The sequence below is a fragment of the Chionomys nivalis genome, chromosome 1 (assembly GCF_950005125.1).
Source record: "Chionomys nivalis chromosome 1, mChiNiv1.1, whole genome shotgun sequence".
NCBI lineage: Eukaryota > Metazoa > Chordata > Mammalia > Rodentia > Cricetidae > Chionomys > Chionomys nivalis.
Genome location: NC_080086.1, coordinates 64058657 through 64202835, shown reverse-complemented (window position 1 = coordinate 64202835; position 144179 = coordinate 64058657). Strand labels below are relative to the sequence as shown.

Sequence of the window (144179 nt, the reverse complement as noted above, 5' to 3'; positions counted from 1 at the left end):
GTCCTCCTGTGATGTGTCACACACAGACATGGACTGGCAGTGCACAGACCTGTCACTGTGCCCCGGGTCATCTTACTGTCCCATTAGATGGCCTTCTGTTACCAAGAGTGGCCTTTAGCTCCTGTCCTGGCAGGGGAAGGTGGTGCCTTCCCATGGCTCCTCCTGTCCCTTCAGCCAGTTGCTAGAAGAGCTAGGCTGTCTTGCACCTAGGTAACGAGCTTGGGCAGCCTTGTGCTGGTTCTCCAGGAGGAGGGCTGTAACTGGCACGTGCAGACAAGGGTTTGGATCTACAGCAGCAGGTGACACCATGCTTTCAGCTGCACTGCAATCGCGGTTCTAACAGTCAGGCGTGGCCCGTAACCAGCAGTCCACACGAACCACGGGTCAACCACAGTCCTCTCGGTTGGCAAGTACCCCATGCCCTATTTTTATTACTTTTACCATTCTGCATTAGTCAATTGCGACACAAGCCAACATTAGTTAGTGGCGCGGAGCAGAGGTTGCTTTGCCACTTACTCCCCATGTGACTTTGAACTTCCCAATTCCGAGGTCTCTATTTCCTCATCTGCAGAATGGGTGACAGAGGCTACCCTAGAGAGCCTCTGTGGCTCTCTAGAGGGCATAGGGTCTGAAATGTGTACCCTGCCTCGGTTGGCATTGCTCTTCCAAGCCTAGCTCTTGAACACAAGGGTAACTGCCCTGAGCAAATGTGGACAAGCCGGGAGCTGCAATCTCAGGGCTGACTGATAAAACACTCAAAGAATATGGACATCTGTCCTTGAAACAGCTAGTAAGCTAGCTGACCCTTCTGTGGAAATACAGGCATTGCTTATGCAGAAGGATCAACAAAGTTTTCATAAGCTAGTAAGTGTAGCAGGAGGTCCCTCTGCGGTCCTGTGTGTCATGGGGCAGCAGGATCCAGCTCAGGAGGGAGGCATGTGCTCACTTTCCAGGCTGCAGGCTCTGGCGTTCTGAAGTACCCAGCCTCCCTCCAAACCTTACTGCAAAGATCTTCCAAATGCAAAAGGCGAGGACTCAAAGACCTTGCTGGAGAGCCATGTACACCTGGAGAGCTTAAAACTCCCCCTCAGCAAGAGGAAAGTACCACAGTCAGGAGAGAAGTTAAAACAGTCTGTGAAGAATTAATGGGAAGAAAACTATCAAATGTTGCTGAAGGACCGGAAAATCTGAGGGAATGGAAAAATCCACACATTCCTGGCGATGACCCCTCAAAGAGAAAATGCCAGCGCTCCTCACATTTAATTCAAGTTTACAAAACAAAATCCCGACAGTTTTCTTTTCATGTTGGAAACTCAGCCTGAACTTTGCCTAGAAAACTAGGTGTGTGAGATTGCCAGCACTTTGGAAAAAGCCGAGGAGGAAGGCGGCACGGGCGTTAAATCGCTGGAAGGCAGTGAGGACTAAAGGCAGAAGCATTGCGGACCCACATCAAACAAGCAGAACAAACTCACAAGCAAAAAGAGCTGAATTAACAGATGAAGGACACAGTGCTGCAGAGCCTGGGATGAGTGTGTAGGATCTGGCCTGGGAGTGAGCAGGTTACCACCAAAATAGCCCCAGCAGACTCCAGGTCTAAATGTAAAACACACTCACACGCCATACAGTGTTGATAGGTGTGCTCAACTTTCCTTAGTCATGAAAGATGGAAAACCAAATAGCTAAGCGAAAGAGAAATGCCCCCGGGACTGGTGGTGTCTCCCATGCCAGTGCCTCGGGGTGGAGACTGACTGTGCAGGCGGGAGCTCCAGCCTCCAGGGCCTGCCCCAGCTTCTAACAGAGAAGTGTCTGTGTTGAGCGCATCTCTGTTGCAGGGCCCGATTTTAAATATGGACCCGACAGCATGCTGAGCAGTTGCTGGTCAAGGGGCGGACACCCAACCAGGTTCAAGGTGGCTGCCATGTGGCAAATGCTTGGTTCTTCCACCCTTAATTCCCTGAAGAGTTTCTCAGGGGACTACAGCGTGTGCTCCTTCCCTCCCGGGTACTGCTGCAGTGCTGGAGAAAGCAAGCCCCTGCCTCAGAGCCATTTAAACTCAGCTCTCATCTGAAGCATCTGAAGGGCTCCTTTGGCCCTCGTCCTCACCTACAGCCCCCCAGAGACCCTGTGTGCGGTCTATGATAACCTGCTCCCCTCTCTAACTGGGTCACATCTACTCGCTGTCCCACTCACTCACTCACTCACACTGAGCTTCCTAGGTGGCCACCTCACTACCAAGGGCAAAAAGATGCCAACTTCTCTGTTCCTTATCAAGCACTGGACCCCAGAGATCACACTGTGCCTGCCCACGCTGACAGGAGTCCCCAGGAGCACGATGCACTTGACAGTACTCAGGGCTGCTGTTTTCACTAGAAGGTGCCCGTGGCTGCCATCCAGAAAGCAGAGGTGGGCCTTTGGGCTTGGTCTCCCACCAGGGCGTATGCACAGACCCCTTCAGGAGCACTGGATGTACACAAGCTGCACTGTGCCGAGTCACAAGAACTAAGTCTTACTAAGGAATCAAAGCCTTCATGAAAGTGAGCAGGGGTCTCAGCTGGCCTTGTATTGAGAACAAAGTCTTGCTAAGCTAAACAGGTGAAGATTATAAATCACACTTTAAGGGAAAGTGAAGGTCTATTTTCCTCTTTTTCTTCTGCAGTGATGTCTCATCAACTGCGTAGTGGAGATCACTAATCTGATTGATGCCCTGGAAGAATCCTCATCTCCATGCTGACAAGTCTCCATAGAGACACAAGGAGAAACACACCCAGTGATGTGCAGCAACAACTGGGCAGCATCTCCATGCGGAAGACACGGACTGTCTAACCTGGGGCCTACGCGGTTGTGCCTCCGTAGTACTTCCTGCCCCAGGGTTTGATTTTCATATAAAATAGATTCTAATGAGGACCTGCTACCTCTATCACACCCTGGGACTGTTAATTCTGGCAGTGAAGTCAGAGCGCCCTCAGAGCCCAGGTCGGGGAGGGGGCTGGAAGTTAGAGAAGCAGACCACACAAGTCTCTCTCTTCTCCCAGCCTCCAAAGGTTGATGATACCAGAGGTAAGCACCAGAAAGAAAGTTCTAGTGATACACCGTCAGCACAGCCTGCATCTGTACACCGATCCCTGCAGAGGATCGACAGCCTCTGCCTTCACTCCATGTGCCGACAGCCAAGAATTGATTATGATATCTTACAATGAAATCCGAATGTGGTCAAGGGTGTGCAGAAGCCAAGAGTGGCTTGAGACACAGCACACCCTGGCCCTATGCACAGCACACTTTGGCCAGTGCCCACCACACCCAGGACCTGTGCCCACCACACCCAGGCCCAGTGCACACCACACCCTGACCCAGTACACACCACGCCCAGGTCCTGCACACACCATGCCTGACCCTTCTGATATAAAGAATACGGCCATCTGGAAAGTCAGAAACCTAAGGAAACAGTTCTATGGACCTATGATTACCAGAACATACTCCAGAAAAACTACTGGCATGCTCTCTCATGCCAGGCTAGGCACCACTAAAATCAAATGAAAATCATAGCCCAGACCAAGGCTGCGAATCTGCACAGAGCACACACACAAATCTTTAGTCACAAGGTCAGAAGACCCTGACCCTGGCAAAGCCCACACCTGAACCATCCCAGAGAACATGGTCTGCTACTGAAGGAGAAGCCAGAGTTTTCTTCTGGGCAGGCCCTTGCTGTGCCACTGGCTCCCGATCCCATCACCATGGCTGGTGTGTTGGCAGCCCCATCACTACAGGGTTTCCTGAGACACTTACACCAGAGCAGTTCCTAAACAAGAGACAGAGCAGAACCCACACCCAGCATGCAGTGAGAGACAGGAAGGATTCCTGTGTTCTGAAGATAACCAACCTGTTAATCACAAGAACCTACAGCACCCAAAACTATGCAAATCCTACACACTTTTTGCAAAAAAAAAAAAATGTGTAATGTTTATGGGGAAATGTTACAAAGCTTTGCTTAGAGACAGAGAAGAGATCTGAGCAAACTAAGAAACACCGAGTCCTGGATGGAAAGATCTAGTAGCTTAGCATATACTCTTGCTTGCTTGTTTTGTCATTTTGTTTTTTTGAGATAGGGTTTCTCTGTGTAGCCCTAGCTGTTCTGGAACTGACCTCAAACTCAGAGATCCACCTGTCTCTGCCTCCTGAGTGCAGGGACTAAAGGCTGTGCTGCCGGCACCTGGCTCACATCTACCCTTAAAGGCTAATTTTACTGGATTTCTACAGTTTCAACCTTTGAAATCCTAAGAATTTGGGAGAGGAGGAACAAGAGGACTGATTTAAAAACTTGGAATTGGGCTTTGTGGCAGGTTATCACAATCCCAATACAGGCAGGCTGAGGTAGGAAGACCTCCAAGTTCAAGGTCATCCTGGGCTACCAGCAAAACTGAGGCTGCCTGTACTACAGTAGTGAAGTTGTTTCAAAAAAGCAAAGAAAAATTTTCATAAGAAACCATGGCTATAGAGGCTGGATAAAAGCTCTGCGGCTAAGAGTATCAGTTGCTCTTCTAAGAGGACCCCAGTTCCGTTCCCAGCACCCACACAACAACCCAGCATAACTGTCCATAACTCCAGTTCCAGGAGGATCTAACACATGTGATACCCATACACAGAAGCAGGTAAAATATCCATACACATAAACTAAAATCAATAAGTTTATAAAACAAAGCAACAAAAACCCATGGATGGAAGCTGGAGTTGGTTACACAGACGGCAAGAGCCGTCAGGGCAGACTGATTTCCTGAGGATGAACGGTACACCGGACAGTTATACGACAGACGCACCTTCCATGCACACGCTCCACCTATGGAGCAAACACTGCCACCGTCTCCACATCTTTCTTGCTTCTTACGAATGCCAGGTATTTAACTGTTGAGCCCCTACCTGGGGTAAGGCTTGCTCTGAATGCCACAGAAACCCAAGTGTACCCAACTCTACCACACCAAAGGGGGGAAAATCCCATCTTAGATTTATTTTCTGGGTTGTTTTTATTTTGAGAGTCCGCACAGTCTTTTTATGAGCTATATATTTTTAGGATTAAAAAATAATGTGTGAGCCAGGTGTTGGTGGCACACGCCTTTAATCCCAGCACTCAGGAGGCAGAGGCAGGTGGATCTCTGTGAGTTCAAGGCCAGCCTGGTTTACAAGAGCTAGTTCCAGGACAGGCTCCAAAGCTACAGGAAACCCTGTCTCGAAAAAACAAAATAATAATAATAGTAATAATAATAATGTGTGTGTGTTCGTGTACTACATGTGTGCTTGGTACCCACAGATGTCAGATTCCCTGGAACTGCAGTTACAAACAATTGTGAGCAGCTTGTATGTGCTAGGAATAGAATCCCAGTACTCTCCAAGAACAGTCAGTGCTCACAACCACACACACACACACACACACACACACACACACACACACACACACACGACTACGTGGACCGGAGAATGTAACTCAGTAAGTGACTGCTGGGTTCGAGCCCAGCACAGCACAAACTGGGTGTGGCAGTGCACGCAGAGGGAGAGGGAGAAGGGTCAGAAAAACGTTAACCTCTTCCCCTGGGTTGCAGTAACCAAGGTGTGACTAAATTAAGCGATGGAGGCCTCACTTCCTTCCCGTTCAGACCACACACTCTAAACCAGGCAAAGACTTGTTAGGACCAAATTCCAAAAGGGACAGGAAGCAGGGGAGTAGCAATGACTCCTGAGACAAGCACAAGTTGAAGGACACACGGGAGCAACCTGAGGTCTGTGCAGCCAGTGCTGACTTCAAATCATAGACAGACACACAGACACCCCCAACACACACACACACGCTCACTGACGTTGTGAAATGCTCTCACAGAGGAAAAAGGCATGCAATCCTGGAAGGCTTGGGATGCAGTCTGTTTTCCCTTTGCAGTGCTGGGATGGGACCCACGGCTGTGCACGCCAGACAGCCCTCCACTACGGAGCCCGGGCCCAAAGGGCTGAAACCGGATAATGCAAACAGATGACCATGCGAGGGTCTGCAAGAAGGGTGGCCTGAGGAGGACATAAGAGAGTCTCTAAGGATGGGAAAGGGAGGCCGCAGCTGCCATCTTCTTCCCGAAGACAGTTCCGAGTTTCTAGCCCCTGACGCCTGAACCCTGAAAGCATAAAGGCGGCTCTGGCTTAGAGCAATAAGCAGGGCACAGGTGCGCACCATCACACTCACCTCAAACCTGTGGGGACCAGGACTGACCATTTGGTTTCCTTCCCAATCCCTGCCTGCTAAGGGTCTGGCCTGTCTTTTCCTGGGTGAAACTTAAACACAATTCTGACCTGACATTCAGAGTCAGGGTCGCTTATGGGGGTTTGACAGAAACAGGGCCATTATCACAGCAGACCTGCCTGTGCACACGGGCAGGGAGAAGAAACCTTTCTGCCTGGGTGGGCAGCCTGCATGTCAGGGGAAGGGATGCTCAGGCCACAGAATGAGGCTGTTCCATGAGAAAGTCACCTGGGGAGCTTCTGAAGAATTCTAGTGCAGATCCTCAGCCCAAAGCAATTAAGTCTGAATCACTACATGAAGGCTGGCATTATTTGTTTGTTTTAAAACTCCTCAAAGAATTATTATTAATTGTTTCTCAGTATGGTAGAGGCCCATGGTCATGCTTACTTTTTTTTTTTTTAAAGAAGTTTTTACTGCTAGACAGTGGTACAGTGGTGCACGCCTTTAATCCCAGCACCCAGGAGGCAGAGGCAGGTGTATTTTTATGAGGTCGGAGGCCAGCCTGGTCTACAGAGCAAGTTCCAGGATAGCCAGGGCTACACAGAGAAACCTTGTCTCGAAAAACAAAACAAAACAACAAATGTCCTGGTGATGTGACATTTGGCGAGTGTGGGAAACTGGAGGCTGGGTGGACACACAGAAGGACCGCAGTTCGCTTTACTTTTGTGTGCAAAGCTTTTCCCACTAACATTCTATTCTACAGAGTCAGGAGAGATAAACAGCTGCTTTCTGCCCAGAAGTCACGTGTGTGCATGTATAACACACTTAACACACATTTTAAAAATTAATTAGGCCGAGCGGTAGTGGTGCACGCCTTTAATCCCAGCACTCGGGAGGCAGAGGCAGGCGGATCTCTGTGAGTTCGAGGCCAGCCTGGTCTACAAGAGCTAGTTCCAGGACAGGAACCAAAAGCTACGGAGAAACCTTGTCTCAAAAAAAAAAAAAAAAAAAAAATTAATTAGAAGCTTTTCCAGTGAGTCTGAAATGCAACAGAGCTGAGAACTTCTAGGCAACCCCACTGAAGGAAGGGCAACCAGGAGTCAGGGAGGGTTTGGGGCAAGGCGAGGCGCAGAGGGTGGCAGGTCCCCTCCAGAAACAAACAGCACCCAGACCTCCAGGCATTACCTTCCTTATTTTCCATATGCACAGTTGCCTAAATCGAGACTTCTTATTCACAAGTTAACTGTAGGCGTGCATGCGTGTGCACACGCACTGCGCATTTCACGCCCATGTGGTTAAGAGCACACCTCTGCGCAGGCACCTCTCACTATCTGTGGGAGTCATCTGAAGGCATTCCCTGGGTCTGAGTGGAGCGGGATGGGAGGATTAAGAGTGGGGGAGTAATGACTGCGTCAAACCCCAGATCCCACTCACCGGTTCTTCTCCATCTCATTGTGAGTTGATCTGGAAGAGGAATGAGAAAATAAGATTACTTTTGTCTTTCAAAAAAACAATTATTCTTGTCTTTTTCCCCCTTGCAATCATTCTTGTATTAAAGACTAACTTCAGTCTGGGCATGGTGGCCCTCGCCTTTAATCCCAACACTTGGGAGGCAGGGGTAGGTGGATCTCTGTGGGTTCTGTGGTCTACAGAGTAAGTTCCAGGACAGCCAGACTTAGATGATGAGACCCCGTATTAAACAAAACAAAACAAAACACAAACAAAGTACCTTAAACACCAACATACCTGAATTTGTGTGTGTGTGTGTGTGTGTGAGAGAGAGAGAGAGAGAGAGAGAGAGAGAGAGAGAGAGAGAGAGAGAGAGAGAGAGCGCTACAGGTCAGTGTTAGTATCTTTTCAGTACTGTTCTCCATCTTACTTTCTGAGACAAGGCCTCTCAATGACCGGGGAGCTCTCTGGCTAGACGGGTGTTTGGAGAGCCCAGGGCTCTGTCTCCATACCCACGGAGATGCCTGCTCCCAAGCCCAACTTGTACATGAATGTCAGGCGTCCTATGGTTGTAGAGCAAGCACATTACCTCTACAGCTATCTCCCTAGCCTCCATTTTAACTTTTTTCTACAAAGTTGGTAGAGAAAAGGTAGATGTGGGTGATTCCCCAGCTTCTTCTAAAGGAGTCAACTGGGGCGTCAGATAATTAAAAATCTTTAAAGCAGTTCAAGTGGCTGGAAAGATGGCTCAGTTATTAAGAGCACTTGGAGATCTTGCAGAGGACCTGGGTTCAATTCCTACCACCTACATGGCAGCTCAACTGTCTGTAACTCCAGTTCTCCAGGGGATCTGATTCCCTCTTCTGACCTCTGTGGGTACCAGCTACAAACATGATGCACATGACATACATGCACACAAAACACTCATAAACACAAAAATATAAATCTAAAGAAATACAGCACAAGGAATTCCAGTGACTTATTAGGAGGCACGCAGCCCTTCCTAAGGAGGAAGAGGGTCACTTACAAAACACAGTTGTACAGTGTGGTGTGCCCTGTAGTTGCGTAACATTACAAAGCCTTCTTTATGCTATCTGTAAAGTCACGGGGGTGGCGTCATCTCCCGCCTTACCTCCTAAGGGTCGCATATACTAAAACATGATGCTGTTTGGTTACAAAATCCAATTTTAACTGGTAAAATAATTCCTCCCCAATTCAGCTCCTAAATTAAATGTCTTGTGCAGAATCTCCAGAAGCCGCTGCTGCCCCATAACAGTGAGGTCAAAAGCAGGGCTTTGCAAATTCAACACGAAGACAATGTCTGGTAAAAGCAGGAGTTGGGATGAAAAAAAGACCAGCTTTGCTCTCTGTAGTGCTGTAGATGAAAAAATTTTGCTATCCCGTCCTTGGTTAACCCCTCTCTTAAATGGGAATAAAGATAATTGCCGATAATCTACTAAACAAGCGTGGATCAATGAGGAAGCAACTATAAAAGTGACTGGCAAGGGTTGGATAAAAGGCATGCTGGGTGAGAACCCCACGATTAGTGTTTATAGCTGTCCTTGAGGACTAGGCCTTGCCTTGGACTTCACAGACAGGGTTTCACCGTCATGAGAGTCAACACGACTCATCTACATGCTCACGCAGCTTCTCTCTGACCAGACAGAAATGTGAGGAAGAAGACTGAATCTGAACCTATCATGTGGAATTCTCTGGAATCGAACTGACTCTGGTTGTGAATTCTGTGAGCCCGGGAGGTAAAGCGTCATGGCAGGATGGCAAATGCCAGCCATGTATAGTATCATATATAATACCATTAGCACCGCAGCCCAGTTCACTCACAGGGCCATGTGTGTGTCTGTGCGGGGGCAGAGGGCTGACTTCAAGCAGGAAATTTCTAGCCCAGCATTAAAATTTCTCTTCTAGGCATTGGTAAGAAGGCTCAGCAGATAAAGGTGCTTGCGGCACCACCTGGTGACCTGAGTCCCTCCACCTGAAAGTTATCCTCTGACCTCCACAGGCCGACCGAGGTACATGTGCACCTACCTACACATACACACACACATGAATAAAAAGGCGATTAAAGCAAACTTGTCTTCTATAAGGCCCCAGAAGATTAATTTCTGCTCATGACAAGAAACAAATGAGAAAATAATGATGGCATTTAAAGTTTTGTTTCTAGGATCCCCAAACCAGTTAGTTTTCAGTTAGTTCCCTGGCTTCTCCATCAGTCTGGTCTTATGTCTTTCAGGGGTTGGCAGGGACCCTCTGTTAACAAGAATCTGACCTGAACCGCAAACACGTGGCTTCAAACACGTGAGGTTTTACCTTTAACTGGGAATTCTAAGTTCAAAGTCTGGCAGTTTTTTTTTTTTTTTTTTTTTATGGATACGAGTGGATGCCTAGTGCTGGTCGAGACTTCCCTGTTTAACTACAGAGAAGGAGCGCCCCCACCCTGTCCCTGAAGACTGGGAAGAGAAAGAGCACCTGAGGTACTTTTCACCAAGAACTTTAGGATTCTTTGAAGAGCTACCAACAGACAAATGATTTGTATCTACATAAAAAAAAAATTCTGAATCCCCAGGACACACTTTATCTACAAATTCTGCAGGAAGTCTAACTCTGCAATTTTTGACTCAAGTTTTTTAGAAAGGACAGGTTTTCCTTGATTACTACAGAGTGTTGCACACATGGTGCCTTTTAAAGGGGCAGCCATCTAAAAGGTGGAAGTGAAGTGTGCTCGGCTTGCTGAACCTGAGTTAGTCATTAATCAGCAGCAGCCACCCCCACCGACTGGTGAGCACCCCGATTTTAATTACGGTATGGGACGATGCAGGGAAACGTTCTGTGTCAAGCCATTTTCCATGCAGGCATCGAGGACGGGAGGACTCTGGAACGGCCATAAGGTCAATCCTTCCCTATACAGCACACCCTAATAAAAAGATAACTCAGCCCAGGGCAGTGTGTCAGAAAGGCTCCTCGTGTTAGGTCGGCCTCATGGCCGCTCCTTATAAAATAGTTCAGTGACCAAAGCCCAGACTTCCTCTTTCACGTCAGTGGCAGAGCCTGTTTTCCTCACGTTAACGACATACACTTCTGAAAACTCTACCACAGGCAGAGGCACGTGTATGACGTTCCAGCTATTTAAGAAGCCGAGGCAGAAAGAACATCAGACCCAGGAGTTTGGGCTAGCCTGGGCAACAGGACTGTCTTTACCTTTTTTTTCTTCCAGTGCTAGAGACTGAACTCGGCGCCTCACACATACGAGACGAGCACTCTACCACTGAGATACACCTTATGCCACAAGGTGTTTTTCTTTAGAAACAACAGCAAACAAGAACAAGAAAAACAAAGCTCGCAGTTTCAATTCTAAATAACTAAATGATTTTAAAAACCAGTAGGAAAGAAAAATCCTGTTTTTCTAATCCAGTATTTCTCTGGATGATTCCAAAGCAACTGGCATTCACTATGCTTGTTACTATTGTTACTACTATTATTATTATTTTGACAAAAGCAGTTTTAAAACAAACTGCATTTTCAGTTCCCAAGAAGTTTGAAATAATGACTGAACCTCATTTTTTATTGTTCAAAGTATTTCCTTAGACTCCACAAGCAAAGAACATAACATTTCAACCTGAACATGAACATTCACTGTCAAAGGGTTCTGTGAACCAGCAGTACCTCCCTGGCCTTCTCAGTTTGGATTTAGGTGACAGGGTCCCGGGCAGAAGGCTGACTCTGACTGGTGTCCAGCTCCTCTCTGATGGCGCTCTTGCTCCTCAGGTGAGGGACGTGCCAACACCCACGGAAGAGACCATGTCCACAAAACCCACCTGCTCAGATTTCAACCCTTCCCACATCGGCTGCATCACACACATTCACTGGCAGTGAGGTACACGGACAGCGGGGACAGCCCTGACTCTAAGAACAGAAAGCAAGCCTCTTAACAGAAGTGTTTTCAGCTTTTGCAGAGCCCAGGAACGGCAGCCACCTTCCAGCAGGGCTGTAGGCTCACAACAAGAGGTCTCTGGTGCTTCGCTTAGCATTTTAAGCTCTTTTTATGCTTTTTGAATCATCCTTCTGGGACCAAGTCACTACACAATGCCTCTCTAGTCCTCACTCCTCAACACCCCCAGCAACCTTTCTATAAAGGGGGAAAATAGTGTTAAGGCATCAAAGTCTAAGACTAGCAAGGTGGACAATTCCTCCCAACTCGGGTGGTAATAACAAAGGCAAAAGTGAAACACACTAGTACAGAAACGACAACAAACAACGCCCAAGCCTTCGAGTTCTATGTGAAACTATTACAGAATGCCATGGAGCCCTTTCGGATGCCACTGCTGGACTCAGATCAGCACAGGCCTCCTCGAAGGCTGCGGTGCCCACGTGCAGTGCTACTGACTACCGCCGCCAGGCTGTGCTGGATGAGAGGACGAGGAAAACCCACCAGGTAATTACCAAGGCAGGTCCACCCTTCCTGTGCCTTAGTCAGGAGCGTGGTGCAGTGTGAGGCTCAGTCTGTGATTCCAACACTAGGGACTATGGACGGGGTGAGCCAAGGGCAAGGTGGGTGAATTCGAGGTGTGAGTGGGCACTTCCTGGGGTTTAGTGGTCTGTATTGACCACAGAAGCTACCTTATATGGTACTCCATGTGCTCGTGGGAAGTTATTCATGAGGGGGAGGATTAGGATTCTAAACTGCTGATGAAAATGTCAATGATTTTAGGCATGGCCTAAATTGAACGGCCCTAGTAACACCACGGACTCCTACCAACTAGTTAGGGTTTCTTGGTTTTTTTTTGTTTTGTTTTTTTGTTTTTTGTTTTTGGTTTTTTTGAGACAGAGTCTCACTATGTAACCTTGTGGTCTCACATGTAGCTAGTCTGGAATTCCCAATGTAGACCAGGCTGGCCTCCAACTCACAGACATTCACCTGCCTCTGCCTCCTGAGTGCTGAGATCTGAGATATGCCCCATCAGGCCCAGCTCCAACTAGTATTTTAAGGGCAAGGAGGGGGATATTGGGACAGTCACAGAGAAGAACGATATTGTGGACCAGGGGCCGTGAACTCTCAGTCACAGCTTTTGAGGACTGGAAGTTAATTTGTGAGGCTAACAGGAAAAGGCTGGAACTTGCTGACACCCAAATGGTACGTGCACCTTCTCACAGAAGTGGGCTCTAACCTCAATCACTCTGCTCAGCCAACAGAAAGAGGTCACAACTGGGTTATCAGACAAACTACTGCATTGAATTTACATGTTAAATATAAATTTCTACCACCTGTGTCAGGCCAGATACCTCGTTTATGAAATCTTCACCATGACCAGCAAAATCAACTGATAACATGCTGCGTTTCGACCAAAAGAAAACGTGGGAACTCTGTTGCCTGTAAAGAAGGCGAAAGTGCTGACCCTGCTGCTAGTCCCAAGGAGTTTTGCTTTGTTCAGAGGGTGAAAAGCAGATTTTTTTTTTTAAAAAGGTCATAATTAAATGTAAGACATTCCTACTTTCTCCTCAGTTTCCTCGACTTAAAAAGAAGGGTTGTTTAGCACCATGTCTGATTCCCGAACCTTCGATAGAATCCCAGCAGCCAACTCACAATCAGCCATCGTGTTAGCTACAGAGAAGGGGACCACTGAACAGTTACCTGCTACTGGTGCTGTTCTTCTTGGGCTTGTTCCTCCGTTTGAAGGCATCTCTGTCCTTGCTACTGTACGGCAACATGGAGGCATACCCATGTTCGGCTTCTAGAAAACCGAGGGGTCCCGTTAATGAATGGGCCCTGAGCATCTGACACCCTGTCTCCGCGTCCGTCCGTCTGTCGGAGTTCGGGGCACCGGCCGGGCGCAGGCAGGCGGAATTCTGAGAACAATGCCTGCTCTTTCCTGGTGTGGACGCCCTCGGTTCGGAGCAGGTGTGGAAGGTTCCAGCTGCTCGCCGCCCCCCGCGCTCGGCTTTTGGGGCGCGGGCCCGGGGGTTGGCGCTCGCGGCCGGCCCGCGCCCCAACCACCCCAGCGGCCGCCCGCCCGGCCCGCAGCCCGCCGTGCACCTCTCTCCCGCCGCTCCAGGTAGTCGGCCGCCTCCAGCAGCAGCTGGATGTTCATCCCGACGGCTGTCGCCATCCTGCACCCGGCGGGCCGCCTCTCGGTGCCCGCGGGCCGCCGGCCAGGAACGCCGAAGAGCCGCCGCGCTGGCCAGCCAGGAGGGACAGCGCTGGGACGGCACGGAGCCCGGATCCCAGCCGCGGCCGCCGAGTGTTTATCCCGACTCGCCGCCGCCCGCCCCCGGTCCCGTCCCTTGACAGGCCCGCGGCGGCGGTGCCCCTCATTGGGTCGCCTTCGGCACAGCCCGCCCCTGGACTGCCGCGATTGGAGAAGTGCCCGCGACCCCGCCCCAGAAGCCCGCTCCTCTCGCTGGTTGGCTGGGCTTGACAAGGCCCGGACTCCGCCCCCTGCACCCTATTGGCCGCAGGACTCGCAACTCCGCCTCGTGCTCCTGCCTGCTTCCCATTGGCTGCATGCCGACAGCCGGGCCCCCTTGGGCTCTGCGGGCATTGGGCAAGCACAGTACAGGGAATGCCGCTGTACCTGCAGCTCATTGGCTGAGCCCTCGGAAACCTCCCGGCTACGATGACGTCACCACTTTGCCCAAGCAGAGGCCCACTTCCTGGTTGCTGATTGGCTATGAGGCAGGAGGGCACGGGCGAAGGCCCGCCCACTGGCCACCGACCTGTTGCCCACTGTCTCCGGGGAGAACTTCAGGCCTAGCCGGGTACCTCCGACAGATGGCGGCACGTAGCTCCCACCCGAAGGGTGGGGGGGTGGGGAACGGCCGGCTCCCCTAGACCATGCTTGCACCTAGTGGCCCGGTGCCTACAGAGTAAGGCTGAACCCGAGGCCGCCCCTTTAATCCCAGAGGAAAACACTCCGGAGCAGGCCTCTCTCCCAGCCCACTAACCGAGTACTCCACCGATACCCACTGGAAAGCTCACTGTAAACACAGGTCCTTGAGCAAACACGATTTTTGAAATGAGAGCTCATTCGAGACCCAACATGCAATGTCTACATCTCCAATTTAAAAGACAGGGATAAAGCTACAGGGTAAGAACTTTGAGAACTGAAATGAGCAGGGTATTTTTAAATAAGACATATCAGTGCTGTCAGCATGCAGTGTTGGCTTTCTTGAGGCACAGATGTCAGGTAACCTATCAACACTGTTTTCACACCTTGGGACAACCTCGAGGAGTTGTCATCCTTACCTACATTTTGCACATGAAGAAAGGGGCTCCGAGACAAGTAACTTTCCTGTTCTGCCTTAGCTTGGGGAAAGACCTGAACCCCATGTCCTCTCACCCACAACTGACCTGGCAATCCTCTGATTTGGAGTTGTACAAAACAAAAACAAAACAAAAAACAACCAATCAACCAAACCAACCAAAAACACCCCATGGCAGGTACAGAGAATTGCAGACAGTCAAAGAACACAACCAAACTGTGGGTACCACATGGTGGACGGGGTGCAGCTCAGCGGCAATGTTGCCTGGCCTGTGCAAGGATCCAATCAGGGCGCTATGCTGACACACACACGGAAAGCAGTTTGTCATGAAGGCACACAACTTGGAAATAAGAATGGAGAAAAGAACCACTTGAAACATTTTTAAATTGTATGCTGTCTGCTAAAATTTAAAGATTAAGGTAATGAAAGCAACTATTAAAGTAACCAATTTAATATTCCTAAACACGCTCTGTTTTGGCCATTTTCACATCTTGGGTTTTGCACTGTTATATTTCCTCCCAAGTTTCTCTGAATATTTGACATCTTTTCAGTCTTTCTCTTTTACTCTCAAAAATTTGTTTCAACCCAGTCCTATTTCAGGATCCTAATTACTCCAGCTGAAAAGCCACATGTTCCTTTTTAGAGGGAGGGGTTCAGAGTTTGAAACCCAAACCAGAGAGAGCAAATAAAGCAAATAATTTAAGCGCCAACAAGTCTAAATTCAACTCCAAACAAAAACACTCAATTATATAAGCATCAGAGAATAAGACTAAGGAATACAGCAGCTTCCTTTCCTGGTGATAGAAGAAGAGGATTAGTGACACCAACCAGGACTTGACACCAGGAAGAACAGAGCATCTGGTGCCATCTGCTGGCACTGAAGCAACAAGAGAAAAACAAAGGGTGCTGGAGCTTCCAAAACCCCAAACCCACAGCTTCAGTCACTACATACGTGTGAACTGATAGGCAGAGCTTTGCCTCCCAAACACGTGGGTTCTAAAATGCTTGAGCCCCAGTTTTACAGAAAGAATTTTAATAAAAAATCTGCATACGATAAGGAAGGTGCTTTGATGTGGGAGTCCCCACGGTATGCTGTGAATAGCATGGGCTAATAAAGGAACTGCTTTGGGCCTATAGCAGAGCTATAGGGGAACAGAGCTAGGCAGGGAAAACTAAACTGAATGCTGGGGAAAGAAGGGCGGAGTCAGAGAGAAGCCATGGAGCCACCACCAGAGACAGACACACTGAAACTCTTCTGGTAGGCCACAACCTGGTGGTGATGCACAGATTCATGGAGATGGGTTAAATTAAGATGTAAGAGCTAGCCAATAAGAAGCTAGAGCTAATGGACCAAGCAACGATTTAAATAATACAGTTTCTGTGTGATTATTGCGGGGCTAAGCAGCCAGGAACTAACAAGCAGCCTCCTTGTTATAGATGCTTTGCAGCATGCAAGATAAAACTAAGGAGTGAGAAGCGAAAACAGAGAAACAAAAACACAGGGCATGGCTATGGGACAAACTCTGTCTAGTCTCTTAGCCCCTCTGGTTCCTGGGTGAAAGGTCGCTGCCCACACTGAGCTCACCTCATGCTGTCACATCTGACCAAGGAGGGTTGCTTTGGCGAGCACCTCAGAACTGGATGCCCACAGCCCTCAACTGTCTGAAAGGGCTAAGGCTGTGGGAACAAAACATTCTTCACAATCAAGGCTACAAAAATCACTCTGAAATAAATTTTGTCTTCTAAGTTTCTGAAGAACTGATTTCATTTTTGGAGGAGTAAATATCCAAATAGGACATTATTGCTTTTAATATCAACCCCTTCTTTGCAGTCACTGTGAACACTTCAATGTCATGGCTTCTCTCATCATGACAGAATCTTCAAAACTTCTAAACACATACATACACACATACATGTATATATACCCATATGTGATACATATTGCACAGCACACAGAGGGCAGCAGGGGTTGCTAAAGGTAGATTAATTTACATAGGCACAGAAAACTCTACAAGTTTCTAAATTAATTATATAAATTGAATTATAAAATTACTTCTACATGTTATTTATTTAAAAAAGAAAGACAGAAAAAGAAGCAGGTTGTGGTGTAGCACTCAGGACTGGGGCAGGCAACAGTGGCTTCTATGTACAAGGGCATTAGGGGCTGGAGAGTAAGCAGACTCGGTGGTTAAGAGCAACTGCTGCACATGCACAGGATCTGGGCATGGTTCCCAGCGCCAACATCACGTGGCTCACAACCACCTGTAACTCCGTTCCAGGTGATCTGATGGCCTCTTCTGGTCTCTGCATGCACATGATGCGCATACAGACAAGCAGGCACAAACACATAAATACAACTTAAAAATCGGTAACTTTAAAAAAGAGAATCAGTCCTATTTAACTTAATGTCTTAAATATTTTCCAAAAATAAATAATATATGGTTAAAAACAAAAATCAGAAGTGGCTCAGTGAGAAAGCTGACAGCATTATATTCTAATTCAAAAGGAATATAGCGGGCACTCTAGGGAACTGGGGCTATGTCAGCAAACAAGGCAAGGCCCATTTCTCAGAACAGAAGGAGCAGTCTGTGAAAGCACAGAGGACCTAAGTTTGCACTAAGTGCTGTGAAGGTAAGTGGAAGCGGGCTTGGAGAGCAGGTGTAGCACCCCCTACTGCAGGGGAATGGAGAAGCTTAAACGAGTTATTATATAACCCAGTAATTTTGTGTCTACATAGACTGTCCAGGGAACTGAGAATAAAAATGTGTTCACTGTAGCTAGGTGCTGTGGTACATGCCTTTAATTCTAGCATTGGGGAGGTAGAGGCAGGCAGACTTCTGTGAGTTCCAGTTCCAGAACTGCCAGGGCAGTTCTCAAAAAATAAACAAAAATATATTCATACAAAAGTGTACTAGTGTCCGTGGGTTATTGTTCACAAAAGCAAAAGCAACCTAAATGCCCATCTGCTGTTGTTGAACTATAAGCAAAAACATGCTATAAGCTCAGAAAGGAGCATCCATGCCACAATGAGGATGATGCCAAGTGAAAGCAACCAGGCGGAACTGTGCGTGAAACACCCACAACAGGCACACATGCAGAGACACAGCACATGCTGCTGAGCTGTGGCAGCATTAAGAGTTGACAGAGTATTAAGAGAGTTCACGGTTTCTTCAAGACTAGAGGTGAAGATGGGTGCCTGCCTAACTAAAACACTGAACTACTGTCAACTTTAACGGAGGATGTTTTATGGTCTATGAATCCTATGCCAACATGAACACATCTAGGAGAGAAAACATCCAGAGGAAGAAAGTGGGAAGAGTGGGCAGTGACCCCAGCAGACGGGTCCAAATGCAGCGAGCTATGGTGTGAGTGCAGATCCCACAGGAGCCTGAGACTGCAGCAAAATGGGCGTTACTCTAACTATCATTGAAACCAGGGGGGCATGTGGTGATGAAGTCAGCAAGAGCAAAGAGAGGGGGCCCATCTGGAAATACTGCAGCAGTCCAGGCAAGAGTGGGATTTTCCAGTCAATCAGGCAGAGGGCATGAGGATGACCCCAGAATTTGTCTGAACGAAGGAGAAAATGAAATGGCCAACAACTAAAATGGAGGAGGCTCAGGGAAGACTGCAGGGAAGCAAGGGCTCAGTTTAGCTTCACATTTGAGGTGCCTAATGCTGTAGGCACAAACAAGGCTTCAGCTTAGCGGAGGTCCAACCTGACATACATAGCATGCAGCAGATATTTAAAGCCATATGGAGTGCAGGGAGAGAGTCAAAGGACAAAGCTTTGGCATGCCAACACACAGGTACTTGGAAACAGAAGATCTCAACAAAGGCTGCTGGATGACAGCTGCCTTTTAGAGGAAAAAGTTCTAACTAACACCTCCCATCTCCCAGATTTCAAAATCTAACCAAACGGAAATGAAGATTACGCTAAGTGAAATACGCTAGATGGACAGAAATATTGCTTGTTTTCTCTCATACATGAAATCTAGATTTAAATTTAAGTACATGTTTACATACATGTGACTGGAGTCATGAATGAATAAAGGGGGCCATGAAAAGGGAGAAAGAACTTGAGAGGTAGAGAAAAGAGAAAGCACTGGAATATGCATCACATGAAAGCGGAGGGAGGATTTGAGAGGTAGAGAGGAGAAGAGAAGGCATTAGAGTATGCATCACATAAAAGCGGAAGGGGGACTACTTGGGGAAAGAAAGAAACCAGCAAAAGGAGGCAGACATGGGGAGAGAGGATAAAAGCAGAATGATATATACCAGGAAAATGCCCAACGAAACTCCTTACTCTATAAGCAAGCCAAAACATTAGTAAGGACATTAAAGATACAGCCAAAGAAATACAACATCATGAGATCCAAGTGTAATTACAGAACTGTCTAAAACTGCAAAGAGTGGAAATATTCTGAAGCTACCATTAGCGGGGGCTGCAATCCAGGAGGGACTGTAGATGCACCACCAGGGAAGGCTTTGCCAAGCAGACACACAGCCAACTTCTATTTGAAGCAGACACATATAAAATATGTTTATGCACTTACGGGCTGTCTCTAAGTGGACATGCAACCTGCTACTAGATACCCTTTTCAAGGCATCAAAAAAGGCTGATCAACTATAACACAACCAGAAAGCTACAGGACGCCATTATCTCTAAACAAGATGAGCACAAAACTGTGCAGAGTAAACGAGGCAGGGGTTACAGGAGGGCTGAATGCACAGTTTATATGATTTCATGGGTGGGGATAAGAAATGTGCTTCCAGAGGAGCTTGAAAAGACTCACAACAAAGTTTCTACAGTAGGACTGCAGGGGAGTTTCGGCTTTTCTTTTCTGTTGGGTTCTCCTAAATATTTTTATAGCAAGCATGTTCACTGTTGTTACTGAGGGAACATAGTAAACGATATTTTGGGAAGAAATGCAGAATACATAAAAATCCAAAGCTATATTCTTTCCTTCTTCTCATTTTTAAGCTACCAAGACTCCAGACAGCTAAATCTAAACTTGCGTGGTGACATCTATAATCCCAGCAACAAGGAGATAGAGGCAGGGAAGACTGTCTCAGTTTCAAGACTAGCCTGGATTACATAACAAAACCTTGTCTCAAAACAAAAGGAATCTACGTGTGGAAAAACAAAATGTTCAGGGAGACTCTTTTAATCTAGCAATAAAGATACTTGTCAAATAAATTAAAATGGGTAGAAATACTGTTTTATTGAAGAAACTCACATCTACGTCACTTTCAGTTTTTAAGAACTCCTAACAGCATCCAGGAAGAAAGCACATACAGACTCAAAGGAGCAAGACAAATGGGCTGTGAGCACTGCAGGACCGCGGCAAGTGCGCTACCTCCTGAGGAAACAGGTACACCGGGGTCATAAATAAGACTTTCTTACTTTACAAGAGGGAAGAACCAAGATCCTGTTTTGAGGTGTATGAAATACAAAATATAAAATACTCTCTGACCCAGATGAACGGGAGGAAATCCTCCAACACCTCAAGTCTTATGCAATAAAATCCAGAGGTCTGTTGAATCCGCCTTTCCGATTCATGTACTGCCTATGATAAAACAGAAAAGTAATTTTTAAAAATTTGGATCTTATTTTTAAAATATAATAAAAACATACTTCAAGAATTCAAACTAATACTTTTTAAAACGTTTTATCTGGGTGTGATGGTGTGTGCCTATAGCCATCAGTATTGCAAGGGTGGGGTGCAAGGGTTGCAAGTTCAAGCCCCGCCTGGGATACATATAGTCCCTGTGCTCAAAAGCAGGGCGACAGGTTAGTTGGTAAGAGCATTTGACTTCCAAATATGTAAAATAAAAAATGCTAGGCATGGCTGTGTGTGCCTATAACCCCAGCAATGGGAGGGCAGAGAGAGCTCACTGCCCAGTCTAATCAGAACTATGAGCTTCTGGTCTGAAGAGCCTGCCTCAGGGCAATGACAGGCAGAGCTACCTGCTTACATGTATGCTGGAGGGAAATTTTAATACATCCGAATTCAAACAACAAAGACAGAATATTTCACAGTAGCCCGTCTTGGTGGCACAAGTTTGTAATCCCAACATTTGGGCAGCCCAAGGATTGGGTCATGGTTATCTTTACCTATGTCTCAAAAAATGGGGACACACACATGTGCGTACACACGTGCACGCACACACAAGTAAACAAGCAAGCACACATGTACAAACAGTATGGAAAAGTTCAGCATTTCCTAAATATACACAATTATCTTGTAACAATTCTCTTCCAAATATGAAACTAACTTGAGGTCAAGCACAGACGTGGCACAGGGACCATGCGTACCTGTATTTCCTCTTCTGAGACACGTTTATGGCATAGGCATTCACAGAACCATCTACCTTCTTCCCCTGGAGAGAAACAGAAAGGCCATATTAAATATCTGGATCACAGAGGGGGATCCTGTGGGTACAAACATTTGGGGCTGGGGATGTACTTTGTGGTAGGGTGCTTGCCTAGCATGCACCATCCTCAGCACCACAAAAAAACAAAAACGAAAAGCATTCGCAGTTTTCACGTGATGTACAAGGCATGCTGGAAAAAACAAGCAGATTCTAACTTCCTTTAAAGAATCTTTTGAGGGCCAGAGAGATGGCACAGTGGTTAAGAACACTGGCTGCTCTTCCAAAGGACCCAGCACCACATGGCAGCTCACAGCTGTCTGTAACTCTAGTTCCAGGGGATCCAATGCAAACAAAAATTAAAATGAAAAAAAAAAAAGAATCTTTTAAAATGAGAAAAAAGTTCTCATATTCGCCGTGCAGTGGTAGCACACACCTTTAATCCCAGCACTAGGGAGGCAGACGCAGGCGGATCTCTGTGAGTTTCAGGACAGCCTGGTCTGCAGAGTGAGTTACAGGTCAGGCCCCAAAGCTACAGAGAAATCCTGTCTAGAAAAACTACAGGAAAAAAAAAAGTTCTCATATTCACATATTTGGCTCGTAACATTCTCCAACCACGCTGGGACAATTTTCTACATGTTTAATTCCCATTTCTTCACAGAATATTGTATTTTTGACATTTAAATAAGAAATTGGAACTTGGAGCAGGTACAAGCTGAGCTGGTGCTCTTGGCTTTTCCAAACACGTATCTCCCTTCTTATTGTGGTCTATACTCCATGCAATCACTTCACTCCCCACCCCACTTGCTCCCATGCTGTTCCTCTACCTGAACTGCCTTCCCTGCCCCCATCCAGCCTTGAGCTATCTGGGTGCTGTTCATTGGTCAAGCCTAATTCAAATGATCCAGCTGCTGAGAGCACCGTGTCTAATTCTTTTCTAATTCCTGAATAGTAACAATGTCAACTGAGCCTTCCCTCAAGTACTGTTACCCTTCCATGCTGTGCTCTCTCTCCTGAAACCGCAGGCTGCTGCTTTTTGTCAGTGTTGAGAGGACTCCAGCTGCCCGGCCGGCCTCAGTGTGTAACTGAGGATGACCAGAACTTCCTGATTCCTCTACCCAAGTGCTAGGGTTATAGACATGCGCCACACATCTGGCTTGAGACTGCAGCTTCTCAGGGCCTAAGCCACTGTACTTTCAGGAGTTTAGAGAAGCCATAGCTCAATGAAGTCACTGCAGCAAACACTGCACAACGTTAAGCTTTTCCATTAGGAACGTGGCCTATTGGTGTGGACCATCACTGGACATCTGCAGGAGGGCAAAACCTACGATTCTACTACTGAAGGTGTGCACAGGGGAGCCCACACATTTGAAATGGAACTAAGATAAATACTTTCAATTAATTTTCTTTATTTCTCTGTGTGATATTATGCGTGTGTATGTTCATGCAGGTGTATATGAACATGCTTGAGCATTCATGTAGCGGCCAGAAGTCTATGTTGGGTGTCTTCCTGAAGTGCTCTCCATCTCCAAAAATTTCTCTGTTTTGCTTTTGTTTTTTTAAGACAGGGTTTCTCTGTGTAACCGTCCTGGTTGTCCTGGAACTCACTCTGTACACCAGGCTGGTCTCTAACTCACAAAGATTCACCTGCCTCTGTCTTCAAGTGCTGGGATTAAAGACCCACCATGCCAGGCCCTTAAATTTTTTTACACTTATCTTTAGCATGCACACTGTTCACAAGCAGAGACACCACCAAGCCATCTCGCCAGCCTCCCACCTTACTTGAGATAGGATCTCGCACGGGAACTTGGGAACTCAGCTGGAGTGGCTGGCCACCATGCTCCAGGCATCCACCTCCCATTTGTGTCTGCCCCGTCCCACTGGTGGGCTTGCAGATGTGCACCACCGGACACGGCAGTTTGTAGGCGCTGGGTCCAAACTCACAGCCCTACAGTGCAGTCAGGGCTTTACCAACTGAGTCTCCTAAGCCCCAATCTGGACTGATTTCCTACTCCTATTTTCACTGAAATTTCCAGGGAGGATCTGCGATACTGAAGAAAACTACTGAGGGTGTTACCACTTGAGCTCCTAAGAGCAGCAGTAGACAGACCTGGGAAGACTAGCCTCACAAAGGAGCATTATGCTGACTCTTCACTGAGCTCAGTCTCCAGAGGCTCACTCGTTCTTTGGAAGCTTCTGGAGAGCTGCATTATCACCGACTCTATTCTCATGCATTACATGTTGGGAGGAAAATTAGCCACTAGTAAAAATAAGTAAACTGAAATGCTTAATAGAAAGGAAAATGAATGAGCCGAGGGGCTTCAGCTGACAGACATGAAGCCAACTGCACAGAAACGAAATTAACATCTATGTGGGGTCATTAGAACACAACCATGTGGGCTAGAGAGACAGCTCAGCGGGTAAGAGCACTGGCTGTTCTTCCAGAGGACCTGGGTTTAATTCCTAGCACCCACATGGCAGATCCCAACTGCCTGTAATTCCATTTCCAAGAGATCTGATACCTTCATACCAATTCACATAAAATATATATATAAAAGAAAAGGAAAATAACCATGCATGGCTAGGCTGGGCGGTGGCTCAGTGGTGCCTAAAGACCTATCATGTACGAGCCAAACCAGACCAAAGAAGAGCCCTGACCCCAGCTGCTTCCATATCATATACTACACTGCATTTTGTAGCACCTAAGAATGTTTACTTAGCCTGGGGGTGGTGGTGCACGCCTTTAATCCCAGTACTCGGGAGGCAGAGGCAGGTGGATCTCTGTGAGTTCAAGGCCAGCCTGGTCAACAGAGAAGTTCCAGGACAGGCTCCATAGCTACTGAGAAACCCTGTCTCGAAAAAAACAAGGCAAGCAAGCAAACAAAAAGAATGCTTACTTAGTGTTCCCTTTGTAAGTAAGCCTCTTCTGACTACAGAAAGGCAGTGTCATGAATGAGACCTTTAAAGCCCCTCAGAAATTTACAAATATGAACCAGGAAACAACAAGACCAAAAGTCAAGCTCCTTCACTACTACCTAAGAACAATAAAACTGCGATTACTTCACTCTGGAAGCATTGTTATTTGTCAGATGCATATTCATAATGAAATACATATTATAAAATACTCTGAATAAAAGAAAGAAGACTTGAGCTAGGTACCTGGAATTCTAGTGCTTCGGAGGCCAGAGCAGGAGGGTCATGACTGTCTCAATCGACAATGCCAACCAATACAGATAAGAGGATTTGGTAAACTCAAAGACAAGAAGCTGAGATATTAATAGCATTAAATTCCAAAATGGGGTTTACAAAGCCACCGCAAGAACAAGAGTGCAGAGAAGAAAATGTTTCAAGATACAGTTACAGGGGAAGTCAGAAAAGGACTCTAGCAGCACAGGAAACATCTCCAAGACACTGGCAGAAGGGGATACACATAAGAAAGCTCTGTGGTGGAAGAAACTATGAGCAGGCTGAAGAGACAGCCAACAGAGGGGAGAAACAAGAACCCTTGCCAACTACACATGAAGCAGAGAATTCACATCCACAGTATACACAGGACTGCAACAATTCAACACCAAAGAAGAAAGAAAAAAACATGTAAATCAATAAAGAGTTAATGAGCTGAATGAGACAATTCCCAAGAAAACACACAAATGACCAATAAACATTTATGTTTAATTATCAGGGAAATGTAAATTAAACCTACATCCTACACTAGTCAAAATAGCTATTATTAAAAACCACAAATCACAATCCTAGAGAATTTAGACAACAATGAGGACACTAAGAGAGACTTCCATACATCTAATCTACATGGGAAGTAGAAAAAGACAAGATCTCCTGAGTAAATTGGGAGCATGGGGACCTTGGGGGAGGGTTGAAGGGGAGGGGAGAGAAAGGGAGGGGAGCAGAGAAAAATGTAGAACTCAATAAAAATCAATAAAAAACCCCACAAAAACTAAAAACAACAACAACAACAACAAAAAAACCCAAAACAAAACAAAACAAAAAACCCAGCACCAAATGGCAAGGACTGGAGAGGTGGCTCAGCAGATAAGAGCACTTACTGTTCTTCCAGAGGACCCCAGTTTGGTCCTCAGCACCCACATGCAGATCCCAACAGTCTATGCTCCAGTCCCAGGGGATCTGGCATGCACTTTTAGCATCTTCAGGCACCAGGCATGCAGGCAGTGCAAGCCACACCCACAGTCAAAACACTCACAAACATTCAAAGAGAAAAACCCCAAATCAATTGAAAATAAATAAAACAAACAACAATCTATCGATACTTTGTGCTCTAACAAAGCCTGCCTAAGGATCAGAGGGTGGAGCTAGCCACTAGTTAACCTTAGAGGTCTTGAGGTCTGTACAGACAGACAGGAAGTTATATGGCTGGGCAGAGAGGAAGGAAACAGGAGCTTTTTTTGGCTGAGGAGTTAGTAAGGTAAGAGTTGGCTGTGGCTTGCTCCTTTGTCCATCTGATCTTTCAACATTTCCTCCAATATCTGGTTCCAGGTTTTTATTATTATTAAAACCAATTAGAACTCGTGCAACAACAATCAATACTGACAAGAATATAGGCAAAAGGAACCCTTCATCGCTGCTAGTGGGGAGTGTAAACTGGTACTCTCCAAGTCTGTATGGAGGGTTCCCAAACCACTAAAAACAATAGCACTACCGAGCAATGAATTCCACGTTCTTCCCATCACAGAGGTACCAGTACATCTATGTCTGCAATGAATTCCACGTTCTTCCCATCACAGAGATACCATACATCTATGTCTGCAGCTACACTATTCACAGTGGCCAGGAAACAGAACCAGCTCAGACAGTCATCAACAGATGAATGGACTAAAGACACATAAACTGGGCATGCTGGTGCCTGTCTATAAATCTGACCACTTTGAATGTAGACGCAAGAGAATCAGAAGTTCAAGGTCTTCCTCAACTATATAGCAAGTTTGAGGGCAGCCTGGTTAAGTGGTATCCTTTCTAAAAAAAAAAAAAAGTGACTATGAACTAAAATCTTTGCTTCTTAATCTGGGAGCTCAGGTTACTAAGACAGGATTTCAAGTTTAAGGCCAGTCTATCCAGGCTACATCGTGAAACCCTGCTGAAAAAGAGCAAAAATCCCTTGCTCTATAACATCTACAGGTTCTAATCAGTTAACACGGTTAAGGGCAAAGAACCCCTCTGCGTCTGCCCCAGAGCCCAGCACCAGGCAGTCACTAGCAGTTGTGAAGTTCCCACCATGCACCTTGTGTTCTCATACTTGAACAGCTTCAGAGCTGCTTCTTGTCTGTCTCACTGCTCTCTGCCCTGAAAACTGATATCCTCTGGGCTAAAGAGAATGTAGCTTAGCATGCTTCTGTATGTGTTTAAACCCCTCAGAAACTGTCTACAGCAAGGGATGCTGTGGAAGAAGTCATGAGTGACAGCCAAAGAATGTGGAAACCCAGGAGAGATGTGAGGACAGACAGCCGAGAACACATAATGGTTCCATCTTTTACTTACTTTTGTGGAGTCAAAAGAGGCAAATCCCATTAATTTCATCATTTCTATTTCTTCCTCTGTTTTACCCTCCAAATCTTCCTCTGCAAAAAAAAAAGTTTTTGAGGTCTTATCATTACATATGTGGACGCACAGAGACGTACATCTCTGTAAGCGAAGAGTAGCAACAGATTTGAAGCATTTCAGCCCATTAGCACAGGACATATAAAAAGGAAATCTATCAAGAACAAGAAAAATTACTAGCCGAGCAGTGGAGGCACACGCCTTTAATCCTAGCACTTGGGAGGCAGAGGCAGGAGGATCTCTGTTTCAGGCCAGCCTGGTCTACAAGAGTGAGTTCCAGGACAGTCTCCAAAGCTACAGAGAAACCCTGTCTCAAAAATCAAAAACAGAAAGAAAGAAAGGAAGGAAGGGAAGGAGGGAGGGAGGGAGGGAGGGAGGGAGGGAGGGAGGGAGGGAGGGAGGAAGGAAGGAAGGAAGGAAGGAAGGAAGGAAGGAAGGAAGACTGATTGATTCCTATTAACTCTGACATGCCAGAATGTCCACCATGTGCTCTCCAGAGTCTTTGACATCAGATATGCCCACATCAAGTTTTGAAGATTTTCCCCAAATACAATTATTTTTATGTTTTTAAAAATATCTTTCTTAACACAGAACCAACACACACTAGAAATTCAGTAATGAATAATTAAAATAAAACTTCAAGATAAAACACAATGAGCCCTATAAAAGATTAATATTTACATGTACAAAATTACACTTCCGTTTTTTGAGACAGGGTTTTTCTGTGTAGCCCCGGCTGTCCTGGAGTTCACTCTGTAGACCAGGTTGGCCCCAAACTCAGAGAGATCCGTCTGCCTCTGCCTGCCCAGTGCTAGGATTAAAGACGTGCACCACCACCACCCAGTCCCCAAATTTACTTTTAATGACTGAAACTATCTAAACAAGCCTGCTTATCCAGTAACATTACCAGTAATCTGACGTTCTTTGCTCTTTATTTCTTTAGTTTCTTTCTTCTCTTCATCTCTTCTTTCTTTCAGTCGAGAAGGGGAAGGAGATGTGGATCTATGACGCCTTGGAGACCTAATATTTATCAAGTAAAAGTGTTAAACACATACAAGGAAATTTTGTTGATTTGCACAGTTACCCATGAGCCCAACAGGTGAAGGCTGGACAAAGCCAGACCAGAGAAACCAGAGTCCATTCTGAGGGCAGATGGGAAGGTTCTGCCTGGGCTCCAGTGGCTGAAAGAGGAGCTTTATCAGTACAGCCAAGGTCAGAAATGCGCCACCAGACAGAAAATCTACCTTCAAAATCCCTGAGGGGGCCAGAGAGATGGATCAGTGGTTAAGGGCGAGTACTGCTTTTGCAGAGGCCTCAGGTTGGGTCCCAGTCACCTGTAACTGCAGTTCCTGGGATCTGACACCCTCTAGCCTCCATGGGCACTTACAGGCATGCATGTGGTACACGTAAAACACATGCAGGTGTGTATATATGAGTGTGTGCTCTCTTTCCTAGACACACAAATTAAAAATATTTTTTAAAAAGTTTGTAATGGATTGGTGAGATGGTTCTGGAGGTAAAAGTGTTTGACAAGCCGGGCGGTGGTGGCGCACGCCTTTAATCCCAGCACTCGGGAGGCAGAGGCAGGCGGATCTCTGTGAGTTCGAGACCAGCCTGGTCTACAAGAGCTAGTTCCAGGACAGGCTTCAAAACCACAGAGAAACCCTGTCTCGAAAAACCAAAAAAAAAAAAAAAAAAAAAAAAAAAAGTGTTTGACAACCTGAGTGGATTCCAAGGACCCATGCAGCAGAAGGAAGAGAAAGACTCCCAAATTGTCCTCTGATGTCCACATGCCCCCCCCCACACCCCTTCAAATGTAGTGAAAAAAGGCTTAGGTTTCTAACAATTACACATGTCCTCCTAAACAGCTACCGACGTTTTTGAAGAGTCCACATCTACCACCCTGCTAAGGCCACCTGTTCTTGATTACATACTCAAATTTCTTACGCTTCCAAGCACCATGCTAAATGGTTTTCATTCATTATCCCCCACTGCTCTTAAAGACAACTCTCTCGGGCTGGAGAGATGCTCAGTGGTTTAGATCCCCAGCTGCTCTTCAAGAGGAGATAGCTTCCGGCACCTACCCCTCAGCTCACAACTATCTGAACTTGTTTCAGAGGATCTGATGTACCAGGCACAGACATACACAAAGGCAAAACACCCATACATAGGAAATAAAAGTAAGATAAACATCTTTTAAAGACTGTACTCTTATGAATGATAATTAAACCACTTGCCTAGAGTACAGAATAAAGTGTGATTTAACTCTGCCATTCCCTAAAACCGGAAGTCCCCTTCTAAGTGATAAAAGCAAAGTTATTGTCATCTCCCAGGCTCTTTGTGCTCTGCAGCTTTGTAGGCAAGCTTCTGGTTTTTCTCTACACTCACCTGGAGCGTCTTCGGTGTGGGGATCTTGAGCGGCTCCTTCTGCGATCCCTCTCCCGGGACCTGGACCTTTCTCGGCGCCTTCTTTCTCGATCCCGGGATGTGGACCGGGATCGCCTACGCTCTAATACAAATACAAAAATAGCAGAGCCGAACATTAGCTCAAACACCTCTAGTAGTCACGATGAAAAACTAAAAAAGAGCTGGGGGGTGGTGGCGCAGGCCTTTAATCCTCAGCACTCGGGAGGGAGAGGCAGGTGGATCTCTGTGAGTTCGAGGCCAGCCTGGTCTAGAAGAGCTAGTTCCAGGACAGAATCCAAAGCTACAGAGAAACCCTGTCTCAAAAAAAAAAAAAAAAAAAAATTAAAAAAGAAAAAGTCAGCCGGGCATGGTGGCCCAGTACTCAGGAGGAAGAGGCAGGCTGATCTCTGAGCATTCAAGGCCAGTGTGTGAGTTCCAGAAGAGCCTCAGCTACATAACAGAGAAACCCTGTCTGTCATGAAAAATAAAAAAAAAACCAAAAAGTAATTCCTAGGCATAGTAACACACACCTGTAACACCAGGACTGGGGAAGTAGAGGCAGAAAGGGCATCGTTCAAGGTTAACCTCTGCTACCTAAGGCCCTGTGGGGAAGAAAAGGGTAAGGGTGTTGCTCAGGAATAGAACTATCTGCCTAGCAAGTGAGAGGCACTGGGGTCCGTTCTCTTCGTCACACACACAGTAAAAACAGCCCACAAATCACATTAACATTTTTTGACCCAATATATCAAAACTACTAATATTTCAACACATAATCTCACTTAAAGTCAGGCAATGTGGTATATATGTTTAGAATCACCCCATATTTCTGTTTATAGAATAGCTTACTATTCAATTATATTATCTAATGAAGCATACTTTTAACACAAAGTTTTGTGCTTTTAGAAAATATGATTGTATATGAGGTCCTCTCAACATTTCTTTTACTAATTAATGAATTGGTCAAAATAAAAGATAATGCTACAAAATAGGTATTTTCCCCCAAGGAAATCCACTATCTGTTGCAAATTTACAGAACTTCAAGGGCTCAATTTGCTTGAGGTCCTGGTTGTCTAGTAGGATAATCGAGTATTCGCCAGCTGAAGACGAGTCTTGTTCTAAACATCCAGAGACTCTAATCCTTTAACATGGCTTAGGGCACAGAAAAGAGTTTTCCACTATTCCGCCTTACACCTGCCTCAGTACTGTACCTTCGGGGCAGGCGTACAGAAGACACGGTATCCAATGCTAAACACTTCCAACTAATGGCCTGGGCGGGGCACTAACATCCAGTAAGCATTTATGAGCCAGGGCAATCAAGTTAGTTCTCATAATCAACTCTTCAAGGTAAAGTTACCCACGATGATTACGGGAACTGAACTAAAAGGAAGGTGGGCTGATTTATGCACGGTCACCCAGAAGCTAAGCCTAGGAACTGTGGAACTCCATTTGAGGGCCCCGGCCTCGCCCCATCCCGCACTCTCTCGGTCCCTCCGGGCTGAGGACGCAGATAGCGCCTGTCACCATCCCGAGCCGCACAATGGACTCACCCCTCCGCGGGGAGCGACTACGGCTACGACCCATCTGAGTCCTACTCCTCCGACCGCCCCGGAAACAACTCCACAACTTCCTGAGTAGCCGGAAGTTGCGACTACCCACCGACTGGAAACCTTCGGGGACGCGCTGCGAGGGTTCCGGATGCTCCAGCAAGCCGAAGGCGTTGAGTCCTGCTCCGGATGCAACTCTAGGGCCCGAAGTTCCAGGAGGAACTGACAGGCACTTCTGTTTCTTCAAGTTCGTTTGTTGTTGTTTTTGGTCTTGATTTTCCCCTTTGTCCTCCTGGAGAACTCACCTAGCTGCGTATCCCAACACTCAGTGCAGTTCTCTTCCGTTTCCCCAGCGGTTCTCCATACGTGTAGAATACATCAAGCTGAGCCGGGCGGTGGTGGCGTACGCCTTTAATCCCAGCACTTGGGATTTCTAAAAGGCAGGAAGAACCCGTAGAAACCCGTAGTTACTTTTGCTTGGAACTCTCATAAGAAATACACCACAGGTCGCAGTCAGCTTTATATTTTCCCAGATGACAACATTGAGATTGTGTCCTAAACTGCGGTGGCGGTTTTAAGAAGTTTTATTGTTGTTTTATTTTTATATGTACGTGGGTGTCTCCTGAGGCTAGAAGGCTTGTATCCCTTGGAGCGGGCGGTTAAGAGCTTCCTGACAGCATGTGTTGAGAAAATGAGCAGTGCTCTTACTGTACTCTGCCGTCTCCTAGTCCCAGCTATGGTCTTTCATGCGTAAAAGGCTCTAATATCCTGTTCTATTTCTTCAAAGAACCCTCCAGAAACTTCCATAACCTTCAAACCTTCAATGCACAAAAATAAGGAAAATGGCTCCCTTGCTCTATAGTTATCTGTAAAAAAGAAAAAATAGATTTTGATGCAGCCTCCTTAAGACCTGTCCCCAACTAAACTAAAGTTTCCACCATGAGACCTGATTCCATATTGGGATTATGACATAATGTGTGTCAAGGTACAGAAGAGAGGGTTTAAAGGATTAGGAGTCTTGGTCTTTGAGAAGGAAGATTTAGGGATAAACACTACTAACAGTTGAAGTCACTGTCCATAATGAAGATACGGGAATTAGAGGAAGCTAAAGGCTGTGCATTGGAGGTGCAGGAGAAAAACAAAGCGGCAGTTAACCAAAGACATCGCCCCCGCCCCCACCCCGCAGTCTATACAGGACACACCCAGACACCAAATTCTCAGCCCAAAGGAGATTTATGACCCTGGGAGGGGGGCTGCCTCTGGGGCTACAAAGGCAGCAGCAACAGTAGCAGGTGCTTCTGCAGGAGGGGTTTAAGGAGGAAAAGGTAAAGTCTCGGCTGAGTTGGTAAATCCTGATTGGGCATTAATCAAACAATGACTTCTGATCGCAGGAAAGACTCAGTGGCCAAATAAGAGAACAGACTTTGGGGGCAGGCTTTGGGAATGTAGCTAACTGTTTTCAGTGAGGGAGAGGAGGGTAAGAGACAAAACCTGTCAGCACCTTATTTGCCATGCTTGGGCCTGCTAGAGCCTTTTAAAAACACTTCAAGAAATCTCTTCCGACTTTCAGAAATGGTTGGGAAGTATGATGGAAGTTGGCTTAATAAACTTTTTTTGAATGCCTGTTGCGTGTTGGACACTGCTCTACTTCACCATCCGGGGGAAAAGATGAGCAGTGTGGTCTCTGCCTTAAGAGGCTTGCAGTCTTAACTATGGACGTAGATACGGGATATTTTCATAATGTGGTAAGAGAAGATAATGTCCAGGGTGTTAGAAAGGGTAAAAGGCCATTCCGCCTAATCTGATCCAGGAGGGTTTCTGGGAACATATTCCTGAGAGTTAGGATTACCCACTGTTATGTGCTAGGCATTATGGTGTGAATACACGTTTTCTCACACATATGCACACACATGTGCATACAGGTGCCATGCCAACACCGTTACCTGCTTAGCCACCTCACCAGTTGAGTACATATATTTGACAACGCTTATTGAGAAAGTAAGGGTTGGTCTGTTTGCAACACTCACGACATGATGCTCTCCGTATGGAAGACACAGAGGGCAATGAAAGGGTGTGGCCTTTACCATGTAAGGACTCCTGCCCCTAAATGCCTCCCTATCACTTCAGGGGACCTCTTTCTGTGTACGCTTACTCCAGTCTGAAAACCTGATTATTCTTTAGCTTGTGGGAAAACCTGAATTCTATTTTATTAGTTCAACACAAGCCAGACATGGTGGCAAATGCTTCCAGCCCAGCACTCTGGAATCAGAAACAAGTGGGTCTTCGTGAGTTCCAGACCAGCCTGGTCTACATATCAAATTCTAGGCCAATCAGATATATGAGAGAGATTCTGTTCTCTCCCTCTCTCTCTCTCTCTCTCTCTCTCTCTCTCTCTCTCTCTCTCTCACACACACACACACACACACACACACACCACATAAGAAAGAAAAAGAGAAAAAAGTATGACATCTAAATAGACATTTGGGGCAGGCATTTGTCTAAATGCAGACAGAACCCAAGACCTGGGGAAGAGGTCAGAAATAAAGATAGGTGAGGGATTTAGGAATCACAGGAGCTCAGGAGATTGTCCTGAGACCAAGGATGGCCCCACCCAGGGGCAAGTGGACTTAACACAGAAGAGGAACAGTCTGCAAGAAAGCCAATCACAGTTGTCAAGTATGGAAACACTACCGGAGCACAGTGTATCAGAATCCACGGGGACAGAGTTCTGAGAAGGAGCAAGAATGGCTTATTCGTAAAGAGACCAGCAAAGAAGCCTATGGATACTGCCCTATGTGTAAAGATGTGCAGATGAGGAGGCTGCCTTCAACGACCCAGGACTTCCTGACGATCTACAGGAAGGCAGAGGAAGGGGGATATGGGGAGCAAGTCCTGAGACCTCAGAGGTAAGGGCCTGACGCCAGGATGACAGCAACAGAAGCTGCAAGGGCAAGAGCAAAGCTCTGCTGACACCCTGGTCTCAGGCACTGAATCGGGGTCTGCACTTCTGGCCTTGACCTGAGGGGGGAACACATTTCTGTGGTTTTAGGCCAATGTCTGTGGAAATTCAGTACAATAAGGTCAGGAAACCAAATCCATTAACACAACAGGGAACCCTATAAAATACCCGAGCAGAAAAGGAACACTAGTGAGCTCCGTGCATTCATCTTTTTCCATCTAAAAAAAAAAAAAAAAACCCAAACCAAACAATCTGTATAATAGGGTAAAGAAAAACCACAACCATACCAATAAAATGTAGAAAAAGCATTTGACAAAATTAAGTAAAAGATTTAGAGAATCTTGACCCAAACCTTGCCCACTGCACACTAACTCTGGACATCTTTGATTTAAACACAGACTGCAAAGGTATGGAACATTTAGGTGATAACACAGGCCATCTTTGGAATTTCCTTAGTCCGTCCACCTGTGGAAAGGTGGCTTACAACAGAAATTTGTTACTTGCAGTTTTGTAGGCTGGGAAGTCCAAGGTAACACTGTGTATCTGGTGAGGACTCCTGAGTCCTGGCTGCTGCCCCGTGATCCACTGCTTGCTGTTTGTATAGTTCGGCTCCTTCCTATCTATGCCTGTTGGGTTGCAGTTTGGGCTCTGCCAGGAAAGCAAATTCAATCCCATCATCAGCTATGATGTTGAATTGCAGTGTGTTATTTTTTAAACTGGGGTATCTTCTGTCTTTACTCCATAGCCCGGGCTGACTAGAACTTAGTATGTAGCTCAGGTTTTCATTTTTTTTTAATTTTATTTTAATTTTATTTTTTATTGTTTTTGTTTTGTTTTTTGAGACAGGATTTCCCTGCAGCTTTGGAGCCTGTCCTGGAACTAGCTCTTGTAGACCAGGTTGGCTTGAACTCAAAGAGACCCGTGCCTCTCTGCGCCCCCACCCCCACCCCAGTGCTGAGATTAAAGGTGTGCGCCACCACCGCCTGGCACTCAGGTTGTCTTTGAACTGGACACAATCCTTAGTCTCCTGAGTCTGGCTATGAGTTGTGCAGGGAACTCCAGGGATGCAGACCTTTCATGAGCTGTCATGTCCTGTAATTAACCCCAGTCAACCCACTGGGGTTTGTAATGAGTCTTTTCCTGTTCCATCAGCCAGCTCCCAAATAGCAACATGGAGACTTCTGATAAATTAGGAGAACTTGGCCTGTAGCTTAGGCTAGTTCCTAACTTATTCTTATAACTTAACTTTTAACTAGTTCTTATACCTTAACTAGTTCTTATAACTTGTCAGTTATAAGAACCGCAACTGGGCTGAACTGATGTTTGCTCAGATCATGTCTGCAGTAGTTATTTTTGTTGTTGCTGCTGCTGTGACAAAATCCTAGCAAAAGCAACTTAAAGAAGAAAGGGTTTGTTCTGGTTCACAGAAGAGCTCATCATGACAGGTAATAGCAGCAGGATCTTCAGGTGTCTGGTTACAACACATCTGTAGTTAGGAAGCAGAGAGTGGTGGATGCTTGTGTTCAGCCTTTCTCCTTTTTTTGTGCAGTTCAAGACCCTGACTCATATATAGATCATCCTCCACACCTCAACCTTATATAGATATAATCCCTCATAAAGAGATAAACTCTGGTTTGTCACCACGGTGATTCTAAACCCCATCAACACTAACCATTAGTAACAAGCAACACTAACCATTTTGTTTCCCCAAAGTCATGCAACAGACAGCTAGTTTTGAATCATCTCAGAAGGTGATCTGTGTCATCTGGTCCGTGGCCCAGGGATGACTAGAGCAGGGGACACTGACCTATCTTGACAGTCTGTTTAAAGGGCTGGAGAGACGTCTCAGTGGTTAAGAGCACTGACTGCTCTTCCAGAGGTCCAGGTTCACAAACATCCATGACTCCAGGTCCAGGAGATCAATGCCTAACATCAAGCACACACGTGGTGCGATCCAGTGAAAACATTCATACACAAATATCAACCTTTAAAAAATGAAAAGAAGTGGTTGGGGAAGTGAGTTTGGGACTGTCTGTGTGTGAATGCGCATGAGAAATAGAGTTCACTGACACTCTAGGGCTCAACTGTAAGGAGTGTGGCCTCAGCAATGCACTAATGCAGCAACACCAGAGAATAAAGTGTCACAATGATCAGTCATACTAGTCACCCTTACTGCATACCTATTTATCAAAGGACTCAACAGTAAAAAAAAAAGGCACGAGTTTGAGCGGCTGGTGGGTCTGAGGGATACAGAAAAGGAAGTGCTGCAGAAGTGTGTCACGTGCAACATGACAGCAGAAAGGCAGGATGGCAACCACCTGCCCGCTGCGAGGGGAAAGGTCGTGCAGAAGAGCTTCCGGAAGGAAATGATGTAAGCAGAAATCAGCCAGAAGACAAGGGGAAATGTGTGCTGGGGAGAGGTCTCTGCTCACTGCAGGGGAAGGGCAGGAGGTGAGAAAGACATGTAGAGGTGGGACCTAGGGCTACCTCAGGGCGTACGTGGAGCCTCTGCAGAGCTTCAGGGATGAGAGATAAGTAGACTTGGGTTCCTTCAGAGAACATTTTGGGATAATACAGGGATTGACTGGAAAAAGAAAAATGTGCTGGGCAGTGGTGGCGCACATTTTTAATCCCCACACTTGGGAGGCAGAGGCTGGCGGATCTCTACGAGTTCGAGGTCAGCCTGGTCTGTAAGAGCTAGTTCCAGGACAGCCAGAGTTGTTACACAGAGAAACCCTGTCTTGAAAAACAAATGAACAAAAATTAATAATAATTCAGTATTAAACTATAATATATTTTCTTCTTTACTGAATAAATAACCAGTTGTTTAACAGTTAATAGAAAACAAAATTGTAACAACTTGGCAGAGGCTATATCTATATATACACAGCAACAGCTGGCGCGGGCAAAGCCCAAGTGCTGGCCTCCCATCGTCACCTGAAACTGCTTACACCTTATAAGCTGACAACCTGACCAGCAAAAGGAAGTAATCTTCCTTGTTGATATATTCACACTTTAGTTCGCAAGATTTATAAAGACATATCTGAGTATAATTTTTGTTTTTGTTTTACAGAAGGGTCTTGCAATGCAGCCCAGGCTGTCCACAGTCTTGTGATCCTCCTGCCTCAGCATCTTGTGTGCTAGGATTACAGGTGTATGCTGTTTGTTTTGTTTTTGAGACGGGTTTCTCTGTGTACTCCTGGCTGTCCTGGAACTTGCTCTGTAGACCAGGCTGATCTTGAACTCATAGAGATCCATCTGCTTCTGCCTCCTGAGCACTGGAATTAGGCATGCACCACCACTGCCAGGCTGTTTTCTTAATATATAAAGAATAAAGGATTGATTCCTTATGTTGCTGAAAGAAAACAGCAGCGGGAGAGGGAATCCCAGCCAGGTGTACACACGTGTAGCCTGTCACTGACCCAACCACTGCTTTAGAAATCTTCACATTACAATTCTGGGAGGGATAAGGCATTCAAAGTAGTTAAATTTTTAAAAAACAAGGATAATTTGTGATCATAATGACATATTACTGGGAAAGAAAAACCGCCAGTAAGTCAAAGCTGGATGCGGGTGGGAGCAGGCCCTATGGTCTTCAGCGCTCAGCCTGTCTGCCGCCTGAGGGAGAACTCAGCCTTTTTTGTTTCCCATGTTTTAGTTCACTTGTTTTTTAGAAACAGTCAAGCTGGGAGGTGGTGGAACACACCTTCAAACCCAGCACTTGGGAGGCAGAGGTAGATCTCTTTGAGTTCAAGGTCAGCCTGGTCTACAAAGTAAGTTCCAGGTTAGCCAGGATTGCTTACACAGAGAAACCCTGTCTTGAAAAACAAAACAAAAACAAACAAATAAAAACCAAGCGACCAAATCTGAAGCTGCTAGCCCCACTGACCCAGGTGACCTTCCCGCAGACCCCACAGTGAGCCTGCCTTGCGCCCTCTGCCTCAGAGCAAGGCTGCTCTAGCTCCTTTTCCCAGAAGCCACTGTGATTCAGTCTTCCAGTTCAGTTGTTTTTCCTCTTGATCTCTAACAGAATTCTGCTTTAAAACAAAATAAACACAAAGAACCAAATACTTGGGAAAAAAACTGAACTTTAAGAGGAAAAGAGAATCCTCGTTTCAGGTGAGGTTTTCGAGTCCACCTTCAAACAGAAGCGTATTCCTTTTCCAAATGATCATTTTATTTGAACAGATACATAAAAATGATTCCAATTTAAAAAAAACTACTAAAACATACATCAACCACAAAAGCACTTACTCTGACTGGAGGAAAATGAGAGTGGCTATTTTCAAAATAGCAATAAACACAAAGAACCAATGTATACAAATCATGACAGCATACATCTCATTCTTGACAAAAATAGGTTGTTCTAGCACGAAGGCTTTGTTCCAGCTCCTCCTGTACATTCACCACGAATCCGTTTGCATGTTGACTCAAAGGCACTCAGTTCAGAGGTTAGAAAGTCCTGAGCTTAAGTAGGAAACAAGATTCCCAACTAAAATTTGAAGATAAATTCCAACGATCAGAGAACACAAAATGTTTGAAAATGCAGTATTCTACATAAATAACTCATAACAGAGAACACAGAAAGTCAGACAAGACCGCGCACATAAGGCGAAGGAATATCTCAGAATCAAACCGATTTCCCTTATTCAAGTTTATTTCAAGTCCTAAAGCTGATTGTTGTTGTCATTTAAAATTGTAGGAAAGTTAAAGTTTAAAAAATATGAAAAATGCCCGAATTTAGATTAAAAACAAAAACAAACAAAACTGAAACAGAAACAGTTCCTAAGCCTAGTCTCCCAAACCACGAGAAGGATCTGATGGGAAGCGGCGAGACTGGAAGGTCTCAGACTCAGTAGAAGTCTCAACAAGCGACTGAAAACCTAAAAGACGGCGTTAAGGGCACCAGCTGAAAGAGCATTTATAACTGACCATTCAAGCTATGCCCTTAGCATTCTCTTAACAAAACAGAACAAATTTACAGATGAAAAGGAGAAGCTCACTTACATCGGGCAGGTAATTCAAGCTCAAAATTCAATCTATATTTTGTTGCAAAGAAATGAGAAATTTATCGAAAGCAATTTTCTACTGCTACTAAATTAAAGCGAGAGTTGATATCCTTTTAACATACAAGGTTTGACAGGTACTGCCTTAGTTTACAGTACGTTTTCACATGTGCATAGAGACGTGATGCGGGTGAGGACATCCCCTGCAGCGTCCATGAAGTCCATAAGGGCCCAGCACTGTTAGTCACCTTGGACGTGAACGCAGGAGGCTGTGACGTTAAAGCTGCCCTTGACAGTTTTCAGAGTGCTCCTCTTCCCACGGAGTGCTTCCTTCAGTTTCCTGGGATTTCCGGGTGACGGTGACTTTCAGTTCTTTTTTCTGGTGATATGTACAGGAAGTTACAGCAGATATACAAAGGGAAGACCAGAAGCCTGCTGTCCAAGTTCATCACCACTTGCTCCTATAAGACAGACGGGTGGGTTACGACAGCTAGACAGCAACATTTCACAACATCTGTAAGTCCAGCTGCGGAGTAAGAAGGCAGCGCGGGGTGAGGCACTCACCACAGCTCTAGTTGTAGACACATTTGTGAGCTTGTTACCTGCATTTTCCTCCCTGTTTAACTCCACACTGAGAACTAAGGCTGACAGACAGAGCAAGCTACTCAACAGGGCAGCTATTCTCTATCAAGCAGGGCACACAGCTCAAAGGCAGAGCACACTCACACTCTGAGCTCATCACTATTTTAGTCTAGCATGCACAGGGCTCTAGTTTCAACCCCCAACACCTGAAACAACCAACATACAAGTCCCCTGTGCACAGTGAACTGCTCACTTGGCTTCAGTTTTTAATACACTGGTACCAATCACAGGACTAAGGCAGCGAGTCACTGCTGTCATCACCAAGCAGTTCCTGCCCTCATCTAAATCCCCCACTGTGCCTAGAACACATCACATACAAAGTATATCATGTACAAGCATTTTGGGTTCACCTACATCTATGCACATGAAACAAAGACAGGTGAGGAGAGCCACAAGAGGACCTCTGATGCTTTGGATCTCTCTGGACCTCACAGATCTGTCCCAAGACCAGAGAGCAGAGTAAGTCCTTAAAGAAGCAACACTGAAATGCCATTTCTACACCTAGCCCCGAGGGACAGCCCATGTGCTTCAGGCATTGGTCATGTTGTTCTAGATATTTTGGAGATGCTGTAAGCACTGTTTAAAGAGAGTATGAAATACCAATTTCTATGAAGATCAACTTATGCGACCGACTGACTAAAGTAGACTTAAAGAGTACAACTTTGTTGGGGGTTTCACTGTGTAGCTCTGGCTGTCCTGGAACTCCTTCTGTAGACCAGGTATGTCTCGAACACACAGAGATCTGCGAAGCTCTGCCTCCCAAGTCCTGGGGTTAAAGGTGTGTTACTACTGCTAAGAAGAATACAACTTTGTATTGGGAGTGTGTGCTTAAGAACATAAATTTAGGTAAATGTATAGAAATTTTATTCAAATATAGGCCAGAATCTCTCTGTACTCACCCCACAAGGGAAGGCAGTATTCAGGAAAATCTCAAGGAGTAAAATCAGGACACTGTCATACTGGCAGATGGGAAAACTTTTGCCAAAAGAATATCAGCACACATCTGACATTTGCCTTGGGCAAAACCTGTCCCTTCAATTTGAATATAGGTTTACTAAACTTTTACATCACTTTACTAACTTGATAATCTTTGAAGTCACACACATTGATGATTAAGAAAAAAATCACAATTGTGCACTGACAAAAAACAAACATAAAAAAATAAAAGCAAAATAAAAAAAATAAATAAAAAAAACAGTCAACTACTGAACCACACCTGAGTCAAGGAAGAAATTAAGAAAGAAATTAAAGTCTTCCTTGAATTTAATGAAAATAAAGAGACAACATACTCAAACCTATGGGACACGATGAAAGCAGTGCTCAGAGGAAAGTTCATAGCACTAAGTGCCCACTTAAAGAAAACGGAGAAAGCATACATTGGGGACTTAACAGCACACCTGAAAACTCTAGAAAAAAAAGAAGCAGACACACCCAGGAGGAGTAGAAGACTGGAAATAATCAAACTGAGGGTAGAAATCAACAAAATAGAAACACAGAAAACAGTCCAAAGAATCAATGAAACAAAAAGTTGGTTCTCGGAGAAAATCAACAAGATCGACAAACCCCTATCCAAACTAATTAAACGACAGAGAGAGAGCACGCAAATAAATAAGATCAGAAATGAAAAGGGGGACATAACCACAGACACAGAGGAAATTCAGAGAATCATTAGATCTTACTACAAAAGCCTGTATGCCACAAAACTGGAAAATGCAAAAGAAATGGACATTTTTTTGGATAAGTACCATATACCAAAGCTAAACCAAGAACGGGTGAACGATCTAAATAGACCTGTTAGTCGTCAAGAATTAGAATCGGTTATCAAAAATCTCCCTTCCAAAAAAAGCTCAGGACCAGACGGTTTCAATGCAGAATTCTACTAGAACTTCCAAGAGGAGCTAATACCTATACTTCTTCTTCTTCTTCTTTTTTTTTTTTTTTTTTTTTTTGGTTTTTCGAGACAGGGTTTCTCTGTGGTTTTGGAGCCTGTCCTGGAACTAGCTCTTGTAGACCAGGCTGGTCTCGAACTCACAGAGATCCGCCTGCCTCTGCCTCCCGAGTGCTGGGATTAAAGGCGTGCACCACCACCGCCCGGCTTTCTTTTTTTTTTTTTAAATATTTATTTATTATGTATACAGTATTCTGTCTGTGTGTATGCCTGAAGGCCAGAAGAGGGCGCCAGACCTCTTTACAGATGGTTGTGAGCCACCATGTGGTTGCTGGGAATTGAACTCAGGACCTTTGGAAGAGCAGGCAATGCTCTTAACCACTGAGCCATTTCTCCAGCCCATACCTATACTTCTTAATGTATTTCACAATATAGAAACAGAAGAGTCATTGCCAAATTCCTTTTATGAAGCTACAGTTACCCTGATACCAGAACCACACAAAGACCCAACCAAGAAAGAGAATTACAGGCCTATCTCACTCATGAACATAGATGCAAAAATTCTCAATAAAATACTGGCAAACCGAATCCAAGAACACATCAGAAAAATTATCCATTATGATCAAGTAGGCTTCATCCCAGAGATGCAGGGCTGGTTCAACATACGCAAATCTATCAATGTAATCCACCATATAAATAAACTGAAAGAAAAAAACCATATGATCATTTCATTGGATGCTGAAAAAGCATTCGACAAAATTCAACACCCCTTTATGATGAAGGTCTTGGAGAGATTAGGGATAAAAGGATCATACCTAAATATAATAAAAGCTATTTACAGCAAGCCGACAGCTAACATTAAATTAAACGGAGAAAAACTCAAAGCCATCCCACTAAAATCAGGAAAACGACAAGGCTGTCCACTCTCTCCATACCTCTTCAACATAGTGCTTGAAGTTCTAGCAATAGCGATAAGACAACATAAGGGGATCAAAGGGATTCGTATTGGAAAGGAAGAAGTTAAGCTTTCGTTATTTGCAGATGATATGATAGTATACATAAGCGACCCCAAAAACTCTACCAAAGAACTCCTACAGCTGATAAACACCTTTGGGAATGTGGTAGGATACAAGATCAACTCCAAAAAATCAGTTGCCTTCCTATACACTAAGGATAAGGAAGCAGAGAGGGAAATCAGAGAAACATCACCTTTCACGATAGCCACAAACAGCATAAAATATCTTGGGGTAACTCTGACCAAGGAAGTGAAAGATCTATTTAACAAGAACTTTAAGTCCTTGAAGAAAGAAATCGATGAGGACACCAGAAAATGGAAGGATCTCCCTTGCTCTTGGATTGGGAGGATCAACATAGTAAAAATGGCAATTCTACCAAAAGCAATCTATAGATTCAACGCAATCCCCATCAAAATTCTTCACAGATCTGGAAAAGACAATAATCAACTTTATATGGAAAAACAAAAAACCCAGGATAGCCAAAACAATCTTATACAATAAAGGATTGTCTGGAGACATTACCATCCCTGACTTCAAACTCTATTACAGAGCTACAGTATTGAAAACAGCTTGGTATTGGCATAGAAACAGAGAAGTCGACCAGTGGAATCGAATAGAAGACCCTGGCTTTAACCCACAAACTTATGAACACCTGATTTTTGATAAAGGAGCTAAAAGTATACAATGGAAAAAAGAGAGTATCTTCAACAAATGGTGCTGGCAAAACTGGATGTCAATCTGTAGAAGAATGAAAATAGATCCATATCTATCACCATGCTCAAAACTCAAGTCCAAATGGATTAAAGACCTCAATATCAGTCCGAACACACTGAACCTGATAGAAGAGAAAGTGGGAAGTACTCTACAACACATGGGCACAGGAGAACACTTCCTACGTACAACCCCAGCAGCACAGACATTAAGGGCATCATTGAACAAATGGGACCTCCTGAGACTGAGAAGCTTCTGTAAAGCAAAGGACACTGTCACTAAGACAAAAAGGGAACCCACTGACTGGGAGAAGATCTTCACCAACCCCACAACTGACAAAGGTCTGATCTCCAAAATATATAAAGAACTCAAGAAACTAGACCGTAAAGGGCTAATCAACCCAATTAAAAAATGGGGCACTGGGGCTGGAGAGATGGCTCAGTGGTTAAGAGCATTGCCTGCTCTTCCAAAGGTCCTGAGTTCAATTCCCAGCAACCACATGGTGGCTCACAACCATCTGTAATGAGGTCTGGCGCCCTCTTCTGGCCTTCAGGCATACACACAGACAGAATATTGTATACATAATAAATAAATAAATATAAAAAAAATGGGGCACTGAGCTGAACAGAGAATTCTCAACAGAAGAAGTTCGAATGGCCAAAAGACATTTAAGGTCATGCTCAACTTCCTTAGCGATCAGGAAAATGCAAATCAAGACAACTTTAAGATACCATCTTACACCTGTCAGAATGGCTAAAATAAAAAACACCAATGATAGCCTTTGCTGGAGAGGTTGTGGAGAAAGGGGTACACTCATCCATTGCTGGTGGGAATGCAAACTTGTGCAACCACTTTGGAAAACAGTGTGGCGGTTTCTCAGGAAATTCGGGATCAACCTACCACTCTTGGGAATATACCAAGAGATGCCCTATCATACAACAAAAGTATATGCTCAACTATGTTCATAGCAGCATTGTTTGTAATAGCCAGAACCTGGAAACAACCTAGATGCCCTTCAATGGAAGAATGGATGAAGAAAGTATGGAATATATACATATTAGAGTACTACTCAGCAGTAAAAAACAATGACTTCCTGAATTTTGCATGCAAATGGACGGAAGTAGAAAACACTATCCTGAGTGAGGTGAGCCAGACCCAAAAAGAGGAACAGGGGATGTACTCACTCATATTTGGTTTCTAGCCATAAATAAAGGACATTGAGCCTATAATTCGTGATCCTAGAGAAGCTAAATAAGAAGGTGAACCCAAAGAAAAACATATAGGCATCCTCCTGAATATTAACCTTCATCAGGCGATGAAAGGAGACAGAGACCCACATTGGAGCACCGGATTGAAATCTCAAGGTCCAAATCAGGAGCAGGAGAGAGAGCATGAGCAAGGAACTCAGGACTGCAAGGGGTGCACCCACACACTGAGACAATGGGGATGATCTATCGGGAACTCACCAAGGCCAGCTGGCCTGGGTCTGAAAAAGCATGGGATAAAACCGGACTCGCTGAACATAGCGGACAATGAGGACTACTGAGAGCTCAAGAACAATGGCACTGGGTTTTGATCCTACTGCACGTACTGGCTTTGTGGGAGCCTAGGCAGTTTGGATGCTCACCTTACTAGACCTGGATGGAGGTGGGTGGTCCTTGGACTTCCCACAGGGCAGGGAACCCTGATTGCTCTTAGGGCGGATGAGGGAGGGGGACTTGATGGGGGGGGAGGGGGAGGGAAATGGGAGGCGGTGGCGGGGAGGAGGCAGAAATCTCAAATAAATAAATAAATAAATAAATAAATAAATAAATAAATAAATAAATAAAAGTCCTGATAAAAACATGATGTCAGGGGTCTGAGTGCAGTTAAAACTGGCCTCAGGTAGGTCAAAGGGCTAACTCCAGGGAAAAGAGGAAGCCGATGTGGACATTGATTGACGCCAAAAGGACACATCAATCTTTGGGTAAGCTACATTAATCCCTGGTCTCCAATTCCTACCGCACAAGATGGCTTCCAGCATCCTCAACTTTTTAAACTCCACCCTGTAGACTCCACTGAAACAGCATGGTGAGGGGTCCTGCCGGGTCTACTCTGGCCTTGCATGGCAGCAGCACACACAACAGGTTCTTTCTACAGCAGGGCCTGCTTCCAGACAAAGGAGCCCACAGTCTGATGTATGTGCAGGGTGCTACCTCACCCCGTGTTTAAACCCATGCCCCTCTAACCTCCACTGGAGCCTTCAGGAGAGCAGCAGCTGCAACTCTTTCTTTCCAAGGCATCTGTCCTATGCTTCTGCTCACGGCCTTCATCTCCCACCCTGTTCCTGATGTCTCCCAGGTTATTTATTCTTTTATTTAGCTCCTATCTGACACAGCAGTCTTTGATCATAACACATACTCAGGTCGGGGCTTAGCGGGACAGTGACACAAACAGTTTTATAATGAAACTTGGGTACATGTCCTCTGATTCACCAGTTTACACAGGAAGTCAAGAGCAAACAAAAATCCAATGATACTGGTAATCAAACAAATTAAAATTGAGGCCAACACAATTCAATCCTTCCTTCCTTCCTTCCTTCCTTCCTCCCTCCCTCCCTCCCTCCCTCCCTCCCTCCCTCCCTCCATTTCTCCCTTCCTCCCTCCCTCCCTATAAAGACTTATCTATTTCCTATGTTTGTGTGTGCCTGACTGTGCCCTCAGGAGTCAGAATAGAACCCTGATCCCTGGACCTAGAGTTACAGACAGTTGTGAGGTGTCAAACATAGGTGCTGGGAACTGGACCCATGTCCTCCGCAAGAGCAGCAGGAACTCTGAACCACCAAGTCACCTCTCCAGCCCCAAATTCACTTTCCACATCATGTAAGAGAGCAGAATGAATGCATTACTCCACCGGATGCATGCTCCTCTGCTGCTCAGAGGGCTGCAATTTGGCCACTAGGATATGCATGTGCTGCCAGGAGTAGTGGCACATACTTGTAATACAGGTAGTCAGAAGACTGAGGCAGGAGAATGTCCAATTAGAGCCAGTCTGGGCTAAAACAAAGAAACACACAAATAAATAATAGAAAAATGTATGTGTATGTATATGTATTTCTTGTAGTAAAAACGTTAAGACAACTTTTACACAGTTAAGATGAGTGATCTAAATTATTGTATTTTCTATTTTTTTCTAGTGCTAACACCTGTAACACAGGGAAAGCACACAAGTAACCAACTAAAAGGCTTCGCCTGCAGTCCATCACACCAGCTCTATCTACCTGTACTGAACTCTCTCCACTTCCTTTCAGTTCTAAAGCGACCAGCAGTTCTCTTGCCTCCTACCTCACTCTCTGAGGCATCTTACGCTCACATTTTCAGTACAAGTTTTCCCTGAGCTGTCAGTCATCACACCTTCCACCTGAAGCATGGGTCAGGGCTTCTTCTGAATTGTCAGCTGTCACATCTACTCTCCCTCAACATCACACAGTGCTCTGGGATCATACCAGAATGCTTCTTCTACTAGGCTACACCAACACACACTCATGTGGATTTCCTCCACCACAGGAATAGGACTCCGCATGCAGTAGGAGCAAAAGCACTGGGCAAATAAAATGGGTAGGTATGATTAACTTGGCCTGGAGCCTTTTAGCTTTCTGGCTGCTTTGAGCTGTGGCTGTTTGTTATCAAGTTCTAGACAGACAGTAAAGACAGACAATGCTCATTTAGTCCCAGGGCCAACAGGGAACTTTAGTGTAGGAAGACAGGGATTTGAGGGCCCTCGTTCCATATCTGTTGAAAAGGACATTCCCACAGCCTATTTGCCATGCCTGCATCTACTTCTTCCATGGATCCACAGTAGCAGTAGTGCTCAGGGCCTCTCTCACATAAGCCACGCCCTCTGCTATGAGCTGCAGCAGCAGCAGAAGTGCACAGTGGGACTGTGTGAGAGGTTCCTAAGGCACGTGAGGGCGCAGTATTGATTCTCCACGGTCCCTCAGGCTGGCCCCTCTAGCTGAGGAAACAAGGGCTCTAAGTCCTTTCTGAAACAGGACCCCATTTTCAGTGTGGTAGGCTTCTAAAGGAAACAAACTTCCTCACTATTTAGCACTTTTATTTTTGTTTCTGAAAACAGTTTACTTTCTCATCCTAACATTTCAAAACTTATACAAGCATTTGGATATATGACATGAAAAATGACTGCAGAGAATATGGAGAATATTATGGATGTCTATCCTCTTCCTACCCAGGAGCACTAGAGGGTGGTCAGGCATCCTCAGGACACCTGCCGTGAGAGTGGGAATAAACATCCAGGTGCAGGGCTTTGTGAAGAGGATGCCAAAGTCATCATTTCCTTACTGCCAACTCTTCCCCTCAGATGACTTCTTGTTTGTTTGTTTTGTTTTTTGAGACAGGGTTTCTCTGTATAACAGCTCTGGCTGTTCCCAAAATTTGATTTATAGACTTCTAAGGCTGGCCTCGAACACAAAAAGATCTATCTGCCTCTGCCACCCAAGTGCTGGGATTAAAGGTGTGCACCACCATCACCTGGCCAGGTGATCTTTTTGTTTCTGTGCTCTCATCCAGTTTCGAAGGGTACATAGAGATCAGAGAATCAGATTTTAGAACATCTTAAGTCTACACAGATTCATTTGTATTTCATACATACATACATATATACGGACTCAATATAATTTTATGCATCGTTTATTGAAAATATTGTTTCATGATGGAATGCTCCCTGTGGTGTTCAAAACACTTCAGATTTTAGTACAGCATTTTGGGTTTATCTAGAGTGCTGGAGTCGACTGAGCTCTGCAGAGGACCCCAGATCTAGAGAGCTGGAGTTGACCGAGCTCTGCAGAGGTGACCAGGATATTTTCACCTTTACTTTGAAAAAAAATTAACAATATTTCACATCAAAATATTGTCATTTAATGTCAGTTTTAAGAGCTTCAAAGACTCCAAGCACACATATGATGCAGTAAAGTGGCAAGCACACAAGCACACATACCTGATCTTTTTCAAGTGTCAGTATTTGGTAGCCAGTTGCTCGACTGCATATGAGTTTTCCACTACTGTCAAAAGAAGCCAATCGCAATCTAGAATTTAAAAAAAAAAAAATCAATGTTTAAAGTGAAGACAAATATAAACAAATCCTTCCTCACTCTATTTTATTCTCCTTCTATATTTCCTGAAAGTCTTATTTTTGGCAGGGCTGCAGACTGAGTCCAGGCCTAGGGCTAGGCAAACATGCTACCACAGCTACAGCTCCAACCTTTGGTTTTTAGGAACAGGTCTCATTATGTAGCTCAGGCTGGCCTTCAACCATGACCTTCCTGCTTCCACCTCCTGAGTGATGGGATTACAGGAGTGTGCTCAACACAAGATGAGTCCTTTATAAAGGATTTTCAAGTCTTTTCAAAATGTTACATTAGCTCCAGTCAGATTTCTAACCTGTGTTGTTCTAATTATTATATAAAAACAACTCTGAAGTGCCCTTTCGTCACTGTGACGAGACATAGCACATGAAGCTATTTGACTTCTTTACAAAGGCATCCCACATCCACCTTCAGAGCATTTCCGCCTTCCCAGCTGACACCATCCCCATTCAACAGTAACTCTTCAAATCTCTTCTCCAGAACTGGTGCTCACCAGCCTACTTTCTGTCCCTATAAACTTTTCAATTCTAGGCATGAGTGGAATCAGGATGGCTGTCCTTTTGTGACACACTTAACTCACTTCACAGGGTCTTTGCTGGACTCTCCTTTCGAAGGATGGCTCATGTTCTGCTGTGTGTACATTATCACATGTTTACCCTGTTATCTGTCAAGCCGCACACAGGCTGCTTCCACCCTTTAAGCCCTTGCTCCTGACTCTTTTGGAACGTCCCGAAGGGGAGCTGGTGGACTGTAAAGAACGTGTTTATTTTCTGCAAAGGGTCTTATTGTGCATGCTGCAGCAGCAGCATTTTGTACAAGGTTATCAGCAGAGGACAAGAATCTGGTTATTCTACAGCCTTGTCCATGTTTGTTATTGTTTTGGATGTGAAACAGCATTTTATTGTAGTTTTTATTTCACTTTCCAAATGACTAGCGATATTAAGCATCTTTTTGTTCACCTGACATTTATATATATTCTTTGGAGAATTTGTGTGTGTGTGTTTGTGGGGATGTATGTATATGTGTATACATAGAGGCTTGATATCAATAGGGGGTGCCTTCCTCTAGACCTTTGGGCTTACCTATTTGGCTAAGTAGGCTGAACAGGAGGCCTCCATGCTTGCCTGGCAAGCACTGTACTGAATGAGCCATCTTTCCAGCCTTTTGGAGAAATTTTAGGCAAGTTCTTTGGTGCTTTGTTTGCTGGATCTGCAGGACTAAATCCAGAGACTTGTGCAAGCTCCATGACTGCCTTGGCCACTTTTAATCTGTATGTTTTTAATCATAAAAACATATTTTTTGTGTATGGGTTTTTGGTGCCTGCTTGTATATATGTGCACTGAGTACATGCCTGGTGCCAACAGAGGGTGCTAGTCCCCCTGGAACTGGAGTTACCGATGGTTGTGAACTGGATCTGGGTCCTGGGTAAGAGAACTACCCATGGAGCTGGGACTGTGTGATCAGTCTCATACTAAGCTAGAACTACAAACCTCTCCCACACCTAGCAGTTTTCAGTCGTAGTTTTTGGTCTGCTGTGTACTGAATGCTAATCCCATCAGGGATCCGGTCTGCTTGCAGAGGTCCTCTCCCCTTCTGCAGCGGCCTGCTCACTGGTACTCACTGACACATATGCTTCTTGAGCCTGTGCTTTTGGCATCACATCAAAGAAGACTATACCAGGCCAGGAAGGGGTGGTGCACACCTTTAATCTCAGCACTTGGGAGGCTGAGGCAGGTGAATCTCTGTGAGTTCCAGGCCAGCCTGGTCTATAGAATGAGTTCTAGGACAGGCTCTAAAGCTACAGAGAAATGCCCCCAACAAAAGAAGTCTAGTCCAAATCAAATGTCATCAAGCCTTTGCCCTGTATCATCTCCCAACTATGTCAACAACTTTAGATCTTGCATAATCTCTTAGAAGTTCTGTTTTAGAGACAGGGTCTCATTACATAAATTCACACATGTAAACAAGTCTGGTCTCAGACTCACAAACATCTGCCTGCCCCTGTCTCCCAAGTGCCAGGTTTAAAGACATCATACCATTATGTTTGGCCCCTTTGAGTTGATTTTTTGCAAACAGCATCAGTCAGCTACTTGCTCCTGCCCGTCCATAGCACCACCTCCAAGAAGTGATTGTCACTTAGCTTTCAGGCAGCGTTGGACACAGCATGCCTGGCAGAACACCTGTCTTATGCTAGTTTGCACATTTTTATTTGATAGGACTATAACATGCTGACGGTTCCAAGATCAGAATCAAGTGGTCCGTCATTCCTGCTCTGGCTGCTAATCCTGGCAATCAAGACCTTCTATTCTTGTTTACTGAGAAACATTCAAAGAAATGGGAGTTTTCTCAGCTCCCGGTGCTTTCCCATATACTGTGTCTTACCAAGTCCAAAACTGGTGATCAAGGTTTCATTTCATTTCTTACCCTTCTGCTGGCGTAGGAAGTGGGGGTGTCATCCTACCTAAATGCTATGCTCCTTCGAGGCTGTAAGCTGACAGATCCACTGCATGGCTGATTCAGTGTATTCCGTTTGAAAATGATGTACCGATTGGTGTATGTCACAAGGAGGTCAAAGCCGAAATTAAAACCTGTCCACCGCCAGCAGTACTAAGGGATACAAAGTATTCATTTCAGATCATCACATGAGAAAGTCACAAATTAAAAGTTCAAGTGTCTTTTGTTTTGTTTTGTGTTTCTTTCATTCCAAGTGTCTGCAAGGGAAAGCACTTCTGTCAGTGCCTCCCTATATGGCTCTGTCAAAACATCAGCCCTGGACTCGACACCCTCTGTGCCTAGATTCCCCTTCACACTGCAGTCCCATCCCAGGGAATCAGGCCTCCCACTGCAGTTCTGAGTAAGGATGGCTTGGGTGCCTGGCATCTGTAGTGGAAGATACTAGACTCAGAAGCTCTCTAAAATGCTCCAGTCAACCACCAGACACATGAAAACCACTCCAGATACCACCTCCACAGCTACCAGTTAATCAGAGAGGGAAGTAAGGCAGGCACACCCTGGATTACACAGTAACTCAGTATTCACTGATATGTACTGAGCATCTGTTATACACCAGCCTCAACTCCAGGGAGTGGAGGCACCGCAGTCAGTAAGTTACTGCCCCAGTAGAATTTATATCGTACTCCTGAGTGCTTACATGGTAGACAGAGGATGGGATATGTGGGATGAAAGAAGAGGTCAGGAGAGTGACAGAGAGAAGGGATTCACAACTAGGGAGCCTGGGGAACAATGTGAGGAGGAGTCCAAGGAGCTTTGGGGAAGAGGCTGGGTCAAGGAGCAGACTAGGGATCTGGTTGGGGAGGGAAGTTCTGCTGGTGAAAACATGCTGGACCTCTCAGTGAGACAGTGAAAAGGGCTGCATGGCTAGGCCAGGGCAGGCAGGGACAGGAACTGGAGATGGGTTCAGGGGCAGTCAGATGCCCAAAGGGGCAGTCTAGTCTCTGATAAGGGAGAGTGTGGGAGGCTAAGAGAATATTCTAGGAAAGAAAGCAGTATGATCTACCTTACATTTTCAGATTACTTTGGCTGTTGTGTGGGAGACAGGATACAAAAAAATAAGAGTGAAATTGGGAGGAATCTGTAAACTGGAATATTGTATTCGTATGATGTAGTGGGAAGATCGTCCAGTAGCCCAGGCAGGAGAGACTGTGACCTGGGCTGAGTGTTAATGCAGAGGAGATGAAATGCATTTGAACGATTTACCCTTGAGGAATTTCTCACGGACACCACAAGTAAAAGGAAAGAATTAGGCATCTGTATACATGCAGTTTGGAGCATATATGACAGATGAACAGAGAGAGGCACTATCTCCAGGTAAGGAATCCTGGGGAAAAGCGAGGGATGCTCCCTCCATCTGAGATGCTCTAGGTATCTGAGAAAGATGCCCAGTGGGAGTCAAGGGCCACTTCTGCAGTCAGGCTGTAATGCCAAGGGAATAAACAAGAGCATATGGGACTAAGAACCAAATCTCAGTTCCAGTGATATTGCTAAGGAAGAGAAGAATCTAGTAGACTTTAGGAGGATCAGTCAGTGATGTAGGAAGACAACTGTCTGAACATTTGTCATGGGAGTCAAGTGGAAAGAGACAGGGAATAAGTGAAAAAGGTCACTGTTGCCAAGAGCAACAGGAATAGAACTCCACTTGAACATGGATCAATATCAACACTGCTGTAGTGAGAATGGCTGGAGGGGAGTCAGAAGAAATACTGTGCAGCAAGGAGCAGTCCGAAGTGACCACAGTTACAAGTCGAAAGAGTAGTGTGGATGGTGCAGCAGAGGGAGGTAAGAACTGCAGGTTTCTCAGTGTTAAAACAGATATAATCAATGGGCATGGTGCACACCTTTAATCCCAGCACTTGAGAGGCAGAGGCAGGCAGATCTCTGAGTTTGAGGACACCCTGGTCTACAGAGTGAGTTCCAGGACAGCCAGTACTACAAAGAGTAACCCTGTCTTGAAAAACAAAAACAAAAAGAAAAAGATGGAATCAGAGGGTGGACAAGGACAGGACAGACAGCTCAAGACAGCAGCAGGTCAAGGTTGGCAGACTGCTGGACGGAAGGTACACAGACCCTGCCACAGCGAAAGGCAAGGCACCGTGGAAGCATCAGATGAGGTGAGAGGGCAGAGTCACTTCAGACAGGGAGGAAATAGTCACTGGAGAAAGGCAGGTGGCCTACCATACAGCCCCACAGACCTGGGTGATGCCCATGGTTACTACCAAGGAAAACCCCCTGGGAAGGGTGCTTGTCTCTGGCCTTGTTCTGGTTAGTTTTACATCAACTTGACACAAGTCAGAGTCACTTGAGAAGGAACCTCAATTGAGAAAATGTCCACACCGAAGTGGCCTGTAGGGCATTTTCTTGATTAACAATTGATGTGGGTAGTGCCACCCTGGGCTGGTGATCTTGGATGATATAAGACAGTAGGTTGAGCAGGCCATGATGAACAAGACAGTAAACAGCACTCCTCGACAGCTTCTGCATCAGTTCCTGTCTCCAGGTTTCTATCCAACGTCTTTCAGTGATGGGACTATCATCTACAACAATAATAATAAATCCTTTCCTCCCCAAGTTGCTTTTAGTCACAGAGTTTATCCAGCAATAGAAACCCTAACTAAGACAGATCTCTAAGAGAATTTCAGCCTAACATGGTACTCATTCAGAGTCTGGGAACTGGGACTTGCTGAGATGAGTCTCCCAGTATCAAATGGGGAAAAGGAGAAGAGAATGGATAGAAACAAGGGAAGGGCTTAAGGTGAGACAAAATACAAGTCAGTAAAGAAGGGAGGGGAGGAAGGAGACGACAAGCTGTACATCTCAAGGGGTAAACAATGTTCAAGTCCAAAACAGAGCTAGGAAGAGAAAGGAGAAGTGGGAGTTGTGGGGGACACTTGAAATGGAGAGTCTGAAGGTGATGTCATCAGTGGGAGGGAGTGCCTTGGGAGGGTAGAACATAGGATCACTGGGGACACAGAGTGATACTGACAGGACAACGAGCAGATGACCATGCTCCCGATGCGTCTCCTTTGAGGAGCAGCAGTTCATGAGGGATGAAGCACATGACGAGGAGTGAAGAACCCCTGCTGTGTCATGCTGCACCCTGCAGGCAAGCATGAAATAACCTCTGAAAGGTGAAAGTGCAGATAAATTTGGAGGAAAAGGACCAGGGAAAACTAGACTGGAATCTGAGGGTAGAAGTGGGGACAGCTAGGCTGCATAATCAATTGACTGGAGCACAGGCAGGTTTTAGAACAACAGAGACAGGCTCTCCAGAGACAGCGGGTAAACATTCCTTCTTTCATTCCCACATCTGCAAGCTCCATATAAGGAGCAAAGGTGGTTCTCGGTTCTCAACTCTGTACTGCAGAGGAACCTTCTCAACCTTCTCTTCTGGACTCTAAATTCAAGTTCGATGGTTTCAAGCAAGATTGAGTAACTACTGAGCACGGTGGTTGGAACCCTTGTTCAGGACACCAAAGTACAGACAAGATCAAATATGGTCTTCTCAAGCCATGACATACTAGTAAACAGGAGCATCAGACATCTGCTTCCTTATGCTGAAACTACTTTAAAAGAACATGTATTTATTTACTTTTGAGGCTCGCCACAGCAAGCCCACTTTTAAATATCATATTAGGAAAAACTGCAAACACCTGAAAGTAAAGCAAAGCGCGTAAGAGAATCTCAGCAAGCTGAGATCATACAGACCACAGCCACACTTACTTCACCATCTTTGGCAAGTTTCCTGCCACACCTCATGCTGTTTCCCTCAAGCTCTTCTTTATTGATTTCCTGAGGTCTGAAATGATACAAGAGCAAAGAGCCTTCGTGGAAAACAGGCAACTAGTAATTAAAAAAAAACTTGAGTTTAAAAAGAACAGAAATTGTTGGGTCATGGTGGTGCACGCCTTTAATTCCAGTACTCAGGAGGCAGAGGCAGGCAGATCTCTGTGAGTTTGAGGCCAGCCTGGTCTACAGAGAGAGTTCTAGGACCCCAAGGCTACATAAAACTCAAGGGGAGGGTGGGTCATCACAGGACCTGTTGGAGTTTGGTAGAATGTGCTGCAGGGGAGGATTACAACAGAACAGTCTATTACTCCTTCTTTATTTACAGTGTCAAACAGACATAGGATTTGGTCAGTTGGTGTAAGGTAAGTGTGAGATGACAGAGGCTTCTGGGACGGGCTGCTGAAGGCTCCCACAGGCTGTGCTTATGAGTCTCTCCTGCCTGAGTTCTCAGACATGTGTTCTGTGACTATTCAAGCCCAGCATGGTGAGTCAGATGTTTTCATTGTCAAGCCTCAACAACCAGAGGAATAGCTCAACATCATCAGATGTCTGTGTTTGCCTTCAGGCACAAGTTGCACACTGCATTTCCATTTTAGAACGATAATCCTCTTCAGTCTGGGAGAAGATCCTGGAAGGAAGCTTTACTAGGTCCTAAGACAAAGTCCTCACATTTTGGGAGCCCTGAAGCTGGACCAGGCACTCAGCGGCAAGAACGGGCTGTGATGGAGGAAGGTCATTGGTTAATAAAGAAACTGCCTGGCCTGATAGGTTAGAACATAGGTGGGTGGAGTAAACAGAACAGAATGCTGGGAGGAAGAGGAAGTGAGGCAGATGCCATGCCTCTCCTCTCCAGGGCAGACACGATGAAGCTCCAGCCCAAGATGGACGTACGCTAGAATCTTCCTGGTGGATCACCACTTCGTGGTGCTACACACATTAATGGAGGTGGGTTGATAAGGATGTGAGAGTTGGCCAGTGGGAGGCTGGAGCTAATGGGCCAAGCAGTGTTTATATGAATACCATTTGTGTGTTGTTATTTTGGGGCATAAGCTAGCCAGGCAGCCAGGAGCCGGGCGGCAGGAATGTAGCCCGCAGCTCCCCACTACAGAATGGCTGCCCAACGTGGATAACTGCATCCACAGAAAGCCTGAGAAGGCTTGGGAAAGAATAAAGCATGTTTTCTTGGTAGCAGCAATTTCTTGGGTCTGTTCTGCTTGCTAGAGGCAAGCAAGCGCTCTCATCTAGGAGAGGCTTCCTGACTCAGCTTTAGCTGCAAAACCTGCAGCTCTTAAGAGGTCCTGGCTACGAGACACTTAAATGGTGTTGATAAAAGCAGACTGAATGCTTGTTTATTTTCAGCCATAGCAGGAAAAAAGTTGTGCTGTTTTCAAATGCTGGCATTCCGGTCTGTCCTGCCAGGGCAAATTCTGACTCTTTCAGGCAGGCGATCCGACTACAGAGTGTTTGAGTGTGGTTTCTGAGTGCAGTGCTGCAGCTTGCTTGCTGGCAGGGACCTTGAAACACCATAAGAGTTGTGACAATAAAAATGGCTACAGCCGGTACCTCTGCCATGAGGCTGGAAAAGATCCAGCCACCAAAGCCACAGCTTTAGTCCTACTGATATTGCTTGCTAAATTAAAGACTCATGTGGTCAAAAAAGAGACATATACAGTAAAAGAAAGATTCAAAGTCAAAGAAAACATCTAAAGGGTTTACAGTATTAAAAATATATGCAGGCTAAAAGTTAAAGTTCTTAAAGTAAAAAACAAAAAAAAAAAAGGAAGAAAGAAAGTAGTTGGGTGTGGTAGTACACACCTTTAATCCAAACCTTTTTGGGAGGCAGAGGGAGATTGACCTCTGTGACTTCAAGGTGTGGTAGCACACGCCTTTAATCCCAGTGCCTGGGAGGCAGAGACAGAAGGATCTCTGAGAGTTCAAGGACAGCCTGGTCTACAGAGTTATTCCAGGACAAAGATATACAGAGAACCCGTCTCAAAAAGCAAAAAGTTAAAAGTAAAAATAAATGAAATAGAGGTTAAAATAAAGCTGCACAAAGATGGAAAATACACAGAGAATTTTGATACTGTATGCTATTATGCTCTCTTTGAATTGTTTGAATGCTGAGGAAGGAGCAACAGATGCTAAAAGATATTTGTTTATAAATGCTGCTGAACTAATCCAACATAGATATTTTGAAAATACCTACTTTAAATACTTTAAAATTTGGACCTAAGGACATGATGCTTTGGAAAGGAGTTTCTTCTTTTGTTTTCACAGAGGATGAGACCCTGTGGATTGCTTCTATCCCAATATGGTATGATGGACCATGCCCTCCTGAAGGGTTGTTGTGAACACCCTCAAAAAATTACTTCACTCAACTGCCAACTGAGATGAATCTAGCACACAGGTTATACCATGAAAGACCTGATTAACAGCGCCCCCATACAGCAGGAAGCAGTTTGGAGAGAAAAAACTGCGCCCTTGTTCCCAAATATTGTTTATAAATGTTCTTTTACATTTAAAGGGGGATATGATAGAGATATGAATAATTTGCATTGGTATGGATTTGACTTTATTAATATAAATTTAAGGTCAATCTTGTTATATGTATATGTATTTCTGATATTGATTAAGGTATTGTGATTGTGTAGTTCATTTAAAAATGCAATGTATATAGGTTGTTAATGGATAATTATCAATAATAGTCAAGCTTGTAGTCATGTTAGTTAGATTTTCTAGATATATAGAGATATGTTTCAGTTAAATAGGCATTTTTCATATCTTTCAAAGACTACAGAATATGGCATTTTTAAATGTTTTAATAACTTAGAGCTTTTCATGACAATGAGACATGTCTGCTCCTGGCAGCACCAATCTACTTCAAGAGGAAGATGGGCATTGAAGAGGCTCCTTATGGAGTTTGATAGCCATTTGGGCAAGAAACTGCTCTTTCCTGGACTGTTGCATAAACTACACAGAGAACCCTCAGAAAGAGGACTGCTGAACTTGCCTAAAGGTGAGTTGGTCTTTCGGGGTTCCTGACTCATGAAAGAGTCTGTGAGACAATCTGCAGGACACAGCAGATAGTGACTGAACTGCCTTTGAAATTTCCTGCTTCACTGAAATGTCTGCTGGAAACTATGGGCCTGAAGGCCAAAGACGGATGCCCCAACAGTACAGAGGAACTTTGGGTGACTGTCCAGGCAGCAAGATGTCTCTGTGATTTCTAGAGTTTTGTAAGTTGCTTACTTCTCATTTACTTAGGTGATATTATATCCTTCTGGAGTCTTTGATGGAGTTGAAGAATAGATAGATAGTTATAGTTGTTTTCCTTTGTTATGATAAAAGATAAACTAGGTGTAAATATTGTAACTGTAATTCTTGCTTTATAACTGCTTTGTTATATGTAATTTTGCTATGTTAAAGTTAATGCCTTCCCTTTTTTTGTTTAAACAGAAAAAGGGGAAATGATGGAGGAAGGTCATTGGCTAATTAATAAAGAAACTGCTTGGCCTGATAGGTTAGAACATAGGTGGGTGGAATAAACAGAACAGAATGATGGGAGGAAGAGGAAGTGAGGCAGACGCCATGCCTCTGCTCTCCAGAGCAGATGCAATGAAGCAAGCCGCCAGGTCAGACATGCTGAATCTTTCCCGGTAAGACTGGTGCTACACAGATTACTAAATATGGGTTAGGCAAGATAAGTCACCACCTCGTGGTGCTACACACATTAATAGAAATGGGCCACACAGTGTTTATATGAATACAGTTTGTGTGTTGTTATTTAGGGGCATAAGATAGCCAGGCGGACGGGAGCCGGGCGGCAGGAACGCAGCCCGTTACTCCTTACTACAAGGCTGTGCAGTCATACAGTAGAGTTGTATGCCTTCCCCTTTTACTACAGTGCTAGGGCCTAGGACATCTTACAGTGATGTCGGCATTTGACCCAAGCTATGCCCCAGGTGGCACATACATTCTCAGGGTCAAGCAAAGGAGACACACAAGTTGTGCCTTAGCTAAGAGAGGAAGGACAAAGTAGAAAAAGACTCAACCAAGAACACCCGAAACTTAAGTCAAATCCACAGTGCTACAGTGTGACTGAACTGCATTATGCCAACACATCAGATCTGATTTCCACTAAATAACTGACTCATTTTCTAGTTCTTAATTTCTTCTGCGTCAGCAATTTTATTCTCTTTGTGCTGATAAGTATGCTACAGATGAGCTTGGAAAAAGATGAGACTATTAATAAAATAGAAATTTTAAAAACCCAGATAATAAGAATTCTGTAGCCTAGGCATGGAGGTACATGCCTTTAATGCCAGCGCTCGAGAGGCAGAGGCAGATGTAACTCTGTGAATTCAAAGCCAATCTGGTCCAGTTCCAGGACAGCCAGGGCTACATAAAAAGACCCTGTCTATCTGTCTACCTGCCTCTCTTTTTGGGGAGGTGGGAGTTTGAGGCAGAGTTTCTCTGTGTAGCTCTGACTGTCCTGGAACTCACTGTGTAGACCAAGCTGGCCTCAAATTCAAAGATCCGCCTGTCTCTGCCTCCTGAGTGCTAGGACAAAAGGTGTGTGCCACCACTGCCACCTAGCTGAGAGTCCCTGTCTCAAACAACAACAACAGCAACAGCAACAACAACAACAACAACACCCAAAATCTTGTGAATTCATAGAATATTTTCATGTATTCACTGTTTGGACAGAAACTTACAAGTAGGCCAAATTCTTTGGTGCATAAAAAAAGGGTTAAAAGAGAGGGGGAAAAAAACCTCACCAAAATAAAATGTTTTCTTAGGCCTTCCTTGTACAGCTATGACCTGATGGCTTTACTTTACTCTGATGGGGGAGGGTCATCTGTCTATCTGTTGCTTTCATTGGTTAATTAATAAAGAAACTGCTTGGCCTGATAGGTCAGAACATAGGTGGGTGGAATAGACAGAACAGAATGCTGGGAAGAAAAGGCAGTGAGGCAGAACGCCATTGAGCCAGCCACCAGCTCAGACATGCTGAATCTTTCCCAGTAAGCCACCACCTCGTGGTTCTACACAGATTATTAGAAATGGGTTAATCAAGATGTGAGAATTAGCCAATAAGAGGCTGAAACTAATGGGCCAGGCAGTATTTAAATGAATACAATTTGTGTGTCGTTATTTCGGGGCATAAGCTAACCAGGCAGCCATGAGCCGGGCTGTGGGAAGAGGCCCGCAGCTCCCCACTACAGAACGCAGCCCGCTATTCCTTCTACATCACTCAATGCAAATACCTTCAAAACCTATTTACTAATCACAATTTGACATCATACCACAAATGAGAACAAGCTTCATCTGCATGTAACTATCAAAAGCATGCCTTCCGAAAGGGTCAGTCTACATAGCATTACAGTACATGACTGGGTGCGTTTAAACAGTCTATGCTCATGTGAAATCACGCCTGTGGCGGCTGGCCAGCAGCAGTAGCCGAGCAGCACCAGCTGCAGCTCCAGGCTGACACTGTCAGACAGAATTCTGAGTGAAGCAAGTGGCTGCAGCTTTGTTTGTAGGGGCTCTGCCTGGAACAAGTCTCTTGAGTTCCATGGTTCATGCTTACAGGTTTTCTCAAATCGTCCAGTACTTTTTTCTACCTGTTTTGTTCCTAAGTAGCTCTAGTAAAAATATAATGAAAATTGATAGCAAGGTTTACTATTTATTTTGGATTGGGGACTCTGTAGTAAGAGCACTCAGCCTCGCAAGTGCCAGGCCCTAGGTTCAGTCTCCCACACTGCAAAACCAGTGACATGATGTATGCTTACCCCACTTCACTGTCTTGTTCAGCCCGGAGCATAGCCAGCCACTGCTGTTTATACACTGAGGACAGCCAATCTAAAGTATAAACATCAATAACAAATAGTTGGTAAAACTTATATTTAAAACAGCAATTTACAAAGCAGGCAGCTCGCTTTATAAGCACACAGCAACAATGTGACTCTTCGCTGTTTACCACACCAAACTTTCTCTCAGACTTAAGAATGACCTCCTTTCCAAAGAGGAGAAAACAGGCTATGCTGCCACTTCTGATTTATCCGCACAGCATATCAATATTGATTCCATTTGTGGACATCGTTGCTAGGAGCATTTTCGGATTTTTTTTTCTTTTTTTGATGAGACAGTTTTGATGAGGCTGTCCTGGAAGTCATGCTCTAGACCAGGAATGGCCTTGAACTTACAGAGATCTGCCTGCCTCTGCCTCTTGAGTGCTGAGCTTAAAGGCATGCACCACCACCACCTGGCTATTTTCAGTTTTATATTGGGGAACTTAGTAATGGATTCTTCATTTATGACATTATCTGTAACAAGATTTCATTACGGTGAAAAGCCGTCTGTCAAGTTATGGAGGGCTCTGCAGCAGGAGTGGACAGGGCAATGGTGTGGAACAAAGACGGTCTCACTGGTTTTGGACTTGACCCAGTGACAGGGCAACTGTGTGTAACCTATCACCATCTACATGAAATCTAAGACTGGCAGGAGTTGAGGAAAGGTAGGAAAGGTTCCACAGGCCAGCAGAGAGAAGAGGGCTAAAGACAGGGGACTGTGAAAAGGGAATGAGCTGTGACTGGCAGGTGAGATTAACAGCTGGAGACACCAAACTCTCATGCGGACCAGTTCTGATGGACAAAGTTCAATGCATTTCTTTTCCATGGGTGGTAAGCGCCTAAAAAGAAAAATGCTCCCAGAGCTGAGGTCAAATAATGAGAAGGTGGGAATCATATAAATAAACTGACTGGTTGGGAAGGAAGAGGGTGAATCAAGCATCCAAATCCCATGATGTGGAGGAAGGAATAGGGGTCAGGTCACAAGCAGGACTGGGGTCTAGGTCTTTAACTCCTGGCTCTAGGTTACTATGAAGAGAGAAAGGTTCTCTTTAGCACAGCTAAATAAATGTGGAGAGGAGACAGTTGATCTTGAGATTCTGTTGATCCCGACTCCAGAAAAAAAAATAACAGGGTTTGAGAGGCATGGAGATAAGCCGGGATGAGAGTGGGGGGCGGAACAGAAGATACAGGCTAAGACATCTGAGATGACTCTGACAAACCCAGTTTCATGAAACAATGAACCAGTGGGCCTAAAATTAAGACACACTGCCTCCTGCTGAGGATGGAACCCAGGGCTCTGTGTGTGGCGCTGCAGAGCTCGGCTCCTGCCCTGTATCTCTAGTCCTCAGCTTCCTTCTGAGAGCAGGCACCAATGAGCCACATGGCACTTTCTGCCTCCCTACAAAAGTGTGATACTTAATTTTAACTTACATTTTTCTTTTTAAATTGAAATTTTGAACACACAGAAAATTTTGTTTATATTTATAAGATGTAATAATTTTTTTTCAAGTTTTCTCATATCATTTTACATCAGGAAGAAAAAAAAAACCCTGACCATAAATCTACTTAAAAATTTTTATACCAAATAAAATGCTTCAGACTTCATGTTTATACAATTTGCCTTTCAGACACAAAACTGATCCTCTTGTACCAGACATACCTAATGTAAATCATATCAGACTGCTTTCCAAACTCAACAATTCTTAAAGATGGGTCTGGATGGCTCTGTAAGAGCCCTCGCTGCTCTTCCAGAGGACCATGTTTGGTTCCCTGCCCACATCAGACAGTCCACAACCAACCACCTGTAACTTCAGCTCTAGAGCATCCAGGGCCTGCACCTGCACTCAAATGCACATACCCAAAACACCTACACAATTAGAACAAATCTTTAGAGAACCTTAATAAAGGTTGAATTGGAAAGACATGTCAAAGGCTTTGGCATCTAATTTATATCTCTACCTGGTGTGTAGTACACACTAAAACTACTATAGGCTTGGCACCCTGTTTTCTTTTTCTCTTTCTGCTGTACTTTGCTTCAAAACCTGGGTCTTGAATACGCTTGACAAATGCCCTAATGTACTTAAACAGTACTAAATACAACTTGTTACAAATATCACAGACATAAAAATAAATACTTGTTTCAAGAAATTTGAATTATAATGAGTAGATATACTTGATTCACCATGTTTAAGAATTCAGAATAAAAAAAACCAGAAACGAAGCGAATTTAAGGGGCACTAATAGAAAAAGCAGTTGTAATTTTTAAACACATCAAAAGTAATTTTTCAGGCTAATATCCAAAACAGTGCACTGGCTAACCACCCTGAGAAATACCCAGAGCCAAGTGTGTGGTTGCTTCTAACGGCAGCGCCTGGGAAGTGGAAGCCAGGGTCGAATGCTTCAACTGGGGCTGAAGCTACAGCATAAACCCCTGATTCCGATCCTCAGTACAGAAAACAGACAAAACACTCTACTGCAAAATGCTTCTTAGTCACTGTAATGAAAGGACACAGGAAGACTATTCACATGCTAATCTCCGTGGGCATGAAGACATACATACCTTATGGGATCAAAGATGACTTCCTGCGTTCTTTCTGTTCTTTCCTATGCAAGTATGAAATGCTACAATCAGAAAAACGTGATTTCAAATCACAAACACATCAGGCTTTCTTACCTGAAGGTACCAGAGAATCCTGCTCAATGATCCTTGCAGAAGCCAGATCACTGATAATGTACTGTAGCCTTAAATGTCTGAACACGGACGCAAATGGTTTTCCCTGCTCAGTTTCAAGGAAAGTCGTCCCTTCAAAGTCTATTAAGAAAGTTTTAATTAAACAGCATTCTTGTCCAATGTGCTGTTTTGCTAAATGTTTCTATGGACACACACACACACAAACAACAAACATACACACAGTCTGCTAGAATGCAAGTAAGCTACTTCCAAGGTTTTAGAGACTCTTATAAATCTAAGATGTGGCCAGGCGGTGGTGGCGCACGCCTTTAATCCCAGCACTCGGGAGGCAGAGGCAGGGATCTCTGGGAGTTCGAAGCCAGACTGATCTATAAGAGCTAGTTCCGGGACAGACTCCAAAGCTACAGAGAAACCCTGTCTCGAAAACAACAACAACAACAACAAAAAAAAAACCAAATAAATCTAAGATGTGGAAAACCTTAGTGAAACTTTGAAAAAATCTCTCAAATTAATTTTGGTACTAATTAGGCCCTTGAGGTGAGACCTCAGCTATGTTTTTTTTTTTTTTTTTTACAGGATAGCATGGAAAGATGGGTGTAATTGAGGAAGTGACTCATGAGAGTCAGTCTCTCTCTCTCTCTCTCTCTCTCTCTTTCTCTCTGTCTCTCTCTCTCTCATATTCCTTCCCAAGGAAGTCAGCAGGACATGTGAGGTGTTCACATGATGACCAGGGACAGCTATCCATCCTTCTAACTCACACCAGCGACAGATACTACATGCAGCTGTGAGCTGCCGCTGCTGGGAACTGAACCCACATCCTCTACAAGAGCAGTACACACTCTAACTACTGAGCTGCGTCCAGCCCCAGGAAGGGCTGCTCACACACCCAGCAGTGCACGTCACACACCACCTCTGCATCTCCTTTCAGTCAGTGATGCACAGAAGCAGGAAACAGGCCCATAAGGAATCACTGCCTGAGAGATGGGGCATAGGTTACCAGGGGAAATCTAATGTGGCCAAACAAACAAGTTTAACTCCCAAGCTGAACCGGTGACAAACAGGAGAACAATAGTTCTGGGGTAGAATATGGTGACAGGCCAGGAGCCTTTCCTGCTGTGACTAAGAGACTGAAGCAGGAATCTGCTCAGCTGTTTTTCAGCTCTAAAACCAAGTCTGTAGGCAAAAGCCAAGGCCTGATTTTAAGAAGTATCACTAAAAGAAAAAAAAGGGGGGAAATCCTTAATAAAAATTTCAATATACCTTTTTTCCACTTTGAAAACCAGACATCGGTTTCTGTCAAAAGCTGCTTTAAAGACCCATTCCAGGAAGGCACCAGCTGAAGGAACATCCACTAATTTGGGAAAAAAAAAATAAGAAAATTATAAGACTTTTTCACTTTATGATCATATTTTCAAATTGTCCATTTTTTTTAAAAAAAAAAAAAAACAACAACTTTTTTTTTCAGATGAGGTTTCATGTTGCCCAGGCTGGCCTTAAAATTAATATGTATCTGAGGATAACTTTGAACAACCTGTGGAGTGCTGGGGTTACAAGCTAATATACTGTTTAAGACAGCAGTTCTCAACTTGTGTGTCACAACCCCTCTAGCAAACTTCTACCTCCAAAAATACATACATTACATTCATAACAGTAGTAAAATAACAGTTATGATGGCAATGGAAATAATGTTATGGTTGGCGGTCACTACAACATAAGAAACTTTATTAAAGGGTTGCAGCATTAGGAAAGTTGAGAACCACTGCTTTAAGAGGTGCTGGGAATTGAACCCAAGGCTTCTATATGCCAGGCAAACACTACCAACTGAGCTACATCTCTACCCTAAGATAAAGGCTAAAATTTCCATTTCACAAGGAACTGCAAGAAAGACTAACTACTAAAGCTTCAAGTAACTGGCAGGAAAAGGAGCTCCAATAATAAAAATTCAGTGTGTCTAATAGTCGCAAGCACACCTTACTGAATCAAACACCGACAGTTCTAACATGTATAACACATCGGTAATTCTGTACTAATATATTCTAATCACTAACAGATCAATAACACTAAATATGATGCAAACCCATAAGACTGCGAAATTAAGAAAGTGAAATGGGAAGAGGAACTTCTGACTCCTTGATGCTGAGACAGCATGCAGGCAGTGAAGAATGTGGATTTCAATCTCCAACTGTCATATACGAGCAGAATATAGCCAAATTTCTCTGAGTTTACATTTCTTAATTTGCAACCAGAATGTCATGGAGTGTCTCCCTCCAGGCCACTAAAGAAATGTATATTTCGTGTTTATAAGCATGGTGTTGGCAGAGTGAGCACCCATCACTCCTGGCATCAAAGCAGCTATACCAACAGAACGGTTGCCAGTGCAGGTCACAGATAAAAGTGTGACACCCCCGCCCGATTTTTCAACAGCCTAAATGTTAAGTTTCCTTGAAGAAAACTAGCAACTGCAGTCTCACCTTGGCCACAGAACTGCTGTGACTTGGAAGGTTCTCACTGCAGGTTTCACAACTACGCCAAGTGCACACTACATTTTGCAGAGGGACAACGGACTACAGATGGCACAGTGGGGCAAGAGCAGTGGCCTCTGCCTCAAGCATGCCTCTGAGTACAGATGCCCAGTCAGAGTCATGGCTGAATTTTTTTCAATTGTGAAACAATATTAGACCTAAATCTGTCAAAAGGATGAAAAAAAAAGCTGGGCTTGGGCTCACACGTGTAATCACAACACATGAATAACTGGGATGCAGAATGAGGCCCTGCTTCCAGGAGAAAGAGCAAAACCAAGTATTGTGGTTTGTGGAGGTTTGAAAGAACAGTCCCCATAGGTTCATTTATTTAAATTCCTGGTCCTCAGCTGGTGGAGCAGTTTGAGAAGGATTAGGGGGTGTGGTTTTTTGAAAGTGTGTCAGTGGAGGTGGGCTCTGATGTTTTAAAAGACCACTGAAGGCCCAATCTTTCTCTCTGTCTTTCTCTTGCTGATAATGATATAAACTCTAAGCTACTTCTCTAAGCACCATGCCTGTTTGCCTGCTGCCATGCTCCCTGCCATGATAATTATGGACTCACCCTTTGAAACTGTAAGCAAGCCCCAACGCTTTATTTTATAAGTTGCCTTGGTAATGGTGTTTCTTCACAGCAATAGAACAGTAACTAAGACAGTCATGAACCCTAACTCCAAATAAAGACTTAGTTTTGGCACGTGGTCACTTGTTTGAGACGGCCTGGCGGACTGACTTAGGGTTTTCAACTGTGGTGACAGAGAAATGCAACAAGAATCACTTGCTTTCACGTCAGGAGAGAACTGAGCAAACTACAGGAGTCACATGACACTTAATGAGCATTCTGAGCACATTCAAGGAGGGTGGGGTTAAGCTGTGGCACTCAGCAGGTTAGGTATTTTCAGCTTATGATGATGGATTACCGAGACACAACCCACTGTAAGCCAAGCAGCACGTGCAGTCCCACTGCCTATCTGAGCTTGTGTTCCCAGCTTTTCACTGTGGTGCCACCTGAAGTACTATTCCTGTAGACAAACATGAGTACCTTTTTAAGAGCTGTGTATACATCCATCTCCACTTGCATCACAAATAAGTTAGATGAACCAATGAGCTGTTTCATGACGTTTATACTGGAAAAGACAAAACACAGGAGTAAGCTTGTCTTCACACACAGCTGAAGGGTTCTGGGGAACTTTTAAAGATGTGTGTGTGTGTGTGTGTGTGAGTGTGAGATATGTGTGGGTACAGGCACACACGTGTCCTGACGTGCAAGCTGAGGTCAGAGAACAACTTTCAGGACTTGGTTCTCTCTTTCTACCACAGGCTCAGGTCATGAGGCCTGTGTAGCAATTGCTGTTACCTGCTGAGCCATCTCATTGGCCCTAAACTTTTTCTCTGTCAAATGAAATATGGAATTAAAAATGACAGCAATCTCTTCTGCATAAGACAAGAGCATCTTGGCTAGCACTCCACCTCACACGAGTCTCTTAGTTTTGGCACTGCTTGTGAAGGATCTGCAGACCCTGCGTTTAGTCACTGACACTGAAAAAGCACTGCAGAATCTGACCAAAAAGCAGCCCTTTGTCCTCCTCTCCACCTTTCTATGTGAAAATAAAAACCAAAACAGACTGAAAATTCACTAAAAGAGCTACATCTTCAAAGTAATCTTTTCTCTTTTCCTGAAGCAGGAAACTTCTATACAGACTAGGCTGTTCTCAAACTTGCCATCCTCCTGTCTCAGCATTCACAGTGCTAAGATTATCAGCATGCCACCACATGCTATTCAAAATAACCTTTAACATCTGTGCCTCAAAGAACTAGTTCCAGGACAGGCTCCAAAGCAACAGAGAAACCCTGTCTCAAAAAACCAAAAAAAAAAAAAAGAACTTTTGGTCAGAAAAAAACATTTAAGTTAGGCGTGGCAGCTCGTGCCTATTCCAGCAGAGGTAGGAGGATCTCTCTGAGTTCAAGGGCTAACCTGATCAACATAGTGAGTTCCAGGACAACCAGGGCTACACAATGAGACGTTGTCTTTAAAAACAAACAAACAAACAAACAATATTTTTACTACTCTCAGAGTAAGATGAGGAGGAACAGTAGTTTAAATTTAGAATGCAAATGTGGTCATTGGCATTCACTCCATTTCCTTTTCTCTCCCTCTCCTTTAATGAGAAGGGCTTTTGGGGGTTTTACAACGATTCCTCTGTGACACCTTTTAGACAAAGCTCAGTGAGGTCTCTAGCTTCTTCTCCACCTCAAAAGACACGACACAAAGACCCTTAGTTGTATCCATTTTTATCAAAATGCCTCTAATTCCAGCATTCCTGGCAGAGCCAGGTGGATCTGTGAGTTCAAGGCTTGCCTGATCTACAGAATGAGCTCCAGGGCAGCCAGGGCTTTATAATGAGACCCTGTCTCAAAAACAACCTTCCCCACTAAAAAGTCAAAAAGCAAAACAAAACACTTTATACCCATGACAGTTATACCCCAGAGCCTTCAAAAAAAAAAAAAAAAATCATTTCCATCCCGAATTTTCCAATCTCACTGATAAAGGAAAGCTGTGACAGTAAAAACACAGCACAACCAAACAGCATCGTTCACAGCCCTCAATAGCATATCATTAATATTCCAGGGACATCAAGAAGGAAGGGTGAATGGTAAGTAGGTATGTTTCAAAGGCCAGGCTAACTAGGAGTGTGATTTCATCAGGGTCAGTACACACTGAAGTGAAGTCTATTCTGTGTGTGTGTGTGTGTGTGTGTGTGAGAGAGAGAGAGAGAGAGAGAGAGAGAGAGAGAGAGAGAGAGAGAGAGAGAGAGAGAGAGAGAGAACAGTTCATGACATGGAAATCATAGGATAAGTCTTAGGAACTGGTTCTCTCCTGTTACCTTGTGGATCTGGGGATAGAATTCAGGTCAATCGGCTTTTTTTCTTAAGTCCCTCTAGCCTCTGAGTCATCTATTGTCCCATAAGAATTTTAAAATAGGGTCTGGAGAGGTGGCTCAGTAATTAGGAGGGCTCACTGCTTCCCAGCACCCACACGGAGGTTCACAAACATCTACAACCTCAGTTCTAGCGGACCCTATACCTCTTCTGGTCTCTAAGGACTCCTGGACAGACAAACTCGGCAAACAAACTTACACTAAAATAAATCTTTAAAAAACACCCTCTAAAACATGTTTTGATTTATTTTTTTCAAACATCATGTTCTGTGATAAAAATGGTTTTCAAACTATCCCCTTTGAAGTTCTACAGGCTTGCAAAAGAGAGGTAGCACCTGGAAGTCTTTCCAGTCTTGAGGAGTGGGACATTTCTATTGCAATTGTTAAAACAATACATGAGCATTTTATCACTTACGGTGAGAGCTAGATGCGCAGCATTTGCTCAGTCTGTGCATAGTCAGGGTGCCTTTCATTACATTGTTCTGACTCTTCTTTTTTTGAGACGGGGTCTTATTATATGGCTCTGGCTGTCCTGAAACTTGATTATGCAACCCAAGCTGCCCTCTAACTCAGAGATTCTGCCTTCCAAGTGCTAGGATTAAAGGTGTGTGCTCTAGGCCTGGTTCTCATACTATTCTCTGTGTTTTACAAAGATACCTGGAATGCTTGAGCAAATGGCAAGCATCACTGTAGGGAGTGTTGTGAAGTTACATGGATCCAAATACCTGAGTTCTCTGAAAAGCTCCACACTCTGGTGAGTCATCAGGTTGTTCAGCAGCCACTCAAGGCACCTGAGGATAAAGTGTGCTCAGCTCTTTTATCTGAAACTCGTAACTCCCCGACGTCTTATAGTTCACAGAAAAGATATTAATCATGCTAGGCCATGCTCAAAGTTTCTACCTCAGTGATCTGAAATTTAGTATAGCTTTTGTCAGTAGTTATTACAGGACATTCCCTTTATATTAGTATCATTTCTCATTAAGAAGTTAAAAACCTTGTAAGACGTTACCTTCTATACAATTTGAAAATGAGTTCTGCAATTCTCAAGAGTCAAACTGTCCATATTTGTTAGTATCAAGTCTACGATGCCTACTCCCTAAGTGGTGGCCACAGCTGTATGAGCATATTTCAGCCCTGTCATGGCCAAGGGCAACTCAGAGCAACTTAATGCTCAGTCAAGAAGAAAGGCAGGCTTTCAAAGTGACGAATTCTATCATTCTGCTCTTTCCCCCATTAATTCTTTCTTATATTCTTGTAAAATTCCAAAACAACCAAATTCCCAGAAGTGGGATGGGAAAAGGAAAAGTGACTCACTTTTTCTTTACAGAGTCTAATCCATAGGTCCCTGCTGAGGTGTAATAGCCACACACAGTTTTCACATTAATTGTCTCCTTCATTGTCTCACCACACTGCTGAATTAGACCATCCTGTAAATATAAACAAGCACTGCAAAGGCCATTCCACCTGGAAAACCAGCGCTCATAGGGGCTTTCACATATTACAAAGGAAAAACAAATCAAAATAGCAAGAAAGGAAGGAAGAATGGAAGGAAGGACGAAAGGACAGAAGGCAGGATGGCAAGAAGGGTGGAAGGAAATTCATCAAGTGTAGCAAGGCTAAATGTTTTTCTAAGTTTATAAAAATACTGAAAAAAGAATCTAGCAAGTACCCCCACTCAACACCTAGAACTGGGGATGAAATGGGCAGGGGAGGCACAGCAACAGGAGATGCTGTGTGCCTTGTTTTCTGTTTTCTTCAACAGCACCTTACTGTATGTTTTTTCCTGCTCTTATTAATCTAAGAATTCTTCACAGTCAGCTAATCAAGAGACAGGATAGACAAAGAAATAATACATATGTATGGAACATTACTCAGTAAAGTTTAAAGTACCATTAATACCCAAAAGAGGCCTCTAAAGTATATCAGTGTTAAATAACAAATTAATATTCTAACCTAAAAGATTCACATAGGTTTCAAAACACCACCTCCTATGTACAAAAAGAATATTGTCATTTTTCATTAGATTTCTGAAATATACTCATCATGCAACTATATTATTAAGTTAGAGTTAGTAAGTTATAAAAATAAGGCAGAAAGCAGATTTAGAACAAATCCAAAAGGACTAAAGTTAGAAAATATATTCAAAATAAGTATTGGAAAGATAAAAATACTTGAAAAAATATCAACCAGGACAATAAACAAGCTAATAACTAGCACTTTAAATAGATCAGGTCAAACCACATAAGCTTAAATTAAAGCACAAAATTGCCACATTGGTTTTTGAACTTACCTCAATTCTAGACCCTCCTTTTCCTAACACCTTAACTTCATTGCCCCAGCAGACCCCCCCCCACACACACACACCTCGACTTCTTCTTCTAGAGCCTTTTCCTCTCTGTGGTTATTACTGCTATCTTCATCCAGATGGCATTTGGATGATCGCGTACATTTGTGTCTCTAATGCACTCACTTCCCTTCTCACGTTGTACTTGAAAGTCTTTTGTTGCTTTGGTGTGGGGCTGGGAAACAAACCCAAGACCCTGTGCATGCCGGGCGAGTGCTCCATCACAGAGTTGCACCCTCAGCCAACCTAAAGTAGAAACTATCTTTCCCTGATTAAAATCTAGAAATCAAATGTGCTCACAGATAAAGTTAAACTTAATGTACAAAGGAACCTTCACGTCCTGGTCTTAGTTTTTCTCTCCAATCTTTTTTATTTTTATTTAATTTTTGTTTTATTTCTTGAGATAGGATCTTACCATGTAACTTTGGCTGGTCTGTAAGTCACTACAGACCAGGCTGACCTTGACCTCAAGAGATTTGCCTGCTTCTGCTTCCTGAGTGCTGGGATTAAAGATGTGCACTACCATACCTGGATATTTTACATAGTTATTAATTTATGTTGTATGAATGGCGGAGCACACATTTCATAGCGTGCATGTAGTGATCGAAGGATAACCTGGGGAGTCAGTTCTCTCCTTCTACCCTACGTGTCCTGGGGATGGGGCTCAAACTGTCAGATTTGGTGGCAGGTACCTATATAGGCTCCACTGTCTTGCCTATCTTCCAACTCTACTTAACTGATACTGGAATTCCAGACTCCTTAACTTCTCTACCTCTCCACCCTTTCATGTTTTAGGTCTCTCTGTTCCTGGCCCAAAATGTTGTTTTGTCCCCTTTTCACACAGTGCAAGGTATGCACACTTCAAACTCAATCTAGAAATACAGGGTCCTGTGAGGATATTAGGTTGAGCTGGCCCTTCCTGTCTTTACTAGTCCATGAGACCCCATGAGGCGTTTATGCTACACTCGTAAAACCTCTGAGCTATGTATCCACCTCTCACCTGACCCTCATTGCACTGTGAGCTCCCTGAAGGCACACACAGATTGTTCATATTTAGGGACCACATTTTCATCCTCGTTGGCCCCCTTCACCAAGTCCCACACACTGCACAGTATACTCAATATACAGTCATTAATTGACACACATCATTTATATAGGATGATATCATAATAAGAAAGCTTAAAAAACAGACTCAGCGTTTCTTTGACTAAATTACTGATCACAAACCATCACTCAGCAGTGATGTCACCAATGGACAGAAGTCTGCAGAGGACGTGGGCAAGTGAATGGTCCCAACTGGCGACATACCAAGGAGGTGTATCTACTCCACCTACTTCTCAGAGATTAAAGCCCTCAATTTACCTAAACAGCTTCGGTTGAGTATTTCAACAATTTCTAACAAATGGCGTATTCATACATTTTGTTTTAAAGACTGAAAAAGCAGAATTTCACTTCTGTTTAGAGGTGTGAACCAAGATATTCCAGGCACTGTGACACCATTGAGTGGTGGCATACTCACCAACTGCAGCATGCAAGCTGCAGCCAAGATGGCGACGACACGGCTAGGTTTTATTAAGACGTCATCTCGATACAGTGAGCCAAATGCAACCTGCAGTGCTGAAAGCAAAAGTGCACACATATATTGAAATGCTCCCTGCAAGTGTGAGGCTCCTGTGAAAGCAGCAAGGACATTAGTATGCACCTAGTGGAGCACCATTAAATGGCAGCCATGGCTACTGATGGTATTATCACATAACAGTGCTTGCTGCGGTGGATTCTGCCCATTCCTTCCATACTCTTCTCTCTATAACCTTAACATAGTCAGTAGTTAGGATTGAGGCCTGGAGCATAGTTGTATCAGAACTGGTGAGTAGATCAATCACTAAGTGTAGGTACACAGTCCATCACTCCATGATAGTATTTTCTTTAGGGGAGTAGGTAAGGAGCTCTGTAGCATAATTAATAAAAACCCAAAGACAGATATTGGGGTTCAACCTGAAAGTCAGAAAAACAAAACAACCAGTCACTGGTTCTTATCTCTACCTCAGTCTGAAATGGCAGTCCTGCCTCCAGGAATCTCAGAATGAGACTGAGCTGAGATCTATCTCCTCCCATCTTATATTCCTCTCTAGGGCTGGGATTAAAGGTGTGCACCACTACCACCCAGTTTCTATGGCAACTAGTGTGGCTATGGGGATTAAAGATGTGTGTCACTACTACCTGGTCTGCAAGTCAGACTAGGGAGACTGTTTTACTCTCTGATCTCCAGGCAAGCTTTATTTATTAAAATACAAATGAACTGTCACTTCAGAGCCATCTATCTATCTATCTATCTATCTATCTATCTATCTATCTATCTATCTATCTATCTATCTATCTATCTATCTATCTACCTCTATATAGCTCAGGCTGGTCTCCAATTCACAGTAATCCTCCTGCCTGACCCTCCTCAGTGCCTGCATTACAGACCCATAGTACCAGGCCACCAAGGTGCCAGTTTAACTCCTGGCCATGTCTATGCCACTCAAGCTCAGCTCCTCACAGCTAAGACTGCTCCTCTTCCAGTGCTTCTCTCATCAATGTCCTCAGTTTGCTTTGTGAATGCCTTAGGCTTCTGTGCCTACGGAGCAGGTCCCGGGCTTCTCCACTTGGCCTATCAAGTGAGATGAGCAGGAGAAGCAGGATAGGGACAGGAGAGGACAATCTGCATGAGGCTCACTGAGATGCTTTCACAGCCCTTACCTCCTCCCTAGCCTTGCTTCCGCAGCCACAGATCCTCTGAGCTTGGGCACAGGCTGCTAAATGATTCATATGCTCACTGCTGCACAGAAGATCCTTACACACCATTTGTTTTATTTTTTGGTGTTAGAGATCAAACCCTGTACAGGGTAGGAAAGTACTCCAACCCTAACTATACTCCCACCTCTCAATACATCCTTTAAAAAGTAGTCCCACCTTCTATTCCCTCTCCCGCATGTTTCTCATCCACAGACACATGGGCAGATTGATTGGACTCCGGTGACAAATACAGACAGGAAGGACAAAACAAACTATGGAGTGAATTAATTGGAAATCTTCCCTTTCAGCAGATAACAAAACTTCCCCCTAGCCTATAAGGCTAGGATATTTTTCATCAAGGAATAGTAAGGCTACTTTTTATGATTTTTAGACATTAATAGTTATGGTGCGCATACCTTCTATATCAATGTTCTGGTCAGGAATCTCCAGTTCAATAATATTCATGCTGGATTCTTTCCAAGAACCACTGAACATACTAGAGAAGTAGCCAGACTAGAAAAAGAAGTCAATGATTAGCTAGTACATTTGTCATTAGCTAGTATTTTTCTCATTTCTAACTCCAAGCAGCTACCTAATCAAAACTAATCTAACATACCACTTCAAGAGAAAAAGAGCACCAAAACATCTACAGGAGAAAACAAATTAAAATACGGTCATTATGGAGAATGAACTAAGAACATGTTCATCCTGACATTGCTGCCAAACTAAACCAGATTCTTAACTACTATCAGAGTCCCAAACCTGCGTCACCATGGAACTGGTCAGCTTCTCACGGTCAGCACACCACAGATTTCTCACAAGCAACAGCACACACGGTGGGTGTATGATTCTGTATTCAGGAGAGCTGAGGAAACAAGGCCTCCTCAAACTACTAACTTCTCCCTGTGGTCTCACAGTGACTAAGGATCCAGAGTACTCCCAGACTGGACCAGAAAGAATGTATCCCAAAGAAATACAAGACCCACTATTTAGTTTGATGTGACCACAATTGTTTCTGAATTCCAACATGGGTAAAGTCTACTGTCACTACCGGATCTATTCCTCATAATTAGCAATGTAGTTCTTTAGAACAGATGAAATATTAACTAATTAAAAGTTCCATTCCACATCAAAAATATATAAATAACTGAAATAGAGGGAAACAGGGCATTCCTCAGCATTTGTGCTCATTTGCTTGCATCTGTGCTCCAAGACGGTCAGCAGTAAATCACGCTCCAGTGCCTCAGCTCTGCCCTGACTTGTGCATAGGCTCACACTCTTTAAATCCCCCGCAGGTCGCTTGTCATGCCTAGTATAGTGTAAATGTGATATATGTATCACTGTTTTTTAGGGGGTGACAAAAAGCTTTACATGTTCAGTACGGATGCAACTGTCTTTTTTCCGAATATTAGTAACAGAGTTGTTACACCTGAGGCCAGCTGTTGACTATGGTCCGTAACAAGGACATAGACGATGGCTCCTGTCTGAAGGTGCTGCATGATTTGTGAGACTTGAATGATGACTAATCTGGTTTCACAGAGGCCACCTCACCTTTAGGTCAGTAAGAGACCTAAAGGGGGGCTGGAGAGATGGCTCAGTGGTTAAGAGCATTGCCTGCTCTTCCAAAGGTCATGAGTTCAATTCCTGGCAACCACATGGTGGCTCACAACCATCTGTAATGAGGTCTGCTGCCCTCTTCTGGTCTGCAGACATACACACAGATAGAATATTGTATACATAATAAATAAATAAATAAATATATTTTTTTTTTTTTAAAAAGAGACCTAAAGGGATTCAAAAGACAGATATAATAAAGATTGGTATTTTGATGTATACCCTGATTATATTCTTTGGGATTTTAAAAGGATCTTCTCTTTCCTTCCTTTCTTAAAATATTCTGAACTATATTCTTCAAAACAAAGTAAACTTGTTCAAAAATAAATTTTAAAAGTTTTGATCAAAGTTGGATGGTGGTGGTGCATGCCTTTAATCCTAGTACTTGGAAGGCAGTCTGTGAGTTCAAGGCCAGCCTGTTCTATAGATTGAGTTCCAGGACAGCCAGGGTTGTTACACAGAGAAACCCTGCCTCAAAAAACAGCACATCAGGGGCTGGAGAGATAGCTCAGCGGTTAAGAGCACTGACTGCTCTTCCAGAGGACCAGGGTTCAGTTCCCAGCACCCACATGGCAGCTCACAACTGTCTGAAGATCCAGTTCCAGGGGATCTGACACCTTCACACCAGTGCACATAAAATAAATAAACAATAAGAAATAAAAAAAACAGCACATCAGATAAATGAAATCACCACTTGCAGGTTTTGTTTCTAACACCACTGGATTTTCTAGTAAGCATTAACTTCCCATTCACTTTCTATAAAGAGCAACATTTCAGAGAAATGTATTCTAATTGTTATGAAATAAATTTAATAACCTTAACCTGAATGTTACAGATTTTCTCCCCAATTCTTCCATTTTTCAGCAAAAGGCACTAAAACAAATTTATTTTTAAAAGATTTATTTATTTATTATGTATAAAGTGCCCTGCCTCCATGTATGCTTGCATACTAGAAGAGGGCACCAGATCTCATTGTAGATGGTTGTGAGCAGCTGTACAGGTGCTGGGAATCTAACTCAGGACCTCTGGAAGAGCAGTCAGTTCTTGATGTAGGAGTGTCTTCTATCTGTTGCTTTCATTGGTTAACTAATAAAGAAAACTGCTTGGCCTGATAGGTCAGAACATAGGTAGGTGGGGAAGACAGAACAGAATGCTGGGAAGAAGGCAATGAGGCAGACGCCATGGAGCTAGCTGCCAGGTCAGACATGCTGAATCTTTCCCAGTAAGCCACCACCTCGTGGTGCTATACAGATTATTAGAAATGTATTAATCAAGATGTGAGAATTAGCCGATAAGAGGCTAGAACTAATGGGCCAGGCAGTGTTTAAGTGAATACAGTTTTCATGTAATTATTCTGGGGTTAAGCTAGCTGTGTGGGACAAAAAGCAGGCGCACTAGCCTGTTCACTACAAGTTCTCTTAACCCCTGAGCCACCTCTCCAGCCCTAAAACAAACTTCTTGACAACAAAGAGGCAACAGTCAGCTTTCACCTGCAGGGCCCACCATCTTTCTTTCCAGCAGATACTTCACTAGGGGAGAGCTCACTATGAAACTCAACCGAACAGCAGAACACACCCCAGAGAGCCCAAGCTTCTCCAAGCAGCTCCCCAGCCTAATGTTTTCATCAGGGAAATACTCACTTGACATAAATAGATTTTGTGTAAGCTCCACTCTTCACCTAGAGCACAAATCTTAATGTCACTGTTCTCACCATTCAAAAACAATGTTTGATAGATGTACTTAGATGTGCTCTTTAGCTTTTTCCTGTTAAAAAAACACAAAATGATATAAGCAAACAGCTCAGTGGTAGACCACTAGCATCACTAGGCCCTGTCTAATACCAGCACATCAAAACAGGCAACATTTCACTGATTTCCATATACCATTGAGTCTCCTTTTGTCCCACTTCTGAAAGATCCAACTTACCCGCAGTATGAACGAGGAGGAAGAGGCATGTCAACAGAGGCTTCAACAGAGGCTACAATGGGTGCTCTTACTATCAGCAGACAGGTTAAGCAGGAGAGAGATATCTCCAGCTATTCTTTATAAATTGTTGGTTCTAAATCAATTTAAGCTATTTGCTCAATAAACAAAGACAGGTGAGCAATCACACTTTGCTTATTTCCTTGTGTAGAAACCAGTGCTATAAGCCAGGCGCCTGGGGTGCATGCCTTTAATCCCAGCACTCATGGTGGCAGAAGAAGGCAGATCTCTGTGACTTTGAGGCCAGCCTGGTCTACAGAGTGAGTTTCAGGATAGCAAGGGCTACACAAAGAAAACCTGTCTTGTAAAGACAACTAGTGCCATGGAAGATTCCATGCTGCTGCAGTAACTGTTGCTTAACTAGAATCCAGTTGGTAGGGTGCTTGCCTTGAATGTATAAGGCCCTGGTTCAATCCTCAGCAACACAAAAAAAGAAAAAAATACATTCAAACTTATTTCAGCTCCAAACTAAACTAATTATAACTAATTTTAAACTCACAGTTTTCCCCACTAGACAAATAAATGGTTTGCAACCCTAGATAAAAGCTTTTCAAAACTATGTTCAAAGGATAAGTGTAGTGAGGGGAGCAGGCCGGCTTTTCGTCCTGCCCGGCTCCTGCACGGCTAGCTTAGCCCCAGAAATAACAACACACAAACTGTATTCATTTAAACACTGCCTGGCCCATTAGTTTCAGCCTCTTATTGGCTAATTCTCACATCTTGATTAACCCATTTCTAATAATCTGTGTAGCACCACAAGATGGTGGCTTACCAGGAAAGATTCAGCATGTCTGACCTGGCGGCTGGCTCCATGGTGTCTGACCTCACTTCCCATCTTCCCAGCATTCTGTTCTGTCTACTCCACCTACCTAATTTTCTGTCCTATCAAAGGGACAAGGCAGTTTCTTTATTAACCAATGAAAGTAACACATAGACAGATGACCCTCCTCCATCAGATAAGCAGATTAGGGGCCACGAGTAAGGGCAGGGCCATAAAATATGGACACCTTGTAACCCCACCCAGAGCACCACCGACTGTATCTGCAAATATATAGACTTCTGCACAAGACTTATTTTAGTAGAAGAGCTGAGTTGTAAAAGCTTGGCAACCACAGTCTTGCAGACATAGCTCAGTTGGTAGAGTGCTTGCACAGCATGCACAAGGCCTTTGGGTTCAATCCCCACCACTGTAGACACCAGATATAATGGACCAAGTCTGTACTCCAGCACTGGGGAGGTATAGGAAAAACAACCAGGAGTTTAAGGCCATATTTTGGTCAATAGTGAGCTCAAGGCTAGCCTAGACTACACGGAATCCCTGCTCAAAAAAAAAGTTCGCAATCTCTGCTCCAGATGATCCAGTAAGTAAGAGAATGGGGGCCAACAGCCAACAGAGAGTGATCCAGTTTTAAAATACATAATTTTAAAAGATGTTATTTATTTACATATGTGTCTGTGCATTTGTATACAAGCATGCACATGTGTAGGTGCACATGCCTGTGAAATGAAGAGGTCACAGGAAGGCGGGAGAAGTCCTTCTTTATCACTCTCCCTGCTTTTTTGTTTGTTTTTTGAGACAGGGTTTTCCTATGTAGTCCTGGCTGTCCTAGAACTCACTCTGTAGACCAAGCGGCTGGCCTCCTACTTGGAGATCTACCTGCCTCTGCCTCCTGAGTGCTGGGATTAAAGGTGTGTACCACTAATGCCCAGCTCTACCTGTTCCTTTAAGGCAGGTTCTCTTCCTGAACCTGGAGCTTATATTTTCTGATAAACTGAAAAACAGAAAGCCCCCAAGATCCTCCAGTCCATGTCTCCCTCCTGTCTCCCCCAGAGCTGGGGCTGCAGGTATGCACAGCACAGCTGGTTTGTTACATGGTGCTGGGTTCATATATGAACTCCAGTTCTCCCGATAATGAAGCAAGTGCTCGTAACTGCTGAGTCATCTCCAGCCCAAACTAACCTATCCTAAAATTCCTGATGACTTCTGGTAGCTTTCCTAGTAGTTTAAACTTTTTAAAATCTCTGGGCCTGACAGATGGCTCTGTGGTTAAGAGCACTGGACCATGGTTTGATTTCCAGCAACTACATAGCTGTTCCCAATAGTCTGTAACTCCAGTCCCAGGGGATCTGGTGACCTCTTCTGGTCTCTAAAGGTACTACTGCATGCACAAGGTTCCTGTAAAGCACCCATATATATAAAGATAACCACCACCACAACAGAAACCAAATAATCGCTGAGTGTGGTAGTTCTAACTGTTAACTTGACACAATCTAGATCTACCCGAGAATAAAATCTCAAGGAGAGATTTGTCTGAGGGTTATCTTAAGTTAATTAAGGTGGGAAGATCAACATTTTGGGTGGTACCATTCCCTAAAAAGATTCCTAAACTGGGTAAGCATGGAGGAAGCAGAGAATGCATTGTGTTAATTCACTGTTCTTTGCTCTTGACTCTGCATACAATGTGCCAATTGCTTCCAGTTCCTGCCATCTTGATTTCCCTGCAATGATGGACTGTAAGCTGGAATTGTCAGCTAAATAAATTTCTTCCCCAAACTGTTTCGTCAGGGTGTTTTACCACCACAACAGGAAAATAACTGGCTGTGGTGGTGCATCCCCATAACCTCAGTGCTCCTAAGACAGCAGATCAAGAGTTCAAAGTCAGTCTTGGATAAACAGCAAGTCTGAATGAGACCCTGTCATGAAACAAAACAAGAGGAAATCACTACTTCACCTGTGTCTGGAATCAGCATTGCGTTAGCAGGGTTCTCTAGACAAAACACACACACACACACACACACACACACACACACACACGCACTTATAAGGGTGATTTATCAGAACAGTTTTTAAGCTGTGGTCCAGCTAATCTACCAACAGAAGGTCCAAAAATTCAGTAGTGGTTTGGCACATGAGGCTGCCGAGAAGGTGTGGCCCAGATGAAAGATTTAAAGGTATATCATACTACCTCAAAAGATCAAGATTAAAAGTGAGTCTTCCCACTTCAAATGATTTAATTAAGAAAAAAATACCTCACAGGTGTACCCAGCCCCTTAGGTTTTAGTTAATTCAAGATGTAGTTGAGATGATAACTAAGAATAGTCTTTCAATATCAATTAACCAATCACAAAAATGCTGTATATGCTTCAAGAAATGTTCCAATTCAGACTCTCTCACATAACACTAGGCTGTCAAGTTGACAGCTGAAACTAAGTAGAAACACAAAAGTCAAGGAAAAGAGCAAGCAAGAGTCCCAAAGGAAACTCACAGCAAAGGGAAACGGGAATTTTTAAAAATATATATTCGTATGCCTGTAATTCTCAAATGACCGTGCTTATGAAATGATAATGGGCGCAATAGCAGAGAATTGCTCAGAACAAGAAAGAGATATTTAAAGACAAGCACGTGAGTCTGGATTGTCAGGGTTCAACAATACCACGTTGCCAAAAGACTCACAATTAGAAGCAATCATTATATTTTAAAATACAAAAGAAAATACTTTCATAAGTTCAGAGGAGAAAAAATATGGTCAACTAAAAAGAAAACAGAATTAGACTGGGTCAAATCTTCATCTATGCTTAGGCCAGAAGGCAAAGACAGTATCATATCATCAAAGGCTCTGTGGGTAGAGATACCTGTTGCCAAGTCTAAGGACTCAAGTTTGATGCCTGGGATCTTCATGTGAAATAGGAGAGTCAATTTCCCATCCTCTGACCTCTACACGGGAATACGTACGCACATGTACACACACACCAAATAAAAATACAATAATTGTTTCAGTCGGGCTGTGATGGCACACACCTTTAATCGCAGCACTTGGGAGGCAGAAGCAGGCGGATCTCTGCTGAGTTTGAGGCCAGCTTGATCTACAGAGTGAATTATAGGACAGGATCCAAAGCTACACAGAAAAACCCTGTCTTGAAAAACACACAGAAACAAACAAAAAACTCTCAACAACAACAAAAAAAACAATAATTTCTTTTAAAAGAAGACTTCTGCACCTAAGGTTCAGGGATCACAGGGTAAGAAAGACTGTAAGAGCCAGAGGAACAGGAAATTTGCTGAGAGATTTTTGTGTCCTAGAAATATCAGAGAAGCTTCAAAGATAGAAAGACACCTCACCAATATAGCTGCCTAAACAAGACCTGAAAAGGATGATACCAACAGGCACACTAACCTGGAAGAGGGACCTGTCATTGAGCCTCAACTCTAGATGAAGAGCTACAGGCAACTATGGAATGCTGAGAGCTGGAGAAATACTGTCTTCCCCGGGAAAGGTCCTTGAATTGATTATCCAATACTAGTGATCAGCCCCCAAATCACACTCATAAAAGCAACATTATACAGACTCAACAGGCTGCATTATATATTTAGAGAGGATAGAGGTCATGTATTTGAGTGAGAGCAAGAGTAGGTGGAGACAGGGGAAAGGTTAAAGGGAAGGAGGAAAATGATGTAATTATATTTTAATTTCAAAAATAAAAGCTATAAAAAGAGTAGATGTTTAAAGATATGGAAAGTCATATAAAGTACCATAAGCAGTCAGAGGGAAAATAAACAGAGACTAAGTTTACATTTATATAAGCAAAAATAATCACCTTCTCCACTCTTTCATGAGAAAATATCTGAAGATGTAGTTCACTGAAATGACAAAGCTGAGGGGGGGTACTTCTTTAATCCCAGCACTTGGGAGGTAGAGAAGGGCAGACATCTGTGAGTTCAAGACCAGCCTGGTCTACAAAGCGAGTTTCAGGACAGACTCCAAAGCTATGGAGAAACCCTATCTTAAAACCAAAACTTACAAAAAAAAAAAAAAAAGAAATAAAGGAGAAAGAAAGGGGGAGAAGCTACTGAACTACTGAGAACCCCAGTTATAATAATTAGAAGCAGACAGACTCAGACTGGAGGAAAGGGTAGGCCCTTGTAGGCGGTCTAGGGTTCAAAGATGGGTTCCATGCAAGGGTATCTCAAAAGAGTGAGAAAAATCTCAAAACACAATAAAAGGATATTATTATTTTATGCAGCAAGAAACTCTAGGACAACAAGAAACTTTTAAAAGGGGGCCAGGCCAGGCATGGCGACTTCAACCCCAGGATCAGGCAGGGGATAGTGGTAGTAAGATCTCTGTGACTCCCAGGTCAGTCAGAGCTACACAATGAGACACTGAAGGGGGAGGGAGTGGGGTGAGATGGCTCAGCAGGTAAAGGCCTTGCCCACCAGACCTGAAGACTGGACTTCGAGCCCTAAAATCCACATGGTGAAAGGAGAAAACAGACCCCTCAAGCTGTCTTCTGATCTCTGTACATGTACTGTTGCAATGCCTTCCTCAAACAAAAATAAATGTAGATTTTATGTAAATATATTTATGTAAATAAAATACAAACAGAATCAGCCCAGCTGGAAGCACTTGACAGCAGGTAAGAAAAGACCCCAGAGGCTAGGAATGTAGCTCATAGGACAGAGTGCTTGCCTACCATCCATGAAGTCCTGGGCTCAGTCCCAACACGGATCAGTGACACTGCATTCCAAAAGGTGAAAGTTTAGTCTAACCATGAGGTTAGCAAATGCTTCCCCTGACATAGGCCCGAGAAGAGTGCCCTGGAAGCCTTGTCCACAGCCTGCTATCAGTGACTGACTTATACAGTCAGAATACACACTGCTCACTAGATTTCCATTTCTTTACAACCTGTGAACATGATGCAGAAAATCTGCTGCAGAACAGTGTGAATGTCAGCACTGTGTCCATGTAAAAGACAGGCAGTTAGCAGAAGGGTTAGCTGAGGGGTGGGCACAGGAGCTAATGCTTTTCACAAGCAGGTTTGTTGAGGTGGGCAAGCACAACGGACAACCTGACAAGGAATCAGAATCAGCAACCCAAATTATGGAGCCAAGAATTTTCTTACACCTTCATCTCTGCAGTCAGACATCTACTAGACACTCACACTCTGAATTCTGACATGCTTTTCTTTTCTTTCTTTTTGAAACAGGGTCTCACAACATAACCTAGGTTGTCCTTGAACCTTGAGTCTCCTGTCCCAGCCTCCTGAGTGCTGAGATTATAGGTATGTGTCCTGTACTTTTTTAAAAAAGATCTTTTCTTCTTATATTTTGTCTTAGTTAACTTCTTATTCTTTGTTAGATTTATATTAAAATTTCCTTTTCAGATCAGTTTCTCTTCTTTAAAATGTGTGCTCTGTCATATATTTCAACAATTACATTAAACATACATGGTCTACAAACTAATCAAAAGGCATAGACTGTCTTACTGAATTTTTTAAAAAGCAAGATTCAATTATATGTTGTATACATACCTACCTTAAATATATATACACAAACAGGGGCTGGGCAGTTACTCAGACAAGAAAGTGCTTTTCAAGCACAAAGACCTGAGTTGAATAGGGGGTAAGCAGGGATGGGGTGAGGGTGGGGGTAAAGATAGCAACCCAAATTGAATTGCCAGCATCTGTAATCTTTATGGGGTAGGGGGAAACAGGCAGATCCTTGGACCTTGCTGGCTGGCTCGATTAGCAATCCAAAAGGTGAAAGTTTGTAGTAAAGTGACACTGCCTCAAAAAAGCAAGGTGGAGAGCAATACTGAAAGACCTCCATATGCAGGCAGATCTGTGAAAAGATGCTGCCGGGGAAATAGTTTGTCAGTAGAGTTTACCTAGAATGGATAAGGCACTGGGTTAGGGGAGGGGATGTCTGATGGGGTGGTTGGTTGATGGGATGTGGGATATAGGTTAGAAAAGGATGGAGCAGGTACATCAATTACCAAAAGGAAGTGGGAGTGGCTAAGTCGCTAAGGCTAAATAAAGGACGCACATCTTATGACATAAGGGTCAGTTCATCAAAGAGTTCTAATACTTACTGAGTGCACAAAAGGCAGGCACTGTGGGCCTGGAGAGGTGACTCAGGAGTGAAGAGCATATATCGCTCTTATTCAGGATCCAAGTACAATTTCCAGCATCCATATTAGGGGCTCACAACAGCCCTGTAACTCTAGTCCCAGGGAATCCACCACCCTGGACACCTGGACTCTGCAGGAATGTGCACAAACCCACATACAGACATACACATAAGTAAAATAAATCTTAAAAAAAAATTCAGGTACCTCATTTGTGCTCATTCTTAGGTCTAAATACCTGAGCGCTCTCAACACTCCCCAGCCCCTTCTTCCTCTCCCTCCTCTCCAGGGTCACCATATACAGCCCAGGAAGGTCTTGAACTCACTCTCTGGCCCAGGCTGACCTCCAACTCTCCAACTTAAGCTCCTCCTGTCTCGGCCGCCAGACTTTACATATGACGGACTTGTGCCACTTTGCTGGGCTAAATCTGTGCAACTTTATAAGGTGGAAATAGCATTTTCATTTTTCTGTACATCCACCTTGTAAATACATTCACACATAAACCCTAATGACAGGGTTTTATATCAATCTGGTTTTTACCTATGCTATTTATATGTTAGCTCTGCCACTGAGCCACATCTCCAGCACCTAAACTTTTTTGTCAACTAAACTGCAATGCATGTGTAGCAAAATACTGAGCATATAAGTTTTTAAATTTTTCATTAAAAATTAAATCTGTGTGATTCTAACAATGACCTTAAAAGAAAAAAAGGAGCAAATATATTCCTTATATGAAAATACATTCTGGTGTAAGCCACATTTACTTTATAAGCAATTTTTTTTTCAATTCTTCCCTCAAAAATCTTAGGCAACCTACACACATCAGAGCCTACCTCAAGAAGCCTACTCTGACCAGCCTTTATTCTTAATTCGGGGGAACGTACAGGACTGCCAGTCTTCACATGTGCAATCACAGAGAGGTGTCCACGCTAGGCAAGTTTTCCTGTGGCTACCCACTCAGAAAGCAAAGGCCCACTAGGGATGTTCGCAGATGCCCTGGCTAGTCCTTGCTGTCCCAGGTTGAGGCTCTAACATTCAGGAAGATTCTGGGTAAAGTGCAGAACCCTAGGCTCTTCAGCTCCCGCACTGAGCCCAGGTCTGTTGCAAATGTCCACCTCCCGCACTGACCCCAGGTCTGTCTGCAAACGCCCACATCCCGGACTGACCTCAAGTGTCTGTAAACGCCCAGGTCCCGCACTGACCCTAGGTCTGTCTGCAAACGTACACCTGCCGCGCTGACCCCAAGTCTATCTGCAGACGTCCACCTGCCGCGCTGACCCCAAGTCTGTTGGAAACGTCCACCTCCCGCACTGACCCCAGGTTTGTCTGCATACGTCCACCTCCCGCACTGAACCCAGGACTGTCTGCAGGCGTCTACCTCCCGCACTGACCCCAGGTTTGTCTACATACGTCCACCTCCCGCACTGACCCCAGGTCTGTCTGCAAACGTCCAGCTCCCGCACTGACCCCAGGTTTGTCTGCATACGTCCACCTCCCGCACTGAACCCAGGACTGTCTGCAGGCGTCCACCTCCCGCACTGACCCCAGGTTTGTCTACATACGTCCACCTCCCGCACTGACCCCAGGTTTGTCTACATACGTCCACCTCCCGCACTGACCCCAGGTCTGTCTGTAAACGTCCGCCTCCCTCGGACTGACCCCAGTTCTGTCTGCAGACGTCCAGCTCCTGCACTGACCCCAGTTTGCCCAGCATGCGCCGGCTCCCGCACTGATCTCAGGTCTGCCCCGCACGAGCTCAGCTCCCACACCGACCCTCCCCGCGCGGCCGCCCCGCACTCTCCTGTCAAGGGCACCGGCTGCCCGTAGCTCGGTACCTGCGCGGGGTGTTTAGCAGCCGCTGCTGCTCGTCGCCCTCGTCCTCGTCCTCGTCCTCGTCTGTCTCGGAGTCGGGGTGGCAGTAGCAGAATGCGCCGCTGCTGCGCTTGCGCTTGCGGCCGCCCGGACAGTAACAGAAGCCCTGGGCCGCATCCTCGCCCGCGTCTGACCAGCGGGACGCGCCCCCAGAACCGGACGCGGGTTCGGGCTGCTCAGCGCGCCCCGCGGGCCGCAGCACCCGGCTGCTCAGCGCGCCCATGGCTCCGGCGCCTAGGGAGCGCCAAGGGGCCGCCCCGCCATGCCTGACGCCCCACCGCCTACTCGGCAGCCGCCTCGCGCACAGCCCCAACCGTCGCCGAGAACGCAGTCATCATCTCCATCCTCCGCCCCGCCCGCCGCGCCACAGACGCCGGCTCCTCAAGACCTCGCCCCCTCGTTCTCGCAACAAAGCGCGCGCCGCAGAGCGCATGCGTGCGGCGAGCCCCCGGAAGGGGTGGAACCTACTCGGCAAGGTCGCGCATGCGCGGGCGTCGGGCACGCCCCCGCCTAGCTCAGCCCGGGTGAAAACAAACCTTCAGTGCTTCCGGCGTTAACATAGGGGCGTGGGCGCTGGGTGCTTGTGCTCGACGGGTTTGGGGACCCCTGTCGTTGATTCTTCCCGCGAGCTTCCTCGAGCCCGGGGTCTTCTCCAGCATTGTGAAGTCAGTTTGTGGACGGACATGTCATTATGGCCTTTGCTTCCCCTTCTGGGCTCTGGGACCATACTGTCCTGGCTAGACGGCCTTTACCCCGCGTTGTTGAGAGGTGTCAGTCGGGAACCACAACCAGCCTCCAGTTCCTGGCTCCTTTCTTCTGCCTTGTTTCGATTTGGTTATTTTATTGTGTCAGGGTCTTGTATTACATGCTGACCTTAGACTCTATAGAGTGATCTTGAACTTCTGATCTCCTGTGTCCACTTCTCGAATGCTTTTCTCGGATTTTCAGCACGTGCAACATTGCCAGTCTATTTAATAACTCAGAGTATCCGACTCAGAGTTTCATGAATGCTAAGCACTACCAATTCAGTTACATCGATTTTCTTTTTCCTTTTTTAAGGAAGGGTCTCACTCTGAAGCTCAGGCTGGCCTGGAACTCTAGCCCCTGAGTGCTGGGAGTTCAGGCATGAGCTACCATGCCGGCCTTCTATACTTTCCAAAGTAAAATGTTCATAATGAAATGTTTCAAATAGAGCAATACAAATGCTTGTGGACCCACTAAGGTCTTGGACTTTTTATCACACTTACTTTGATTCGCTCTCCTTCCCCCTTCAGCTTGATTGAGATATAATGGATAATGATAAGAAAATGAGAAACCCCCTTGTGTACCCTCCTCTGCTTACATCCTCACCTCTCCATGCTTTTTCTGCGCATGTCTTTACACGCCACTCAGACGCTCTTTTCTGCATCACATTCAGACATGTAATTTAAATGGAATCAGACTCTCCCAAACCTATGATTCAGAACCTTTCTCCTCTCTTAAAACTATACTTTGGATTAAATCTTTAGTTATGGTCACCACTCGTGGGAAGACCCATGATTTTCCAGTTCCTCACCGAGGGGCTTCCGTTATTTCGTCTTTAACGCTCCTTTAGAACAGACATGAACATTATCCATAAAAAGCTTTATCAAGCAGATCCCTGGAAACAGATTTTCTGGGAAATTTTCAACTTTCTGAGCTCTTGCCAAATTCTTCCCAGAACTGACTGCATCAACACGCCATCTGCACTCCTTTTTGGCCGTGTACTTTGCAGGCCACTGAGGTCTTGCGTTTGTTCATCCTTGAGGAATTATGAGGGCCCTTAGCTGAGGCAGGTTGAGGTAAACGTTGAAGAAAGAGAAGGGCGGCCGCAAAGGAATAGACTGCATATGTGAAACAAAACTAGCTCCTCAAGCTAATCGTGAACATGGGAATTGTGACTTTCTACCTTCCCTCTGAATTTACACTTAAAGCAAGAAAAACTCAGCCCACTGAAAGTACACAGTCACAAAACACTGTTCCAACCTCAGAAATGTTTAAAATTCTAGCTAAGACGTCATTTAAAGGTTAAACATCTACTAAAATTAGAACAAAGAACCTCGTAACGCTTCCAAAAGGTAATGAGTTGGAGTAGAGACTCCACAGCTCTGAGGAGGTAGCGTCGGTTCCCGGACCTGTGTTGACTGGAATGACGGGTCACTTCAGCATGTCTGTGGTTCCCACATCAAAGTGCAGGCCCCATTGCAGCAGGAACAAAGGGAAGTGTGTTCTTTGTGCACCTGTAACTTCTGTCCTTTGTGGTGCTAAGAAAGCAAGGGATGACTGGATCCCACTGAGCTACATTTCTGACCATGTGTGTAACGTTTACCGTAAATGCTCCACTGATTGGAGCAGAGTGTCACTCATTCTCAGAGAGTTATTTAATATCATTGAGTAGTGTTTGGCATACATAAATGCCAATGATTTTGTTGGTTTTGTTTGTTTGGCTACTTTGTTTTAGTGTGAGGGGTGCCATTCCTTGTTCTCCCCACCATGTGGGTTCTGGGGATTAAACTCAGGGTTTCAGCCTTGGTTTTTCAGGCTTGGCAGCAAAGGCCTTTACTACCGACCCTTCCCAGTGTTATTTATTTGGGTGTGTGTGTACTCGAGAGTGCCTGCGTGTGCCCATGTGGAAACCAGAAGACAATATCAGTGTCGTACTCTCTACATCCTCCTCCTCCTCCTCCTCCTCCTCCTCCTCCTCCTCCTCCTCCTCCTCATCATCATCATCATCATCATCAGAGACAGGGTCTTCCACTGAACCTGAAGTTCATTGGTTCAGCTATAAGTGCTGGCTACTGAGCCCCTGGGATCCGTTCATCTCCACATCCCAGCCTTGGGGTTACAGGCACACACTCACTGGCTGTGCCTGGCTTTCACATTGGTGACAGAGATCCAAACACTGCGCCTCCTGCTTGAGCGGCAAGCGTATTACTCTCTGAGCCATCTCCCCAGCCCTTGTTTTGCTTTTTTTGAGGCAGGGACTCCTGTGCTCAGGCTGGCCTCACACTGGCTATGTAGCCAGGGAGGGTTCTGATCCTCCTGCCTCCACCTCTCAGTGTAAACACTGGTCTTATAGAAGCAGGCTAACATACGATTAATGTGTTATTCTTTTATGTTGATGTTTAGGATCATGATTCCTTCAAAATAGTTCCTTCCATGGCTCAGGAAGAAAAACATCTCCGACATGGAAAAAATCAAACAGAAAGAATACACATCCCTTTAAAGTCACTGTTTTTTAATTAAAAATTTCTCAGGTTGTATACAAACCAAATTTCATGATTACATGCAAGCACCATGTCTGAATGATTGCAGGATCAAAAAGGCACAGTGGGAATCAAATCAACAATCTAAAGAGATTATTTTTAACTGAAGAAAAAATTCCCTTAGGTTAGCCACAACCCAAAGCATTGTGAACCAGAACCTCATCCGAGTCTTGCTCTTTCCCATCACCTTTGAGCAAGGTTGGGACAGGAGCCCTAAGACTGTGCAGTGCTTGGTGTGTGACGCCCAGACTCCTGGGCTCCACTCAGCCACTCTTGAGATTGAACTTGTTTGCAGAGTTGGTGATTTTGCTACATTTCTTGGGGAGAAGGTGGTCTCAGTGCAAGGGGACACGAAGCCTGCCACACCAAACACAGTACTTAGCAGTTAACATGATGGATATAGTCAAAGAAAGGAGGCTCATGGGAACTTCAATCCACAGCTGTGCAAAATAGGAAATCGGGTGAAAATTATCAGTAACAGATGCCCAGGCTCCCACATGAAGAAATGATTGGCTGCCCAGGGAAGAGAATACTTCTGTCCTGTAAAATTCTTACTGAAAAGAAAATCCAAAAGGAATCAGTGCATCCAATCTCCGCAAAACACAAATGAGGAAATAATCTGTTACAGACATGGAGAACATTTTAATTTCTAATTCTAAATCTCTATTTAGGTCTTAAAAGCTTTGAAAGTACAGGTTTAAGGCATCAAAATGACTAATTATAGACGATAATAACACAGCCTAGATCATAGGAGGCAACTGGAGGCGTTTTAATTGGAAATAAGCATTTGAGATAATGTTAATAGCAGTGCAGAAAAATGAAGTTTAAAAAAATCAGCGTTAATAAGCCTTCTGTCCTGGGTCTTGTTTTAATCATCTCCTCCGCAAAGAATGAGGAGAACTTTTCTGTAGTCTCCGGAAGTGTCGCCCTGGAAGAAAGGAGAACACAGCTACCAACAGTTACATGGTTCTTAGCTTGCTACACAGTTCAAAATCACCCATGTTCATTTTTCAGATTTTCAGATTTTTCTCAGGTCCTATGTTTTTTATTACAAAAGTAGCTCGGGCCTGGAGAGATGGCTTGTATACTAAGGCACCCCTTGCTCTCACAGAGAACCTGAGTTTGGTTCTTGGTGCTCAGTTGTCTACAGCTACAGGTCCCGGGGAATCTGGCACCTTCTTAGCGTCTCCTTCACCACTGTGCACATGAGGTACTGCACACACGAGGCACATACAAACATCCATACACACACACACGCTTACATACATATATACAGATATACATAAATAATAATCTTTTTAAAAATAATACTTGTTCTGTGTTAAAAAAATACTTAAAAGAAGAGCATAGGAGCTGGGTGGTGGTGGCGCACGCCTTTAATCCCAGCACTGGAGGCAGAGGCAGTGGGATCTCTGTGAGTTTGAGGCCAACCTGGTCTACAAGAGCTATTTCCAGGACAATTAGGGCTGTTACACAGAGAAACCCTGTATTGAAAAAACACAGAGGAGGGAGGGATGAAGGGACAGAGGGGAGGAGAGAGAGAGAAGGGGAGAGAAAGAGAGAGCGAGCATAGGGACACCACTAATACCATGTACGGATCAATGTAAACATTCTGACACATTCCCATCCCCCAGTCTTTTCTGTGTGCATGTAGTTCCCTATGGGATGAGACTGTAGTACAGTAATCGTCTGTGTCCTCATTCTGCTCTTTTTATTTTTGGTGGTGCCAGGAACCAAACCCATGGCCATCCTCATGCTAGGCAAGTGTAGGCAAGTACTCTACCAATGAACCATATATACCCAACCTCTGTATCCTGATTTTTTAATTACACTATTAGTTAATGACTACAGAACATTTCCATCCCCGTTGTCAGATGTTTATGGGTCTCTGGTGTTTCATTATTAGTAAAACGTTGCTGAATAAAGCACCTTGCAGTTGAGTTTTTATGAATTTTCCTCATAATTTGCTTTGAATACATTTTCATAAGATGAAAATTACTGGATTAAAATTATGGATTTTTCTAATACCTTTCATATGAGGTGCGAAATAGTCTTCCAGAGAGGTCCTATAATGTCTACATGGAAATGTTTATGGCCTAATAAATACATTGTGGTTTTTCTTATTATTTATTTATATTTTGGGCCCTGGGGGCTGAACCCAGGGCCTTATGTATACACTAAGCAAACAATACCCTACTGGGCACTAAAACAGGTGGAACCTCTGACTTTAAGATTCAAATTTTAATATCTGTCAAAGTGAGTAGTAGAGAGCCTAATTTTAAACAGAAAAAACAGAGTTTAACACAGATTTTTGCTGTTTGTTGGTGGCGTGCCATAGAGAGATTTCCTGTTTCAGCAATAGCGGCAGAAAAAAAGCCATGTCATTTTAAAGCGCGGCTTCCTGGGGCTGTACCGCCAATGCAAACTCCGGCTTTCAAGTATTTCCATGGCTTTTATGGGACTGGATGTTTCTGTTCCCCCTTGGGATTGGAAAGAGAGTGCTCTGAGACCGTGCTGATGGCTCAGCGCTCCCCGCCTGCGCCTGGGCAGACGGCAGAATCAGGCTTAGGCAGGCAGAAGAGCATGGCGGATTCCCGCCACCATAAGCAGAGGTGTTTTCAGACTGCACAGTGCTCTGCGTGTCAGATTTGGATGTAACTTGGATGAAAAGAGTTTCTGTGCTGCATGCTCAGTCTCAGAGTTAAAGTGCTGAGTGCGGCTCCTACCCGGTGGTCCCAGAGCAAGTAAAAAATGGTACGTCCTCCATTTTGAAATTAGAGAGAAGTGGAACCAACATCCAGAGCAGCCCTGCAGCTCAGAGGCGCAACTGATTCAGTCACAAGTGGCTCTGCCATGTTGGACTGGGCGGGGCAAGCAGGCAGTACCTGTTTTTGACCTAGGAATGTCACAGCTTAGATTCTTAAGCGCTTAGCGATTTAAAAGAGCAAAACAAAATGCTCCTGGATAGTAAAAAAAAAAAAATTTACAGATTCACAATAGGACAGATTCAGACATAAAAGAACACTAAATGAGTCACAGTGTTGGATAAATGTACGTAGGCTTGGGAGAGAAAAGAAAAAGAATATAAAGAATAAAGTTAATGTCTTAAAAAAAAAGATAAAGTCTTTAAAGAGACAGAGTACAGATAATTATAGATTAAAAGAAATAAAGGAAAATAAGCCACGTAAAAATGGAAAATTCACAAAGAGTCTGGATTATGTATTTTATTGTGTTTTCTTTGAATTTTTTGACTGTGAAGGAGCTAAGTACAGAGAGGCATTTCATTATATGGGATGCCAAGCTAAACCAGAATGGATATAAGGGTATTATGATTTAAAAATTTGGGTCTAAGGATATGATGCTTTGGAGAAGGTCTTCTTTTGTTTTCACAGAGGATGAGACCCTGTGGATTGCTTCTATCCTAATATGGTATGATAGACCACGCCCTCCTGAAAGGTTGCTGTGAACACCCTCAAAAAATTACTTCACTCAACTGCCAACTGAGATGAAATTAGCACACAGGTTATACCATGAAAAATCTGATTAACGAAGCCCCCATTCATCAGGAAGCAGTTTGGAGAGAAAAAAACTGCGCCCATGTTCCCAAATATTGTTTATAAATGTTCTTTTACATTTAAAGGGGGATATGATATAGATATGAATAATTTGCATTGGTGTGGATTTTAAGGTCAATTTTGTTATATGTATATGTATTTCTGATCTTGATTAAGGTATTGTGATTGTGTAGTTCATTTAAAATGTAATGTATAATAGAAAATATAGGTTGCTAATGGATAATCATCGATAATAGTAAAGCTTGTAGTCATGTTAGTTAGATTTTCTAGCTATATAGAGATATAGTTCAGTTAGATAGGCATTCTTCATATCTTTCAAAGACTGCAGAATATGGCATTTAAAATATTTTAATAACTTAGGGGTTTTCATGACAATGAGACACTCTGCTCCTGGCAGCACCAATCTACTTCAAGAAGAAGATGGGCATCAAAGAGGCTCCTTATGGAGTTTGATAGCCATTTGGGCAAGAAACTGCTCTTGCCTGGACTGTTGCATATACTGGACACAGAGAACCCGCAGAAAGAGGACTGCTAAACTTGCCTAAAGGTGAGATGATCTTTCGGGGTTCCTGACTCATGAAAGAGTCTGTGAGACATTCCTGCAGGACACAGCAGAAAGTGACCGAACTGTCTTTGGAATTTCCTGCTTGATGAAAATGTCTGCTGGATACTATGAACCTGAAGGCTGAAGATGGATGCCCCAACGATACAAAAGAACTTTGGGTGACTGTCCAGGCAGCGAGATGTCTCTGTCATTTCTAGAGTTTGAAGTTTCTTATTTCTTGTTTACTTAGGTAATATTATATCCTTCTGGAGTCTTTGATGGAGTTGAAGAATGGATAGTTTTTCTTAGTTATGATAAAAGATAAAATAGATATAAATATTGTAATTGTAATTCTTGCTTGATAACTGTTTTGTTATATGTAATTTTACCATGTTAAAGTGAAAGCCTTTCTTTTTTGTTTAAACAGAAAAAGGGGAAATGATGGAGGAGAGTCTTCTGTTTTGTGTTAATTTCATTGGTTAAATAAAGAAACTGCCTTGACCCTTTGATAGGACAGAAAATTAGGTAGGCGGAGTAGACAGAACAGAATGCTGGGAGAAAGAAGCCTAGTCAGTCAGTCGCCATGATTCTCCTACTACAGAAAGACACAGGTTAAGATCTTTCCTGGTAAGCCAGCTCGTGGTGCTACACAGAATATTAGAAATGGGTTAGATCAATATGTAAGAGCTAGCCAATAAAAGGCTGGAACTAATGGGCCAGGCAGTGTTTAAAAGAATACAGTTTCCATGTAATTATTTCGGGTATAAAGCTAGCCGTGCGGGCGGCCAGGTGCCAGGAACGTAGCCCTCTGCTCATATTACAACACCTTATGTATACACTAAGCAAAAAATACCCTAAGCCCAATAACTTCTTACTGGGCACTAAAACAGGTGGAGCCTCTGACTTTAAGATTCAAATTTTAATATCTGTCAAAGTGAGTAGTAATATATTACTAATTTGTCTCATGGATCTGTAAAAGAATAAGCATGTATTAAAGTTGCTTTCTGGCATGGTATTTTCGTCATTGTCTTCTGGTGGAGCTGTCCCAGTTAGGCTTCTGTTGCTATGATAGAGATCATGACCAAAGCAACTTGGGGATGAAAGGGTCTGTTTGGCTTATATACCCCTGGGTCACAGTCCAATGAGGGAAACCAAGGCAGGACTCAAGGCAGGAACCTGGAGGAAGGAACTGAAGTAGAGGCCATGGAGGCTGCTGTTTCTTGCCTTGCTCCCCATGGCTGGCTAAACCTTGCTTTCTCAGACACCCAGGATTACCTGCCCCAGGGAGGCACCACCCACCGTGGACTGGCCCCTCCCTTTGAAGAAAATGTCCCCCAGGCTTGCTGGCCTACAGGACAACCTGGGAGGGGCATTTTTTCAGCTCAGGTTTCCTATTCTCAGATAACTCTAGCTCAGGTCACATTGACAACTAACCAACCCAGGCAGGAGTTCCAAAGCTCCGTGACAATGTACTCTCTCCGTCCCTCCCGCCACCTGACCCGCTTGCCCCATCACTCCACACATTATTGAGACAAGGTATCTATCTCACTGGACCTGGAGCTCACCACCTGGGCAAGACAGGGGAACCAGTGAGCCCGCGGATCCTTGGGTCTCTGCCTTTGCCTGCACTGGGGTGACCAATGCTTGCTGTTGCTTCTTTTCCGTGGGTGTGCTGGGGAACCAAACTCAGAGCCTCATGTTTTTAAGGCACGCATTTTGCCCACTGAGCCATCCGCCCCCAGCCCTGTCCCCATGCCCGAGACTTTCTTTTTGATAGCAGCCCTCACATGACCAGTGGATTCCCTACTTTTCAGGATATTTAATTCACAGGTCAAATCTTGACGAGAAGTTTGCTGTGTAAGCACCTGAGGCGTCTCGGAAATTAGTTTCAGCTTTGTGTTTACGAGACTCTCCAGGCTTCTTAAAGAAGCAAAGGAGTTAATGAGGGGTTGTGCAGGGTGAGTCAGGTTTCCCCACACCCACGCCATCTTAGAACTCCTGGCTGTCTGGTACCAAGAACGGCAAACAGGTGCGGGCGGGAGGGGCATGCCGGCTCACATTCCCAGCAGACCCTGCTGGCCCTGCAAATGATTCTAGCTTCAGCGGCTTCTGCCATCATTACCAGGCAGATGAGGAAGTTGTGCTCTGAAAAGTATTCATTAAGGGTTGAGAATGTGCCGGAGGTACAGAACCTGAAGCCCTGAGTTCAATCCTTAGCAGGCACGTTCGTACATACGCATGTACGTACGCATGTGTGCACAGACAAGTATTCACTCAATTTTTGTCTTTGAATGAGGAACCATGAGCGACAGCAATTACTGTATGCAGGAATCTAAGGAGGAAGAAGTATTCACCCTGGGGAATAGCTACGGTTGGCGTCAGGTCCCAGACTCAGTGCTGTGGAGAAGAGGCTATTCCCATGAGAACAGGTGACCAACTGTGAGAATCTGTCCATTTCTTACAGGAAAAAGTATTGTGTGTGAGAAACATGTAGATCATGGGAATTTATGGTGGGTTAGTTAATGAGAAATGTCTCCTGTAGACTCGTGTGTTTTGGGGGCATTGGTAAGAGAGGCTATGGAACCTTCCGCAGCCTGGCTGGAGGAAGGTTGTCGCTAAGGGCAGGCTTGGAGGCTTTATAGCCCACCCTTACTATTCTGTTCATTGTTCATGCTGATTCCTGTGTTCAGATGCAATGTGACCAGCCAGCTTCCGGCTCCTTTGGCCGGCTCCCATGCCTTCCCTCCTCTGGAATTATAAACCAAAATAAACTATGTCTTTCTTAAGTGGTTTTTGGCATGGCATTTACACAGCAACAGAAAGCAAATGATCACATACAACTTTTGCACATGACAGGCATGGGACAGATCTTGGAGGAAAGAAATCGAAATCATAAAAGCAATTGAGAGCTCAAAAATGATGGTGTGTAGACCAGTTACAGACATAGATAGGTCTTTGACGTCTGTAACTGGTCTACAGACAAACTGTATATACAACTGGTATACAAAGGCCCTAAGGTTTGCAGTATCACACACGGGAATAAATTATTTGAGGTATTGCTAATACACATTTTAATTTATTGTGTATTTTCTATGTTTGGGTATTTTGCACAAATGTGCATGTATGCATGTAGTGGGAGCTGCGGGCTGTGTTCCTGCCGCCCCAGCTCCTGGTAGCCTGGCTAGCTTATGCCCCAAAATAATTACACGGAAACTGTATTCTTTTAAACACTGCTTGGCCCATTAGTTCCAGTCTCTTATTGGCTAGCTCTTACATATTTATCTAACCCATTTCTAATATTCTGTGTAGCACCATGAGATGGTGGCTTACCGGGAAAGATTCAGCATGTCTGACCTCGTGGCTTGCTTCATCGCATCTGGCCCTGAGAGGAGCTGCCCTGCATCTCGTCTGCCCCCCGAGAGGAGAGGAAATGGCGTTTGAGCTCACTTCCTCTTCCTCCCAGCATTCTGTCCTGTTTACTCTGCCTACCTAAATTCTGCCCTATCAGATGGGCCAAAGCAGTTTCTTTATTGACCAATGAAATCCCACATCATATGCATCTTTGTACTGCATGTATGCAAGCACCCATGGAGGCCAGAAGAGGGTGTCTGTCGGGTTCCTAGAACTGGAGTCACAGGTGCTTGTGAGCTGTCATGTGGGTGCTGGGAACGGAACTGGGGTCCCTCGAAAGAGCAGTCAGTTCTCTTAACTGCTTACCCCTTATCTCCAACCCCTGGTATTCTAACCTTTGGGTAGAAGGATATTTGAGATGGAGGTCAGGGGTGACGTTTCCTCTCTACACTCTGTTTTAAGGTCAATTCCTTAAAATGTTAGGGCTTGTTATACTACACAAGCTTTGAATAAAAGCAGTGCTGAATCATTGTTCCAGAATTTTCATCCATGTTTGGGGCCAGCATGAACTTATTGCTTGTACACCATGAGAAAGGAGGGGCTCCAGATGGGCAGAGGGCCATCTTGGTTGGGAACGATATGCCTACAAGGAGAGACCTGTGGTGCTGCACCCCAAGGCCAGGCCCTGCCTTCACTGTGGTACCCTACCTTGATGAAAGAGTACAAAGACTTCCCATAGAGCCTCTTGAAGTTAGCCCGGATGTCCAGCATGTCAATCTCTGCTCGAGAAACCATCACTCTGATGAGGGTGCTGTCATCAGTGCCTAAGCCCTGAGGAAGGGAGCACAAAATCTTACATCAGGTGATGCTCTTCATGGTCCAGCAAGGCAAGAGAAGGCAATAGTGATTCTGCTACAGTATCTTTGCTTGATGACACGGGAGGCCCGAGGAACATCCTCATGCCTTAACTTGGGATGCAAGGCTTGACACAGCCCCACCTTTCTGATACTCCGTGTCGTGACCCGAAGACATCGGTTTGCATTTCCAAAGACAGGCGCTACTCTGTTCAGCCACCTGTACCATCTACTCTCCTCCTCCCCGACCTGTGCCAAGCTTCCCTCAAGGTTCTGCCTCAACAGAACAAGCTGGTTTGGTTTTGCTTTGCTTTTTTCCCTTCCCTTCCCTTCCCTTCCCTTCCCTTCCCTTCCCTTCCCTTCCCTTCCCTTCCCTTCCCTTCCCTTCCCTCCCCCCCCCCCTCTTTTTACTAAGACAAGGCCTTGCTATATAGTCCAGTCTGGCCCCAAACTGAGCAACCCTCCTTTTCAGCCTCCCAGGAACTGGAATTTCAGGTGTGTGCCAGCACACCCAGCTCCCATTTCCTTATACGTTCTTTTCAAATCATCCCTCAAGAATACTGAAAATCAACACTCTGCCCGTTGTATCTGTTTAGTAGTGGGATGCTGAACTGTGTCCTCATGCCATCTTATCGTTAGTGTCTACACGCTTGCTCTTCTCTTTGAGGAGAGACAGTCTTTAAGAGCAAAGATTCCCCACCATGTACGATGGCATAGGCCTGTGGTGGCAGCACTTGGAAGGCTGAGGCAAGATGATCAGAAATTCAAGGCCACCCTCAGCTACAAAGAGAATTCAAGGACAGCCTGGGCTACTGAGAACTTGTCTCAGAAGAAGAACAACAAAACCCAAGCATTCAGGCCCCGGTTTTCTGTTGTTCTTGGGGCCCCAGCAGAGCTGCCTGCACAGGGTCTAACACAGGCCTGGGAACCTGGCTCTGAAGCTAGACTTTGTCTCCTTGGGGCATTCCTGCCTCCGTGAACAGAGTAAACACAGCGTGTATACTCTATACGCCTCAGTTTCTCCACTTGTGAAACAGGATAGTGTGTGCCCTGCTCCTGCTGTGGGGATAAATGCATCCATACATCCAAAGCCCTGGGAGCAGGGACATCGCAAGCTCACAGACAGAAGCACTTGGTATAGCGCAGCAGTATTCAGTGAGGGGTGGCATCGAGCTGGATACTCCAGGGTGGAATCCGGGTGGCAAGCCTAAGAGGCTGAAAAACAATACGCCACAGTCTTTCAAACGGTAAAAGTGAAGTCATTTACCTTCATGGATTTATAAAGCCTTTCAGCAAAATATGCAGGTTTGTTCCTTATGCACTTCACTGTAGAGAAAAGGAGCAAAAAGAAGTGAGCATGGGCCGCTCCCCTGCCCGCTCCCCTGCCCGCTCCCCTGCCCGCTCCCCTGCCTGTTCCCCTGCCCGCGACCCTGCCCGCGCCCCTGCCAGCTCCCCTGCCCGCTCCCTTGCCCGCGCCCCTGCCCACACCCACGCCCACTCTCAGGAGGGCTCTCCCTTCTCTTAATAAATTAACTCTATTTCCATAAAAACATAATGAAAAGATCACAGAAACAAAAATCTAAGAACAAAGAGAACTGACAGTTATTCTCTGTTTCTACAGAGTCCCAAGAACTATTTCCTGATTGCTTTGCTAAACCCATTTGAGCCAAGCAGTGCTGGGTGAACACGGTCTGCGCTCCAGACCCTCTTCCAGATGGACAGGGTCCTCAGCTTATCAGGTTTCTGGAGAAGTCATTAATGATGCAATCAAAGCAAGGGCGGCTCGCAGTTTCAAAACGATTATTACATCTGCCGCATAACATAGTTCTTAGGGAGCTGGAGAGATGCTTCAGGGGTTGAGTACTTGTCCTTGCAGAGGACTCGGGCTCAATCTCCAGCGCTCAAATGATTGCTTACAACTGCCTGTAACTCCAGTTTCAAAGGATCTGATGAACTCTTGTGACCTCTGGGGTACGAGGCCCGCACACGGTACACAGATACACATGTATGCGAAACACCCATACAATAAAAAAACTTAAAAATCAGCTGTTAAAGTCAATTGACTTGTCAGATGCAGCTAGCACGGTATTATCTTTCTCTTATAATGAAATAGAAAAGTATCAAAGACAAAGCCATAAGACCCCTGGGACAACAGCAGTCAGAGTCAGGCCACACAGAATAGCTGCTTTTTTTCAGTCAGGTTCTCACATGGCCCAGGCTGGCCTTGAACTCATTATGTAGCTGAGGATGATCTTGAACTACTGATCCTCAGGGCTGCCTCTACCTCCCAAGTGCTGAAATTACAGGTGTGCACCGTGTCGAGCTTTGCAAGTATTTTTTCTTTAAAAGTTGTAGAACAGTCAGATGGGGTCCTTCATGTCTATGAATCTAGCACTCCTAGCCAAGATAGGAGGATTGCTACAAGTTCAAGGCCAGCCTTGGTTACTGAATGAGACCATCTAGCAAAAGAAAAGTCTGGGGCTAGAGAGATGGCTCAGTGTGGTTAAGAGCACTGACTGTTCTTGCAGAGGACCCAGGATTGGTTCTCAGCACCCATGTGGTGGTTCACAACACTCTGTAACTCCTGCTTCAGTGGATCCAGCGCCCTCTTTTGGGCTCCACGGGTATTGCATACATGTGGTGCACAAATATACATGCAACCAAAATACTTGTGCACAGAAAATTATTAAAAAAAAAAACCCAGCAGTTCTGGAGAATCATCTTGGTGTGGTGGCACATGGCTGTGGGTCAGGTATTTGGGGACTGAGGTGAGAGAATCACATTAATCCAGGAATGCCAGACCAGCCTGGCCAACTTACTGAGAATTTATTTTCTGAGATTCGAGAACGTACCCTCCGTGAGGGGAACGATTTTAATTTCAGAAAAGTACCATTCTATATCTCCGCAACAACATCTGAAGACTAAGGAAGACCACTAACAGAATTAGTCCTGAGGCTTACCTATAGCCAGCAGGGCATCTTCAAAGCTCCCCGATGTCTCAGATTTAATACTCTGCTCGATGTCCTTCTGGGAGATCCTTTTGTATTCATCAAACACTACAAGCAATAACAAGGGAGTGTGATTTAGAAACCAGGGCTGCTGCGATGACTGATCTGCTAAGCGCACTTGCCGCCAAGCCTGATGACCTGAACTGACCCCTGGAACCCATAAGCTGGAAGAAGAGGACTGACTTGGGCAAATTGTCCTCTGATCTCCACGTGTTATCTGTGGCGTTTGCAAAACCCACACACATAACACAAACAACATATGCTCTAAATAAATAAACACATAAGTTAGTGTAATAAAAATTTAAATGCAGGGAACTAAAATTTATGGAGAGAATGAACACATTTTAACAAGCTTACACTACTTAGGGTTTTTTTCCCACATATTTCAAGAGGAAACCAACTATTACTGTGGGTGAAGACCCAGGCAAGGTGTAGTCTGGCAGACTGGGCCCATTCAGGAGGAAGAGTGCTGAGCTCCCTGGAGAACATTAGGCACCAAGAGAATCTTTGAGTACATTTGTTTTCTTCTTGTGTCAGCAGACAGGGTCTGGTAGCTCACCCCTGTAGTGCCGGTACCCGGCAGAGGATTGCAGTTCCTCAGTCACACCCTGAGTTCAAGGCCAGCCTGGACTACTGAGTCCCTATCATTAGGAAACGCGTCAGCCTTTGATGTCAACTGTGTATTCCTCTCCATTCGGCTCATTAGGATGAGAACAATTCAGCCTCTTCAAAGCTGAGTCACATCTGGGAGTAGCTGGTTGCATTTTTAAATAAATTTTTCGCATAATTTTTTTCTTGCTTTTTGCCCAGAATTTTTGATTGCGATGGATATGTTTTCCTCTCTTCTTCCGGAGACTTCTTAGAACAGATATCTGTTTTATTTATCTCCTTAGTGGCTTTTGCTGGCATCCCGTCTTATCCCCTCCATCCATGTGATTCTCATAGGTTATCAGTTAAAGGACAGCAATGTTCGGCAACTCACATCATAACCTTGGCCCAGTAGGGGCCCTCAGAGTGGTCTGCCATCCAGGAGATGGTTTTCTTTCTTTCTCTTTTCAGTTGTGTATGGTTAGGCATGGTGGTTGCACACTTTTGATCCCAGCACTTGGGAGGCAGAGGCAGGAGGCTCTCTGTGAATTCAAGGTCAGCTTGGACTACATAGTGAATTCCAGGCTAGCCAGGGCTACACAGTGAGACTCTATCTCAAAACGAATTGTATGGAGTATGGTACAGTATGTTCTAAAGTGTGTGCATGCATGTAGAAGCCAGAAGCAGGTGTCAGGTGTCTTCTTATTTTTAATTTATTTTAATGAATTAATTTGGACCGTGTTCACCACTGCTTATGCCTGTACTCGTGTATACAAAGGCCACAGGAGGATGCTGAGAATCTTCCTTTCTCACCCAGGGTCTTAATGCTTTTAAGACAGGCGCACGCACTGAACTGGGAACTCACCCTGTCAGCTAGGCTGACTGGCTAGTGAACTCCTGGGATCCACCTGTCTCTGCCTTTTTTATGTGAGAGTATGAGATTCTAGCATAGGCCCTCCTGCTTGCCCAGCAAGCATTTCCCCAGCCCGCCACCTTGTTTTGTTTTGACAGTCCTCACTGCACCTGGAGCTCACAATTAGCCTGACTGGCTGGACGGCAAGCCTCAGGGATCACCTGTTCCCATCTTTTCTGCCTAGGATTCCTGGCGCATGCTGGAACCAGCGTTTTGTTTGTTCCCAGGGAGGTCCCCAGAAACACCTTTATTTCTGTTCTCATGAAGGGGTTCAGATCTCCCTCCTATGTTGGGAGTCACTGGTACTGTCCATCTTCCTGTTTGCCAGTGTATATGTCCAGACTCAAAGACACTGATCAGACCCCTGCTGTAAACTGGAGTGAATGCCCTTAGCTCTGACCATCACTGTTGGTTGGTAACAAGATTATTCAGTTTACACTACCTAAATAGTGCCTAAAATATTGCCTCTTGGGCTGGGTAGTGGTAGTGTATGCCTTTAATCCCAGCACTCTGTGAGTTAAAGATACAGAGAAACCCTGTCTTGAACCGCCACCCTCAATATTGTCTCTTGGTAACTTATGAATAGGTAATTTTTTATTATTGATTTTTATTGAGCTCTACATTTTTCTCTGCTGCCCTCCCTGAGGAATAATTAATTTTTAACTGCCCAACTGCAGACATACAAATGCTTAGTAAATTCTTCCCAGGACCTGCAATTCTAGAAAAATGCCACAAGGGGGCGCGCACATTGTAAGCAGGAAAGGGGAGCCAATAAAAGAAAGCATAAAGCCTCCAAGTTTCATGCTGGGTATGATTTATGGACAGGAATAATCGCTTATTATTATTATTGCCACTGAGGAGTATCTAGAATAATTACAACTTGTAAATGTGTCAAACTTTGCAGCTACATTGTGTTTTCAATTTAGCAATCCCATTCTCAAATTCCCCACAAGCTTTGAAACTCCATGCCTATGACAGGGAGATGGTAGTTTTTAAAATTATGATGCCCATGAAGGTCTAAAGAGCTTATCTACAAGACGAACGGCCCTATTGAGTCCTTACTGCCGTTTAAGAAGACTCAGCCTGGCAACAAATATCTTATAAAGGTTTAGTGTCCCTCCCCCACCACCAAAGAAGTTAAAAGCACATTGCAAAGAAAGTTTAGAAATTACCAGAAGCAAATTAGGAACATCACACAAAGGAAATAAAAAGTGAAATTACCCACAACTCATTTTACTCAATGTAACCTCTGAATAGATGGATCAGTGATGTTAAACAGAAATAATTATAACTGACATTTGTTTAAACTGGTCCCTCAGGCAGTGAAGGCTGCTTTCTTATGTGAATAAGGGAAATGAATGTCTTGGGGAAGCACCAGAGAAAGGACTAACTAGGAATGCTGGTTTCCTGGGATAAAGAATGCTAAATTACTACTAACATGTTGTATATCTGTCAATTACAAATTAATCTTTCAAAACTGCCCTTCATTCATATAATTTGATTCCCACATTTACAAGGGAAAAATCTAATAGTTGAGTATTCTGTATCATGGTGGGGGAAAGGTCATCATGACCTGGAGGAGCACTACGATCAAGACACATTATATACATGTTTGGAATTATCAAAGAATAAGTAAAAGATTTTTCTTAAAGGTTATTAGGGACTGGAAAGATGGCTCAGTGTTAAGAGCATTTGCTACTCTTACAACAGACCTGGGTTCAGGTCCCTTCCCAGCACCCACTTTGTGGCTCACAACTGTCTGTAACTCCAGTTCTAGATAATCTAGCACCCTCTTCTGATCTCCAAGGAGGCAAGACATACACTTTGGTTCATAGACATACATTCACTCAAAACATTCATATACATAAAATACTCTTTAAATGTTTAGGGTTATCTTCCATTCTAGCAGAATCGAGTGAGGTAGGGAGGCAGGTACCCACCGTGCAGCAGATGGTTCCGGTTCCGGGAGCAGAGGATGCTTAGGAACTTCACCTCGTCTGTCCCCCATCTCTTCTCTCCAGCCTCAAACAGGTCCTGGTGCCAAAAAACCCATGAGTTTAAATACCAGATAGGATGTGCCAGTACCTGGGCGAATAGTTCTAAAACTTCTAAGAGGTGAACTGACTTGGTTTTATTTTGTTAGTTGGAAAGGCAAACATGCTGTGTACACACACACGTACAGACACACATACACAGACACACACACAGACACACACAGACACACACAGACACACACACAGACACACACAGACACACACATACAGACATACACTTGGTTCTTTTCACTTTAACCTCATAATGGCACGAAATGACATCCGTTCAGCAGAAATCAGGCTTCAAAGTTTGTACTTTGGTCTTTTCTTGAACCTGTCTATACAGTTTAGGACTTCATCAAAGTGTGAGCATCAAGCAGTGACCCATGCTCCCGGTTAGCTACACAGTCACGAGGGCAGCAAGCAACACACTCTAGTGGACTTTGTGTCAAGTTTCCCAATGTAAATGCATTTTCAGCTTACACTAGGTTGGGACATAATACCATTGCAAGCTTCTGTTTCTGTATCCCTCTGTCCCTGTGATGTGTGTGTGTGTGTGTGTGTTACTCCATTATTTTGTCTGAACTCAAGCAAGGAGCTTTCTCCAGAGCCTCAATTTCCTTACCTGTACAATGGAGGTCAAAGTCCTAAGGTTACTGTAAGGATTCAATTATTTGTCTGAGAAAAGCCTTGTGGTGGTGCTTGGTTCTTATCGAGGATCCACTGATTATAAGATACTGTGTACCTGGCCACAGGGATGAGTGGCAGGACAGACATCAGGGTGTCAGGACAGGCAGTGTGTCAGGACAGACATCAGTGCATCAGGACAGACATCGGTGTGTCAGGACAGACATCAGTATGTCAGGACAGACATCAGCAGGGTTTCCAGACAGCGCAGTGTCCTACCTCATGTTCTCTTTAGGGAAGTGTGAAGAGCAGAGGGAGCTCCTTCCCCTCTGGATCATTCAGAAGACAGTTGAAATGGCTGGGGACTTAGCTCAAGCACTTGCAATGGGCCAAGCCCTGGGGTCCATTCCCTGGCAATACACACACAGAAGCAAACACACACACACACACAAAGGAGGGGGTTCTCTGGGATCCTCATGTGGCCCCAGGGTGAGAAGGAGACCTAGAATTCAGGAGTATAGAGATGGTGTCCTGAGCCACCCCAGGTACCCCTGAAAGAAACCTGCTAACCAGAGCGGAGTGAGGCCTGTCTTAGAGAAGAAGCTGCAAGAAGGAATTTGCAGTCTACTAACCTGGGCGTCCTGCCTCATAAGCGCATCATCCAGGTAATTCCCTTCATCCCTGCCACCCTGCGGGTGAAACAGACAAGAGTGAGTACCCATGGTGATGCCAGGGTGCTCTGCCACCCTTCAGGTGAAACAGACGAGAGTAAGTCCCCATGACGATGCCAGGGTGCTCTTAAGACCCAAGGCCTGGAGACAAGATGCAGTAAAAGCTGGATTTTCAGGTTAGGGGGTCAGGACTGCTGTCTTAGTCACCAGGGCTTGGAGCTATGCCAGGCAGATATTCTCAGCGGAGTGCCAGCCCCACTGTGACACCTGGTCCTGCAAAGTTGGCTCTTCCAATAGAAGGGCAGTAACATCTTCCTGCTTCCTCCTCCCTATCCCAACCACGGCACCGACTCAGCTGACTCAGCCTTCCTAGCTAGCCAGTCTTTGTTGATCAAGAGAATGCTGGGCCAGAGGAGGAACCTGGGGAGCTCATGCAAGTCAGCACCAAATGCACCAGCTCCAGCATGGAGAGCCACGGGAAGTGTCCCTGAAGGAACACTAAGGAGTGACAGACAGGCACTGCACCCCAGTTTGGAAGGCTGTTCTTTAAAAAAAAAGATTTTTTAAAGGTGTGTGTGTTGTGTGTTGTATTTGTATGTGTGTCATGTGTGTGCAGTGCCTACAGAGGCCAGAAGAGGGTATCAGATCTCCTGGATCTGGAGTTACAGGTGGTTGTGAGCCATTCATTGTAGGTGTGGAGTTTAACTCAGGTCCTCTGTCTGCAAGAACATGAAGTACTCCCCCACCCTCTCCAGCCCTGCCATCGTATAAATATCCAAAACACATGGAAGTTATCTCCCAATATCCTTTGAATCTGATGCTTTATAACAGAGGTAGCTGGCATCAACATGGGACATGTGAACAGTGAGTTAAGAAGAGATGGTTGGGCATGCATGACCAGCCAGGGGCTCTGAAGGAGAAATAAGAAAAAGGAACAGACAGCCTGAGAATGGCACCTGGGGAATACCCATGTTTAGGAGGCTAAAAGGATGAAGGGCAGGTAAAGGAGGGTACACGTCTCAATTAACCCAGCATCCCCTTTCAGAAGCTGGGACTGAGGAAGACACTCACCGCTGACAGGGACACCAGTACTCGCTGGAACATGAAGGATGTGTCAGAGCAGATGTCCTCTTCAAGGCTTCTTCCATATTCTGCCAAGAAATCAGAAATGGGTACATCAGAACAGAGACCTGCCGGTGCTCTCAGCTGCCAGCAAGCTTCGTTCCTTCAGGGCAGCCTGCTCATGGTCTGACTCCGACCAAAGTGCTACCCCATGTGAGGTTTTCAAAATCTGAACTCTGTGTGGTCCCAGCCCTCCCTGAGGGTCTATAAGCAGGTAATGGTTGCTGGGGGTAAGAGAGACAATTCCTTCAGGGGTGTAGCCATCAGTAAGGAATCCCTGCTCCTGTGGGTAACCCTTCACCCATGTTCCTGTAAGAAATTCTAATGAAGCTCATCAACTCGTAAAAACGGCAACGACAAAACAAACAATAAATACGGCCCAGAAGGAACTATGGCTGTCTCTTTAAGATGATGGGGATCAAGAAGGCAGGACTGGAATCATCCCTGGTTTTCTTCCATCTGACTCTGCTCTGCATGTGTCTGCGTGGAAGGAAGCTTGCTGTGGAATATCACTGTAACCATGTAAAGGTGTGTTACACAGCTTCTGCTCTTGTTTGTGCTGCACTTGTTTAACTATGTAAAGATGTGTCACTGTTTCACCTCGCCTGCCTGCGGCACCTGATTGGTCTAATAAAAAACTGAATGGCCAATAGCTAGGCAGGAGAGGGCTACGTGGGGTAGAGGGATGGTGGGCAGAGAGAATAAGTAGGCAGAGAAATCCAGAATGAGAGAGAAAGAGAGGGAGATGCCCGGGCAGGCCAGTGAGGCAGGCACCAGCCAGAAGACAGAGTAGGACATACAGAAAGAAAGGTAAAAAGCCAGAGGCAAAATATAGATGAAGAGAAGCAGGTTAATTTAAATTAAAGGAAAAGCTAGACAGAAATAAGCCTAAACTAGGCCGAGCATTCATAACTAATAAGTCTCCATGTCATGACTTGGAAGCTGGTTGGTGACCTAAAAGATAAAGCCTGGTACAGAAACTGTTGAAAGGTTACCAGTATCACAAGACAGAGGTCCCCAGAGAAGTTCTAACAGCTCTCTCTGAAGAATGACACTCTTTATAGCCACCAAAAGCCACTGTGGAGCAGATACCAGGGTTAAGGGGACTGTGTGAGAGGCATGGAGGTTCCTAGGCTCACAGATAAGCACTAGGGGAAACCAAGAGCGTTAAACACATAGGATTGCTCCTTCAAAGGAAGGGGATGCACAGCCTGTTATCCACCCAGAAGACTGGGAGCAGAAGTGGTTAATAGCCTGGTGACCTTGGCACTATCTGTGTGAATGAGATCATGTGTGGATGAGATCAGGCTCAATTCCCCACAGACCCTTATGATGTGGGATTCCCCTCTGAATGCTGTGAATACCATTGGTTAATAAAGAAACTGTCTTGGCCTGTGATAGAGCAAAAGAATAGAGCTGGGGGGGACTAAACTGAATGCTGGGAGAAAGAAGGCGGAGTCAGGGAGAAGCCATGTAGCCCCACTGGAGACAGACACCAGAATATTACCTGGTAAACCACAGCCATGTGGTGATACACAAATGAATAGAAATGGGTTAAATTAACATGTATGCATTAGCCAGAAATACACTTAAGCTATTGGCCAAAACAGTATTGCAAATAATATGGTTTCTGTGTAATTATTTTGGGGCTGAGCAGCTGGGAACAAATAAGCGGCCTCCTACAACACCCTTATCGTGAGCTTGTTAATCTATAGAACTTATCTTTATGGGAGGTGTCACATGTAATCAATCCACAGAACACATCTTTATAGAAGATGTCACATGTACTTTACAGAGTTTCAATGCCTTAAGTCTTATTGTGCACCAGGAAATTTTTCACTAAATTATGCTGTGCTTAAATAGGTCTAAAATAGCTACTCAGGGTCAAAGATTGAAGCAACACTGGCTACTCAGTCATGTTGAACCAAATTGCCTTCTTGCCTCACCTTACTCTGCTGGCTCTCAGGGCTGAGGTCAGGATTGGGGGGGCTAACTTCAAATCCTGAATGGGGTAGAGGTCATGGTCAGGGGGCTAACTCCAGACTCCCAGGGTTTAGGTTCAGCCTCTGTACCCTGAGCAAGAGTCCCTACTACATGACTGTTTCTCCACAGAAGTGATACATATTGAATATGGAAGCACAGGGAACGCTAGTGCTGGGGTACAACTCTGTGTTAGAGTCTAGGGCACTGGTCTAGCTTATGAGAGATGCCGGCCTCCATCCCTAGTACCCTGAGTGATACATATGGCAGAAAACTAAGGGGAAATAGGTAAAACCAAGGGAAGAAAACGCTACCATAATCTAAAGCTGAGAAATAATGGTCCCTGTCTTATTTTCAAGTCATAGGCAACCTGTGCCAGGGCCTGGAGGATGCCACTTACGCTGCTGGTATGTCTGGTTGATGCGACGGATCTCCTCAGGGGTACGAGAAGCCAGGATCTCAATCAGGCAGCCCTCATCTGTGCCAGCCCCCTAGATGTGAGGCCAGAGGTGAGGATGGTATGAGCCAGTGGATCAAAGTAGCGTGCAACGGTTATGCACAGTGAAGCAAATGGAATGATGCAATTAAATCTACAAATTAAAAACTGAGTCCCGCACTCAGAAAGACTACAGGTATGAAGCTTCAGGATGTAATTCCAACCCCCGGGGTCCAGAAGCGGGGCCCATTAACTTTTAACTGGCCTGCCCAAGCCCGGTGTGCTCACCATAATCATGATCATTTATCCATCTCTCATTCTCTCATCCTCTACTCTCCCCCTCAGAAGGACTTGGCTATAGTTTTTAACTTTAAGGTTTTATTTTATGTGTGTGGGTCTGTGTGCCTGTGAGTCCAGTGCCCAAAGAGGCCAGAGGAGGATGTCAGATCCCTAGAGCTGGAATTACAGGTGGCTGTGAGCTACCCACTATGTGTGTTGGGAAGCAAACTGCAGTCCTCTGCCAGAGCTGTAAGCACTAAGCCATGGCTCCAGTTCTGCTGGCCGTGGTTCTGAAGGTTGCCACCGACAGTCACAGCCTCCTCAGCTCCTGTCACCGTGTGCACTAGGACACAGGGACCACCGACCGTCACAGCCTCCTCAGCTCCTGTCACCGTGTGCACTGGGACACAGGGACCACCGACTGTCACAGCCTCCTCAGCTCCTGTCACCGTGTGCACTAGGACACTGAGAGCACAGGGACCACTGACCTTCATGGCTTTCCGCAGCTCCTGCACATCGTACAGCACCGTGGGTGTCATCATCCCCAAAATCACCTCCTCAAAGTTGCTGCTCAGCTCTGATTTCAAGTCATCCATCAGGTCCTGAAATGAGAAGGAAGTGTCTACTCTTAGCTGCTGTTGTCAGTCATGCCAGCCGCTCTCTACTATGGTGCAGGGATGTCCTGGGCACTCGTCACCCTCCTGGGAGCAGGCAGCGGTGCTTTCCTAGGTCATTTGACACATCTGCACAGCGACAGTCACACCAGACGGCTGTTAAAACACTTGTCAGTTTTCCTAATCTGTCCAAGACCAGATTTTATTGACTTCAACCTAAACCACACAGTACAGCAAAGAAGGAGAATGGGGCCATTTCCCGTTCAGCCAAACTTCAGTGACGTTTATAAAGCATGCCGGCTTTCTCATGAAAATTTGTTTTTGTTTTGTTGTTGTTGTTCTCATTAAATTTTACTTTAGAATAAATACCTATTTTTCTCTTTTTAAAATTTACAATTACACTCATTTATTTGTGTGTGGAGGTGTGCAGCAGTGGAGGTCAGAGGTCAACCTAAGGCAGAAGGTTCTTTATCCTGTGGGATCGAATCAGGTTGTTTAGCTTGGCAGCAAACACTTTTACACAGTAAGCCATCTCACTGACTCCATATTTTTGTTTGTTTGTGTATATATATGTATATACATACAACATATGTGTGCATGTTTTTGTGTCTGTGCATGCGTGTGTGTGAAAAGGCCAGTTGTCAATGTCTGGTGTCTTCCTCAATTGTTCTCTGCCTTCTTTTGGGGAGACAAGGTCTCTCACTGAAAGGTAGGCTACGCTGGTCGGCCAACAAACCCCGTCTCCTACCCTTTGCTGGAATTGTGTGTGTGTGTGTGTGGTATATACATTATACTATATCTTTCTATCATGCATATTTTTATGACAAATCCACAAATGTGGATTGAAAGAATGAATTAGAAGTCAGACAACCCATTAATATTGGTCACCTCAGATTTCCATAAGCTAGCTGGGTTCTGAAGTTAAGACCAAGTGTGTATTGCCACACTGGTTAGATGTATAGCTCAACCTCACTTGACTGTCCACATCTGCCACTGTGCGTTCAGTTCCCGGAGGAAGCAGGACAGTTTACAGTGCTCTGGAGACAGTCGGTGGCAGTCTAGCCCGTTCTGTACAGGAGTGCCCCGAGCCCACCTGTAGATGCTCCAGAGAGCAGTGAATCAATTCTGCCCTGCCCATCCCTCACCACTCAGCCTAGCAGTGCGGAGCCATCTGCGAGGAGTCTCAATCTTCCTGGCTGTGACATCTCCCAAGGCAGACAGATGCAGTAGACATAAAGTCACTGGGTGCTGACGTACAGGGACACTCATTGGCTGTTTTCCTCAGACCAAGGGTCTCAATAAGTGCAAGAGTTGGGGGCACTTTTCAAGGTGATGTGGAAAGACTGGGCTGAACTATTCTGGTGAAGGAGTTGTTGCAAATGGAGTCGAGATTCTTCAGGGTGTGGGATTCAGACAAAATCTAAAGCATGCGGAGTGACCGGTGAGTTTATAAGCTGCTATGCATGCGCATGCAGTTACACAGGAAGCCCCACTCTTGATGGAAGAAAGGATTCTGTCTACACATGCATTTAAATGGATGAGGCACGGCACTAAATTCCAAAATCACAGTGAAGGCAAACTGGCCGTGTAAGTATTTGTAAGTCAGGGATCTTGAACACGAGGCCCACACAGCTCTGCAGGGGCCTGGCACTCCACAGCGCTCCTGACAGAGCACACAACCCGTGGTCCTGTGAGGACTTGGGTGGGAAGTGACCCAGCCTGGCCTTGAGGCTATGAGTCAACAACTCCTTAAAATGTGGGGAAAACTTGTTTTGAGTTTTGCAAACATAGCTTTAAAATTTCTTTTCAGATATTTTTCCTTTCGTGTGTGTGTGTGTGTGTGTGTGTGTGTGTGTGAGAGAGAGAGAGAGAGAGAGAGAGAGAGAGAGAGAGAGAGAGAGAGCACACTCACATGTGGAGGTCACTGGCAATTCTGTGGAGTTGGTTCTTAAGACCCCTAGTGGTGGGTCTTAAGTATTGAATCCAGACCATCAAACTCTGGGGCAACCCACTGAGCCGTCATGTTTTACCCTTATTTTTAACTGACACACTGTTGTAATACTAACGGGGCTCAGGGGACATTTCAATAGCTGCACACGATGTGTGATAATCAAGTACAGTGACTGGCACACCCGTTGCTTCAGATGTTTGTCACTCTTTGTTCGGAACATTCCAGGTCCTCTCTACTCACTGTTTTGAGGCAGTTGATTAACCGTTACCCAACGTTGCCCTCCCGTGCTATGGAGCCCCACGAGTTAGCCTCTCTCCCCCACAGTCTCCCTAGACTCTGGCAACTCTGAACTCCACAGTCACTTCAGGAGGCTAGTTTGGGGTGAAGGTGGGGATATGGGAGGTGAGGTAGAGACTGGAGTGGGGGATGACTCTGCTTCCATGCGCCTGACAAAGCTCCTTCAGGATCAGGAGAAACTGGGCCTACCCTGCCGATGTTGCTCTTGTAAGCAGTCCTAATTTCCTGACGTTGGGCAGTGTTGCGGTAGGCCAGGACTCCAATAATGGCATCTTCATCGGTACCTGGGGACGAGATGGAGACAGTGAGGGAACATGATTTGCTGTCATGGGAGAAAATGGTTTCCCCTTGTTGGCCACTGGAGTTACCTCATGAAGGCTGAATGTTTGCTAAGAAAACAGAACCTGGAAGCCAGAATGACGTCAGCCTATCACCCAGCAGTCGGGAGAGGGAGGATTCGAGGCAGGAGGAGTTCATCTTTCTCAGAACTAGATATTACTGTGTTTGGAAAATTTTCTGTGTGTTTGTTGGAAGAAATGGCTGGGTTGGGGGTGTAGAAACTGCCCTACTAAGACAGGGCAGGGAGACGGTTTCGAGTGCCTGAGTCTACAGCCATCATTCTCCACAAGGTCGGCGATCCGGGCGGAGAGTGGAGGGAGGACTACAGGACTCTCCAACCCAAACCTCTGAGCTCTGCACGGGAAGGAGGGGCCTTCTCGCTCTGAACCCTAATATTAGCTTAGAGTTTTTAAAAAATACCCCACTTTCCTCCAGACTCAACTTTCGTTCCGAGCTATGCGAAGTGTGTCCCCACTTTGCTTTTAACCTAGACATTACCGCATAGATTCAAGACTTTTCCACAGGCCCACAAAAGCCTTCTAACTAAATTCTCATTTTCTAGCGAGGTTCATTTTCCTAGGAGAAAAACTCACAGTTCATTCCTTGCCTGCTCAGAAGCTCACAATGGCTCCCTGTGGTCAGCTGGGCCACACGGGGCTGCCAGCTCTGCAGTCCCCCATTCTCTGAGTTATAAACTATGGACAAGGAGAGTAGGCCGCCAGATTTATAAGCTTAGCTCTCTTTTGTTTGATTGGGGCTTTCCTATGTAGCCCAGGCTGATCCTGGTCCTCCTGCCTCTGCCTCCCCAGGGTGGAGATTCGGGGTGTGTACCACACCCAGCTCAGAATCTGCTTTGAATTGCTCTGCTCCCCCACTTAGACTCGTGAACACTCTCTGGAACCCTTCATTACCAGTTTAGCCGTTTCCATGTCTCCTTGAGACCCCAATTTAGCTTCATAATCCTGATACCCGTGGTTTCCTGTGTTTCTGGGCCACCCCTCCAGGGCTGTGATTTAATTGGTGGCTTTCTCAGTAACAGCCCTAGCACCCCCCACTTTAGGACTTGTTGTCTCAGGAAGCACCCCATGGCCCATTCCTGCTTTGCAACTTTTCATGAATTCACTGTAACTCCTCGAAGCTCAACCTCACTCCCAGAAACACATTTTCCCTTCATTATTTATTAAAATTCCACCCACCTCCCAAGGGCATCTCCAATTCCATGCCTCCAAGGTTAGCCTGAAAGGTGATCTCCTCTCCTTGAACCATGCTTTTTCTTTCTTTCTTTTTTTAAAACACAGATTCACGTATCCAAGCAATCCAAGTGTGACTTCAAACTTATTATGACCTTGAAATCCTGATCCTCTACCTTTATTGGGGATCAAGCCCAGGGCTTTGTGCAGATTAGGGTACCCTACTGACTGGGCCACAATCCTAGCCCCACTGAGTTCTTACCCATACCAATCCCATGTTTTTTATTTTATTTTATTTTAAATTGTGTGTGTACGTGCATGTTGTGTGTCCAGGTGCCTCAGAGGCAAGAGTCGGTCCATTCCCTGGACTGGAATCACAGGTGGTTGTGAGTTGCCTGATGTGGTGATGAGACTGGAATGCTGGTATCCTGAAGGAACGGGATATGCTCTTCACGGCCGAGCAGTCTCTCCAGCGTTCCTGTAGGCACCATGGATTCCTGACCTCCAGGAACAGGTTTTATGGTCCTGTCTCCTCCAACACCTCATCAGTCCACACCAGCAGGCCCTGAGAAAGGCCTGGCTCCGCCAAATGTCCCCTGATTCTTGCTTTGGGAATTCTGAACACTTTGCTCCACACTCTGGGCTGTACAATTTTTGCAATATACAGAATTAAAATCAGACTGAAAAATGTTGGTGGGGCCCCCATACTTTCAACTTTATTTATAACAAAAGGAAATGAGAAGGGTGCATAAGTGCAGACAACACTCTCTTGGAGATGAGAGGCCGGGTCTCAGCGCTCAGACCTGGCCTGTGGTGAAGTCTGGTGGCCAGAGGTGGCTACCTCTGGTTTCCCAGCATCCTGCTTCTCACCAGTTCTGACAGCCTAGGAAAGTCAGCTCACCTCCCTTGCACCCCTTTACCTTCCCACACCCTGCTTCTCCTGAGCAGACCCTTGGGGTTAAAGGCCAACAGCCCTTGTGATACCTCTGCCGTTAGTCTAATACGGTGGAGACTGACAAACACCCCTCACTACGGTGGAGACTGACAAACACCCCTCACTACGGTGGAGACTGACAAACACCCGTCACTACGGTGGAGACTGACAAACACCCGTCACTACGGTGGAGACTGACAAACACCCCTCACTCTGGTCGCTGTTGTAGGTCTAAGGAAGATGAATCTGAGATGGAAAGACTGAGAAGCAAAGTCTCGTTGCCAAGAGCCTTTACCCAAATCTCGGAGAGTCTCAGTGATAACTAGGAACTGAGGCATGTCTCTTTCCGTGTGTCCCAAGTAGCTGGCAGTACACCCTGTGCAACTGCTCCTGCCCTCAGGAAGACAACCGCAGGGCCACCCCCTGCCTGCTCACACACAACCCCCATCTGCCTTCAGTACTGACTCAGCTGTACAGTCATGGCAGCAGCCCCAGGCAGTAACGGGAGGTGCATGCAGGAACATTTAAAAGGCGGAACTTCACGGGAGGAAGTGAGGGCTTTGGGAGGTGTGCTCATAGATCACTCACTCCTGGCCCCTCTTCCCTCTCTCTCTATTCTCTACCTGTAATATGAACTAACTCTCTTGGTGAGGTGCTAGCTCATCCCAGCCCCAAAGCAACGAACCAGTCAACCATAGACTTGATATCTCCAAAGCTGTGATCCAAAATAAACCTTTGTCCTTTTAAAAATGGTTGTCTTGGGTTTTTTGTTATAGTAACAGAAAACTCCCTAACACGCTGTCCCATGCGAATTACCTCAAGTAGACAATCTGTCACCATGGTTTCTGTTTGTGTGCTGTTGTTTCGTAATACAGGGGATTGAACCCAAGGGCCTTGAACCTGCTAGGCAAGCACTCTACCACCTGAGCTACACCCCCAGCTATATCCCTGATATATTTCCCGAAAAGGTGACCTCTTCATGAATGTCAGCACTCATGATGCCCTCCTTGCCACGGTGACACACTACACTCAGGACAGTCCACACTTGGAAAGATGCTTACCAAGTCCCTTCATGGCCTTCCTCAGGGTCTGGGCATCTTCAACTGCATTGAATCCTGAAGCAGCTTTCACAGTTCCCCCTTTGGTGGCCTGAAAGCACAGAAAATGGCATGACCAACAGTGGCCTCTCATTCAGAATCCCTGGCTCTACTCCGGGTGCCAGGGTGACAGCAGCAACCACAAAGGGTAAGGCCGTCACCATGGCGGAGCTACCGCCCTCTCTGCGGAAGGTAGACAGTGAGCTGTCAACAAATACACATCCCATAAACAGCGTGGTAGGAGAGGAGCCACAACCTAAGTAGAGTCCGATGGGGGCTGCAGGAAGGACGGACACAGGCCGAGAGATGGTTCATATGGGGCACTTGGCCATACAACAATAAGGGGAGGGGCTACAGACAAAGTAGATGCTGACCCAAAGACCCTAGGGCTGTCACTAGCTTTGAAGGAGCCAGAACTGGTGGGAAGAAGGTAGATCTAAGAAATCATACCACCCCCTGTGATGCACTCTCCCAAAGAGGAAAAAAAGTATGAATTCAATCAAGTTCAAGTCTGTAAAGTCAAAAACCAGTAGCTGTAAAGATAACACACAAGGAATTGACAAAGCAGTAATTTAGCTTCTCCAATCGATAAACTGCAAGGGGGTCAGGAAGAGAGAGGTGGGAGGGAGGGACAGGTCAAGAGGTTAAAGACACATCAGTCCACAGAAGCTGGCAGAGTGTCGCATGCCTGTCATCCCAGCACTGGGGAGATGGAAGTAGAAAAAGTCAAGAGTTCATAGCTAACCTTAGCCACATACCTGGTTCAAGGCCAGCCTAGGCTACAGAGACCCTGTCTCAAAAACCCAAACCCCAAACCAACCAACCAGACAAATAAACCAGTCCTAGAGCGGAATCTTATCTGGGTGGAGGATCTGGGTGAGGAAGCACGACAGTTACAAGGCAGCTGGACAGCTGCTGTCTGCTGACACAGGGAGTCAGTCCTAAGATCCCCTGGTCTGATACTGATGCTGCGCTTGCAGATCACATCTTAAAAGGTTCACCTTTGTACAGCTGACTCAGAGGGGGAAGATAGGATATCTGGAATCAGCTTCATAATAGCTCAGGTGGGAGGAAGCAGAGATAAACAGGATGCGAAATTGGGTGTGAGTGAGAAATTAAGTGAAAGGATGGGGAGCTAGTTAGCCACCGGCAGGCGTGGGGGTCACTGAAGACAGACCCCCTCTCACCAGCTCCGGCCCCACCTCTGGTGTCCCCGTTAATGCACTGGTTTTAAGGGAGGGAAAACAGCAAATAGTTCATCTTTCGGATTGAAACCATCGAATGAAGGGGCAGCTACAGATGGACAGAGCAGGGAGGGGGGAGGCAGGAGAGCTGGTCCAGCTAACGGCTGCTGTTTGTACATGTGCATGTGTACACACAGAGGCCAGAAGCTGACATCAGGTGTTTCTTCTGCTACTCCATCCTGCTTTTTTCATTTAAAATTTTATTTATGTGCATTTTGAGTGTGGATGCCCATGAGATCCCAAAGACGGCCTCATGTCCTGGAGCTGGAGTTAGAAGCGGTTGTGAGCCGCCAGATGTGGGGGGTTAGGAACTGGTAGGAACTGGACTCAGAACCCTCTAAGACTGACAAGAGCTCCTATCTGCTGAATCATCTACCTGGTGCCTTTTCTCACGGAGTCCACTGATTGACTGGATTGATTGGCCAGCAAGCCCCAGGGATCTGTCTGTCTCTGCCTCAGCTTGGATTACATTGCTGCATCGGCTTCTTACATTGGTTCTGGGGACTGAACTCAGGCCCTCAAGCTTGTGTGGCAAGCACTTTACCAACTGAGCCATCTCCGCACCCCAAGATGTATGTGTGTGTGTGTGTATGTATGTATAATGTAATTTTACACACACACACACACACATCTTTCTTCCTTTTTTTTTTCTTTTTCTTTTTTGAGACAGATAGTCTCTAGCCCAGGCTGCCTGGCCTTGAAATGAGGATGACCTTGAATTTCCACTTCCCTGCCTCTAGTTCCTGAGTGTTGGGGTACCAGACGAGAGACAACAGGCCTGGTTTAAGTGGTTCTGTGGAGTACCAGGAGTTCAAGGTCATCCTTGATTACACAGAGTCTGAGGCTATCCCAGACCTAGCTCAGGCTGCTGTGATGTTAGAGATGGGTTGGCAGTAAGGGCTGAGGCTGCAGGTGAGACGTGATGCCGGGCAGGATGAAATTAAGAAGACGGAAGCACGCAGTCAGGCTTCACCCATGTTTCCAAAGACAACAGACATGCTGACAGATTAAAGTGGAGGTGAAGACAGAAAAAAAAATCAAGGATGGCTTCAGATTTTGGAGGAGTACCGTGAGCATGGTGTCATCGATCCAGAGGGGACACTGAGGGAGGATGCCATACCTGATACAAAGGGTGTAGAGCTCAGAAGTTCTGCCCGCAAAATGTTTTCTATTAGGCAACCATGTTAAGCACAAATGAGCAGTGGTCCACAGGAAAGACTAGAGGTTAACCTAAAATACACCTTCCTCCACAATATTCCCTTTGTCGGGTATCTTGTCATTTAATAAGTTATTAAGAAACAGCAGAAGTACAGACCCAGGCGCCTGACAGGCCTGGCCAGAGACTCGTCTCCAACCCTTGGCAGCTGTGTGCCCCAGAGGGGTTCATGTTTCTCACGTATATATTGAAAACAATTAAATCAACTCAGGGTGTTGCTGGGATAGTGAAACGGGATGAAAATGGCAAAGCACTCAGCATGGAAACCAACAAAAGTGAAAATAAAAACTTATAGCATCACCACCACCACCACCACCGCCATCATCACTATCATCTAAACACAACTCGGCACATTTCCAAATTACATATTATAGTGAGATTCTTGTTCTCTCTATTTACTGATACAAGCCAATGGGATGATGACCAAGATTCCACAAAAGTCCTCAGTTGCAGCGGGGCGATGGTGGTGCATGCCTTTAATCCCAGCACTCAGGAGGCAGAGGCAGGCGGATCTCTGTGAGTTTGAGGCCAGCCTGGTCTACAGAGTGAGTTCTAGAACAGCCAGAGATAAACAGAGAAACCCTGTCTCAAACAAACAAACAAACAGACAGACAAACAAACAAGCAAACAAAAAGTCCTTAGCTATTACAGAGAAGGTAGTAGTACCTTCTCTTCTCAGATGCCAGTCAATATGAACACTTTGACATCATTGACTGTTGCCTACCCAACAGGGCACAGCAGAGCCATGACATCATTGACTGTTGCCTACCCAACAGGGCACAGCAGAGCCATGACATCATTGACTGTTGCCTACCCAACAGGGCACAGCAGAGCCATGACATCATTAACTTCTGGCACTGTCACCCATTCAGTTGCTACAGTCCTGACCCTCAGGACCTCAGAGCGTGACCTTAGCTGGAAGAGGCCTCACTGCAAATGTGGGGCGTTAGGAAGAGGGGCTAGTGCAGGGTGGGCCCCCGACCTACGGGGCTGGTGTCCTCACAGGGGCTAGTGCAGGGTGGGCCCCTGACCTACAGAGCTGGTGTCCTCACAGGAAAGCAGAACTGGATTTATGCAGCTTGGTAGCATTTGAAGAACTCTAAGACCACTAAATTGGGAAGGGCCAAGGAGGAGTCTCCACACCCTAAGGTTCAGAGATAATGAGCCAGTTGACACCTGGGGTTTAGAATCTGGGCCTCCAGACCAATGAAGCAAAATATTTATTTATTTATTGATATTTATTTATTTAAAGTTACTGGGGTTGTGGCACTTGATACAGAAATCATGGAAACATGATATACACACCTGGCTTCTTTATTTTACCTTTTATTAGTAATTTTCTGTGAAAATTCTAAATTGGCTTAATTTAGTCTGTGAGCTCATCATGAGACTCTGTGTGTGTGTACATGTGTGTGTGTACATGTGTATGTGTGCATGTGTGTGTGTGTGTGTACATGTGTGTGCACCTATGGATGCATGTACTGAAGACGCAACCTAGGGCCTCACATATGGCAGCTCACACCCTCAACTTCCTGCGTTAATGTTTCCTGAGGTCTTTGGAATTCTGGTAATGAAGGTTTTAGGATGGTTCTCAAACATCAAGTTCAAATTTAACCTGCACTGCTGACGACACTGTTGTGAGATAAGATTTAATGTCTAACAAGAGGAATCGATAGAGAGATTGGCCAGGGTGGTTTCCTTTACCTGGTACCATCACGAGCAACTCTCCCTTATTTTAGGGGCAAGGCCAGGAGGTTTTTTTCCATTGGCATTCTTATGAGTGTCTGTATTGATTAAATTCCAGGTCACAGTGCACAATAATCTTTTTGAGGAAGATGGAGAGGGGTGGTGTCCATCTACACCAGGAAAGTTCGCTGAGGTGGCAAAGGACACATCACTGTCCTGGCTAGTTTTGTGGACACAGGCCAGAGTCATCAGAAAGGAGGGACCCTCAGTTGAGAAAATGCCTCTATAAGACCTGAGTGGAAGGCATTTTCTTAATTAGTGATTGTTGGGGAAGGTCCCAGCCCGTTACGGGTGGTGCCACTCCTGGGCTGGTGGTTCTGGGTTCTATAAGAAAACGTGAGAAGCCAGGAGGAACAAGCCAGTAAGCAGCACCCCTCTGTGACCTCTGGATCAGCTCCTGCCTCCAGGTTCTTGCCCTGCATGAGTTCCTGCCCTCGCTGCTTTTGATAATGAACTGTTAGATGGAACTGTGAGCGAAATCAACCCTTCCCTCATCACGTTGCTTTGGGCATGGGGTTTCATCACAGCAATGGTGACCCTGACTAAGACAGTGACACAGGAAAGAATGACAAGGGAACACTAGCTATAGGGGCCGTGCTACACGGAAGGCACTGTTGTGAGTACACCCATGGGAAGATGTGAGATGAGAGGGTGGGACAATAGATAGTGTTGAGCACTGGAGGAACATGGTGCCTCCGAGCTCCCCGCCCTCTGCTGAACAAACAGGGCTTTGTTTAAGCCACAGGTCCCAAAGTACACATCCTGTGCCTGCTGGTGGCTGGTACCAGGTGGGGCGAGGCACTTACCATGGCTGTAGGTCACGTTGGGAGTTCAGTCACCTCGGCAGAAGTTCCTGTGAGCAAAGCAGAAGAGAAATTACTGAGACCAGGGATGTGGCATTGCTCATTAGTTAGGGTACCATGTTTGCATGAAGCCAAGCCAAGAGGAAATGATCCATAACTCATCGAAAGGTCACCCGTGGAGGGGCCAGAGCTCCTGGACCAGGCTAATCATTAAAGGAAGATTGAGCAGTTGAGTTTATTGTGCCAACCGCAGCTTCCTAATTGCTCCTGTTTGGAGGTGCACGCTACGCCCGTGCTGTGTTGTTGGGGTGAAGTGCTGTAACTGATTCTCAGAACAGAGATTCTGAATTATACACTACTGCAGGTCAGGACAGGGCACGAAGAAACAAGCTCTCCGAACCAGAAACTGGAGAACTCAGGACCGCCCAGTATGCGTCCACATGTGTATGAATGTGTGTGCACGCGCCTGTATCCTGTGTGTTCAGGCGTGTGTGTGCCTTCATCATCCCTGCATCTATGTGTATGCATGTGTCTGCATACATCTGTGTAAATGTCTGCGTGTCTTGAAAGCCCACCCGGCACTGACTCTGTCCATTTCCCAGATGCTATTTTCCTTCGCCATCTCAGGTCTAGAATTTTCCCTCATTGATCCCGCATGTCTTCACACTCAGTTTCCAGTGCCCCTCCTCATCAGGAACGCTTATGTGCCAAACTTTCCCTGTGTGCTCCCGCTCTCTCATGGGGTTCCCTTGTGAGGATCAGGCCTACTGCCTCCAGTTCCCACATCTAAGTCATGTGGACATGGCACCTCAACACTCCAAGAGTCACCCTGGAACCAACGATGAGGACATTTGAGAGCTTGAGAAATCACAGAATCAGCTGGGTGCTCGTAACCACAGAACTCAGGAGGCTGAGGCAAGGAGAATTGTGAGCTCAAGGTCAACCTAGTCTACAAAATGAGACTCTATCTCAAAAAATACACAACATGGCCGGAAACGTAGCTCAGTTGGTAGGACGCTCACCTAGCATGCAGGAACCTCTGGGCCAGAGCCCAGCATGGAATCTACCCTTGTAATAGGAAGCTGAAAGCCAGCCACATTCAAGCAACATTTGTTCCACCCACCTTCTGATAAGACAGAGGAGAACTGTAACCAATCACGTTGTTCCACCCACCTTCTGATGAGACAGATGAGAACTTAGCCAATTGGGCTGTCTCTTACATCTCATTTCCTTTTCTGTACATCACTCCCTTTCCTTCTGGTTTTAATTAAAAGCTGGTACCACCGAATGGGCATTCTGACCATCTGATATGGGATCATAAAGTCATTAAGATCTGTAAAGCTGGGTTCATTGCTGCTTTGTCTTTAACATGGAGGCTATTATAATCAGGGTGCCAGGAAGGAGCAGGCCTGATAGGGTAGCCTAGAAGCACCTCTGAGGAAATGCTATCTAAGCTGAAGGAAGAGCTCAGGCCGGTCTTAACTCCAAATAGTCAAAAATGACCTTGAATTTACGCTCCTGGCTCCACTTCCTGGGTGCTGGGATCAAGGACTACAGTGCCACGCCCTGTTCATCTGGTACTGAGGACTGAACCCACAGCTTAGTGCATGCTGGGAAGGCATCCTGCCCATGGCGCTACAGCCCCAGCTCAGCTGAATGAGGCGCTACTGAAGGGCAGACGCAGCCTCACCAAGTTCCAACAGAGGTCCTCCAGGGGCAGGGAGTAGTTGTACAACGATCTTGAGGCAGAAACAAGCTGGTGTGGCCAATGATTCTATGGATCACGATAAGACGCTCATAAAAGGGAGGGGAACAGGAAGCTCCCTGTCCCACTCCCTGTCCCTTCCCCTGCCTCTGTGTCCGCTTCTGAGATCCATCTTTTCTAAAAGCACAGGTGATTCATTCGGCATACTCTTTGCCTGAGTTCTGCACACTGCTCCAGCCATCAAAGGCAAGGGAGCTACGGGATCCTTCGGTTTATCGTCTATGGTCCAGAAGCACTTCTTGGGTTTGAGTGGCACCTGGGTGGGCAGTGTGGTGGGACAGAGCCTTTAGCCCCTAGTAGTATTGGAACTGTATTAAGGTGCAGGGTACCCACTTGGAGCTGAGAAAGAACTGAAGAATTGCTTGCTGTGGGAACCCACCACCCCCACATCTAGGGCCTGGTACTCTGCTGACAGGCTGAGCCCCTCTAACTGAAGAACGAAAGGCCTCAGAAACATTCGGAGAGCCCAGGTCTCTCTGGTCTCTTACCTATTTGACTTTTCCAAAATTGGTCACCAAGTGTCTAGAGTTCCTCCCCCTCCCCCTTAAGTAAGCCACAGGGCCCAGAATGTTGAGTTAACCTTTTCCTGTATTTCTGTGTAGGAGCTGGCCATAAGGAAATTCTCTTATCTGTCTTGTTTGACAGTAAATCCTGGGACTCTCATTGCAGGTAGCTCCTGCACAATGCTCAGAAAGGAATACACAGTCCAAGGAGAATCCCCACAGAGGTCTTGCCGCCTCCCCCTCGGGAACCACCATTGGATCAAGCCTTTTGCTCGGTAGGATTTCTATACATTCACCCAATTTCCCCAGGCCTGGTGTGGTGGCACACACCTTCAAACACTAACACTCGGGAGGCAGAGGCGGGCAGATCTCAAGGAGTTTGAGACCAACCTGGTCTACACAATGAGTTCTGGGACAGCCAGGTCTACACAGTGAGTTCCAGAACAGCCAGGACTACACAGTGGGGCCCTGCTTTTAAGATACAAAGCCAAACAAACAAAAAAACAAAACCTCAGAATTTTCCTTGGGTTTTCATTTGTGAAGACTTGAGTATCATCTAAAAAATTGATTAAATAAATCCGTTAAGCTTTTTATGTGTTAAACTTCTCATTATAGGACTGTTAGCCATATCACTATTTTGTATTATATGGCACCAGATGTTAAGAGTCAAGACCAGCCTGGTTTACATGAGATCCTGGATAAAAAAAAAAAAAAAAAAAAAAAAAAAAAAAAAAAAATCAAAAGCAAGAGCTCTGGAGAGATTGCCTTACAAGCATGAGGTCAAAGCTCGGTCCCCAGAGCCTATGCATGAGGAGGTGCTCTCTTGTGAGCCCAGCACTAGGGTGGCAGAGACAGGCAGATAGATACCTGGGCTCACTGGTTGAGTCAACGAGAGACTCTTTCTAAAAGAAGAAGAGGAAGAGGAAGAGGAAGAGGAAGAAGAAGAAGAAGAAGAAGAAGAAGAGGAAGAGGAAGAGGAAGAAGAAGAAGAAGAAGAAGAAGAAGAAGAAGAAGAAGAAGAAGAAGAAGAAGAAGAAGAAGAAGAAGAAGAAGAAGAAGAAGAAGAAGAAAAGAAAGGGTGGGCAGTATCAGAGGAACAACCCAAGAGTTTGTCTTCTGGTCTCCACATGAACACACACACGGGTGGGGAGGGGTACTGAATTAAAGAATTAGTCTTGGAAGCAGCGTTGGCTGCAAACCTCAAAGCCACCACTGGGGGAACGTTATGCTGGGATGGGATGAAGCAAACCCTGGTCTACAGACTTCCTATGGAGGAGGAGGGCGGGGCCAAGGAACTGCTGACCCCAGGGAGGGCAGCTTCATCCTGTCAGTGGGCACCATCAACTTCCTGAACCCTCACGGAAATGGGCATCAGGAATAACGTCTTGGGGCAGTGTCTTTGGTTTTGAAAGATTCAGAGGAGAAGCACACATTGGCAGGAGCCCCACAATCGCTGTGGAACTATCAAGCTGCCCATGATCAGACGGGCACATTTTCCTGAGGGAATGCCAGTCTGGGGACTGCAGAGAAGCCACTACCGTGGGACCGCAGTGAGGCCTGATTACACAGAGAGAGATGGGCAGTCCCTCTCTCCCTGTAAATGTCAGTAGGACACGGCAACCAGAGCAGCTGCTAGGTAGGTATGCAAGCGCATGGGCCCAGCTTCGTGATAACTGGGACAGTCACCCTCCACATATGCCTACCACCAAGTCGAGCCCCTGCTTGGAGAAGGGCATGCATGTCTCTTTTAAAACTCAGGTCTCTAGCCTAGGCTGCCCTTACACTCTATATGTAGTTTGGGATGGCTTTGAACTCCTGATCTGCCTGCCTCCTTCTCTGACATGCTGGGATTACAGGCAGGCACCTCCACGATTGGTTATGAGCGCTGGGTACTAAACCCAGAGCTTTGCACCTGCTGGCTAAGCACTCTACCAACTGAACTGGATTCCCAATCTGGAAGCACATTTCTAAATGGTTATTTAAAAATAAGATGAACACACTCACGTTCACGGAAAGAAAGAACACACTCCCAGAAGGTGACTTCTGACCTCCACGTTCACTCTGTCACACGTGTGTGCCCAAACACATACACATCATATGGGCAAAACAAACAAATAAATATGTAGTTAAAGATTAAAAAAAAAGGTGAATGAAACAAATATGAATGAAGGTAAAACCAAAAGTTGTGAGCAGAGCTCCTGCCACTGCCCTGTGCCGCCCCTCCCCCATGTCACACGCCCCACCCCCCAGGCATCCAGATGTGCGTCCCTCCAAAAGGGTGAGTCCAGGAGTTCAACCCAGCTGCTGTTGCTACCACTTAAGTGAGGAGCAGATGGCAAATGAGGGGGCAGGAAAGAAGGAACCTCCCAAAAGGGGGGAGTCTAGACTAGGAACTTTTCAACCGCTTCCTACTCCATAAGAAGTGGGGAAACCCCAGAGCCATGCCTTTGGGCAATCTTGAGAGTCACCGCTCAAGGAGCCAGGAAGGGTTTACTCTGAAAGCCAAGAACAGTCTTAGGTGGACAGTTTATGTGGAGCTGGGACAGCATGCACGTTAGGTCTATCTACTCAAGGCAACTCGCGTCTCCTCACCAGTGCGCATGTGTGTCTGCGCAGATGATAGATCGGGAAAGTGGTGCCTCTGATTCTTTCTCGGCTGTGGATAATGTGAAGTTAGTCTACCAACCCACGCTCGAACAGTGCCAGGCTCCGAGCAACAGACTCTTGGCAAGGGGGAAGAAGAAGAGCGGAAAGTAAGGTTTAGAGTTTAATATCGACTGTCAATTTCTCAGGACCTAGAGCTACCCAGGGGACAACCCTCTGGACATGACTGTGAGGGGGTTATGAGCTGGATTAGATGAGAGGGGAGGATGCACCCTCTTTGTGGGCAGCGCCATCTGGTAGGCTGGGTTGAATAAAAAGGAGAAAGTGAGCTGAGCACCGGTGGCCATCTCTCTCTCTCTGCTTCCTGACTATGGATCCCGAGTGACCCGCTGCCTTTCTCTCCATGACTGGCTGCCCTCAAGTTCTGAGACAGAATCGTCACATCTCTTCCCAGCTGCACAAGATAATGCCTTCTTCCCATCCTGGAAGGTTTGCTACAATGTCTCCTTGCCTAGTGACTCCCTGGATACCTTAGACCTTTCTTTCTGAGGGTCTGCCTAGAATTCCTTAAGCTGAACTAACTAACTATAGGGCCATGTTTTCAATGGGTCGGGATTATGTTGGGGTTTTAAATTGTGCTCTCTCACAAAAAGGGTACAATAATGAGCAGCCAGAACTTAGCTCTTACTCTGGAAAAATGCAAACACATTTCTGCAGCAGTCAAATGACCTCAAAAGCCCCAGGACTGTTCTAGGTGAGAAGTGACAACTGGAGGCGACACATCTTTTTAGAATTGTCTGAAACCCCTAAGGGACATACAGAGCCGTGTGTGGGGTGTGCCACCTCCTAACCATGTCCAGATGTCACATGCATAAGGGGTTTGGGGAGGAAAACTTTGAAGCAATAGTTTAGCCAGATGTGGTGGTGCACGCCTGTAAGCCCAGTACTCAGGAGGCTGAGGCAGGAGGATGTCTGAGGCTAGACCGGGCTACATATTGAGACCGTGTCTTAAAGAGAAAAGAACCTGTTTCAGAGCAACTGAGAGAAAGCTGGGAATCAAACATGAGACTTAACACAACGGCAGTCACAGAAGGGAAGCTCAGGACTCAGCCAGTCACCTGCTTCACTGAAGGGCAGACAGCCACAGAAACACTTCAGGACTGGGTTGTCAAGAACACATCTCTCATTTCCCAGGTTGACATCCCGAAGAGCCAATGCACAACCCCACCAGCGGCCATCCTGTGTCCCTGTCATGCACGGCATCACTGCCCTGAGCTGAAGGCTCACTCAGGCACCACACTTCTCATGTCCATTCTGCCCATATGTGGAGCAAGAGCCTGCTGTTGGGCTATTTTGTGTGTTCAAAGCCAGCCTGGTCTACACAGTGAGCCTCTGCCCAAAAAAGCAAAACGACAACAAAACCCCACAGCCTGGGGCCCTTCCTCCTGGAAAACAGGCAAACTAGATGCCCCCTTGCCCTGAACATTAGGCAGTAAAATCAACTAACATCAAAATGCAGATATGCAAAGTTATTCCAGCAAGAACAGCCAGTCTGAGCAGGCCAGCTGGAAGGGTTTGCAAATCTGAAGAGAGACTGCCCGTCAACACGCAAGCTTCCCTCACAGTCCACAGAGATTCTCTACGACAGAGTCTTTCTGTCCCAAGGAAAGGTGAATCCAGACACTGACCCACACCCCAGGACAGGCGACCTGAGCCTTCTTCAGAAATGGACTTGTCTGCCCCACGTTCTAACTCTGGAACATTCTCGCTTCCCTGGGGAAGTCACATGTGAGTGACTCACCCACTCACTTTGCTGGAACACAGTTTCATTTTACAGCCCACAAGGACAGATTTAACTTCTGGTCTCCAGGGCCAGTGAAGGGTGGTGAGCGGGCACCACCCAAGCAGGAGGCCTTTCAAAACTGCCAGCAACGAGGAAAAGCAACAGCGACTCTACTCTCTTTCTTGAAACTTAAATCCTTCATAAGACAAGTGTCGTTGGAGACATGGGTTTTGAGACAGGAACATAGGTATTTCCAAACCTTTACTCAAAGACAGGTTACATATGTTATGTCAATGTGAGTTTAGAAACAAACCTACATTGAGAAAAATCTACAGGAGATTCCAGGCTGAGCTCCATCTTCGGGTGCCCACAGACTCAAATGGAGTCCCTGGTGCTGATGTCACTCAAGCAGACTGAAAGCTTAACAAACAGGAAGACGGATGAGGACACAGCTCAGTGGGCAAAGAGTTTGCCATGCAAAGCTGAAGACTGGAGTTTAGACCCTCAGGACCACACTCTAGTCCTGTAGGCATGGCAGTCTGTCTGTGATCCTAGCTCTCTGAGGGAGGGAGAGGGAGGAGGAGGGAGGAAGAGAGAGAGAGAGAGTTCCTCAATGAGTAAAGTGCAGAGCAATGGAAAAAGACACTTTGGGTCTCTGCACACAATGTTTTGTCTAAATCCTATACACTTACTTACAACAGCATGGGAAACAACAGGATCTCTCCAAGACACAGATGTCACATATAGTTTAACTAACCTTAGCTAACAGATTGAGAAGCAATTATTTTATATATGACTTAAAACATACAAAGTTTGAACTCTAGTCCAATGTCTCCTTTATCTAAACGGCAGAGGGAGGAGCTGGGAACATTGATCACACGGGCTTCTCCACTCCCTGAACTAATATTCCTGACTTCCTGGGGAGTCTTCATCATCCTCTTCACTTTCTAAGACAAAAACTGAGGCTTAGCAACGCTGTGTAACCGGCCTGAGGTCAACAGTCAGCTCATGACCAGGCTAGGACAAGACCTCACTTCATCCTGTTTGCTTTGAGTTGTTCCTTGGGTTTTTGTTTTCTTGTTGTTGTTTGTTTGTAAGGAGTGGGAGGAGGGGTCTCATTTTGTAGTTTATGCTAGCACAGAATCTGCTACATATTCCAGACTGACCTGAAACTCTCCACAATCCTGCTTCAGTCTTCTAAGTTTTGGGGTTTCAGGCATGAGCAATCGAGCTCAGCTTCCTCTGTCTTGTTTGAAATATTTCAAATTGATCAGAATGCTACAATAGCAAAACTGTGTTGTATTGAGAAGCAAAGTAAAAAAAAAAATCTACATTTTATTAAAAAGAGCCAGCCTGGCCTAGCTGGTTGTCAGGGAAACTGGCTGGGTCCTGCATATTTAGGTAAATCATGTCCTACCTCAGTTTCCCCAGGCATAAGGTTCACATAGGACATACAGGGGTTATTGTAACAAACTTTATAAGTGTAGCTGGTGACATCGAGTCTTAGTTCACATACATCATCACAGTGCTTTAGATTCTTTCCCTCTTCCTCCCCACTCCTTCCTCAACAGCTCTCAGCAGTGCCTAAGGACTGGAGACCTCTGGAATTCTGATTGGCTGCATCATTTTGTTAGTGTGGTTGTGAGATCTTTAAAATGTGTTCTAGCACTAGGGAAGCAGAGGCAGGCTGATCTATGAGTTCGATGTCATGGAATATTTAACTATGTGTTACCTTTGTTTATGCTCCAGAATATTACTTTAACTGTGTAGAGGTGTGCTACATTTTTTATGTTGTGTTTGTTTAACAATGTAAGGATGTGTGTTTAATTATGTAAAGGTGTGTTGTATTTGTTTCACCTTGCCTGCCTAAGGCGCCTGATTGGTCTAATAAAAAGATGAACAGCCAATAGCTAAGCAGGAGAGGGATAGGCAGGGCTGGCAGGCAGAAAGAATAAATAGGAGGAGAAATTTAGGCTTCTGAAGAACAAGAGAGAAAAGAGGAGAGAATGAGAAAGAGAGGGACACACGGGAGGTGGGGGAGAAGCCAGGCAGCTGCCAGCAAGACAAGAGAAGCAGAGAAAGAAGAAAGGAGAAAGGTAAAATGTAGACGAAGAGAAACAGTTAAAAGAGCTAGCCAGAAAGGAGCCTAAGTTAGGTCGAGCATCCATAATTCATGAAAACTTCTGGTCATGATTTAGGAGCTGGTGAGGACTCTCCAACCTTCCCAGTGTCGCTGCCCAGGTGCCCTCAGTCCCATAGGTGACAGCTTGCTCCTCCACAGCAGCTTCCGTCCTGCTGAGAGGTACGAAGTTGGGCTTACAGTCCACACCCTGCTCTCTGGAGCAACATGGAGCTTATTTTTAAACAAATATTGACCCCTGAGTCGCACTAAATGACAGATATTTTATCAAGACTAAGTCACTTGTCCCTCTCGTCTAGAGAAGTGGGGGCTATCACGTACACCGTAGAGAAATTAAGCATGGGGTCCCAGGTCACTTGCGCGGGAGTGATAGGGTCTTCATTCAGATCCCATGCTCTCTGTGTCATGTTAACACATGAGATTGCACACATGTAAATTAACTCTAAAGGCAGATGACAATTCTAGAAGTCTTCAAAATAATAACGGAATAAAAACTTTAAATGGTTAGGACTGGAGAGATGGATCAGCAGCTAAGAGTTTATATTGCCCTTGCAGAGGACCCAAATTTGGTTCCCATGTTAGAAAGTTTGGAACTGCCTGTAACTCCAGCTCCAGGGTATCTGACACTTCTGGCTTCCACAGGCATCTGCAGTCATATTCACTCACCCCAGCCCTGCAACATGTACACACATAATTAAAATTAAAAAATAAATCTTAGAAGAAATTTTTAAATTGACGTGTTTCTTGCTAAATCAGCTGATTTGTTTGTTTCTTATCTTTAACAAACTGGATGTAAAAGCTAAAACAGCGAGAAAATGCTCTTCCAAGATGAACTGGCTGAGACTGGAGCATGCTTAATCTGGCAGAAGGCTGGCTGCTGGCCAAAGGCAAAAGCTGGTGCCATGCAAATCCAGAAACAGTTTCTGACTGCCGCGCCCAGTCGAGGCTCAGCTGTCCCGCCTTTGGGAAATGCCGCTCGGAGCAGCATGCCATTTCCAGATGAGGCCGCAGGATTCCAACAGGCACATTCTGTGCCCACCTTAGAACAGAACAGGGGCTGGCATCCTGCGCACGCAAGTGAGTCAGCCACAATATGCAAATGCTGGACACAGTAGCCACACCCATAGTCACAGGAGTACCCACAGTACCCAAAGCTAATGCAGGAGGACAGAAAGTCTGAGGCAGCTGAGTTACATAAGTAACTGAGTCTCTCTCTCTCTCTCTCTCTCTCTCTCTCTCTCTCTCTCTCTCTTTCTCTCTCTCTCTCTCTTTCTCTCTTGCATGCACGAAGGCACGCACGCACACACACACACTCTACTGGCTCCCGCAGCTCACTGGGGAATGATGCCATTGGTTAGTATGCATCTAGGGTCTGGTGGGGGGGTTAGTCAGGGTGAGCCCACCAGCTGTCTACCGGCCCAGCTGCAGACTGGAGAGTACCCAGCGGACACCAGCAGGAAAGCAGCAGAAACAGATCTTCTGGGCTTTGCTATGAACTGAAAGCACTAGGGGTTTTCATGCAAAACCTCTGACGAGGCGGACAAAGTTATGATACAACTTTTCAAGCCCAGAGAGTGGCTGCCTTAAGTTATCACGGCAGTGTCCTCCAGACTAAAACACAACCATGTTGTTGCTCCGTTAGAACGGGTTTTCCTTATTTCAGATCAAACTGCCAAGCACACCACAGCTGAGAAAACCATGAGAGTCCACAAAGGAGACAGAAATCCAGGGCTGGAGAGATGGCTCAGTGCTTTAAGAGTACTTGCTTTTGCAGAGGACCCGAATTCTGTTCCCAGCACCCACATGGTAGCTACAACTATCTGTAACTCTCGCTCCAGGGGATATAGCACCCTCTTCTGTTCTCTATGGGCACTGCATGCATGTGGTGCACACACGAGCATGCTGGTAAAAACACCCAGAGAAAATAAAAACAAATAAATCTTCTGATTGTCTTTTTGAAATAGGGTCTCACTATGTAATCTTGACTGTCCTGGAACTCTCTATATAGACCAGGCTGGCCTCCAACTCAGAAATCCTTCTGCCTCTACCTCCTGAGTGCTGACATCAAAGGTGTGTGCCACCATACCCAGTTAATAAATCTTTTTGAACAAGGAAACAGGAATAGAAATGCAGGGCAGGTCCAAGAGAAATTGTATTCCTGCCAGGGTTGGATTATTGCTGTACAGAACCCTAATTTGCAGAAGGTCAACAGTCTCATCCACAGTGAACGATGATGGCCTGGTAGCAGCTTAAAGGTTCTTTGAGCAGACTCACCAGGGGCAGCATAGGTAAACCCTGCAGCAGAGAGCCATGCCGTCCTGATGAGGAGTAGCCGTGAGGAGTCCAGACCCAAGGGCAGCGAAACCAGCGTCCCAGCTTAGCTGAAAATTCCTCATCCTAGTCACTCAGAGCAGAAACGTCTCTTTAAATCTCATGCTACCCTTTCTCCAAGAATAAAGTGAGCGGAGTCCTGTGGGTCACTCGTTCTAATAATCTCTCTCTATACTTCCTAGCTATGAAGTTTGGGCCAAGGTGCAGTTTCCCAGATCGCAGTTTCTTCATGGGTTACATAGAATCAATAGCAAGAACTAGTGATACAAAGAAGAATCAAGCTGTCACTCTACATTCTTAGAAGAGCAAACACATGACTTGACAGCGTTTATCTATTCCTTTTATTACTGTTTGTTCTGGAATAATGAGGTCCCGTCTATGAGAACCAGCCGTACACCACAGTGAGACCAAATGAAAATGGTCCAGCGTTGCTCAGAGTGAAACTTATTGGGTACTTGGTGCTTGAAGAGGGTGCTCCCCCCCTCCTCTAGCAAGACCAGGTTGGTCTTGTGTCAGAAATATATTAGGACAAAAGCTACCTTATCCAAGCCTGAAAGCGCCCACATTACCTCAAACGAAAATCAAAGACAAAGGAATATTCCTGGCCCCGGAGTCTGGAAATGAGCTGCACTGTCACTTTAATGTTTGTTTGTTTGGAGTGAGCTAGGAAGCCGTGTGGGAAGGAGGGGTTGGAGACCAACCAGGGATACCCAGGGGCAATCATGGTTGTTAGATGCAAGATGGCTGCTGTCAGGCCAAGGCAAATCTGCAGGTCATTCTCTCCAAAGAGCCCTTCCCCATGGCATCTCTGAAGTCTAGCATTATCCACTCACAGCTTACTGGGTTCAGACAGCTGTAGCCTTACATGAGGAACGAGTTCTGTGAATGAGCAGTACTGAAGGCTGCAAACATAATGTGTAATGCATGATAACTAGCTTACTTTATGTGTATTTTACCTCAGCTGTTCTGTGCATGTGCACAGGCATGCTCTTTTGGGTGCATGTATGCATATAGTCATGTGTGTATGTGTGTGCATATGAGCATACAGGCCAAAGGTCAACTTTAGGCATCGTTCCTCCTTAAGCACCTTGTCTTTTGAGACAGGGTCTCCTACCGGCCCGGAGCTTGCCGAGCAGGCTTTCCTATTGCCACCAAGTCTGCACCACCATGTCCAACTGACCTGCCTGGATTCAAAGGATCAAACCCAGGCTCTCTTGCTTAGGTGCCAAGTACTTTAGCAACTGAGCCACCTCGCCATTCCCTTAAGAATGTATCCTTTTTAAAATCCTTTTTAAAGATCCTTTATAGCAATCCCTAATCACTTCAAATCTGTACATTTTTCTGGTTATGAATATTATGCCTCAATAAAGTAACATTCATTTTTACAGCCCAAGACACAGCCATCGCCTTTGGGGAGCGCATTGTGCTTTCCTTCCACTTATCAACACCCACTCTCAAGCAAACAGACTCGGTGAAATCCAAAGACCCATATGGTTTTCCCACATTGTGTTTCCTCAGGGTAACAACCACTTAAAGAGAGACTCTTCTAGGCATGTGGGGATCTCGTGCGGGAACCTCAGCTGGCTGGTTGGGACCCACCAGCACGGGTCTCTAGCTCTTGTCTCTCACCAGAGACTCTCATATACTATCCGCACAGGCACCACCCTGGTCGCTCCTTATGGATCCACAACCACAGGCCATCGCACACCAAGACCAAGATTCCAAAGCTGCCTGGTGTCTCCTTTCATCCTAGCAATCCTGTCTTAGGCTCAGAACAAGGGCACCTCATCAGGGAAGTCAAGATGGGTCTTCTTATTCTTCTGACAGGGTCTCTCTACACAGTCTGTCTGTCTTAAGTTCACTCTGTAGCCCAGGCTGGCCTTGAACTCACAGGGATCCGCCTGCCTCTGCCTCCCGAGTGCTGGGACTAAAGCTGTGCTGTCACACAACTCAGACATCTGACTCTCACGTGCTCTTTCCCCAAGAGATTAAAATCTTTCTATCTTTCTTTACAAAATCCTGGGGACATAGGATAAGGACAGCATGAATCCAAGTAAGAGAGTTTGAGGGGAACCCTGCGCAGTGGGGTTACAGATGTCAGCCAGTTCAACAGTCATGGGAAGTGCCATGGAGGGTCCTTCAAAATGCTAAGATTAGGGCTGTTCAGGTCACTCAGCCGGTAAAGGCACCTGCTGCCAAGCCCTATGACCTGAGTTCAAGCCCTAGAATACAGGTGGTGGAGAGAGAGAGATTGACATGCAAAGGAATGTGGTATGTACCACTCCCCCCCCGAAAAAAAAATGTAAAAAACAATTTTTAAAGTTAAAATCGGTGCTAGAAGGAAGGGCTGGAGCAATGGTGCAGTAGTTAAGAGCACTTGCTGCTCTTGCAGACGACCTGGGTTCAGTTCCCAACACCCACATAGTAGCTCACAACTATCCTTAACTCTAGGATCTGACTCTCTCTTCTGGTCTGCAAAGGCACCAGACACACACACACATGGTACACAGATATACACATAGGCAAAAATACTCATACACATAAAAGCAAATAAATCTCAAAATAAAAACAAAACAAAAATCCAAAAACCTAGGGCTGGGGGTGTCGACCTGTGGTAGAGAGCACTTGCCCAGAATTACACCATGCTCTAAGACTGGAAATGAGTATGTTGAACAGAAGTCTGCCCTGAGTTAACAGCAGCACTGTTCACCGAGGCTGATCATAGGATCAACATAAGTGTCCATCGGCAGGTGAATGGGCAAAGAAAAGTGGTAAACACGTACCTGGGATGTCTTTACCTTGAAAGAGAATGTGGTCACGTGACAACAGATCAAAGAAAAGAGCATTGTGCTAGGTGAAATAAGCCCAGCACAAAAAGACTCAGATCCCAGGGAGTGCACAGGGCCTGGTGGGTGCAGCTATCATCCCAGCATTCAGGGAGAAGCAGCAGCAAGGCGGGCCTTTGAGGGAGGACAACGGTGGTTACTGGAGCTGGGAGTCAGATCCCCAAGCACCAATGTTTAATAATAATAATAAACAGAAAAGGGCAAGGCAATGAGCCTGTAAGCATAGCTGGGGGCAGGAGAGTGGAGGCAGAAGCATCCGTGGGACTCACTGGCCAGTCAGCCTAGATAAATCAGTGAGGTCCGGACTCAGCGAATCACATTGTTAGTAAAAACAAGGTGGGGAGCAAAGACAAGACACCTGGCATCCACCTGGCCCCAGACAAGACACCTGGCATCCACCTGGCCCCCCACACTAATGTACACAGTGCGGCAGGAAGGGGCAACAATGTCGTCAGGCTTCCAGAAGTCCTACTGCGCATCTTTTGCTACAGAATGAGATACAGGTGTTATGTGACCCCGTCCTTCCTGCTGTAGAGGCAGTCACCTGGCCACCCTGGGAGGGAAGAGCGCACGGTTTCCAGATGAACAGGAAGAGCAGCATGTTTTTCCTCCACAGACTGAGGAGGAAAGTGAGCAGAAAGCACTCCGCTCTGCTAGTGACCTCAGGTCCAGCCAACTGTGTGGGCAGCACCTCCCTCAACCACACCTCCCTGGGTCTGGGCAGGGTTCTTTCCAGAATTCAAGCTGAGTCTGGTGGAAAGACAAAACAGAGTGTTCAAGCTTCCACTGAGGCTCTCTGAGTCACGGAGGGAACTTGGCTATTTATGGCGACGCCTCCTTCCCTAGTTTTGTATTTGAATCCTCTTCAAGGCGGGCGTAATAAAAAGACTTCTGGCAAAACTGGAAAGAGCAGGATTGACCTGAGGTGGCTGAGAAGGAAGAAGTTAGGAGGATGGAAATGGAAAGTGGAAGAAGAGGGTGACACCAGCGACTGCCCTGCTCTCCACCAAACCCATTCCAAGGAGGTGCTGGGGCGGAAACCATGAAGTCAGGACAGGTGGGAGATGCATATATATATGAATGTTTTCCCTCAGAGAACCAGCCATTGAGTTAGAGAAAGAAATGGAGGGCTGGCTCAGTGGATCAAAGCCCTTTTCTCCAAGCCTGAAGATCTTAGCTCATTCCAGGACCCACTGGGAGGAAGGGGAGAAGCGACTCTAGCAATTTGTCCTCTGATGTCTACATGCATGCATGAGATGCTCATAGCCCTAGAGAAAGTGTAACACACACACACACACACACACACACACACAGAGAGAGAGAGAGAGAGAGAGAGAGAGAGAGAGAGAGAGAGAGAGAGAGAGAGAGAGAAACAGAGAACCAAATAGTGGCTGTTGTAAGGCATGACCATCAATCAAATCATCCCCAGGACTCAGGAGACTGAGGCAGTAGACTAGTTTGAGGAGCACTTGGACTATTTTCATGAGCTTGTCAATAATAAAGTGCTTTTAACTGGTAGAAACTGAGAATTAGAGGAGATTCCTGAGCCGGGCGGTGGTGGCGCACACCTTTAATCACAGCACTTGGGAGGCAGAGGCAGGCGGATCTCTGTGAGTTCAAGACCAGCCTGGTCTACAAAGAAACCGTGTTTCGATAAACCAAAAATAAATAAATAAATATACACAAACAAACAAACAAATAAATAAAGAGCAGATTCCTGGAAAGCAGCCTTCCCCTACAGGAGAGTGAGTGTCAGCACACACCGTGTCACTGGGTGCTCCGCTGACTCCCAGTCTCTTCACCTGGCCCATGAACCACACATGGCTACTGAGCAAGCGGTGGTGTGGCTACAGCTACGGAGTAGGTCTGTTTTTAAGGTCTGTATGATCCTGATGGAATTTACTCTTTATAAAGCATTATTTCCCCCATAAGAATGAACATTTTAGAACGCATTAACTTCTGCTCCTGCAGGACTGAAGTTTACCTTGACCACTGTGCACAAAGCACCTGCCAGGCAGAAGGCGCCCTGTCTGTATTATTTGTAACCACTAATTGGTACCAGAAGCTTTGTTCACTTTGAATAGTTTTCCAGGAACTAAGCAATATTTTAATGTGTTCATTTGAATATGGTTCACAGACAGCACAAGGTACTCATTTGCAATTTGAATTTGCTAGTTATCTTAATTACATTTTTTCTAGCTTAAAAAGGTGAATGTGGGTATATATGTATATATACAAACACATATATATACATATTGTATATATTTTATATATGCATATATTTTAGACAGGGTATCATTGTGTAGCTCTGGTTGGTCTAGAACCAAGCTGACCTCAAACTCACAGAAGCTCACCTGCCGTTACCTCCCAAGTACTGGGATTAAAGGTAGGCACTACAATGCCTCACTGATATTTAAGAATTTTAGATGGAAGCTTGCTCTCCATGCAGAAATGACAGATGTCAGAAACTTCAGTATTGTCGCCATAAAGAGAGAATGAAGGAGCTGACACAGAAGCTCATGAGTTACCAGGACACATGCAGTCCTGTGTTGTTTTGTTTTCTATGCAATGCCAGCGCTGCAGAGAACACGGGAGAACAGGTGTCTCTTTTACACGCTGATTTCACGTACTCTGAGTTATGCCGAGGAGTGGGAGGGCTGGACCATACAGAGGAGCTCCGAAGAGCATTTTCTAAACTTAAAGCTTCCTATTGCTTGAGGTCAGTAAATTGTTGTACCACCTCCTGAGTGGTCAGAAAACTTCCGTGAATTTTATCACCGCCATGTGCCAACTGATGGATGGCCAAGACAAAAGAAAAACCCAACGAACACGCACAGTGTGTGCTGTGAGTCACAGCTACTGGGATGGACCTGGAGGACACGGAACTAAGACAAGCACCACGCTACCTCCCTCGTGTGGGATGAAGCAGGCACAGTCACAGAGGCTGAGCGCAGACAGGTGATTACTGGAGACATGGGGTGCTGGGTTTTGGTTAGATAGGATAAGGAGTTCTGGTGTGGAATGCACAAGAGGGTGACCTCAGATATTAATCATACAGGGCGCATTCCCAAAAGCTAGAAGGCAGCTGGCGTGCAGCTTGGTTGGCAGAGTGCTTGCCTGGCCTGCACAAAGCCCTGGGTACGACGCCCAGCACTGCTTGCTAATAAAACCAGATATGGCGGCACATAAGAGTAACCCAACACCAGGGAAGTGAGTGCAGGAAGGACAGCAGTTCAAGGCCAACCCCGACTGTATGAGACCCTGTCTCAAAGAAAATTCAAGTCTGTGTGGAAGAGTCACTCAGAAAATAAAAATCTTCAAATACATTAAAATTTGTTCTTGGCCCAGGAGAACTAAGCACTTGCTGTATGATTTATTTATTTTAAACAAACCAAAATAACTATTTGAACCAACACACATACATCTATAGGCCTTAGAAGAACACAACATTCTAAAGGGCACTGGAAGGTGACTTAAATATTATTAATAAATCCTCTAAGACCAACAGTTCCTGCTCAAATTTTCTATACTCAACATCACCAGGATTGATTTTCTGTGGTTATTTTTTTCCATCCCTTTGAGTTGGCCAAGTGATAATACTAACATATTTAACACTAACATATCAAGGAACCATAGGAAATACTAATAAGCAAATAACATTTGTTATTTATTTATTTTGAGGTAGAGTCTCATGCAGCCTTTGAACTTACTATGTAGACGAGGATGACCTAGAACTTCTGTAGGCTTCCACCTCCCGAAGCTGGATTACAGGCGTGTGCTGGGATACCTGCTCGATACTGCGCTGGAGGTCCAGGCCTTCACACATACGAAGCAAGCACTCCGCCAAGTGAGCTGCAGGCTCAGCTTCGTGTCCTTTGCTTATATTTTTATTTTAAGGATAACATGTATATTGGCAGAAACAGTATTATTTTACCTTATTGCCGTCTATCAACCTTGGCACTTTGCAGTGGGGTGGACCCTGGTGACCGGAGCTGTTTGTCACTGTGCCCTCCACCTGTGCCTTCCCTTCTGCCATTATTTCAGCTGCCCGTGAGAGGCCATGAGTGGCTCTGTCCACCCCTTCAGATGGAAAGCGCAACTCTCAGAATTGGGGAGATCGGAGACACCTACAATCTATTTCCCTTCCTGCTTCCATAAATTATCATATTAGCTGTAAGCCCTGAAAAGGGCTTGTTAAAACAATGCAAACCCACCGTCTTTTTTTTCCTGTTCATTCCAGTTTGGGGGGCTTAGAGGTTTTGTTTTTACTTTTCTTAGTCAGATCTAACAATACTAATTTTGTGTGCTATTCTTTTCACTGTTTTAAGATTTACTTTTATTTTCTTAATTGAGTGTGCGTGCGTGTGTGTGTGCGTGCGTGCGTGTGTGCGTGTGTGTGGGGGGGGAGATCCCCTGGAGCTGGAGTTGCAGGCTGTTGGAAGCCTCCTGGTGTGCTGGCCCTCTGTACGATCAGCACCCACTCTTTACAGTGAGCACCTCTCTAGCCCCTTGGTTTCCAATATCCACGCAATCACCATATCTAACCTTTTACAGAATTCACGCTCTTCCATCACACCGACTCCCATGTAGCTCAGGGCCGTGTGCGCTGCAAACGAGCTGGAACTCACTCTGTCCTTTACAGACAGACATGTAAGCAGCTCCAGTTTTCTGTCCCTACAGCAAGCCCGCAGCATTTGCACCTATGCACGCAGCTCTACACATCCCAAGTGTAAATCTAGGGAAAAGTCCTAGAATTGAAGTCGCTAGAATGTCTTCATATGAAAATTTGACAAATGCTTCCAAATTGCTGAGCTGTTCTTCCCATGACCCTCAGGCACTCTCCAAACACCCTGGCCCTTCCCAAGAAGGAACTTGGGAAACCTTTTGAAACTCTGGAGAATGTTAAGTATGCGTTCATTATTCTCAAGAAGGGACAGGTGGCTTTAGTTACATTTTTACATGTGTGGGGAGGGCACCTCTACGAAGGATGAGAACCACTGAGTCAGTAGGTCCTCACCAGCATCAAAAGGTGCAGGAGCGGGGGCATCTCCACCAAGGATGAGAACCACTGAGTCGGTAAGTCCTCACAAGCATCAGAAAGACACCCGCAGACAATGGCACTAAACTCCAGAAAATGTGCTTGTTCCTTTGCTCCCTGGGAGGCAGATGTCGGGGTCCAATTCCTGTAAAGGCCGGGCTCCCCTCTCTAGGGAAGAGAGCTCAAGCACAAGTAAATCAAGACCCCATGTCAGCCTCTGATAGCAATGCCACATGGTCCCTCTTCAAGGGAAGGGTCCCTTCACACAGACAACACATCCTTGTTGGCCAGAAAAAGCTCGCTGGCATCTCATTGTTCAGACTCCGCGTGGCATCCAGGCCTGCTGGTTAGGGGAGAGGTGGGGAGGAGCCCATGGGATTTCTACATGGCAACCTATGGCCTGGCCTTTAGTCACCGTTTATGCCTGTGCTGATGGCGGCGATAACATTCACAAAGTTTTATGACAAGCTCAGGACATGGTGCGACAGTTTACTGACCTCAAGGAATAGGGACCTTTGAGTTTAGAAAACTCTCTTCAGAAATGACATTTCAGGGTCCCAAAGCAAAAAATCCCAGCTCGGTTCAAACACAACCAGACACCAAGGAGTTATACCCCACCTAAGCCACAGTGGGCCTCAGAGACCCTTGGCTTTTAAGACAGTTCACAGACTGCATTAATCCACCTCAGCTTCAATCCTGTAAACAGCAGCAAACAGAAAACCTTGAGTTGGAGCTAAGTCTAGAAGTGCTGAGCACTGGAGACTACATTGAAGAACTACGGTAACAGAGCTGTTGGTAAGGGGCTGTCTCGTAAGCAGGAGGACAGTTTGGTCTCCAGAAACTGTGTTTTAAACAGGGAGGAGCGGTAGGTGCGCTTATGATCCCACTGCTGGGGAAACGTGCTAGCCAGTCAGCCTGGCTTAGTGGTGAGACAATGAGAGAACCCGTCTCAAAATACAGAAGGTGGCCAGCACCTGAGGAAGAATAGCTGAAGTTGTCCCTGGCGTCTACAAGCACACGTGTCCGTGTATTCACACCACCACTACCACACACACACTCAGAGTTGACGTTGGAGGGAGAAGTGTCTCTTGTTCATCGGATCTCTGCTGTACTGACTGTGTAGTAGACAACTGTCCCATGGAATGGGGGTTCAGAGTGTTTCTCTTCACATCACCTAGAGTGTGTAGTGCAATGACAGACCAGAGGCCCATGGAAGGTCACGCTTTCACACTTCATTCAGCATGCTCATTTGTGATTGTGTAAGGCCTATTTTCTCACTGATGGGACCCCCATCCACCATACTGGGTCAGAACCTGGGACAGTGACCCTCCAGAGGGTGAGGGTGCACACTTGTAGTCAGTAAAAATGGCCAAGAAGACTGAGACAGAAGGGTGTCAAATTCCAGACTGGCCTGGGTTGCACAGTAAGAACACTCCCCCCCAAATTTCTTTTTAAGAATAGTGCTAGAGTCAGGCATTGGGGTGCACGCCTTTAATCCCAGCACTTGGAAGGCAGGGGCAGGTGGCTCTCGATGAGTTCAGTGAGTTCCAGGACATTCAGGGCTACATAATGAGACCCTGTAAACAAACAAGCAAAACAAAAGTAGGGCAAGAATCTAAATTTTGTTTAGACTTCCTAGGGGATTTTGATGCACCCTGAAGTTTGGGGAAGTAGTAGAACCGGGACTTGAAACCATGTTTCTTCATCTGTAAAACTGGGTTAAGAAAGAGCCTGTCTCAGGCTGAAGAGAATTAGAAATAAATGCCGTAGACTGAGCATAACTCAGAGACACTCTGAGAAGCCTACCCCGGCACCTAGTAAACTTCCCCTGTACTCTAACTGCAGGAGCACAAACCTCCAAAGGCTTGGCTTGGGGAAAATTCCACCCCCAAACTCAAGCAACACCTTTGTGGAAGCTTTCTGGTTTAGATTTTAAAGCTGTATAATTTTGGCGGCTGGAGATGCAGCTCAGTTGGTAGCGTGCTTGCCTAGCACGCACGAAGTCCTGAGTTGGACCCCTCAGCATCGAATAAACTAGGCATAGTTGTGCACATATGTAATCCCAGCATTCAGGAGTAGAGGCAATAGAATCAGAAGTTTGAGGACATCCTTGGCTACCCTGAACGTCAGGCTGCTTGCAGAGAAAAATAAAAAAATGATCCCTAACAAAAGCAGTGAGTCCAGCTAGGAGGAAATCATTGCCCTTGGCTCGACAGTTGTGCCTCTAGTACCAATGGATGAGTGTACCTCTGTGTGTTCCCTGAAATCAGCCAAAGCCTGTTCTGACTGGCTTTGACAAGATAGCCATCGCCAAAGTCAGCGGCTCTCCGTGCTTGTGGTTATCGTTTTCCGATCTAGCTCCCTTCTCCGGCTTACTTTTTTATAAAAAGATTTTGTTAGTGCATGTGTGTGTGTGTGTGTGTGTGTGTGTGTGTTCTCCAAGGCTGTAAGGTGTCAGATCCCCTGGAGCTAGAGTTGCAGGCAGTTGTGAATCATCTCAAGTGGATGCTGAGAATACAACTGTAGCCCTCTGGAAGAGCAGCAAGTGCTCTTTACCACCGAGCCACCTCTCCAGCCCCTATCTGCTCTTGTGTTTGCTTAAGGTTGCTTGGGTCTTTCTCTCATGCAGTCCAGGTTAGCTTCCAACCTTACTCCGCACTGTCCTGAGGTGCTGGGATTTCAGGCAAGAGAACACCTGGTTTACTCAGAGTCAAGGATGAAACTCAGGGCTTCTGGAATGCTAAGCGAGCACTCTATCAATGCAAGTATATCTCTGGTCCTCTTACTTATTCTTCTCTCTGCTCTCTATGGATTCGTTGGCAATCGGAGAGTTGCTTCCCACCTAAGAAAGCGAGGAGTCTGGAAACAATGGGCAGCGGGACAGGTAACTAGCGGGTCATCCCATCCACCCTTCCACCATCAACTGGAGAGCCAGGAGCCCAGGTTTAACGAAAGCCACAGATACTCAGAGCTCACAGTGCTCCAGTAATCGGAGGCTTCCCACACACTTGGGGTGCACCTCAAGCAAGCAGAGTGTTTAAGCGGCCATCCTCTTAGGTACCAGAGTCCCAGGCTGGTCAAGGCTCTGAGGACCGAGTGAGACTATAGCCACCAGCAGACAGGGGACACACAGCTCAGAATAAGATGATTCCTGTGTGTCAGGCACTGTGCCGAGGTCCTTTGGACAAGGAGGGCGAGGAACACCCTAAGAGAAAGCAAACTTACTTGTAAAGAAGAAAAGGCAACACAAGTAGTGCTGGGGTGAGTTCAACGAGTGTTAACTTCCTTCATGTGGAGACAGGCGCTTGGACCCAGCAAAGGACTACAGGGGTCTGGGAGTGATGGGTTGGACTGGGTAGTAGTGTGTACAGCGCGCCGCCTGCTCCTTCCCACTGCTTCCCAGGTGGTTGCTCCGGCTCGGGACCGCACGCGCCCTGGGCGCAGTGCCAGGTGGCCCAAAGAATCGCGCTTGGTCGCGGCACCCGGTCCCTGAGCTTACGACCCCCAGCCACAGCCTAGGACAGCCGGCTGGAGCCCAAGACTCCCAGGCAGGAGCCCAAGATCTGCGACGGAGCCCAGGATCACGAGATCAAGTTCAGGTCTCCAGGCCCCAGCCTAGGACCTGCGGTGGAACCCAGAGTCTCCCAACCAAGTCTAGATCTCCAGGTCCGATCCTAAAACACCGGCCGGGAGCCTAGGATTCACACCCATAACCCAGAGCCCACCCTCGATGTCTGAACCCCGGCCCAAGCCCCTTACCTCCCGCGCGGAGACCGGCTGTGAGCCTACTGCGGCTGCCACACCCTCGTTCGGGCCGACAGGACCCGCCCCGTCCTGGGGTGGAGACTGAGCCAGAGTTCCTGGTTGTCCCTCTGCCCACGGGATGAAAAGTCCCTCCCAGGCCGAACACTGCTAGAGCCGTGCAAGACTCGCCCCCGCCCCTCCATTCCGCACCAGGCGGCGCCCGAGGACGCTCTGGCTGTGGATCCCACCCACACTCGACTTTCCTACCCCACTCACGATTCTGACCCAACAAAGGATCTGGCACCTGCACCGCCAAAACCCACTCAGGACCCTGGCCCTGCACCTCCAGAACCAACTCGGGACCCCTAACCTGCACAGCCAGATCCCACTCGTGTCCCCAGTGCCAGAATCTCAGCCTTGAGTCCCGCGGGGGCCACACATCGCACTTGGGTCTCAGCGCTCCAGCCGGGCACCAGGGGTCCATACGCCCAGACCAGACAAAACTGGGCTGGAAAAGTAGAAAATGACAGCCCAGGGCACAGTTCTGTTCTACACTACAACTTATGTTCCAGAAAATTCCTAGCAGTTCCACGTCTCCCTTAAAGGAAGTAGTTTCAGTCTCCCGAGTCCCGGGAACAGTGCAGGGAGGCGGGCACACGGCACCTTTAGGGACTGCCATTAGGAGCAGCTCCTGGTTTCCTGCTGAACCCCTACTGCTAGTTGCTTGGTTGGCCAGTCTG

The 144179-nt window shown here is 45.6% G+C and overlaps 4 protein-coding genes across 5 annotated transcripts in view; all 4 read right to left on the bottom strand.

Annotated features, from left to right (window-relative positions):
• Nucleotides 1–13934, bottom strand: part of Mxd1 (MAX dimerization protein 1) — a 20555-nt gene extending 6621 nt beyond the window's left edge. The window contains exons 1-3 of one of the 2 annotated variants that reach the window (XM_057779998.1): nucleotides 13710–13934; nucleotides 13308–13407; nucleotides 7646–7675 (exon numbers count right to left, since the gene is read on the bottom strand). In XM_057779998.1, coding sequence (XP_057635981.1) covers nucleotides 7646–7675; nucleotides 13308–13407; nucleotides 13710–13782 — 203 coding nt within the window. In that variant the 5' untranslated portion in view covers nucleotides 13783–13934. The remainder of the gene's footprint in view (nucleotides 1–7645; nucleotides 7676–13307; nucleotides 13408–13709) is intronic. The other variant, XM_057779990.1, reaches the window with a different exon arrangement.
• Nucleotides 13935–20128: 6194 nt separating this feature from the next.
• Nucleotides 20129–30929, bottom strand: Snrnp27 (small nuclear ribonucleoprotein U4/U6.U5 subunit 27). The gene is made up of 6 exons (XM_057778764.1): nucleotides 30832–30929; nucleotides 29267–29387; nucleotides 27786–27898; nucleotides 26819–26898; nucleotides 21252–21316; nucleotides 20129–20502 (listed from the first exon to the last, which is right to left on the bottom strand). Exons 1-6 carry the CDS (start codon nucleotides 30863–30865, stop codon nucleotides 20448–20450), a joined length of 468 nt encoding a protein of 155 aa, XP_057634747.1. The 5' UTR covers nucleotides 30866–30929; the 3' UTR covers nucleotides 20129–20447.
• Nucleotides 30930–37952: 7023 nt separating this feature from the next.
• On the bottom strand, nucleotides 37953–86377 carry Gmcl1 (germ cell-less 1, spermatogenesis associated). The gene is made up of 14 exons (XM_057786381.1): nucleotides 85953–86377; nucleotides 76869–76992; nucleotides 74031–74127; nucleotides 72356–72453; nucleotides 69807–69919; nucleotides 69218–69283; nucleotides 66596–66680; nucleotides 64298–64388; nucleotides 63020–63157; nucleotides 60286–60355; nucleotides 54428–54503; nucleotides 50652–50797; nucleotides 48043–48130; nucleotides 37953–39254 (listed from the first exon to the last, which is right to left on the bottom strand). Exons 1-14 carry the CDS (start codon nucleotides 86210–86212, stop codon nucleotides 39126–39128), a joined length of 1581 nt encoding a protein of 526 aa, XP_057642364.1. The 5' UTR covers nucleotides 86213–86377; the 3' UTR covers nucleotides 37953–39125.
• A 2853-nt stretch (nucleotides 86378–89230) lies between these two features.
• Nucleotides 89231–143585, bottom strand: Anxa4 (annexin A4). Its single transcript, XM_057769280.1, has 13 exons — nucleotides 143455–143585; nucleotides 120689–120735; nucleotides 115641–115728; nucleotides 112306–112400; nucleotides 109743–109856; nucleotides 108940–109030; nucleotides 106509–106588; nucleotides 105399–105455; nucleotides 104047–104140; nucleotides 100558–100653; nucleotides 98865–98923; nucleotides 97452–97574; nucleotides 89231–90201 (listed from the first exon to the last, which is right to left on the bottom strand). Exons 2-13 carry the CDS (start codon nucleotides 120689–120691, stop codon nucleotides 90142–90144), a joined length of 960 nt encoding a protein of 319 aa, XP_057625263.1. The 5' UTR covers nucleotides 120692–120735; nucleotides 143455–143585; the 3' UTR covers nucleotides 89231–90141.
• Nucleotides 143586–144179: the final 594 nt, after the last annotated feature.

Bases quoted from the DNA above. Each gene is read 5' to 3' on its own strand.
- Gmcl1 (XM_057786381.1), bottom strand. From the start codon at position 86,212: ATGGGCGCGCTGAGCAGCCGGGTGCTGCGGCCCGCGGGGCGCGCTGAG. The intron at 76,993-85,952 runs GTACCGAGCTAC...TTTTTTTAACAG, and splicing joins CTGCTAAACACCCCGCGCAG to GAAAAAGCTAAAGAGCACAT. The intron at 74,128-76,868 runs GTGAGTATTTCC...TTCTTTTTCTAG, and splicing joins ACAAAATCTATTTATGTCAA to TCTGGCTACTTCTCTAGTAT.
- Snrnp27 (XM_057778764.1), bottom strand. From the start codon at position 30,865: ATGGGTCGTAGCCGTAGTCGCTCCCCGCGGAGGG. The intron at 21,317-26,818 runs GTAAGTAAAAGA...GTTTCTCTCCAG, and splicing joins CCTCTTTTGACTCCACAAAA to GGGAAGAAGGTAGATGGTTC. The intron at 20,503-21,251 runs GTACGCATGGTC...GTTTTATCATAG, and splicing joins TCTCAGAAGAGGAAATACAG to GCAGTACATGAATCGGAAAG.
- Anxa4 (XM_057769280.1), bottom strand. The intron at 104,141-105,398 runs GTTAGTAGACTG...TTTTGGCACCAG, and splicing joins TTATGAGGCAGGACGCCCAG to GACCTGTTTGAGGCTGGAGA. The intron at 100,654-104,046 runs GTGGGTACCTGC...TATTGCTTGTAG, and splicing joins CCGGAACCATCTGCTGCACG to TGTTTGATGAATACAAAAGG.